A 105,474-nucleotide genomic window follows, 5' to 3' on the forward strand; every position below is an offset into this window, starting at 1 on the left:
TGTATTACGTTCATATACAACTAATATATTTTATTGAAGCTTTTTTTTCCACTATTTTGTGTGTAATTGAAACTTTATAAGAAAGTACACTGATGATTAAGCGCAAGTGGACGTTAAGGATGGACAGAACGTGGCCCACTGCGTTGACGATGATGATGATGGCAATGACACACAACTAATTTGTGGTCATAAAATAAGTTAATAATACAATCATTGTCATAATGTCCATTAAGAATTCTCTGCTCTTATAAACGATACAATGATGGTCATACAGTGGGATGAACTCAAAGCGGAAACTACCAAGCAAAATCTCTCATTATCAAAAATCTTAATGGTAACTTATTTCAAAAATTCTGTCAATACTTTTTACACTAAAGAAAATATTGTCGTGAGATTAAAATGCGAATTTGTTGTTTTGGTCATCTGGACTACAAAAAAAACCCCGTTTGTTTCTTATAACATAGCATAATTTCTACTTAAGTCGAGACTGAATTCGGAAATTTAAATTTTCATTAACATGTTTTTAAAAGGCTTCAAAAGCACATAGGTTAGGTTAGGTGTCAGCCCGATGTATCAAGCTCACTTAGACTATTCAGTCCATTGTGATACCACATTGGTGAACTTCTCTCTTATTTCACAAGCACATAAGAAAAACTCTGAAAAAAAAATACAATTTGTTTCCCAAAATGAAGTACGCAAAACTCAAATTTAAAAGAGAATTGTGTCATAAATTTATCCTTACTTCAATTTTCCGCTTCCTTGGCTCAGAATCAATACCAAAATTTTTAGTGTACAGACCAAATCTTTGGAATCAGGCATGTTTTTTTCAGTGCATGGACTTAAGTTCAGCCGGCCCGAATCTTAAATACCCACCACCATGAATAAAATATAATTGTTTCCTTTGAAAACTCTTCGTCGTACACTCAAAAAACGGAGAAAGCAACAGAATTATTTTAGAAACAAGTATATACGGCCGTAAGTTCGGCCAGGCCGAAGCTTATGTACCCTCCACCATGGATTGTGTAGAAACTTCTACTGAAGACTGTCATCCACAATCGAATTACTTGGATTGCGGTAACACTTGCCGATGGCAAGGTATCTTAAAACTTCGTAACACCGTAATATATACCACATAGTCCATACGTGGTATATATTAAACCACAGAAATAAAATTTTGACAACATTTTCTATAGAAATAAAATTTGGAAAATATTTTCCATAGAAATAAAATTTGGAAACAATTTTCTATAGAAATAAAATTTTGACAAAATTTTCTATAGAAATAAGATTTTGACAAAATTTTCTATAGAAATAAAATTTTGACAAAATTTTCTATAGAAATAAAATTTTGACAAAATTTTCAATAGAAATAACATTTTGACAATGTTTTCTATAAAAATAAAATTTAGGTAGATTTTTTTTGGCTCGAGTGGCAACCATGATTATGAACCGATATGGACCAATTTTTGTGTGATTGGGGATCGGCTATATATAACTATATAACTATAGCCTTATACTAACATCACGTTGCAAATTTCAACCGGATCGGATGAATTTTGCTCCTCCAAGAGGCTCCGGAGATCAAATCTGGGGATCGGTTTATATGGGGGCTATATATAATTATGAACCGAACCAATTCTTGTGTGTTTGTTAGAGACCACATTCTAACACCATGTTCCAAATTTCAACCGGATCGGATGAATTTTGCTCCTCCAAGAGGCTCCGGAGGACAAATCTGGGGATCGATTTATATGGGGGCTATATATAATTATGGACCGATATGGACCAATTCTTGCATAGTTGTTAGAGACCATATACTAACACCACGTACCAAATTTCAACCGGATAGGATGAATTTTGCTCCTCTAAGAGGCTCCGGAAGTTAAATCTGGGGATCGGCTTATATGGGGGCTGTATATAATTATGGACCGATATGGACCAATTTTGGCATAGTTGTTAGAGACCATATAGTAATATCACGTACCAAATTTCAATCGGATCGGATGACTTTTGCTCCTCTAAGAGGCTCCGGATGTCAAATCCGGGGATCGGTTTATATGGGGGCTATATATAATTATGGGCCGATGTGGACCAATTTTTGCATGGTCATTAGAGAACATATACCAACACCATGTACCAAATTTCAGCGGGATCGGATGAAATTTGCTTCTCTTAGAGGCTCCGCAAGCCAAATCGGGGGATCGGTTTATATTGGGGCTATATATAATTATGGACCGATGTAGACCAATTTTTGCACGGTTTTTAGAGACCATATACTAACACCATGTACCAAATTTCAGCCGGATCGGATGAAATTTGGTTCTCTTAGAGGATCCGCAAGCCAAATCGGGGGATCGGTTTATATGGGGGCTATATGTAATTATGGACCGATATGGACCAATTTCTGCATGGTTGTTAGAGACCATATACTAACACCATGTACCAAATTTCAGCCGGATCAGATGGAATTTGCTTCTCTTAGAGGGTCTGCAAGCCAAATTTGGGGGTCCGTTTATATGGGGGCTATACGTAAAAGTGGACCGATGTGGCCCATTTGCAATACCATCTGACCTACATCAATAACAACTGCTTGTGCCAAGTTTCAAGTCGATAGCTTGTTTCGTTCGGAAGTTAGCGTGATTTCAACAGACGGACGGACATGCTCAGATCGACTCAGAATTTCACCACGACCCAGAATATATATACTTTATGGGGTCTTAGAGCAATATTTCGATGTGTTACAAACGGAATGACAAAGTTAATATACCCCCATCCTATGGTGGAGGGTATAAAAATCGCAACCGTATAGTCTTCTGCCTGCAGACAAAAGACGAGTTTTTGCAAAATTTCAGCAGGATAGCTTCATTATAGAAGACTGTAGACTGTAATTGGAACAGACAGACGGACATCGTTATACCGTCTTAAAACTTCTCCCTGCACACAAAAATATTTTTTTTTGATTCAATCACAAAACTTATTAACCCATTTTATTTTTTAATGTCTTCGATCACGAAAATTATAGTATCAATCACCAAAGTCAATTACAAAATTAATTGATCCAACTAAAATATTAATTAATACAATCAATTTTGTGATTGTTTTTTGTTTCAATTAAAAAAAACTCTTGATTCAATTAAATTTGTAATTGATAATTTTTTAAAACACAATTAAAATTTTACTTGAAAACATGGTAGTGATATTTTTTTTATGTGTACACACAAGATTTTTTTCTGATTCAATAACGAAACTAATTGATCCAATTAATTTTTTAATTGAAATATCTTCGATCACGAAAATAGTATATATAGTCCCAGCAAAAAAAGAGTCGCCAAAAAAGTAATGAAAATGTTCTTTTTGGATCCCGAAGTGGTGCAAAATTTACGCAGAAGCGATAAATTTAACATGGGCTTGTCATAGAACGTAAGTCCTCCATTTCAACAGCCGTTGCAATGAATTTGCATCACTTCTTTAGGTGTGATCCGAATTCAATGGTTTGGATGTAAATTAAAAAATTCTGTGATATTTTGTCAAATAAATTTTTTTTTAATTGTTTATAATTTTTAATGGATTCTAACGCTTGTCGGAAACGTTTAACTTCAAATATTTTCAAAAATTCACAATTTTTTCAGATTGGATTTAGTATTTTTTTCGACAAAATTTAAATGATTTGTACCATTTTATGAATTCTTACTCTGTTTTTAAGCTATTTGAAACAAAAAAAGTTAAAATTACCCATTACAAGTATGAAAAAACAAGTTATAAAAAATGGAATAAAAATAACTTTCTGGGTAGTTAAAATAAAGAACATCATTGGGAGTGCATCTTCTGGAAGTGCTTTTAAAGTTGTGCCTTTGGAAGAACTTCCAAATTTTTTTGCTGGGGTATTGTATCAATCACAGTTTGATTAGGCATAAAAAAATATTTGATTACAAAATTAATTGATTTGATTTGAAAATTTCAATTAATTTTTTTATTGGTTTAATAAAAAATGTAATTGATGTTAAGTGCAAAAATCAATAAATTTTGTGTTCTTTAATCGATTCTATTAATTATACCCTAAACCACATAGTGGTCAGGGTATAATAACTTTGATCTGCCAAAAAATGTGCCTACCAGAAATATTGATTTTAGACCCAATAAAATATATACCGATCGACTCGGAATCACCTCCTGAGTCGCTTGGTGTCCGCTCATCCGTCCGTGTATTTGTTGTTCGCAGGATTCCGGTCGCAATTATTAACCGATTTTGATGAAATTTGGTGCGTTTTTTTTTGGTACAGGGACGAACTGAATTTGGAAGACGCTACTGAATTTAGAAGAAATTGGATAAAATTTAGATATAGCTCCCATACACTATAAAAAGTGAACTCTCTATTTCACTAAAGCCAATTTTATTTTATTTTAGTTCATGGAATTATTACGTTTGGAGGAAGTTTGCTTTACTCTAATAATTTTTTTGCAGACTTTAGTTAAATGAAAAACGGAAAAAATTATACACAAATTAAGCATAACGATTTACTAAATTCGTATATCTCACAAAATAGTTTATTTAAATGCGTCCATCATGAACTTCCTATGTCACTCTGTCTGGCAATTTTTAACTCCAATTTTGTCCTTCAAACTACAAAATGTCCTTTAACAAGTGAAAATAAGTAAGGAAAATCTAAAGTCGGGCGGGGCCGACTATATTATACCCTGCACCACTTTGTAGATCTAAATTTTCGATACCATATCACATCCGTGAAATGTGTTGGGTGCTATATATAAAGGTTTGTCCCAAATACATACATTTAAATATCACTCGATTTGGACAGAATTTGATAGACTTTTACAAAATCTATAGATTTAAAATTTAAATTGGCTAATGCACTAGGGTGGAACACAATTTAAGTAAAAAAATTTAAATCTGAAACAATTTTAAGGAAACTTCGCAAAAGTTTATTTATGATTTATCGCTCTATATATATGTATTAGAAGTTTAGGAAAATTAGAGTCATTTTTACAACATTTCGACTAAGCAGTGGCGATTTAACAAGGAAAATGTTGGTATTTTGACTATATTTGTCGAAATCAGAAAAACATATATATGGGAGCTATATCTAAATCTGAAACGATTTCAATCAAATTTGGCACATATAACTATATTACTAATTGTACTCCTAGTGCAAAATTTCAACCAAATTGGCCAAAACTCTGGCTTCTGGGGCCATATAAGTCCATATCGGGCGAAAAATATATATGGAAGCTATATCTAAATCTGAATCGATTTCAACCAAATTTGGCACGCATAACTACAATGCTAAATCTCCTTCCTGTGCAAAAATTCAACCAAATTGGGCCAAAACTCTGGCTTTTAGGACCATATTAGTCCACATCGATCAAATTTGGCACACATGACTATACTACCAATTGTACTCCTTATGCTCTGGCTTCTGGGTCCATATAAGTGCATATCGGGCGAAAGATATATATGGAAGCTATATCTAAATCTGAATCGATTTCAACCATATTTGGCACGCATAACTACATTGCTAAATCTACTCCCTGTGCAAAATTTCAACCAAATTGGGCAAAAACTCTGGCTTTTAGGACCATATTAGTCCATATCGGGCGAAAGATATATATGGGAGCTATATCTAAATCTGAACCGATTTCAATCAAATTTTGCACACTTGACTATAATACTAATTGTACTCCTAGTGCAAAATTTCAACCAAATTAGGGTAAAACTCTGGCTTCTGGGGCCATATAAGTCCATATCGGGCGAAAGATATATATGGGAGCTATATCTAAATCTGAACCGATTTCAATCAAATTCAATCACTTGACTATACGACTAAGTGTTATGTTTGTACAAAATTTCAAGCAAATCGGTATAAAACTCTGGCTGCTGGGTCCATATTAGTGCATATCGGGCGAAAGATATATATGGGGGCTATTTCTAAATCTGAACCGATTTCTTCCAAAATCAATAGGGTTCTATTCTGACATGTGCCAAATTTGAAGGGGATTGGACCTTAATTGCGACCTAGACTTTGATCACAAAAATGTGTTCACAGACAGACGGACGGACGGACGAACGGACGGACAGGCGGACATGGTTATATCGACTCAGGGACCCACCCTGGGCATTATTGCCAAAGACACCATGTGTCTATCTCGTCTCCTTCTGGGTGTTACAAACATATGCACAAACTTATAATACCCTGTTCCACAGTGTGGCGCAGGGTATAAAAATTATTTATGTCTAATAAATTTTCTTGAATTTGTCGAAAAAAAAAAATAATTATTTTTGTGATATCGACGTGATGTCAGTATTAGTAATACTGGTTGTTAAAATTTTCTAAAAATATTCAAAATTTTCTAAAATCAACCAAAAGTTTTCTTCCTGGTGGGTTCCATGTTTTTTTCAGTGTATATTTGTATTGCCCGATTTCGACAAATGGTGTTACGTTGGGCTTTTGTACTAACCGTAAAATTTGGCACAAAGTAATCTTTTTCATCACTTTTCAAGTGTGCAAAATTTCATCGAAATCGGTTCATAGCCCCCATATATATGTATCGCCCGATTTTCCCAAATTTGGCCATAAAACCCTTATTTATTACCCGATCTTACTCAAATTTTGCAAAAGGTAACCTTCTATATTACCAACCAAACCTGCCAAATATCATCTAAATGGGTTCAGAATTAGATATAGCTCCCATATATATGTATCGCCCGATTTTCAAAAATTTGCCCTAATAACCCTATTTTAACCAAAATAGCCTTATTTATTACCCGATCTCACTCAACTTTAGCACAAGATAACCTTCTATTGCATCAATCAAACCTGCCAGATATTATCAAAATCGGTTCAGATTTATATATAGCTCTCATATATATGTATCGCTCGATTTTCCAAAATTGGGCCATAAATCTCTTATTTATCAACCGATCTTACTCAAAGTTGGCTAAATGTAATCTTCTTTAGCACTAACTATATGTGCAAAAAATCATCGAAAGCGGCTCAGATTTAGCTATAGCTCCCATATATATGTATAGCCCGATTTTGAAAATTCGCCCCCTAATAACCTTATGTTTGACCATAGAGGCCTCATTTCTTAACTGATCTTACTCAAATTTTGCACAACCTTTTGTGGTATTAATCAAACCCGCAAATTGGTTCAGATTTAGACATAGCTTCCATATATATGCATCGCTGGATTTTCACAAATTTGGCCATAATACTCTTATTTATTAACCAATGTTACTCAAATTTCAAATTTTGATGTACTACACGCAAAGAAAAAAAACGTTTGGAAAACGTGTACCGAAAACGTTTTTCTTTTGTTAGAGTTTTTTGAATTGCTTCGAAAATTTTAAACTTTTATCACCAAAAAAATTCGTTTGTTACAAAGTTTTTATTTTTTCAATAAAAAAAGTTATTTTTGAAACAACAACAGAGTCCATTTCGTTTATATCAAACACTGTTCTTTTCTGACTTTTGGTCTTTAATAAAACACATTTTACAGTTCAAAATTTAATATAGTACAATGTAATGTTGAACATTTTTTTCGGAATCTTCCGAACATATGTAGAATGTATGTAAAAAAAAAAAAAAAAAAAAAAAAAACTTTGGTCGAAGCAGGGATCGAACCCACGACCCTTGGCATGAGAGTCAGACGTAGCAACCACTGCTCCACGGTGCCAAACTAAATGTTTGTTTCTGTTAAATAAACTTTGTTTATTCGGTTCGTGGGCGCCGCAAGCTATGCTATATAAATATAACTTATATGGATATTTATCTATTGATGACCATAACAGGTATGGTCCGCGGTTCGATTCTCCGTCCAGGCGAAAGGTAAAAAAATTTTAAAAATTTATAAAATCGTATAATTTCTTCTACATTGTTTGTATTACAGAAAAAGGTGCTAAGAACTAAAAATCTTCGTGGAAGTGAGAAAGATGTGAGGGAAAATGCAATTAGCCAGAAAAAATTTTTTTTTGAGTTAGTCTTTATGAAATGGTTTTTACATCCTGGAAAAGAATAAACGGTTATCACAAAAAGTATATACTTTTCTTCCAAATACACTTCCTTACAGCGAAAAGCAAATGAGAAACGAACTTTGTTTGTCTAAAATTTCGTTTGGGAGGAAAGAATTATTTTTTTGCGTGTAGCCGATCGTATTTAACATATACGTACTTGTAGCTCTTATATAAGAATATTGCTCGATTTTTACAAATTGATTTTCTCTTTTGTAATAATGGGCTCAATATTAGTGGCATACTAACTGCGTAGGTGCAATATCAACTACAGCCAGTGTTGCTAGAGGAAGGGGAAATTCCCTATATGTAGGGTTTTTTTAATATTTAGCGTCTTGTAGGGACGTAGGGCCACAATGTAGGGACATTTTCACTCAACACAATTTGTAATAATTTTTACATTTTGGTGGTTCTAGAGGAGGAAATTAGAAGCCGACAAGGCTTGATCTTTAACAATGTGTGGTAACAACAGTTACCACTAGTGCAAAAAAAAAATCTAACAAAATTTGAAGATTACCATAAATTACCACAAATCTACCAAACAAATATTTCTATAGAAATTTTTGTCAAAACTTTATTTCTGTAGAAAATTTTGTCAACATTTTATTTCTATAGAAAATGTTGTCAAAATTTTATTTATTAGAAAATTTTCTCAAAATTTTATTTCTATAGAAAATTTTGTCAAAATTTTATTTCTATAGAAAATTTTGTCAAAATTTTATTTCTATAGAAAATTTTGTCAAAATTTTATTTCTATAGAAAATTTTGTCAAAATTTTATTTCTATAGAAAATTTTGTCAAAATTTTATTTCTATAGAAAATTTTGTCAAAATTTTATTTCTATAGAAAATTTTGTCAAAATTTTATTTCTATAGAAAATTTTGTCAAAATTTTATTTCTATAGAAAATTTTGTCAAAATTTTATTTCTATAGAAAATTTTGTCAAAATTTTATTTCTATAAAAAATTTTGTCAAAAATTTATTTCTATAGAAAATTTTGTCAAAATTTTATTTCTATAGAAAATTTTGTTAAAATTTTATTTCTGTAGAAAATTTTGTCTCAATTTTATTTCTATCGAAAATTTTGTCACAATTTTATTTCTATAGAAAATTTTGTCAAAATTTTATTTCTATAGAAAATTTTGTCAAAACTTTATTTCTATAGAAAATTTTGTCAAAATTTTATTTCTATAGAATTTTTTTCAAAATATAATTTCTTTAAAAAAATTTCTCACAATTTTATTTCTATAGAATTTTTTATCAAAATGTTATTTCTATAGAAAAATTTCTAACAAAAATTTGTTTAGAAGAAACTTTTTCCAAAATTTTATTTTTATAGAGATTTAACAAAAAAATACTATTTTTGGTAGAATTCTATCGTGGTGGTAATACAAATTTATTTTCTAGGTTACATACGTTGCATATTCATGTTTTAAGTTAATAAAGTACTTAGAACCATTTTTGTTTTGTAAAGTAGGGAAAGTAGGGAACATTTTTTTCCTTGTAGGGTAAACCGAACATTTTCCCTGGCAACACTGACTATGAGCTATAGCCACACTGAAAAAAATATTGTCGTGAGATCAAAGATTTCGTGTCTTTAAAATACGAATGCAAATTTTGCTTAGCATAGAAGGCGCATTTCTCTAATATAAAGTTTTTTTCCTTGTCCAAAAGTCGATAAACTTTTCAATGAAGTCGTATTGTCCTTATGATTAAGTGATTTGGCTTAAAAATTGGTATCATAACATGAAAGAAAAAATGTTTGGGCTAAGGTCAACTTGACTTTAATAATTCAGAAAAATTCTTTAAATTTAATGAAATTGTCTTTAAATTTGTTGTCTTTTTGCATCTTGACTACAAAGCAAAAAATCGTTCAGATATAGGACATGTTTTTCAACACTTTATTTTAAAGAAGCTTTTTACTTGAAACATAGCATAATTTCTACTGGAAGTCGAGTCTTAACTTGGAAAATAAAGTTGTCGTTAACTCGTTTTTAAAGGACTTTGATAGCATATGAAGAAAAAAGCTGAGAAAGCGAAAAATTAAAATTTGCTTCCTAGAAGCAAGAACACAAAACCCAAATTTAAAAGAGAATTGTGTCTTAAAAGTATCCTTATTTGTATTCTCCGCTTCTTTGGCTCGGAATCAATACCAAATTTTTTAAAGTAAAGACAAAATCTTTGGAACCGGGCATGCTTTTTTTTCAGTGCAGATTGAGACAAAGCACCCATAAACATGTAGCCCTTAATTTTCTTAAATATGCAACTGCGGTTTATCTCCCACACCTATATCAATGTTACCCCACAAATGCTTATGATTACTAAGTCAGTAAGAGTGGTTTAGGGTATGATATAGTCGGCTCCGCCCGATTTTCTACTTTAACTTTTTAATTCAATCAATCAATTCGTAGTTAAATTTTTAATTGGAACAATTGACTTTTTAACAAAAACCGCGAAAATTTTCTAATTTTCTAACTAACTTTGTGTTCTTAGTTTGATTTAAAAAAAATAAATATTGTATCTTAATTGACTTTGTGTTTTTATTTTGATTACAAAATCGATTGTATATAGTCGAAAATCGAAAATTTGATGTGTTACAAACGGAATAATAAACTTATTATACCCCCATCACCATTCTATGGTGGTGGGTATAAAAAAAAAAAAAAAAAAAAAAAACAAGTATATACAGTAGTAAGTTCGGCTGGGCCGAATCTTATATACCCACCACCATGCATCAAATATAATAGTTTCGTTTGAAAATTTCAGGGGGTTTGATGACAGATATTTTCCCAAGCAGATCAGTTCAACCAGTACGCTTCCCACAAATAAATGTAAAGATTTTACCTATAAAGACTAGATCAGATTCTGAATTTATAAGAACCATTTTTTGTTTGAGTTTTAGAGGAATCATAAACATCTCTTGTAAGTGTGCAAGAAAATGATGAAATTACGCCTTGATTTGAAATCTAAAATCTGTGGATTTTCATCCAAATTATTTAAATGACTACGAGAAGTAAAATCTGGAAATTTTGCATACAGTTTCAAGCCATTTTCATGATCAGTGCGTCTTCTATACCCTCAATAAGTGAAATCGGTCTATATGGAGCCCTTACCAAATGGACCGATAAAACTAAATCATATACACTTTGTTATGGGTCTAAAATGCCAGTATATTTTCAATTTGAGGCAAATCGGATAAAAACTACAATTTCTAGAAACCCTACACTGAAAAAAAATATTGTCCTGCGGTCAAAGATTTCATGCCTTTAAAATACGAATGCAAATTTTGCTTAGCATAAACGACGCATTTCTCTAATGTAAAGTTTTTGCCTTATCCAAAAGTCGATAAACTTTTCAACGAAGTAGTATTGTCCTTATAATTAAGTGATTTGACTTAAAAATGGGTATCATAACATGAAAGAAAATATATTTGGGCTAATGTCAACTTGACTTTAATAATTTAGAAAAAATCTTCAAATTTAATGAAATTGTCTTTAAATTTGTTGTCGTTTTGCATCTTGACTACAAAGCAAAAAATCGTTCAAATTGAGGACAACTTTTTCAACACTTTATTTTTAAGACGTTTTTTACTTGAAACATAGCATAATTTCTACTGGAAGTCGATTCTTAATTTTGAAAATAAATTTGTTGTTAACTCGTTTTTAAAGGACTTTATGAAGAAAAAAATCTGAAAAGCGAAAAACTAAAATTTGCTTCCTAGAAGCAAGTACACAACACCCAACTTTTAAAGGAGAATTGGGTCTTACAAATATCCTTACTTGTATTCTCCGCTTCTTTGGCTCAGAATCAATACCAAAATTTTTAAAGTAAAGACAAAATCTTTGGAACCGGGTATGCTTTTTGTTCAGTGTAGGAGTTAAGTCGTGAGTTCGGTGTAATGGGGGCTATACCAAAACATGGAAAGATACACACAGCATTCTTTAATCTCGACCCCAAATCGGAGGGCCGGTTTATAAGGGGGCTATATCAAAAACTGTACCGATACTCAATATATTCGGCACACCCCTTTATGGTCCTAGAATACCTCTAGATTTCTAATTTCAGGCAAATTGGGTAAAAACTACGGATTCTAGAAGCCCAAGAAGTAAATCTGTAGATCGGTCTATATGGGGGCTATATCGAAACATGGTCCGATAATCACCATTAGCGGCACATCTCTTTATGTTCCTAGAATACCTCTAGATTTCCAATTTCAGGTAAATTGGGTAAAAACTACGGATTCTAGAAGCCCAAGAAGTAAAAGTGGGAGATCGGTTTATATGGGGGCTATATCGAAACATGGTCCGATAATCACCATTATCGGCACATCTCGTTATTTTCCTAGAATACCTCTAGATTTCCAATTTCAGGCAAATTGGGTAAAAACTACGGATTCAAAACATGTACCAGTACTCACCATTTTCGACACACGTCTTTATGGTCCTAGAATACCTCTAGATTTCAAATTTCAGGCATATTGGATAAAAACTACGGATTCTATAAGCCCAAGAAGTAAAATCGGAAGATCGGTCTATATGGTGGCTATATCAAAACATGGACCGGTACTCACCATTTTCGGCACACGTCTTTAGGGTCCTAGAGTATCCCTAGATTTCAAATTTCAGGTAAATTGGATTAAAACTACGGATTCTAGAAGCCAAAGAAGCAAAATCGGGAAATCGGTCCATATGGGGGCTATACCAAAGCATGGACCGATAGGCACCATTTTCGATACACTTTTTGATGGACCTAAAATACCTCTTGATTTCCAATTTTAGGCAAATTGGATAAAAACTACAGTTTTTATAATCCCAAGACCCTAAATCGGGAGGTTGGTTTATATGGGGAGTATATCAAAACTTGGACCGATATAGCCCATCTTCGAACTTGACAAAAGTTCTGTGCCAAATTTCAGGACGATAGCGCCATTATTGAAGGCTGTAGCGTGATTACAACAGACAGACAGACAGACGGATGGACGGACGGACGGACATGCTTATATCGTCTTAGAATTTCTCCCTGATCAAGAATATATATATACTTTATATAGTCGGAAATCGATATTTCGATGTGTTACAAACGGAATGACAAACTTATTATACCTCCATCAGCATTCTATGGTGGTGGGTATTAAAAAAAAACAACAATGGTTTATACAAATTTGCCCACTGTACCATTATCACTTAATCCAATAAGAAAACTTAAACAATCCATTCAACCAAATCCACTTTAAACGAAGTTTGTGTGTGTGTGAGAGAGAGAGAGAGAGAGAGAGAGAAAGTTCATACACAAATTCACACAAACAAAACGAAAACTCCCACTTTAAAATACTGAAGACCACAACAAATATAAATTAAATAAAACAAGTATAATTTAATTCTAGCAGAAATACAATAAAATACCAAATACGTCTGGACTTTCCTACAAATACAATATGAGAAAAACAAAAAACTGAAAAAAATCCCATTATCCTGGGCGAAAGGAACACGAAAATTAAAATTTTATTGTTTTAGCCAGTATCACACATATAAAAGCTTCACAACAAAGGAAAAATATGCAAATAAAATCAAATAAAATAATTGAAAAAGAAAAACAGAAAATACCCAACGAAGGCCAGATGTTCCAAAGAAGGGGAGAGGACAACAACAAATACAACCTAATAGCGAATAATATTAAGTTGTCAAAAAAACGAGTGAAAGAAAATGCGATAAAGGAAATAATAGAAAACAATGAATGCATTACCGACATACTCAAAATTATACCACGACGACGAGGACGACGAGCAATAGAATTCTGGGGCCAAAGTTATGTGGGTAAGATATAATAATAATAAAAGATCATCACGTGTCGCTTACACATATACTCACACACATACACGCGCACCAACATTACATGCCATTACCCACAGTAGTAGAAAATAAATAATAAAAAAAATTGTGGAATATATGGGCAGGAGAAATAGACCAACCACCGTTAAGCAACCCTTAAAAGAGTCTCTACTAACTCACACATACTTTGAAATTAACAAAAGTGCGCAGCCCCTTTACACACACACATATACACACGCACGCACACATAATTTCGGATAGCATATCCTTCAGGGAGATTATTTGCACAGAGTAATTGTGTATCAGGGTTTCTATATTCAGTTCGATTTTTGAACGAAACGTGGCCACAAGTCACGCTATACGGTCTCAACTCAATATAGGTTCCCCCGTTAAAAACAACAAAAAAACAAAAAGGATAACGCGTACATAGAAATGTGTGTGGAGTGTACAGATTACATTTCAAAAGGATTATTTTAAGTGGATTTATTATATATATACTCTTCAAAACTGTGATTAATTTATTATTGTAAAAAAAAGCAAATAAAACGCGAAAACACACAAAAAAATAGATTAAATCCATGAATCAGAATGCTTTTAAGCCGTAATTCTTCAATGACTTCCCTTGAAGATACGGCCAGTGCTTTTGCCAATACAGTAGCAGCAGCGGGTTCAAATCCCTGCAATACGGATCAGCAACATTTAACCTACGATAATCATTCACAGTCCTTGCATCATCATCATCACAATCTCAGCCATCATCTACAACATCATCATCATCACCATATGAATTTAGCAGAGCGTTTAAATGATCAACAGCAACATCAATCTATGAAAATGTGTTGCCAACAATGTGGTAATTTTGTGCAAATTCTATACAATGATGGTAAAAGAAAATTCCATCGTGAATCGAACTTTAAGTGTGATAAGTGCAAGAAAATGAGGAATCATAAAACCGGCATAGTGAAAAATAAAAATCGAAATAATTTAAAAAATGCTGACGGTAATAATGAGGTTAATCATTGTGACGATATGGCCAATGAAGCCGTAAATAATGGTCAAGATGATGATGGTGATGATGATCTTGATGAGGATGATATTGGTGAAGAAGAGGAAACTGATATAGGTATAGACGATGATGATATAATGGATATGGATGAGGATATGGCCGAACACGATGATGAAGATGATGAAGTCGATTTGGTTCAAGATGATGATGAGAATATGACGCGTATACCCAAAGTAGAGAATATATCACCGGTACCCAGTACAACTACACTGCTGAAGGAGAGTAATACAAAACCCATATTAAAATTTAGTGTCTCTGCTATATTGGGTGATACCCGTGAAGGTGTACGAGTGCGTAATGGTAAGAACAAACAAGAACTCACACATACACTGAAAAAAAAATATTGTCGTGAGGTCAAAGATTTCATGTCTTTAAAATACGAATGGAAATTTTGCTTAGCAAAAAAGACACATTTCTCTAATATAAAGTTATTTTTTCCTTGTCCAAAAGTCGATAAACTTTTCAATAAAGTCGTATTGTCCTTATAATTAAGTGATTCGACTTAAAATGGGTATCATAACATGAAAGAAAAAATGTTTGGGCTAAGGTCAACTTGACTATAATAATTCAGAAAAATTCTTTAAATTTAATGAAATTGTCTTTAAATTTGTTGTCTTCTTGCATCTTGACTACAAAGCAAAATATCGTTCAAATATAGGACATGTTTTTCAAAACTTTATTTATTTAATTTAAAAGAGAATTGTGACATAAAAGTACACTTAAAAAAAATTGAACTCTCTATTTCACTAAAGCCAATTTAACTTTATTTTAGCTCATGGATTTATTATGATTGGAGAAAGTTTCCTTTACTCTAATAATTTTTTTGCGTACGTTAGTTAAATTAACTAAAATAGGGGAAAAAATTATACATAAATTAAACATAAAGATTTACTAAATTCGTATTTCTTACAACATAGTTCATTATTTTTTTAAATTTGTAAATTTTACTAGTAATGCATTCATCATGAACTCCGTATGTCACTAACAACATTCTTGCAATTTTGAACTCCAATTTTTTCCTTTAGACTACAAAATTTTCTTTAACATGTGAAAAAACTTAATTATGTCTTTCTTGAATTTGTCAAAAAATATTTACCTATTTTTGTGATATCGGCGCGATGCCAGCGTTTGTAATACTATTTAGTTAGAATTTTCTAAAAGTATTCAAAATTTTCTAAAATTAACCGAAAGTTTTCTTCCTGGTAAGTTCACTATTTTTTCAGTGTATCCTTACTGGTATTCTCCGCTTCTTTGGCTCGGAATCAACACCAAAATTTTTAAAGTAGACAAAATCTTTGGAACCGGACATGCGTTTTTTTCAGTGTACACAGATTTTTTTTTTTTAATTTCTTAGTATATTTAAAGCCACTTCTTAAAGCTTGCTAATATCCGCAAATAATACCTTCACTATTAAAAAACAAGTATATACGGCCGTAAGTTCGGCCAGGCCGAAGCTTATGTACCCTCCACCATGGATTGCGTAGAAACTTCTACTGAAGACTGTCATCCGCAATCGAATTACTTGGGTTGCGGTAACACTTGCCGATGGCAAGGTATCTTAAAACTTCCTAACACCGTGATATATACCACATAGTCCATACGTGGTATATATTAAACTAAACAAGTATATACGGCCGCAAGTTCGGCCAGGCCGAATCTTATGTACCCACCACCATGGATTGCGTAGAAACTTCTACGAAAGACTGTCATCCACAATCGAATTACTTGGGTTGTGGTATCTTAAAACTTCTTATTCCTGCATGGTTGTTGGATACCATATACTAACATCACGTACCAAATTTCAACCGAATGGGAAGTATTTTGCTCTTCCAAGGGGCTCTGGAGGTCAAATCTGGGGATCGGTTTATATGGGGCCTATATATAATTATGGACCGATATCGACCAATTTTTGCATGGGAGTTTGAGGCCATATATTAACACCACGTACCAAATTTCAACTGAATCAGATGAATTTTGGTCTTCCAAGAGGTTCCGGAGGTCAAATCTGGTGATCGGTTTATATGGGGGCTATATATAATTATGAGCCGATGTGGACCAATTTTTGCATGGTTGTTAGAGACCATATACTAACATCACGTACCAAATTTCAGCCATATCGGATGAAATTTGCTTCTCTTAGAGGCCTCGCAAGCCAAATCGGGGGATCGGTTTATATGGGGGCTATATATAATTATGGACCGATGTGGACCAATTTTTGCATGGTTGTTCGAGACCATATACTAACACCATGTACCAAATTTCAGCCGGATCGGATGAAATTTGCTTCTCTTAGAGACCTCGCAAGCCAAATCGGGGGATCGGTTTATATGGGGGCTATATATAATTATGGACCGATGTGGACCAATTTTTGCATGGTTGTTAGAGACCATATACTGACACCATGTACCAAATTTCAGCCGGATCGGATGAAATTTGCTTCTCTTAGGGGCCTCGCAAGCCAAATCGGGGGATCGGTTTATATGGGGGCTATATAAAATTATGGACCGATGTGGACCAATTTTTGCATGGTTGTTAGAGACCATATACTAACACCATGTACCAAATTTCAGCCGGATCGGATGAAATTTGCTTCTCTTAGGGGCCTCGCAAGCCAAATCGGGGGATCGGTTTATATGGGGGCTATATATAATTATGGACCGATGTGGACCAATTTTTGCATGGTTGTTAGAGACCATATACTAACACCATGTACCAAATTTCAGCCGGATCGGATGAAATTTGCTTCTCTTAGAGGCCTCGCAAGCCAAATTTTGGGGTCCGTTTATATGGGGGCTATACGCAAAAGTGGACCGATATGGCCCATTTGCAATACCATCCGACCTACATCAATAACAACTACTTGTGCCAAGTTTCAAGTCGATAGCTTGTTTCGTTCGGAAGTTAGCGTGATTTCAACAGACGGACGGACGGACATGCTCAGATCGACTCAGAATTTCACCGCGACCCAGAATATATATACTTTATGGGGTCTGAGAGCAATATTTCGATGTGTTACAAACGGAATGACAAAGTTAATATATCCCCCATCCTATGGTGGTGGGTATAAAAAGGCCGATTAAATACGTATATAATTAAGTTTAAAGTTTCTTTAGAGATAAAATTTTGACCAAATAAAATTTTGGCAACATTTTCTATAGAAGTAAAATTTGGAAAAATGTTCTATAGAAATAAAATGTGGATAAACTTTCTATAGAAATAAAATTCAGACAAAATTTTCTATATAAATAAAATTTTGACAAAATGTTCTATAGAAATAAAATTTTGACCAAATTTTCTATTGAAATAACATTTTGACAATGTTTTCAATAAAAATAAAATTTTGGTAGATTATTTTTGGTTCGAGTTGCAACCATGATTATGAACCGATAAGGACCAATTTTTGTGTGATTGGGGATCGCCTATATATAACTTTAGACCGATATGGAACAATTTTGGCATGGTTATTAGCGTCCTTATACTAACACCATGTACCAAATTTCAGCCGGATCGGATGAAATTTGCTTCTCTTAGAGGCTCTGCAAGCCAAATCGGGGGATCGGTTTATATGGGGGCTATATATAATTATGGACCGATGTGGACTAATTTTTGCATAGTTGTTAGAGACCATATACTAACACCATGTACCAAATTTCAGCCGGATCGGAGGAAATTTGGTTCTCTTAGAGGCTCCGCAAGCCAAATCGGGGGATCGGTTTATATGGGAGCTATATGTAATTATGGACCGATATAGACCATTTTTTGCATGGTTGTTAGAGACCATATACTAACACCATGTACTCTTAGAGCAATCGCAAGCCAAATTTGGGGGTTCGCGTATATGTGGGCTATACGTAAAAGTGGACCGATATGGCCCATTTTCAATACCATCCGACCTACATCAATAGCAACTACTTATGCCAAGTTTCAAGTGATTTCAACAGACAGACGGACGGACGGACGGACGGACGGACGGATGGACGGACATGCTCAGATCGACTCAGAATTTCACCACGACCCAGAATATATATACTTTATTGGGTCTTAGAGCAATATTACGATGTGTTACAAACGGAATGACAAAGTTAATATACCCCCATCCTATGGTGGAGGGTATAAAAAAGTTGCATTTGCACTAAAAAAAAGCATGCCCGTTTTCAAAGATTTTGTCTTTACCCTAATGATTTTGGTATTGATTCCGAGCTAAAAAAGCGGATTATTGAAGTAAGGATAGTTTTAGGACAAAATCCTCTTTTAACTTTAAGTTTTGCGTATTTGATTCCACACAGAAAAAGATTTCACGAACATTTTTCCGATTAAAGTTTTAATAGAGTTTTAGCAAATAGTCAATTAAAACTTTAATCGATTCAACAATTTTTATACCCTCCACCATAGGATAGGTTAGGTTAGGTTAGGTGGCTGCCCGATGTATCAGGCTCACTTAGACTATTCAGTCCATTGTGATACCACATTGGTGAACTTCTCTCTTATCACTGAGTGCTGCCCGATTCCATGTTAAGCTCAATGACAAGGGACCTCCTTTTTATAGCCGAGTCCGAACGGCGTTCCACATTGCAGTGAAACCACTTTGAGAAGTTTTGAAACCCTCAGAAATGTCACCAGCATTACTGAGGTGGGATAATCCACCACTGAAAAACTTTTTGGTGTTCGGTCGAAGCAGGAATCGAACCCACGACCTTGTGTATGCAAGGCGGGCATGCTAACCATTGCACCACGGTGGCTCCTACCTAATTTGGGGGCCTACCTAATTTTAAATCTAGGGTTACTAAATTTAAAATTAGGATACAAATCTCATTTATCGAATTTCCATTCTTTCTTTGCGATATATTAAAAAAGCTATACACGTACAAACAAATGAACGGAAAAGCAGAAAAATCTTTTTTTTTTTTTGCATACAGCGCACATTACAAAAATTTATAATTTGAATTCATCGCTGTTGCTTTTGTTATAAAATATTTTTTTTTTTTATTTTTTCACATGAAAAATGTTCGGAGAACGTAGAGGGTAATCATGTGGTGAAAATAGGGTTTTGATATCTGGGAGGGGGGACATCTCCCTTGCCCACATTTTTCAAAATTGGGCCATAGTTCTTCGATTTGGTTGAAATTTCCAAGGAAGGTTAGGGGTGATATCTAGGCAAAGACCCGCTTCTTTATTTTTCGATATTTGGTCGCGGATATGGAGCACCCCCTAAATACGATTTTTGTTTAAAGTACAGCAAAACAAACAAAAATTCTCTGATTTACTTGAGATTTACAGAGAACACACCGTGAGGTTATGAATTTATTATGGGGTACCTGATTTTTTAATACTTGGACCAGAATGGGGACCTACCCTTTGCCCGAATTTTTGACAATTGGAAAAAAATTATCTGATTTGATTGAAATTTTCAGGGAAGGTTGAAGGGGGCAACTAGGCAAAGAACTGCTACTTTATTTTTCGATATTTGGTCGAGGAGGGGAGCCTCTCCTTTGTCCGACTTTTTTAAAGTACAGTGAAAAAACTAAAACTTTGTCGACTCACTGAAATTTTACGAAGAACTTGGGGAATTATTATGAAATTTATGACGTATATGATTTTTTAATATTTGGTCGGCAAAAAATAAAAGGGCATAGGGAGACCCCATTTCTCCTCAAGCACATACCGTAAAACAATTAAACTTTTTGTGGGCTGGGTTATATTATTATAATGGATATCTGATTTTGTGATATTCGGAAGGGAAGAGGGGCTTCCCCTTGTCATGCTGTTTAAAAATTGGGTTTATTATTTGCTTGAGATTTTCTGGGACGTCTACACAATATACGCTATATCATTTTTCGATATTGGGACGGAGAGGGAGACCTCCTCTAAAACTTAAAAAAAAAACTAGAATTCTCAAGTTTACTTGTGATTTACAAAGGCCGTAGGGGAAGTTTTTGAAATCAAAATGGTGTACTTGATTTTTGGGTATTTGGACGGGAACCTTCTTCTTGTCCCTTTACAAACAATAGAGCAAAATCTAACCGTCTCCGGTTTACTTGAAATTGGGAGAAGATGATTATACAGGGTTTACAGGGTACATGATGATCGATATCTGGTTGGGGAAGTAGAATAGTGAAATTGAGTAGTTTATGAAATAAATATAGGGTACGTGAATTTACGATATCTGGTCGGTGAGGAGCGAAGGATGGGGTTACCTTTTGCCCGATTTTTTGAAAATAGAAAGTAGAGGGCTGTCGATAAATGGGAACTCGGTACATATTTTTATGATTTCTCCACAGACTTCTACCAGACTCTTTTAAGCAAACAACTTAAATTTACATGAAGTTGATAGGCAACGTAAAGGGTGCTTCATTTTCCGGTATATGTTTGAGAAAGGCATATTCTCCGTGTCCAACACTTTAACAAATGTTAATATGGTCAATTTTTAAGTACTTTTCTTTTTTCTATTTATTGGACGGTATGTTGAGGAGAAGTATACCTCCCCTTGATAATCCACGCTTGAAATTCTCAGGAAGTTTAGAAGATTGTCCAACGATTTGAATACAGAACAATTAAAAACCAAAAAAAAAATGGTTGAAAGGGAACAGCCCCTACCCGACGTTTGTTAAGCCGGTCCGTTTTACATCCGCCCTATTTCTCTATATAAACGAAAAAGCAAGTAGTCCGATTTTTTTTGAAATGTACGGGACATGTGTGTGGAAACCATGGAATGATTACTCAGTACTTAAGTTTTTGTGCCAGACTTCTCCAGACCCTACTCTTTAAAAGAGTTCAAACCTTTTCGCATTTGTTTTCAGATCGAAGGATATGGTTGACTAAGTTAACGAAAATGTGCTTTGGGGGGCGCAGCGAAGCGGGCCGGGTTACGCTAGTTTTCATTATTTTTTTTTTTTACTGTTTTGTTGATTATCTATTCTTTTTTGTGATATTTAATTGTAGAAAATTTAAATTTTCACTTTAAACCGCCAAATAGTGTATTTTCTAAGACTGGTCCAAAAGAACTTCACTGGTCGCGAAAAAAAATTAATGAAGGATACCGAGATGCTCTTAAAACGAAATGTTTGTGGAACAACTTCCATTTTTTTATCGGATTATTCATTAAGCCCTATATCTTTTATTTACATTAAAAATTAATTAACTAAAAATAAATAAATTTCTATTTTTGAATAGTGGGCGTTGTTCACCCACTTTTCTCATATAGATTGTTTTTTAGTAAAAGTCTGTATAAATATGTTGGTGAACCTGGGTAGCTAAAAGGATTTCTAGGCATTACTTTGAAATAGGGAGCGTGTCCCAACCAATTTTTCAAAAATAATGAATTTCATCCCATCCGATACTAGTGTAAGCCCTTTAACAACCACGCAAAAATTTATCAATATCGGCCTTTTTATCTAACATAGACTTGATACGGATTAACATCCCGGCAACAAATTTTGGAAGTTATTCTAAAGGTACAACTTTAAAAGCACTTTCAAAAATGTCCCCCCAAAGATGTTTTTTATTTAAACTAAACAGGAAGTACTTTTAATTTAATTTTTTATAACTTGCAGATAGTTGCTCCAACTGCCAAAAGGAGGTTGGCAATAAATTCAGTCACCACAACCAATATGTATTTTCTGTGTAGGTTAACAACAGTATAAGAATTAATTAAGTGGTACAAACTATTTAAATTTCGTCGAAAAAAATGCTAATTCCAATCCAGAAAAATAGGGATATTTTGGCAATATTTGAGGTCCAATGATTGGGATAAACGTTGGAATGCATTAAAATTCATAAAAACTTATTAAAATTATTTATTTGCAAAATATCACGATTTTTTTATACCCTCCACTCACTCCGTTTTTAACACATCGAAATATTGCTCTAAGACCCCATAAAGTATATATATTCTGGGTCGTGGTGAAATTCTGAGTCGATCAAAGCATGTCCGTCCGTCCGTCCGTCTGTTGAAATCACACTAACTTCCGAACGAAACAAGCTATCGAATTGAAACTTGACACAAGTAGTTGTTATTTATGTAGGTCAGATGGTATTGCAAATGGCCCATATCGGTTCACTTTTACGTATAGCCCCCATATAAACGGGCCCCCAGATTTGGCTTGCGGAGCCTCCAAGAGAAGCAAATTTCATCCGATCCAGCTGAAATTTGGTACATGGTGTCAGCATATGATCTCTAATAACCATGCAAAAACTGGTCCACATCGGTCCATAATTATATATAGCCCCCATATAAACCGATCCCCCGATTTGGCTTGCGGAGCCTCTATGAGAAGCAAATTTCATCCGATCCGGCTGAAATTTCGTACATGGTGTTAGTATATGGCCTCAAACACTCGTGCAAAAATTGGTCGAAATCGGTCCATAATTATATATAGCCCCCATATAAACCGATCCCCAGATTTGACCTCCGGTGCCTTTTGGAGAAGCAAAATTCATCCGATCTGGTTGAAATTTGGTTCGTGGTGGTAGTATATGATATTTAACAACCATGCCAAAAGTGGTCCATATTAGTCCATAATCATATATAGCCCCCATATAAACCGATCCCGAGATTTGGTTTTGGAGCCTCTTGGAGGAGCAAATCTCATCCGAGTGAGTTGAAATTTGGTACATTGTGCTAGTATATGGCCGTTAACAACCATGCGCAACTAGGTCCATATCGGTCTATAATTATTTAGACCTCAGATAAATCAATCCCCAATCACAGAAAAATTGGTCCATATCAAGTTCATAATTTTATATATAGCCCCCATAAAGCGACCCCGATATTTCAATTCTGGCTCTCTACGTACCGTGCAAAAGTCCATATCGATTCGTAATTATTTGTTGACTTACCTATACATACCTTTTTTATACCCACCACCATAGAATGGGGACGGGGGTATAATAAGTTTGTCATTCCGTTTGTAACACATCGAAATATCGATTTCCGACTATATAAAGTATATATATTCTTGATCAGGGAGAAATTCTAAGACGGTATGACGATGTCCGTCTGTCTGTCTGTCTGTTGTAATCACGCTACAGTCTTCAATAATGAAGCAATCGAGCTGAAATTTTGCACAAACTCCTCTTTTGTCTGCAGGCAGGTCAAGTTCGAAGATGGGCTATATCGGTCCAGGTTTTGATATAGTGCCCATATAAACCGACCTCCGGATTTGGGGTCTTGGGCTTATAGAAATCGTAGTTTTTATCCAATTTGCCTGAAATTTGAAATCTAGAGGTATTTTATGACCATAAAGAGGTGTGCCAAAAATGGTGAGTATCGGTCCATGTTTTGGTATAGCCCCCATATAGACCGATCTCCCGATTTTACTTCTTGGGCTTATAGAAACCGCAGTTTTTATTCAATTTACCTGAAATTGGAAATCTAGAGGTATTGTGGGAGCATAAATATGTGTGGCAAAAATTATGAGTATCTGCCTATATTTTGGTATAGCCCCCATATAGACCGATCTCCCGATTTTACTTCTTGGGCTTATAGAAACCGTAGTTTTTATTAAATTTACCTGAAATTGGAAATCTAGAGGTATTGTAGGACCACAAATACGTGTGCCAAAAATTGTGAGTATCGGTTCATGTTTTGGTATGGTCTCCATATAAAACGACCTCCCGATTTGGGGTCTTGGGCTTATAGAAACCGTAGTTTTTATCCAATTTGTCTGAAATTGGAAATCTAGAGGTATTTTAGGACCATAAAGAGGTGTGCTGAAAATGGTGAGTATCGGTCCATATTTTGGTATAGCCCCCATATAGACCGATATCCCGATTTTACTTCTTGGGCTTCTAGAATCCGAAGTTTGTATACTATTTGCCTGAAATTGGAAATCTAGTGGTATTTTCGGGTCATAAAACAGTGAGTATCGGTCCATATTTTAGTATAGCCCATAACCATAAGAACGATCTCCCGATTTAACTCCTTGGGTTTCTAGAAACCGTAGTTTTTATCTGATTTGCCTGAAATTGTAAGTATTCTGGTGTTTTAGGCTCACAAAAACGTGTATCGGATTAAGTTTTTATCGGTCCATTTGGTAATGCCTACACGGATGAAAAAGACTGTTTTTCATATGTTTGGCTATAAACATTATATGTTTGGAGCACACATTTTTAAACACAATATTATTGAGTGCAAGCATATAATGTTCATAAACTAGCATAACATGTTTGGGACATATATGTTAATATGTTAGAACATATTATGTTTGGGACATAAAATGTTTGTAAATATAATATGCTTGGATGCAAACATATATTAATATAGAAATAGCCTATAAACATATATGTATTTAGTAGCTTGGAGCGCTATTTAACAGGGAGCGATATTGAATTAAGTTGGTGGTTGTTGCTTGTTATTACAAAATTAACATTTTATTTTTCCTTGGGCAATTTATCAGCTACTTCTTTGATCCTTACAAACTGTGTGGTCCGCTGTTCGAATCCCCGTCCGGCAAAAGGTAAAATTAAAATAAAACAAGTATATACGGCCGTAAGTTCGGCCAGGCCGAAACTTATGTACCCTCCACCGTGGATTGCGTAGGAACTTCTACTAAAGGCTGTCATCCACAATCGAATTACTTGGGTTGCGATAACACTTGCCGATGGCAAGGTATCGTAAAACTTTTTGACACTGTCTTCTAAATTGTAAGTTAGCCCATACGGGGTATATATTAAACAAAAAAAGGCCGATTAAATACGTATATAATCTAGTTTGACAAAATTTTCTAAAGAAATAAAATTTTGACAAAATTTTCTATAGAAATGAAACCTTGACAAAATTTTCTATAGAAATAAAATTTTCACAAAATTTTCTATAGAAATAAAAATTTGACAAAATATTCTATAGAAATAAAAACTTGACAAAATTTTCTATAGAAATAAAATGTTGACAAAATTTTCTATGGGAGTAAAATGTTGACAAAATTTTCTATAGCAATACAATTTTGACAAAAATTTCTATAGAAATAAAATGTTGACAAAAATTTTGTATAGAAATGAAATTTTGACAAAATTTTGTATAGAAATAAAATGTTGACAAAATTTTCTACAGAAATAAATTTTTTACAAAATTTTCTATAGAAATAAAATTTGGACAAACATTTCTATAGAAATAAACTTTGACAAAACTTTCTATAGAAAATGAAATTTTAACAAAACTTTCTATAGTAATAAAATTTGACAAAATTTTCTATGGAAATAAAGTTTTGGTAAATTACAAAATTTTCTATAGAAATAAAATTTTGACAAAATTTTCTATGGAAATAAAATTTTGACAAACATTTGTATAGAAATAAACTTTTGACAAAACTTTCTATAGAAATGAAATTTTGACAAAACTTTCTATAGTAATAAAATTTGACAAAATTTTCTATGGAAATAAAGTTTTGGTAGATTGTTTTTGGCGATATGACCAATTTTGTGTAATAAGTCATCGGCTATATATAACTAAAGACCGATATGGACCAATTTTTACATGGCTGTTAGAGGCCATATATTGACAAAATGTACCAAATTTCAACCGTATCGGATGACTTTTGCTCCTCCAAGAGGTTCCGGACGTCAAATCTGGGGACGGTTTATATGGGAACTATATATAATTATGGACCGATATGGACCAATTTTTGCATGGTTGTTAGAGACCATATACTAACACCATGTACCAAATTTCAACCGTATCGGATGAATTTTGCCCTCCAAGAGACTCCGGGAGGTCAAATCTGGGGATCGGTTTATATGGGGCTATATATAATTATGGGACCGATATGGACCAATTTTGCATGGTTGTTAAAACCGTATACTAAGACCACGTACTAAATTTCAACCGGATCGGATGAATTTTGCTCCTCCAAGAGGCTCCGGTGGTCAAATCTGGGGATCGGTTTTATATGGGAGCTATATATAATTATGGACCGATATGGACCAATTTTTGCAGGTTGTTAGAGGCCGTATACTAACATCAGGTACCAAATTTCAACCGGATCGGATGAATTTTGCCCCTCCAAAAGTCTCCGGAGGTCAAATCTGGGGATCGGTTTATATGGGGGCTATATATAATTATGGACCGATATGGACCAATTTTTGCATGGTTGTTAGAGACCATATACTAACATCAGGTACCAAATTTCAATCGGATCGGATGAATTTGCCCTCCAAGAGTCTCCGGAGGTCAAATCTGGGGATCGGTTTATATGGGGGCTATATATAATTATGGACCGATATGGACCAATTTTTGCATGGTTGTTAGAGACCGTATACTAAGACCACATACCAAATTTCAACCGGATCGGATGAATTTTGCTGCTCCGGAGGCTCCCAAGCCAAATTTGGGGATCGGTTTATATGGGGGGCTATACGTAATCGTGGTCCGATATGGCCCATTTTCAATACCATCCGACCTACATCAATAACAACTACTTGTGCCAAATTCAAGTCGATAGCTTATTTCGTTCGGAAGTTAGCGTGATTTCCACAGACGGACGGACAGCCGGACAGACGGACGGACGGACAGACGGACAGACGGACGGACGGACGGACGGACGGACATGCTTAGATCGACTCAGAATTTCACCACGACCCAGAATATATATACTTTATGGGGTCTTAGAGCAATATTTCGATGTGTTACAAACGGAATGACAAAGTTAATATACCCCCATCCTATGGTGGAGGGTATAAAATCATACAATTGAATAATTTCTTCTACAATGTTTGTATTACAGAAAAAGGTGCTAAGAACTAAAAAATCTCGTGGAAGTAAGAAAGATGTCGGGGAATATACAATTGGGCAGAAACAAAATTTTGAGCATTCAGGTCGAAAACCTATGTTGTTAGCACCTATATTACCTGTTTATTTTCATAATTCATTATGATTGTAAATATATAAATAAATAAATAAAATTTTGAGTACAATATTGTTTGGGAGAATTTTTTTTAAGCATATAATATTTTTGGGTGCAAAATGCTTCCAAACATATTATATGGTCACATAATAACATATTGTTTTTTGGAAGACAACATTATTGAATTTGGATGCAAAAATACAAAATGTTTGGAACTTAGACTACCCAAACATATATTGTTTAGGCCAATATGCTTTCAAACATATTATATATTGGAAGAGATCAAACATATAAATGTTTGGGCAATACCCAAAAATGTATATGCTTGAAGCAAAATATGTTTGGGAGTATATGTTACAGAAGCGATTTTTTGCGAGCGTGTACATATAGACAGACTTCACTTCTTGAGGGTGTAGAAGGCGCACTGATCATGAAAATTGCTTGAAATTCAATGTAAAATTTCCAGATTTTACTTCTACAGATTAAAGATTTCAAATCAAGACGTCATTTTATAATTTTCTTGCACCCTTACAAGAGATGTTAATGATTCCTCTAAACCTCAAACAAAAATGGTTCTTATGAATCCAGAATCTGATATAGTCCTCATAGGTGAAATCTTTAAATTTATCTTCGGGAAGTGTTCTCAAGTCCTCAAGCCCTCCTGAAATTTCAAAGGAAACCCTAATATTTGGTTCATGGTGGTGGGTATTTAAGATTCGGCCCGGCCGAACTTAGTGCTGTATATACTTGTTGTCTAATATATATACCACGTATGGACTAACTCACAATTTAGAAAACGATGTTAAGAAGTTTAAAGATACCACAACCCACAGTCTTTCGTAGAAGTTTCTACGCAATCCATGGTGGAGGGTACATAAGATTCGGCCTGGCCGAACTTACGGCCGTATATACTTGTTAATAATTATAGTTTTCTTTATTTTAAAGAAATTTCTCTTAAATATTGTGTAAGGAAATTGCATATCCTACAATTTAGGTTGCTTAATATTTTATATTAGATCAATTTTTTTCAGTGTGGAAAATATAATCGATTTGAAAGGGAACATAACATTTTATAGGGGGAGTGTTTGTAGTAGTTTCCTCGTTTTCCCATAAAAAGTAATAATCATTTACCAGATACCACCTATGTTGGTTTTTTTCCTCGCAAAACCTGAATAAATATTCGCTACCAAACGACACGTGCCCAGTTCTTTGTGTGAAATGGTGAATAACACTCTTTCCCCGAAAGAGCCAAACTATGTTTTTTTTCTGTAAAAAATAATCATAAATGACCCAAAAACTGCTGCAACAAAAAAATTCACAAAAAAAAACACAAAACTTTGCGTTAATCTATCCAATATTGAATGGCAATAAAGAAAATCTATTCAAAGGACCCAACAATGTAACAAATGATAATGGTAATCGATAGAGAACAAATGAAAAAGGACTTCCTACTCATAAAAAAAGAAAAACGTAGCAGAAACACCCAACAAACCACAAATATTGTCTCTCTCTCTCTCTTTCATTCGCGTTCTCTCTCCCTAGGATACAAAACAAGGCATTTGAATGAATAGTTATCTTTTTAATGTTACAATGTGGTGGTCGATTGCCAGTGACTGATGGGCCAATTTAGTTACGCCTCCTGTTTGGAAGGAAGTATGAAGGGCTAGGTTATGTGATCAATTCAAAAAACCTACAAATGTATGAAGATTTTTTTGATTCAAGACTGGCTTGTTGATCTTCCGGCGGGAATTGGCAATCAAATGCAAAAAAAAAAACTTACCACCAAAACAAAGAGGCTATATCCTAAAATTTTGAAACAGGATTTATGCCTATAACGCCTGAAACTGGTTACTAGCATTCCTCTCATGAGTTCCTGTGTTATTCTTGATGGGATTTAGAGGAAAATAGTATGTGACGGAAGAAAGGCACCCCAACATCATTGCTTTCCTATATAAAACAAAAAACACAAAATCATAGAGAGGATCTAACCGCATCCAATAATTTAAACATGATTAAATTGAAACACAATAAAATTTTGAAAAACAAATGAACAGAAAATACATTGTGCGTGAAGACTAGGCGCTATGTTTTTGGGGTTTTGTTTTTACAGCAGCCTTTTAGGCCGTAAGGCTTAATTTTTTTATTATCTCCAATGCGATTGTTTTTTGGGTTGTTTTTTTTTTTTCTTTGAATAGCGACCTTTTGTTCGATGGTTATTAACCCTCATTTTGAGAGATATTAAACAAAAGCAACTGATCTAAATCAACGGATGATCCCGAGACCAAAACTAAAGTGAGCTTAACTATGAAGGGCTGTTATGGATGCAAACGTTGAAGGATGAAGGGAGCATATTTGTATACAAAATATTCCAATTGTATATGAATGTTGTTATTGTGGCAGATTAAATGTTGCCAATTATTTCGTATTAACGAAATTTTGAATTTATTTTGAATTTGTTATTTTGTTTATTTTTTATTGTCCGTTAATGGTATGGAAGGCCTAGCAGCAGAGAGAACATATGTCTCAGATATAGTTTGCAAGAAGTAATTATGTATATTTGGATAATGCTGAAATATTATTGCATGCGCAAATTAGTAATGCCATAGTTCGGGAAATACGCATCCATACATTAACCGTCGATAATTCCCAAAAAAATGGCACAAATCGTGTCACTTGTTATAATGGCAAAATGCGCCACACATCTTCATAAAGGGCGATTCTTTTTGACAACACTGGTTTAAACAGCTGACGCACGTTTAGTGTTTTGTTTCACTATCAAATATTTTCAGTTTATTCTATAGTTTAATCACACACACACACATTTTTTTTTTGATTCACTCATGAAATTTAATTTTTAATTGAAATGTCTTCAATCACAAAAATATTCAAACGCAGTTTTAATTTGACATAAAAAATATTTGATTACAAACTAATTAATTTCTGAGCATATTTCAATAATTTTTTAATTGATTCAAGTAAACATTTAATTGATATTGATTGCAAAACTCAATAAATTTTTTGATTCAAAACGTAACTATTTTCAATCACTTTCTTAACAGACTTTGTGTTTTTAATTTGATTAAAAAATTGATTGTTTGAAATAAATTTTTATTAAAATTTAAAAGAATCCCATAACCCTTTTTAACTGACTTAGTCTTCCGAGTTTGATAAAAAAAATTAATTGTATCATTTATTAATTGAAAAATGTTTCAACTTCAATTTAATTTTTAATTGGAAATATTTTGGTGATATTTTTTTCTGTGCATGGATCCTCTTACAAACGAACAACGCTTGTAAATTATTAAATTTTGTTATCGAAATGAGTGCTCTGTTAAGACAACGCTCGCTTCTTCCATTTTATGGTCACTTTAATCGATCCTCTGAAGCGGCTATTCGGGCTATTGTTACTAAATTTCGAAAAAAATTTACATTGTTGCACATAAAGCCACCAACACGCTTAAGTAAGAACAAGTATATACGGCCGTAAGTTCGGGCAGGCCGAAGCTTATGTACCCTCCACCACGGATTGCGTAGAAACTTCTAGTGAAGACTGTCATCCACAATCTAATTACTTGGGTTGCGGTAACATTTGCCGATGGTACGGTGTTTTAAAACCCGTAATATATACCACATATATATATATATATATATATATATATATATATATATAATTAAGTTTAAAGTTTATATAGAAATAAAATTTTGACAACATTTTCTATAGAAGTAAAATTTGGAAAAAAAAATCTGTAGAAATAAAATTTTTACAAAATTTTCTATAGAAATAAAATGTTGACAAAATTTTCTATAGAAATAAAATTTGACAAAATTTTCTATAGAAATAAAATTTTGACAAAATTTTCTATAGAAATAAAATTTTGACAAAATTTTCTATAGAAATAAAATTTTGACAAAATTTTCTATAGAAATAAAATTGTGACAAAATTTTCTATAGAAATAAAATTTTGATAAAATTTTCTATAGAAATAAAATTTTGACAAAATTTTCTATAGAAATAAAATTTTGATAAAATTTTCTATAGAAATAAAATTTTGACAAAATTTTCTATAGAAATAAAATTTTGACAAAATTTTCTATAGAAATAAAATTTTGACAAAATTTTCTATAGAAATAAAATTGTGACAAAATTTTCTATAGAAATAAAATTTTGATAAAATTTTCTATAGAAATAAAATTTTGACAAAACTTTCTATAGAAATAAAATTTTGACAAAATTTTCTATAGAAATAAAATTTTAACAATAAAAATAAAATGTTGGTAGATTATTTTTGGCTCGAGTGGCAACCATGAATATGAACCGATATGGATCAATTTTTGTGTGTTTGGGGATCGGCTATATATAGAACCGATCTCCCGATTTTAATTCTTGCGCTTATAGAAACCGCAGCTTTTATTCAATTTACTTGAAATTGGAAATCTAGAGGTAATGTAGAACCACAAATACGTGAGCCAAAAATTGTGAGTATCGGTCCATGTTGTGGTATGGTCCCCTTATAAAACTGCCTCCCGATTTGGGGTCTTGGGCTTATAGAAACCGCAGTTTTTATCAAATTTGTCTCAAATTTGAAATCTAGAGGTATTTTATGACCATAAAGAGGTGTGCCAAAAATGGTGAGTGTCGGTCCATGTTTTGGTATAGTCCCCATAAGAACGATCTCCCGATTTAACTCCTTGGGTTTCTAGAAACCGTAGTTTTTTTCCGATTTGCCTGAAATTGTAAATATTTTCGTATTTTAGGCTCACAAAAACGTGTATCGGATTAAGTTTTTATCGGTCCATTTGGTAATGCCTCCATATAGACCGATTTCACTTCTTGAGGGTGTAGAAGGCGCACTGATCATGAAGATTGCTTGAAACTCAATGTAAAATTTCCAGATTTTACTTCGACAGAGTTAAGATTTCAAATCAAGACGTTATTTTATGATTGCACACTTACAAGAGATGTTAATGATTCCTCTAAAACTCAAACATAAATGGTTCTTATAAATCCAGAATCTGATATAGTCCTCATAGATAAAATCTTTAAATTTATCTTCGGGAAGTGTCCTCAAGCCCTCCTGAAAAGAAAACCCTAATATTTGGTTCATGGTGGTGGGTATTTAAGATTCGGCCCTGCCGAACTTAGTGCTGTATATACTTGTTTTTAATTGACTTTCAATTATTTTTTAATTAATACTATCATTTCTGTGAGTGAAGACATTTCAATTAAAAACTTATTCGATCAATTAATTTCGTAATTGAATCAGAAAAAAATGTGTGTACTGCAATTCTTCGCTTCTTTGGCTCGGAATCAATACCGAAATAATTAGCTGTTTACTTTCGGGCTCATATACATACATCCACAATTCATTACCTGTCACAATTCTCCGCTTCTTTGAATTCTCCAAATCTTTAGAATAGGGCATGCTTTTTTTTTAGTGTATGAACTAACATACAATTTAGACGTCAATACACAATCCATGATGGAAGGTATATAAGATTCGGCTTAGCCCAATGTTTGTTTCATTTAATTTCATTTTTTCCAATGATCTCCGATAGACTTTAAGTCATATCTCATTGGCATTAAATTTTCAAACCAATCCTAGTTTATTAATGATATGCATTCCCATGAATTCCTCTCAAAACCCTAAAATATCACTAAAATAAAATTTTGCTTCCATTTTTAATTAGAAAAGTCTGTGACACTGTTTGAATGGCTGTGAGTGAGTGTTTATGACAAAAGTTTATGTGGAAGTGGTGAACAAATTTCAAGAAAATTTTACACATTTCACATATTTGAGTTAAGTGGAATAATCCACACTTTGAAGTGTCAAAAGATTCACATTATTTTGTTTGTATAAGTATGGGTAAGTGTGTGTCTGTATCTGTATGCCATAACCACACGCACACACACACACACACACATTCGCCCATATCGCATATAATTATTATAACAATTAAAACAACAAAAGCTTTACCATTAGCCATAAGAATGAAAGAATTTAACCATCATCTTAAAATCCATTATCATCATCACCATCATCACTATCCCAATGCAAAGCAATTTAAAACTCACACATGCATACACAGTCTGGTGGTATGGAGTAACATTTAATTATTAAAACTTCTTTGAAGTCAAAAGTTCGCTTCCGGCGGAAATGGGATATGCCAGAATGTCTATGTATGTATGTATGGAGTTTATGGAGATTTTCATATGTATGCTGGAAATCATGGTGTGCGAGTAATTTGTTGTGTGTTTCAAATGTTTGTAAATGGCATAATTCTCTTCGCCTGCATGTAGTGGGAACTGTTCCACGAAATCTGAATAATCTAGTAAAGACAGCAAGAAATTTTTTCTTGCTAGATTGATTTTAATTTTTTGAATTTTTTTGTTTTTTTTTTTGAATTTTTACAATTTTCAAAAAGTAAACTTTCCATTTTCCAAAAGTTTTTTTTTTTAATTTATTTTCGAACCAAACCCCACTCGATAGAAAAGCACACTCACTAAAGCCAAATTAACTTTATTTTAGTTCATGGACCTATTATGTTTGGAGAAAGTTTCCTTTACTCTAATAATTTTTTGCGTACTTAGCTACACTGACGAAAAAGGCTGTTTTTTCATATGTTTCGGTGTAAAAATTCTATGACTAGAACTCAAATTTTTAGCACATTATTTTTAAGTGCAAGCATATAATGTTCATAAACTAGTATAACATGTTTGGAGCATATATGCATTTTCATGTTAGAATATATTATGTTTGGGACCTTACATTTTCTTAAATATAATATCATTGGATTCAAACAAATATAAAGTTTAGAAACGTCAGAGAGGGCAAGAGAGTACAAAAAAGATAAATATGGCGACGGAGATAGATAACGAAATACATACATACACAGAAAAAAATTTCACGAAAATTTTTCCAATTAAAATTTTAATTGAGTTTTAAAAAAATATTCAATTAAAAAGTTTATGTTAATTGATTCAATAAAAATTTTTAGTTCAAACAAAAATCAATCACAAAAATTAATAGTATCAATTAATTTTTTAATTGCCCTTCAAGTAATTTTTTAATTGATACTATTTCTGTGATTGAAGATATTTCAATTAAAAAAATAATTGGATCAATTAATTTCGTGATGGAATCAGCATTTTTTTGTGTATATAGATATGTAAGTTTAATTACAATAAAAGTGTAGGTTGCTGAGTACTCGTCCATGATTGCTTATCGACTTACATTTTTTTAAATAAATTACAAACATACGAGGGCAGTTCGGAAACTTCTTAGCCTAGCACAAAAACCGCAGTATAAACAGAAAAAAGTTAAGTGTTTTGGAAACTTCCACCTCTGTTATGAACACATGTTAAATTTTGTTTCGATCTGGCAACTCCTTCATGTAGAAACAGGTGTTCAAAAAAGACGCATACGCAATTTTTTTACAATGGAAAAATTAGAAATGCGTGCTGTCATTAAATATTTACATAAAAACGATTTATCTGGACAAGAAATTCATAATGATATGGTGAATGTGTTAGGTTAAAGTGCTCCTTCATATGCAACAGTAAAAAATTGGGTTGCTGAATTTAAACGTGGTCGTACAAGCATTGAAAATCCAAACAATGGACTGAAGCTGGAGGAAGTGCCCCAAAGAAGGCGAAAACAATTCAATCGGCTGGTAAGGTTATGGCAACGGTTTTTTTGGGACTTCAAAGGTATTTTATTGATTGACTATCTGCAAAAGGGTAAAACAATAAATTCAGAGTACTATTGCAACCTTTAGGATAAATTAAATGTACAAATTCGAGAAAAACGTCCTGGCTTACAAAACAAAAAAATAAGTTGTCATCAAGACAACGCACCAGTGCACAAGAGTGTTTTAATAATGGCTATAATCAACGAATTAAAGTACGAGTTGCTTGACCACCCACCTTATTCTCCTGATTTAGCTCCCAGTGACTTTTACTTGTTCCCAAATCTAAAAAAATGCCTTGCTGGCAAGCATTTTACCTCAAGTGAAGATGCAATTACAGTTGTAAGCCACTATTTTGAAGACTTTGAGGAAAACTATTTTAATCAAGGGATAGAATTGCTAGAAAAGCGTTGGACTAAATGTATTGAAGTTTCAGGAGATTATATTGAAAAATAAAAATATTTTTGAAAAACTAACTATTCTCTTTCATTGATAGGCTAAGAAGTTTCCGAACCGCCCTCGTACATACTTATTTCTATTCTAACACAATTATATTTGAGAAATTTTGTTGCAAGCAAACAAATGTTTAGAAACTGGAATTATCTATTTGGAGCCTTAAACAATGATATAATTAGGGTGAAACATAACATGTTTGCACAGAGCAAACATTTTGTTGTTTTAACAAACTCTGAAAGTATATATGCTTGATGCAGAATATGTTACAGAGGCGATTTTTTTGAGGGTGTACATGAACTAAAAAGGGGGAAAAAAGATTTTACACAAATGAAGCATAAAGATTTACTAAATTCGTGTTTCCCCTAAAGTAGTTCAGAACTTCCTAAAATTTGTGAATTTTACTACATATGCGCTCAATTTGAACTTCGTATAGCACTAAAGTCACTCTTGCTATTTCGAAGTCAAATTTTTTTCTTCAAACTACAAAATTTTCTTTAAATGAATTATGTGTAATAAATTTTCTCGAATTTGTCGAAAAACACTTACTTATTTTTGTGATATCGGCGTGACATCCGCGTTTGTAATTCTGTTTAGTTTAAATCATCTATAAATAATCTAATTTTTCTAAAAATAACCAAAATGTTTCTTCCTGGTTGGTTCACTGTTTTGTCAGTGCATGTAAAAGTACATACTTTTACATAAAACAATAAAATGATAATAAGCAATAAAGCATTTCATAAATATTACACTGAAAAAAATATTGTCGTGAGGTCAAAGATTTCATGTCTCTAAAATACGAATGCACATTTTGCTTAGCATAGAAGACAAATTTCTCAAATATAAAGTTGCTTTCCTTGTCCAAAAGCCGATAAACTTTTCAATAAAGTCGTATTGTCCTTATAATTAAGTGATTTGACTTAAAAATCGGTATCATAACATGAAAGAAAAAATGTTTGGGCTTGTTGACTTTAATAATTCAAAAAAATTCTTTAAATTTAATGAAATTGTGTTTAAATTTGTTGTCTTTTTGCATCTTGACTACAAAGCAAACAACCGTTCAAATATAGGACATGTTTTTCAACACTTTATTTCAAAGACTTTTTTACTTGAAACATAGAATAATTTCTAGTGGAAGTCGAGTCTTAATTTGGAAAATAAAGTTGTCCTTAACTCGTTTTTAAAGGACTTTAATAGCATTAGAAGAAAAAACGCTGAAAAAGCGAAAAATTAAAATTTGCTTCCTAGAAGCAAGTACACAAAACCCAAATTTAAATGAGAATTGTGTCTTAAAAGTATCATTACTTGTATTCTCCGCTTCTTTGGCTCGGAATCAATACCAAATTTTTTCAAGTCAAGACAAAAACTTTGGAACCGGACATGCTTTTTTTCAGTGTATGTATGTATTCGTAGCCATTCAGAAAACAGGTATTTTTGTTTTTATCTAAATTTTTTTCATACAATTTATGAATTCTCTCATTGGAAAATTTTTCTTCTGTTAACATATTGCGCACAGAATTCCTAATCATTGTTGTGATTATCAGGTTGAAATATTATTAATAGCAAAAGGCATAAGCGTAGGAAGGCCTCTGGGGAGGGGGCTTAGACCCCCCCAGAAAAATTTTAGCCCCCCCCCCCCCCAGAATTTGAAGCTCTATTTATGATTTTCCATTTTTCAATAAATGTCAATAGTTTTTTTTTAATTTTTATAAAAATTAAACAAGTATATACAATCGCACAAAGTTCCGCTAAAGATTTTCTTTTTGGGTCTAGAAGTGGTGCAAAATTGGCTGAGAAGCAATGAATGTAATATGAGCTTGTCATAGGACAAATGTCTACCGTTTCAACTGCCGTTGCAATGAATTTGCATCACTTCTTAAGGTGACATCCGAATTCAGTGTTTTGAATGTGAATTAAAAAATTCTGTGATATTTTCCCAAATAAATAATTTTTATATTGTTTTTATGATTTTTTAATGCATTCTGACGCTTGTTTGAAACGTTTTTCCTCGAACAATTTCCAAAATTATCGATTTTTCAATAATGGATTTAGCAGTTTTGTGGCAAAATTTGAATAATTTGTACCAATTTATTTATTCTTACTCTTTTTTAAACAATTTGAAAAAAAAGAAAACAAAAAATTACACATTAAAATATGAAAAAAAATCAAGTAAAAAACTTCCTGTGTAGTTAAAATAATTGAGGACATTTTTGGAAGTTCTTTTAAAGTTGTGCCTTTAGAACAACTCACAATTTTTTTGTTGGGAAAAGTGTGGAACTACTTTTAGTTGCTTTATTATAAATTAATTGACGAGTTATTTTGATGTCTAATTTTTTTTATTCAATTTTATGAAATAAAACATTAATTGAACTTATAACTTCAGTCTATAAATTCTTAGCTAGGGGGGCTATAGCCCCCCCTAGGAAAATTGTCTAGCTACGCTAATGGCAAAAGGACAGCAATAAAATCCTAGGACATAGCCGTAAATCTCGCAACGAGATGGCTAAATAATTAAATAATCACCTAAAACGAATGCCTGGCCACAAAAGCATTACAATGCATATTAATTCGATGACTCCATTTCAATGTACGCTAAGTCTACCAAGTATATACGGCCGCAAGTTCGGCTAGGCCGAATCTTATGTACCCTCCACCATGGATTGCGTAGAAAATTTCGTCAGAAATAATTTTTTGACAAAATTTTGTATAGAAATTATATTTTGGCAAAATTTCCTAAAGACATAAAATATTGACAAAATTTTCTATAGATATATAAAATTTTGATAAAATTTTCTGTGGAAATAACATTTTGGTAAATTATTTTTGGCTCGAGTGGCAATTGTAATTTTTCTGTGATTGGGGATCGGTTTATTTGGAGGCTACATATAATCCAGATCGATACGGACCAATTTTGGCATGGTTGTTATCGGCCATACACTAGCGAAATGTACCAAATTTCAGCCGGATCGGATAAATTTTGCTCCTTCAAGAGGCTCCGGAGGTCAAATCTGGGGATCGCTTTATATGGGGGCTATATATAATTAATGACCGATATGGACCATATACTAACACCACCTACTACGTTTCAACCGGATCGGATGAATTTTGCTCCTTCAAGAGGCTCCGGAGGTCAAATCTGGAGATCGGTTTATATGGGGGCTATATATAATTATGGACCGATATGGACCAATTCTGGCATGGTTGCTAGAGACCATATACTTACACCACGTACTAAGTTTCAACCGGATGGGATGAATTTTGCTCCTCCAAGAGGCTCCGGAGGTCAAATCTGGGGATCGGTTTATATGGGGGCTATATATAATTATGGACCGATGAGGACCAATTTTTGCATGGTTGTTAGAGACCATACACCAACACCATGTACCAAATTTCAGCCGGATCGGATGAAATTTACTTCTCTTTGAGGCTCCGCAAGCCAAATCTGGGGATCGGTTTATAGCTTAGGTTAGGTGGCAGCCCGATGTATCAGGCGCACTTAGACTATTCTGTCCATTGTGATACCACATTGGTGAACTTTTCTCTTATCACTGAGTGCTGCCCGATTCCATGTTAAGCTCAATGACAAGGGACCTCCTTTTTATAGCCGAGTCCAAACGGTGTTCCACATTGCAGTGAAACCACTTAGAGAAGCTTTGAAACCCTCAGAAATGTCACCAGCATTACTGAGGTGGGATAATCCACCGCTGAAAAAGTTTTTGGTGTTCGGTCGGTTTATATGGGGGCTATATATAATTGTGGACCGATGAGGACCAATTTTGGTTGTTAGAGACCATATACCACATTTCAGCCGGATCGGATGAAATTTGCTTCTCTTTGAGGCTCCGCAAGCCAAATCTGGGGATCGGTTTATATGGGGGCTATATATAATTATGGACCGATGTGAACCAATTTTTGCATGGTTGTTAGAGACCATATACCAACACCATGTACCAAATTTCAGCCAGATCGGATGAAATATGCTTTTCGTAGAGGTTCCGCAAGCCAAATCTGGGGGTCGGTTTACATGGGGGCTATACGTGAAAGTGGTACAATATGGCCCATTTGCAATACCATCCGACCCACATCAATAACAACTACTTGTGCCAAGTTCCAGTCGATAGCATGTTTCGTTCGGAAGTTAGCGTGATTTCAACAGACGGACGGACAGACATGCTTAGATCGACTCAGAATTTCACCACGGCTCAGAACACTACATATACTTTATGGGGTCTTAGAGCAATATTTCGATGTGTTACAAACGGAATGACGAAGTTAATAGACCCCCATCCTATGGTGGAGGGTATAACAAGTGAATTTAACAGGAAACAAGTTCAAAGTTTTTTTTTGGATTTATCAAAAACCGTATAAGATACAAATTCCCCTTTTTCGGTCTTAAAATCATATTTATTATAGATTTTTTTAGTATGTACGATCTCAAAATAGTGATAATAGAACATGGCTAAAAATGACCTCTTTTTTGGCCTTTTTGGATTAGACATCTTTTAAAAATTTAGTTACAGGCTAAGTACAATATTAACCATAACTTTTGATAGAAGTGTTCAATAAATTCGAACTTCTGACAGGATGTAATTCACATTAAACTGAATAAGCAAACTCCATCAAAACATGCTTAGTCGACTTAGCGTACTCTGGAATGAGGGCACCGAATTATCAAAATACGAAACTATTTTGCATTTCCCCGGAAAACTATAATCTAATTAACCCCTTTTGGCGTTCTCAGTATTACTTCGTTTCCACTTGTCATTCGTGATTTTTGCGTTGAAAGAATCTAACATATAAAATCAATTTTTATTATTTCATATTGTTGAAAAAAACACATCTCACAAATATCCTCTAATTGGTTTTATCGCTTTGTTTTTTTCTTACAGAATTTATGCAACCACAAAATATCTGGCCTTATTTACAACAAAATTTCATACATCATCCGCATTTTCCACATCCAGCATTTCTGACGCAACACCATCAGCAACAACAACAACACCACCACCAGCAACAACAACACAACAATGGCATAAGCAATAGTTGTCAACCGCAAACCACATCATCGTCATCACCTGGCAGCACGTTTAGTGATAGTGACAATCATTCCACCTGCACCACAAACAGTATCAGCACAAATACCAGCAGTAATAACAACAACAACTGTAACAATGGCAACACATCATCCGCCAACACTTTGGCCAACAATGGTCCAAATGACAAGGATAATAACACCAGCAGCAATAGTAATAGTCAAACTCATCCAGAATCTGAGGATAACAATCGAAGACATCTAATGCCTGGAGCAATGGTTGTGGGTCAAGAAAAACAGACAATGCCTTTGCATAATTCCGGTCCGGATGGTGGTGGTAGTGGTGGGGGCATAGGTCCTCCCATACATGGTCAACAACAACCACAACATCCACAAGCCGTTATAGCCAAACCCCTGCCCAGTAGACCAACACCATTCCTGCCACATAGTTTGCAACATCCTCACTTGCATTCATTGTTGGCACATTGTCGCAATCCCTATATGAGTGGTGAGTACTTAGGTGTGATTAAATTAGAGAATCCTTTGACACACACATTCACGCTTACACTAAAACATATGCCGGATATGTTTTAGCATGTGAAAGCCTCTTTGTCTGAGTTTAGAAAGAGAGAGGGAGAGAGAGCAGAGTTGGAGTATTATAATATGCGTGAATGCTCTAATTGTTGTCAGCCACAACAACACCATTCTCATATGCACTGCTTGGCATTGCATTGCACTGCATTTGCATTAGGGTTGCCATGTGAGATTAATAAGCAAAGAAAGACAAAACATATTTTTTTCAACTAAATCTATACGTGGACGATATTCTTTATGATTGAGGGTACCCAACTAAGGTAACCTCAATCATAAAGAAAATTTTCCACGTAGAGCTCATTTTTTTAATTTTGAGATAAATAAATATTTTTCGAAAAATTAAAAGAAAAATTATTACACACTAGCGTAACCCGGGCCGCTTCGCTGTAGGAACATTTTGCGTTACCTTATCAACCATATCACCATAAATTTTCTATAAAAATAAAATTTTGACAAAATTTTCTATAGAAATATAAAATTTTGACAAAATTTTCTATAGAAATATAAAATTTTGACAAAATTTTCTATAGAAAAATACAATTTTGACAAAATTTTCTGTGACAATAAAATTTTGGTAGATTATTTTTGGCTCGAGTGGCAATCGTGATTTTTCTGTGATTGAGGATCGGTTTATTTGGGGCTATATAGAATAAAGATCGATACGGACCAATTTGGGCATGGTTGTTATCGGCCATGGTTAGGTTAGGTTAGGTGGCAGCCCCATGTATCAGGCTCACTTAGACTATTCAGTCCATTGTGATACCACATTGGTGAACTTCTCTCTTATCACTGAGTGCTGCCCGATTCCATGTTAAGCTCAATGACAAGGGACCTCCTTTTTATAGCCGAGTCCGAACGGCGTTCCACATTGCAGTGAAACCACTTAGAGAAGCTTGGAAAACCCTCAGAAATGTCACCAGCATTACTGAGGTGGGATAATCCACCGCTGAAAAACTTTTTGGTGTTCGGTCGAAGCAGGAATCGAACCCACGACCTTGTGTATGCAAGGCGGGCATGCTAACCATTGTACCACGGTGGCTCCCAATGTTATGTTATCGGCCATACACTACACTGACAAAAATATTGTCGTGAGGTCAAAGATTTCATGTCTTTAAAATACGAATGCAAATTTTGCTTAGCATAAAAGATGCATTTCTCTAATATAAAGTTTTTTTCCTTGTCCAAAAGTCGATAAACTTTTCAATGAAGTCGTATTGTCCTTATAATTAAGTGCTTTGACTTCAAAATGGCTATCATAAAATGAAAGAAAAAAATTTTGGGCTAAGGTCAACTTGACTTTAATAATTCAGAAAAGTTCTTTAAAATTAATGAAATTGTCTTTAAATTCGTTGTCTTTTTGCATCTTGACTACAAAGCAAAAAATCGTTCAAATATAGGACACGTTTTTCAGCACTTTATTTTAAAGACGTTTTTACTTAAAACATAGCATAACTTCTACTGGAAGTTGAGTCTGAATTTGGAAAATAAAGTTGTCGTTAACTCCGTTTTAAAGGACTTTGAGATAACATATGAAGAAAAACAGCTGAAAAAACGAAAAATTAAAATGTGCTTCCTAGAAGCAAGTACACAAAACCCAAATTTAAAAGATAATTGTGTCTTAAAAGTATCCTTACTTGTATTCTGCGCTTCTTTGTCTCGGAATCAATACCAAAATTTTTAAAGTAAAGACAAAATCTTTGGAACAGGGCATGTTTTTTTTCAGTGTAGCGAAATGTACCAAATTTCAACAGGATCGGATGAACTTTGCTCCTCCAAGAGGCTCAGGAGGTCAAATCTGGGGATCGGTTTATATGGGAGCTATATATAATTATGGACCGATGTGGACCAATTTTTGCATGGTTGTTAGAGACCATATACTAACAGCATGTACCTAATTTCAGCTAGATCGGATGAAATATGCTTCTCTTAGAGACTCCGCATACCAAATCTGGGGATCCGTTTATATTGGTGATATACGTAGGTTAGGTTAGGTTAGGTTAGATGGCAGCCCGATGTATCAGACTCACTTATACTATTCAGTCCATTGTGATACCACATTGGTGAACTTCTCTCTTATCACTGAAAACTGCCCGATTCCATGTTAAGCTCAATGACAAGGGACCTCCTTTTTATAGCCGAGTCCGAACGGCGTTCCACATTGCAGTGAAACCACTCAGAGAATCTTTGAAACCCTCAGAAATGTCACCAGCATTACTGAGGTGGGATAATCCACCGCTGAAAAACCTTTTGGTGTTCGGTCAAAGTAGGAATCGAACCCACGATCTTGTGTATGCAAGGCGGGCATGCTAACCATTACACCACGGTGGTGCTATACGTAAAAATTAACCGATATGGCTCATTTGCAATACCATCCGAACTACATCAATAACAACTACTTGTGCCAAGTTTCAAGTCGATAGCTTGTTTCGTTAGGAAGTTAGCATGATTTCAATAGACGGACGGACGGACATGCTTAGATCGATTCAGAATTTCACCACGATCCAGAATATATATACTTTATGGGCAATATTTCGATGTGTTACAAATGGAATGACAAGGTTATATACCCCCCACCATCCTGTGGTGGAGGGTATAAAAATAAAATTTATTTTTATTAAAATTTCATTATTTCAAAGAATTTTCTCCTTAATAATTTGTAAATTGCGCATCCTAAAATAACGGTTGCGTAATCTTTAATATCATGTAAATATTTTTGTCAGCGTACAATTCATTTTTTTTTTGTTGTATTAATGAATTTTCTAATTGAACACATTTCCCGCTCCAATAAAAGTTTTTATGCTAATTTTCTCTATTCTTATATATCTAAACGTTTTGCATTGACATCCCTACTTCAATTATGTGATGTAGTGAATGGGCAACAATTAAATGCAACTGCATAAACCATATTCCCATTCTATGCATGAATATGAAATTGAATTATGGTCTAACTCTAACTCTAGGTGACGTACATCTCACTATCTCCCTACAGTATTTGTAAATTGCTCCATTCATTCTCTTGCCATTCATTTAATAGAAAATTTCCCACGCATTTTTTCACTTCATTTACAGTTGGTGCACAAGTATTTCCTCTGCCTCCTGGACAAGGTTTTCCCTGGGCACATTCAACACGTGGCAAACCCCGTAGGGGTATGATGCGTCGTGCTGTATTCTCGGGTAAGTAATGGTGCTCCTGCTACTGCTGATGCAGTTATGGCCTGTGACCACACACACACACGCACTCAGAGAAATCTTTTAATTTATTGTTGTGGTTTAGGACAAGCATACAAACTTACGAGCATAAACAAACCATCGTACAAACCTGAATTCAAGCAAGTGCAGTTGAACTGCATTTTATTGGATTATGAGGATAAATGGAATTTTATCGTTATCGTTTGTATGCTGCTCCCAAACTCTTTCTACTGACTTGAATGAACTTTATTTTCCAGTAATTAATTTTAATTGATTTCTTTTGGTTTTTTTCTTGTGTGGATGAAATTTGCGGTTCACCACCTTTTGACATTGCAGACTCACAGCGTAAAGGTTTGGAAAAACGGTTTCAACAGCAGAAATATATCAGTAAACCGGATCGTAAGAAACTGGCCGAACGTTTGGGCCTTAAAGATTCTCAGGTAAGTGCAATACAAATTGAAAAATCACAAAAAGAAAAACAAAATCCTGTAAACTCGTATATACCCCCCGTAAAAAATTGTATGTGCAACGTGTAAATTTATGTTCTAGTCTCATAAAGAACTTTTATTGAAAAAAAATGTTTCTTATTTTATTTACACTGTTGTACGTTACTAAAATACATAAACTAAATCTTTACTTAACGTTTGCTTTGACAGAAAATAGATACTTAAATTTTTAGTCATAGAAAATATTTATATGTGCAAAATTATAATTTAGCTATAAGTCCATAAGCGTAGGAAGGCCTCTGGGGAGGGGGCTTAGACCCCACAGAAAAATGTTAGCCCCCCCCACAGAATTTGAAAACCTACACTGTTAGAAAAATATGTTTTTCATATGTTCCGACATAAACAAAATGTGTTTCGGGCACAATTTTAAAACACAATATATTAAAGTGCAAACATGTAATGTTCCTAAACTAATACTAAATGTTTGGGACATCTATATTAATATGTAAGAATATATTATGTTTGGGGCATGAATGTTTCATAAAAATCATATGTGTGAATGCAAACATATATAAATTTACAAATTTCGGCTAAACATTCATATGTTGTGATATTTTATTCAAAGCGACAGAGAGAGTATAGAGAAAGAAATAGAGATGGAAACCGGGAGAGTTGACGAAAGATATCAACATAACACAGCAAAAGAATCAATAGAGAACAATTTCTGTGAAACCTCTTGTATGTTGTTTTGGAAAACTGTTTTATGATAAGGCCAAAAATTTGATATGCTTAAGTCTAAATATTATTTAATTTGAATAAAGAGAATAGACATTCGGAACAAAGAGAATAGTCATTTGAAAAACAAACAGCATATGTTATCGCCTTGAGAGCAGAATTTTTTGTATGTGTGGACATGCGTTTTGTTTATCATTTTGGCATTATGGGCACAAGTTTTTTCTTGGTTCGTTAAAAGAAATCAGAGGTCTTCATAAAAATAGCGAAAGGGCACTATACTCTTTTTAGAGTTGGGACAGTAAAATGAAATAAGGAGGAAGTAGTGAAAAATTACACAGTAAAATGTATAAAAACAAAGTTTAGTTCCTCTTTATTAATAAGTAGTCCACGAGGAGTTGACGGACACCTTCAAATATAAAAGCGGACATTAAGTTCGAGTTTTGCAGCTAAAACAATTTAAAAAGTTTATTTTTTTTAAATGAATTATTAAAGAAAAATAAAAGGCATTTTAGAGCGATGGTGTTAAATGCTAGTAAAAAACTGTTCACGCTCAAATAAATTTATGTTTATATTATAAAATTATTTATGTATGTTTATACTCGACTCCACGTTCTTCTTTTGTTAGAGTTTTTGAATTCCTTCCAAATTTTAAAGTTTTAAAGTTAAATTAAAAAAAGTGTTCGGTCGGAGCAGCGATGAAACCCACGACCCTTTGCATGCAAGGCAGACATGCTAAACGTGGCAAACAAATGTATGTTTATGTTAAATAATGTTATGTTTGCATGGGCTCGTGGGCGCTGAAAACTATGCTATATAAATGTAACTTATAACGATAATTATCTACTGGTGACTATAACAGCTACGTAGCCCAGTGGATAGTGTGTTGGCTTACAAACTGTATGGTCCTCGGTTCGATTCTCCGTGCAGGCGAAAGGAAAAATTAAACAATGTATAAAAGTGAATAATTTCTCCAACATTATTTGTATTACAGAAAAAGGTGCCAAGAACTAAAAAATTTCGTGGAAGTGAAAATTACGAGTATGTTAGGGAATGAGCACAATCGTCTTTGGGGAAAATTCTTCCAAGCATATAATATTTTTGGGCTCAAAATGCTTCCAAACATATAATATGTTCACATAAAACAAACATATTAATGTTTCGGCAGTATCCAATAATATATGTGCTTCCTGCAAAATATGTTTGCAACATATGTTAAAGAAGCGATTTTTTTTGAGAGTGTATTTACGATTTTGCATTGCTTTATAGAATATTAAACCAGTAAATACAACCGCACAATGTTCCGCTAAAGACTTTCATGGTAGCAGTAGCCGATTGCAATAAATAGTTTTATTTTTATATAAGTGAATTATTATATGTAAATGTTTGAAGTCTGATATTTCTGACATAACACTGTGGTTGAACTTATGATTTAAGTTCCTAAAGGGTGATACGGTCAAAATTTGGTCAAGGGAAAACGCGTGTAAATCGGTGAAATCGTTTATTTAAAAAATCAAAATAAATTTCTTTTTCAAGTTCAATTAGTATAAAATTCAGGAAAAATATTCAGTTAGGCTTTCGCTTTTTCAAATCAGAATTGCCGGGCCTCACGCTTGACACCTGCCATCAGATTTTTACAGCCACCTTGTCCACCTTCTTCGCCGCTGAAAGCCAGTTTGCCTTGAACTGCTGCTCGTCCTTAGCAGTTTTTTGGTCTTCTTTAGGTTCCGCTTGACAATAGCCCAGTATTTCTCAATTGGGCGGAGCTCTGGCGTGTTGGGAGGGTTCTTATCCTTGGAAACCACCTGCACGTTGTTGGCGGCGTACCACTCCATGGCCTTTTTACCGTAATGGCAAGATGCCAAATCCGGCCAAAACAGAACGGAACAACCGTGTTTCTTCAGGAAAGGCAGCAGACATTTATTCAAACACTCTTTCACGTAAATTTCTTGGTTGACAGTCCCGGAAGCTATGAAAATGCTGCTTTTCAAGCCACAGGTACAGATGGCTTGCCAAACCAGATATTTCTTTGCGAACTTTGACAGTTTTATGTGCTTGAAAATATCTGCTACCTTTCCCCTTCCTTTTGCCGTATAAAACTCCTGTGCCTGAAGCTGATTGTAGTCGGCTTTGACGTAGGTTTCGTCGTCCATTACCACGCAGTCAAACTTCGTCATCATCGTCGTGTACAGCCTCCGGGATCGCGCTTTGGCCGTCGTATTTTGTTTATCATCGCGATTTGGAGTCACTACCTTCTTGTAAGTCGATAGTCCGGTTCGTTTTTTGGCTCGATGCACGGTTGTAGACGATACACCCAGCTTATTTGCGGCATCTCGGAGAGACAGGTTAGGGTTTCGCTTGAAACCACCGGCAACTTTCTTTGTCGTCTCAGCGGCTTCCGGTTTTCGATTTCCCCCCGATCCTGACTTCCTGACTGTCGACAAACGTTCCCCAAACACTTTAATTACATTTGTAACGGTTGATTTGGCAACTTTTAGCGATTTTGCCGGCTTTGCGTGCGAGTAGCTCGGATTTTCGCGATGCGCGAGCAAAATTTTGATACGCTGCTCTTCTTGCTTGTACGGCATTTTGACAACTGAAGAGTGAATTCCAAAATCAAAATAGGAGCAACATTCTACACACACACACCTTCACAATGAGGGGTGTTCAGGTTTTTTAAATGCAAAATTGAAAGAAATACGTCAAGTTTATATTGACCAAATTTTGACCGTATCACCCTTTAAATGTATGTTTAGTTTATTAACTAAAGCACCTTTATTATTTCGTTTAGTCAGAGTTTTAGTTGTTTTAATTGAAACAAGTATATACCGCAGTAAGTTCGGCCGGGCCGAATCTTAAATACCCACCACCATGAATCAAATATAATAGTTTACTCTATACTCTAATATATAAAATTTCAGAGGGTTTGATAACAAATATTCTCCAAAGCAAATCAGTTCAACCAGTACGCTGCCCGAAGATAAATTTAAAGATTGTACCTATGAAGACTAGATCAGATTCTGGATTTATAAGAACCAATTTTGTTTGAGTTTTAGAGAAATCATAAACATATCGTGTAAATGATTATAAAGCCTTGATTTGAAATCTTAAATCAGTAGATTTTTTCGCCATTATTTAAATGACTACGGAGAGTAAAATCCGAAAATTTTACTTTCAGTTTCAAGCAATTTTCATGATCAGTGCGCCTGCTATACACTGAAAGAAGAGTTTTCATTTCTGAGAAAAGAAATTTTAGACATGCAAAGTTTTCTTTTGACACAAAGTTTAGAGACAATCGTTGAATCGCTTATCAAAAATTCGGATTAGTTTGCTCTAAACGAAAATACTTTGTACGAAAGGGGAATTTCGTTTGTCTAAAATTTCATTCCAGAGGAAAATATATTTTTTTTTTTTTTTGGGTGTACCCTCAAGAAGTTAAATCAGTCTACATCGATACCTTACCAAATGGACCGGTAAAAATAAATGCGATACAGATTTTCAGGGTCTAAAATTCCAGTATATTTTCATTTTTGTGCAAATCGTATAATAACGACGGTTCAGGACTTAGGTCTATATGGCGGCTATACCAAAACATGGACCGATACGGACCATTTTCGACACACCTCTTTATGGTCCCAAAATACCTCCAGATTTTCTATTTCAGGCAAATCGGATAGAAAATACAGTTTCTAGACGCCCAAGAAGCAATATCGGGAGATCGGTCTACAGTCGACTCCGCTTTACTGAAACGTTAAAAATGCAGCCATTTAATTTCAGTTATCCGAAGTTTTTGCTAAAGCGGACTACGGATAACTGAAAAAAACTTCCAGTAATGCGAACTTCGGATAACTGAAAAAGTTTCAGTAAAGCGGACTCCGTATAACTGGAAAAAAATCCACTCAATTTCAGTTAACCGAACTTATGACCAATGCTATGTACATAAAATAATAAAAACAAGGTGTTTGATTCCGTGTGTGTGCCATCTACAATTTTACCTTTCAGTTGATTTTATTTACAGAGTGATTTAAACTGTTTTGAAAGTGCCATCTTCACTTGAAATAAAGCGTTCTCAATACGGAGAAGAAAATGTACTCTCTCTCAATAGCGAGAATGTGGCATTTTCAGTAAAGCGAAGTCATACTAATGTGACGAAACTCATTTGAACACAAAAAACTTTTCAGTAATCCAATTTTTTCAGTTAATTTAAATGAAATGGACAGAAAAAACAACTGGGGAATGCGATCGATTTCAGTTATCCGAGGTTTTTCAGTAAAGCGCATTGCGCTAAAGCGGAGTCGACTGTATATGGGGACTATACCAAAACATGGACCGATACGGACCATTTTGATCCCAAAATACCACTAGATTTCCAATTTGAGGCAAATCGGATAGAAAATACAGTTTCTAGACGTCCATGAAGCAAAATCGGGAGATCGGTCTATATGGGGGCTATACCAAAACATGGACCTATACTCACCATTTTTGACACACCTCTCTATGGTCCTAAAATACCTCTAGATTTCCAATTTCAGGCAAATTGGACAAAAACTACGGTTTTTATAAGCCCAAGACCCCAAATCGGGAAGTCGGTTTATATGGGGACTATATCAAAACTTGGACCGATATAGCCCATCTTCGAACTCGACCGGCCTGCAAACAAACAACGAATCTGTGCCGAAATTTCAGGACGATAGCGGTATTATTGAAGGCTGTGCCGTGATTACAACAGACAGACAGACGGACATGCTTATATCGTCATAGAATTTCTCCCTGCACAGAAAAAAATATCACCAAAATATTTCCAATTAAAAAGTTAATTGAAGTTGAAATTTTGTTCAATTAATAAATTAATTGGTACAATTAACTTTTTAATCAAGATAGAAACATTAAGTTAATTAAGCCAATGATTGAAAATTTTAAAATTTTTAATTAAAAAGTTAATTGATACAATTAACTTTTAATCAAATTCGGAAGACTAAGTCAATTAAAAAAGTGATGAACATTTTTTTTTTTAAATTTTTAATTAAAATTTTTTTCAAACAATCAATTGTTAATCCAAATAAAATTTCTAAGCCAATTCAGAATGTAATTGAAAATAGTTACCTTGTTTTTATTACTAAATTAATTGAGTTTTGCAATCAATATCAATTAAATTTTTAATTGAATCAATTAAAAAATTAATTGAAATTTGGTAATGAAATCAATTAATTTTTTAATCAAGAATTTTTTCTATGCCCAATTAAAACTGTGATTGATACTATCATTTTCGTGATTGAAGACATTTCAATTAAAAAATTAATTGGGTCAATTAATTTCGTGATTGAATCAGAAATTTTTTTTTTGTGTGTGAGCAAGAATAAATATACTTTATATAGTCGGAAATCGATATTTCGATGTGTTACACCCGGAATGACAAACGCTGCAAAAACAGAATCGCCAAAAAAGTAGTGAAACTGTTCTTTTTGTGTTCGGAAGTGGTGCAACATTGGCGCAGAAGCGATGAATTTAAGATGGACATGTCATAGGACGGATGCCCACCATTTCAACAACCGTTGCACTGAATTTGATCCACTTCATAAGGTGTGATCCGAATTCAGAGTTTTGAATGTGAATTAAAAAATTTTGTGATATTTTCCCAAATAACTAATGGGAAATGGGAACATTTGGCTTAAAATATTTTCAAAAATTCGCAATTTTTCTAGAATGGAATTAGCATTTTGTTGACATAATTTAAATAATTTGTATCATTTTATTAATTCTTAATTTTTTAAACTATTTGAAACAAAAAATACCTATTAAAAATGTAAAGAATAAACGAGTTATAACAAATTGAATTAAAACACTTCCTGTGTATTTAAAATAATTAACTTCTTTGTGGGGACATTTTTGGAAGTGCTTTTAAAGTTGTGCCTTTATAACAACTCTCAATTTTTTTGCTGGGAAAAAGTGTGGAACTACTTTTAGTTGCTTTATTATAAATTAACTGTCTAGTTAAGCTGTAGTCTGATTTTTATTTATTTTTATAAAATAAAACATTAATTGAACCTATCACTTCAGTCCATTAATTTGTAGCTAGGGGGCTATAGACCGCTGTAACTCACCCACAATCTGTAGTTATTATTCGCAACGAAACTGTAATGAGCCTATGCACTCTTCAGCGAAAAAATTTTAAATGATGTACAATGCACATAAAACTATTTGCTATTGAACTTCTAACTTTCATTACAAATTTCATATAACGGTACATCGAATTGGTGTCTAGCAACAAAATCGCTAATGATAATCATAGCATACACGCAGAGAAGAAACATGATTGTCACAATCATATTCGAAGAGCAAAATAATATGATAGCAGCTATTTTTGCGGCGACCATGTAACATTTTAACCTGCAACCATGTTGGCTCAGTGAACAGGGTTCTAAGAAAAATACTATTGTCCTCATCTAAAATGTTATTATATTGATAAAGAATTTTGTTTCCATTAAAAGACAATGGTCACGATCTAAAATGTTATGTTATTCGTCAAAAATGTTTATCTTCTAGTTAAAAGAACATGGTCACAACCTAAAATCTTTTGATTTTTATGAAAAAACTTTTTCTTCGTCGAAAAAAGGACGCCACTTGAGAAAAGAAAACACAAAATCAACTTTGTTTATTTGTTTTTATTTATATATAAACTAATTCATTGTTTATTTGTATTTATAATGTCGTGCACACAAACATCACATATTTTTACACACTCTAGTTTGGTTCAATTTCAACAATAAGTAATCATTCCATATTTACTTCGTGCCCATCAAATGTACAAACGCAGACATCATGTAACTGCAAATAAAAATAAATTATACCATATATCAAAATGCAGAACAAAAACCAGGTAAATTTTTTTCAATTACACTTTCTTTTTTGTATTCACATAAAACCACGTGCCATTTCTGAATAAATAAATTAACACAAAACACAATAATTCCATATTCTCCGTCCATTCCAAGAAACAATCAACACACGACTGACGCGCAAAATGAAAATCGTGTGTACCTGCTCAATGTTTTTATAAAATTCTTGTCGCTGCAAAAAATTAAAAAATTAAATGGTCACGAAAACAATGTACATGGTCTTTATGGCCATGTAATGGTTGTAGACATGTCTATACGTAAACTATAAAAATACTTTTTCTCGGCAAAAAAGTAAAAAAAAAATTGAATGGTCAGGTACATGATTTTCCTGACCATATAATGGTTTCAAATTCTATCATTTAAATAATAGAACATGTTTGCGGCATTTGAGAACCATTTAAATGCTTATTGCCAACATATATTTTTCTCCGCTCGAAAATTATTTTTACAAAGACAAAATACATGGTTTTCGGGACAACTACATACTCTAAATAAGCATTAAATGGATGCGGCAACCATGTCCAAACATGTTTTTTTTTGTGCGTGTAAAGGATGATAAACATCGTTAAAAACAAAACAGTGAAGTACCGTTATTTTCGTCCAAAAGAAAAATTAAAAAATTTTTGCACATATATTTATTTTACAGAGGTATATACACCCATTTCCATATACTCAAAAAATATATATGTTGGAAGCTTATATCGACCATATATCAATGAATGTATTTATACACAACATTGGATCACAAAGTAGACAAGATTTATGTACCCTCCACCATGGATTGCGTAGAAACTTCTACTGAAGACTGTCATCCACAATCGAATTACTTGGGTTGTGGTAAAACTTGCTGATGGCAAGGTATCTTAAAACTTCCTAACACCGTAATATATACCACATAGTCCATACGTGGTATATATTAAACCAAAAACGGCCGATTAAATACGTATATAATTAAGTTTAAAGTTTCTATAGAAATAAAATTTTGACAAAATTTTCTATAGAAATAACATTTTGACAAAATTTTCTATAGAAATAAAATTTTAACAAAATTTTCTATAAAAATAACATTTTGACAAAATTTTCTATAAAAATAAAATTTTGGTAGATTATTTTTGGCTCGAGTGGCAACGATGATTATGAACCGATATGGACCAATTTTTGTGTGATTGGGGATCGGCTATATATAACATAGAGCGATATGGACCAATTTTGGTATGGTTGTTAGCGGCCATATACTAACACCACGTTGCAAATTTCAACCGGATCGTATGAATTTTGCTCCTCCAAGAGGCTCCGGAGATCAAATCTGGGGAACGGTTTATATGGGGGCTATATATAATTATGGACCGATATGAACCAATTTTGGTATGGTTGTTAGAGACCATATACTTACACCATGTACCAAATTTCAACCAAATCGGATGAATTTTGCTCCTCCAAGAGGTTCCGGAGTTCAAATCTGGGGATCGATTTATATGGGAGCTATATATAATTATGGACCGATGTGGACCAATTCTTGTATAGTTGTTAGAGACCATATGCTAACACCACGTACCCAATTTCAACCGGATCGGATGAATTTTGCTCCTCCAAGAGGCTCCGGAGATCAAATTTCGGGAACGGTTTATATGGGGGCTATATATAATTATGGACCGATGTGGACCAATTTTTGCATGGTTGTTAGAGACCATATACTAATACCATGTACCACATTTCAGCCGGATCGGATGAAATTTGCTTCTCTTAGAGGATCCGCAAACCAAATCTGGGGATCGGTTTATATGGGGGCTATATATAATTATGAACCGATATGGACCAATTTTTGCATGGTTGTTAGAGACCATATACTAACACCACGTACCAAATGTCAACCGGATCGGATAAATTTTGCTACTCTTATAGGCTCCGCAAGCCAAATCTGGGGGGTCCGTTTATATGGAGGCTATACGTAGAAGTGGACCGATATGGCCCATTTGCAATACCATCCGACCTACATCAATAACAACTACTTGTGCCAAGGTTGAAGTCGATAGCTTGTTTCGTTCGGAAGTTAGCATGATTTCAACAGACGGAGGGACGGACGGACGAACATGCTTAGATCGACTCAGAATTTCACCACGACCCAGAATATATATATATATATATATATATATATATATATATATATATATATATATATATATATATATATATATATATATATATATATATATATATATATATATATATATATATATATATATATATATATATATATATATATATATATATATATATATATATATATATATATATATAGGGTGATTCTTTTGAGGTTAGGATTTTCATGCATTAGTATTTGACAGATCACGTGGGATTTCAGACATGGTGTCAAAGAGAAAGATGCTCAGTATGCTTTGACATTTCATCATGAATAGACTTACGATCTGCCACAACGTCGAATTTTCAGTGAATGGGCCCTAGAAAAGTTGGCAGAAAATCCGCTTTTTTATCGACAAATTTTGTTCAGCGATGAGGCTCATTTCTGGTTGAATGGCTACGTAAATAAGCAAAATTGCCGCATTTGGAGTGAAGAGCAACCAGAAGCCGTTCAAGAACTGCCCATGCATCCCGAAAAATGCACTGTTTGGTGTGGTTTGTACGCTGGTGGAATCATTGGACCGTATTTTTTCAAAGATGCTGTTGGACGCAACGTTACGGTGAATGGCGATCGCTATCGTTCGATGCTAACAAACTTTTTGTTGCCAAAAATGGAAGAACTGAACTTGGTTGACATGTGGTTTCAACAAGATGGCGCTACATGCCACACAGCTCGCGATTCTATGGCCATTTTGAGGGAAAACTTCGGAGAACAATTCATCTCAAGAAATGGACCGGTAAGTTGGCCACCAAGATCATGCGATTTGACGCCCTTAGACTATTTTTTGTGGGGCTACGTCAAGTCTAAAGTCTACAGAAATAAGCCAGCAACTATTCCAGCTTTGGAAAACAACATTTCCGAAGAAATTCGGGCTATTCCGGCCGAAATGCTCGAAAAAGTTGCCCAAAATTGGAATTTCCGAATGGACCACCTAAGACGCAGCCGCGGTCAACATTTAAATGAAATTATCTTCAAAAAGTAAATGTCATGGACCAATCTAACGTTTCAAATAAAGAACCGATGAGATTTTGCAAATTTTATGCGTTTTTTTTTTTAAAGTTATCAAGCTCTTAACAAATCACCCTTTATATATATATATATATATATATATATATATATATATATATATATATATATATATATATATATATATATATATATATATATATATATATATATATATATATATATATATATATATATATATATATATATATATATATATATATATATATATATATATATATATATATATATATATATATATATATATATATATCAAGACCATTTATTAGACATAATTAATTTTTTTCACTTGTTAAAGAAATTTTTGTAGTTTGAAGGAAAAAGTTGGAGTTCAAAAATGCTAGAATGTCTTTAGTGACATACGAAGTTCATGATGGACGCTGTTTTGGTAAAACTTACAAATTTAAAGAAATAAAGAACTATTTTGTGAGAAATGCGAATTTAGTAAATATTTATGCCTAATATTTAAATATTAAGCATAAATATTTATATTTAATTTTTTATCGTTTTTTAGTTAATTAAACTGAAGTACGCAAACAAATTAGAGTGAAGGAAACATTCTCCAAACAAAATAATTTCATGAACTAAAATAATGTTGAATTGAATTTAGTGAAATAGAGAGTTCTAAAAAATCTTCAAATCGCGACGGCAACTCAAACTGTACTGAAAAACTCAAACACATAAAACTCACGTGTTGCCTTCAAAATGTTATGTTTCGTTTTTTTTTTTTTGTCTCGTATTATATGCTTGTATTGTATACATATGAGAGTAACTCTAAGTTGTGGCTCTCTCACGCTAAGAGAAAACCAGTATTTTTTTATATATTAAGTAAAATTTCATTAATTTTATGAAACCGTCTCTATATATTATTAAAAGATTCATAATTTCATAACAAGTATTTATGAAAACTATGTAATTATGTAAGTGTATGTTACACATTTTTTATGAAAAAGTCCATAAATTAATAAAAATGTACAAATTTATATACAAATTCATATTTTATTTTTGTGTGTGTGTGCAAAATTTCAGCACGATTGCTCCATTATTGAAGACTGTAGCGTGATTACAACAGACAAATCCGGACATGGCTCTATTGTCTTAGAATTTCTCCCTGATCAAAAATATATATACTTTATATAGTCGGAAATCGATATTTCGGTGTGTTACAAACGGAATGACAAACTTATTATACCCCCGTAGAATTAAATTGGCTTTAGTACCATATAGAGTTCACTGTGTTTGAGTGTAGTACCACGTGATTTTTGTCCTGACTTGTTGTGAAAAATTTCCATATGATTTTTTTTTTCTTTAAATAATTAAAAATTCATAATCAATTTCTAATGAAAATCAATTTTCCATTTTTCATTCATTTTATGATGATGCAAGCACTCTTACATTAGTCTTGATTTCACCTAGGAAATTTCTCAGAATTGTGTAATAAAACGTAATTCAAATATCTCTGCCAGGACTCTGACTTGTCATAGCCATAAACTGGCTATTTTATATTCACCACAGGGCTATGCATAAATTTCTTTTCAGAGTTTGTTTTTCGACTGCTTTTTAGTTTTCCATTGATTTCAAGCTCTTCTTATACAGTACATAAAGTAGTATAGTTGATGTTCATGTGTGGTAGTGGATTTCAAAGAAAATGGAACTGTAAACCGCAAGAATGGTTTTTTTATATCCTAATGTGTGTATGTGTGAGTCTTTCTTGTTGTTCCCTTCCAAATGAACTGCAGAGACTGCGCACTTTTATCTCTGGGGGTGTTAACAATGCCAACTAGGTATTTATTGTTCTTGTTGTTGGTTTTCTTCTTCTCCTTTTATATATATGTATAAAGCATTGTAGTAGTTCACATACATACGAAACAAAGATAGACTCTCATTTATCGTTGTAAGAGGCAAACTCATAACGTTATCAAGTATTTTGGGCTAACCTCAAGTGGAGTCTCAACAATTCACACAACAATGACTCTGTTTTATATACAACAATGGATGTGAGTGAGCTTTTTTTCCTTTTTCTCTGGGATTGTCCAAGCATTGGAGTATATGCGAGGAGAGTATTGATATCACGAGATCTTATCTTGTATAATTCAGCTTTTTGTTTGCGATTGACTGTTTTCAATGAGAGCATTGTTTAACCGTCGGCATTTGAATTTCGCATCGGAATGACCATTCCTCTTGTGGAGATTTTATTGCATGGTTTTGGTCTATTGTTTTGCTCTTGATTGTATATTGTGTATGTGTGTGTGTGTGAGTTAGACGAGACATCGTAATTTTTTTAAGGACAAAAGGCGGAGTTTTGTTTTATTTTTTTGATAGAATTCCTCATGCTTTTATTCATGCCATCATTTAGTCTGTTAAACTCTATTTTATCAGAAGGAAAACAGTTTTGAATTGGGGCCTGGTTTTATATCCTCCTCCATTGGATGGAGTATATATAACACATATATCCAATTACACTGAAAAAAAAATACTGTCGTGAAGTTCGAAATGTCATGTCCCTAAAATACGAAGCTTAGCATAGAAGATGCATTTCTCTGATATAAATTTTTTATCCGATAAACTTTTCTATAGAGTCGTTTTGTCCTTATAGTTAAGTGAGTTGTCTTAAAACTAGGTATCTTTCCATGAAATAAAAGTTTGTTTAACTAAGGTCAACTTGCCTTTCATAATTCCGAAAAATTCTTCAAAATTAAAATGAAAATAAAAAATGAAATCGTCTTTTAAGTTTTTGACTTTTGTATCTTTGTAGTAACAAAAGAAAAATGCTTTCAAAATTAGGCGATGTTTTCCAATGCTTTATTTTAAAAACGATCCTTACTGGAAACATAGCATAATTTCTACTTTAAGTTGAGTCTGAAAATTGGCAATTTAAGTTGTCGTTAACACGTTTTCAAAGGAATTCAATAGCACATGTAACAAAATCAGAATAAATGCATATGTAACATATGCCTCTTTAAATTTCAAAATTTCGGATTCGGTTTATATGGGTGCTATATATAATTATAGACTGATATTGGTCCATATTTTGCATGGTTATTAAATGACATATACTAATATTTAGTACGTATCAATTTTCAATCAGATCGAATGAAATTTGCTCTTGCAAGAAGCACCGATGCACGATATACAAAATATTAGAAACATATGGCAACTCATTGCTTTTAAAACAAGCTGACAAAGCTGGCTGTTTTTAGATAGTTTACATTTTGAACCGCTAGTCAAAAAAGAAAACACATTGTAGAAAATTGGCTGTAAAAAATAAACTAACAAGCGAATCTACATTGTGTAAAATGGAAAATAGTACTACAAGTACGTAAAATAATATAAACAAGTAAGGAAAGTTTTAAGTCGGGCCGGGCCAACTATATTATACCCTGTACCACTTTGTAGATGTAAATTTTCGATATCATATCACATCCGTGTTGGGGGCTATATATAAAGGTTTGTCCCAAATACATACATTTAAATATCACTCGATCTGGACAGAATTTGATAGACTTCTACAAAACCTAATTATACAATTATTATAAAAATAAATTTCGTGTTGTTGCATACTATGTAACAAAACGAAATAAAAATAAGATTAAGGGACTTGTAAGTTATATGAAAAGATGATGTACAGTGGGAGAAAAGATCAATTTCAATTTGTAAGAGGAAATTTCCCAAATGTTTTCTCCATAAGGAGTTAGCATAAAGGGCCCAAAATTGAGTTATCTCTCCCAGCCAGATCTATACTAAAGGCTGTGGAAAGGTTCATTCGCCTGAACCGAAACATGTACAGTCCAGGCGTGTATAGATTTGTATCTGGCGTTTTCTTTTCAATGGCTCCATTAACCATGTTCCTTAATCTATATCTGTCCATAAAGCTCGAAAAATAATTGTATAATTAGATATAATGCATTTGGACGTCAATTGCCTGTTTCGGTATCAGGCTAACATGAAATATAACTTCTACAAAATCTATAGACTTAAAATTTAAGTCGGCTAATGCACTAGGGTGGAACACAATGTTAGTAAAAACAAGTAAGGAAAGTCTAAAGTGGGGCGAGGCCGACTATATTATACCCTGCACCACTTTGTAGATCTAAATTTTCGATACCATATCACATCCGTCAAATGTGTTGGTGGCTAAATATAAAGGTTTGTCCCAAATACATACATTTAAATATCACTCGATCTGGACAGAATTTGATAGACTTCTACAAAATCTATAGACTCAAAATTTAAGTCGGCTAATGCACTAAGGTGGAACATAATGTTAGTAAACAAAATATGTGAAACATTTAAATCTGAAGCAGTTTTAAGGAAACTTCGCAAAAGTTTATTTATGATTTATCGCTCGATATATATGTATTAGAAGTTTAGCAAAGTTAGAGTAATTTTTACAACTTTTGCCTCTGTGGTCATATGAGTGTAAATCGGGCGAAAGCTATATATGGGAGATATATCTAAATCTGAACCGATTTCAACCAAATTTAGCACGCATAGCTACAATGCTAATTCTACTCCCTGTGCAAAATTTCAACTAAATCGGACCAAAAAATTGGCCTCTGTGGTCATATGAATGTAAATCGGGCGAAAGCTATATATGGGAGATATATCTAAATCTGAACCGATTTCAACCAAATTTGGCACGCATAAACTAAATCGGACCAAAAAATTGGCCTCTGTGGTCATATGAGTGTAAATCGGGCGAAAACTATATATGGGAGATATATCTAAATATGAACCGATTTCAACCAAATTTGGCACGCATAGCAACAATACTAATTCTACTCCCTGTGCAAAATTTTAACTAATTCGGAGTTAAAAATTGGCCTCTGTGGTCATATGAGTGTAAATCGGGCGAAAGCTATATATGGGAGCTATATCTAAATCTGAACCGATTTCAACCAAATGTGGAACGCTTAGCTACAATGCTAATTCTACTCCCTGTGCAAAATTTCAACTAAATCGGAGCAAAAATTGGCCTCTGTGGTCATATGAGTGTAAATCGGGCGAACGATATATATGGGAGCTATATCTAAATCTGAACCGATTTCAAAATTTGGCACGCTTGACTATAGTACTAATTGTTCTTCTTGTGTAAAATTTTAAGCAAATTAGGGTAAAACTCTGGCTTCTGGGGCCATATAAGTCCATATCGGGCGAATTATATATATGGGAGCTATATCTAAATCTGAACCGATTTCTTCCAAAATCAATAGGGTTCTATTCTGAGCCTGAGACAAATTTGAAGTCGATTGGACTAAAATTGCGACCTAGACTTTGATTACAAAAATGTGTTCACGGACAGACGGACATGGCTAAATCGACTCAGGAGCCCACCCTGGGCATTTTTGCCAAAGACACCATGTGTCTATCTTGTCTCCTTCTGGGTGTTGCAAACATATGCACTAACTTATAATACCCTGTTTCACAGTGTGGCGCAGGGAATAAAAACTGAAAAAGCGAAAAATTAAAATATGCTTCCTAGAGTCAAGTACACAAAACCCAAATTTAAAAGAGAATTGTGTCTTAAAAGTATCCTTACTTGAATTCTCCGCTTCTTTGGCTCGGAATCAATACCAAAATTGCTAAAGTAAAGACAAAATCTTTGGAACCGGGCATGCTTTTTTTCAGTGTAGCATCTAGGAATGATTTAAATGCTTTCGTTAGCGGTTCTCTTTCAGTCATGCTACTGACTCTATATGCAAAATGATTATCTATTAAATCATCTATGACTTGCGAAGTTTCGTGTTGATAAAATACTGTTTTCTGAAGGGAAAAAATACGGTGGAAGCAAAAACTTGGCTTGATAATGAGTTTCCGGACTCAGCCCCAGGGAAATCAACAATAATTGATTGGTATGCAAAATGCAAGCGTGGTGAAATGAGCACGGAGGACCGTGAACGCAGTGGACGCCCGAAAGAGGTGGTTACCGACGAAAACATCAAAAAAAAATCCACAACATGATTTTGAATGGCCGTAAAATGAAGTTGATCGAGATAGCAGAGACCTTAAAGATATCAAAGGAACGTGTTGGTCATATCATTCATCAATATTTGGATATGCGGAAGCTCTGTGCAAAATGGGTACCGCGCGAGCTCACATTTGACCAAAAACAACAACGTGTTGATGATTCTGAGTGGTGTTTGCAGCTGTTAACTCGTAATACACCAGAGTTTTTCCGTCGATATGTGACAATGGATGAAACATGGCTCCATTACTACACTCCTGAGTCCAATCGACAGTCGGCTGAGTGGACAGCGACCGGTGAACCGTCTCCGAAGCGTGGAAAGACTCAAAAGTCCGCTGGTAAAGTAATGGCCTCTGTTTTTTGGGATGCGCATGGAATAATTTTTATCGATTATTTTGAGAAGGGAAAAACCATCAACAGTGATTATTATATGGCGTTATTGGAGCGTTTGAAGGTCGAAATCGCCGCAAAACGGTCTCATATGTAGAAGAAAAAAGTGTTGTCCCACCAAGACAACGCACTGTGCCACAAGTCATTGAGAACGATGGCAAAAATTCATGAATTGGACTTCGAATTACTTCCCCACCCACCGTATTTTCTAGATCTGGCCCCCAGCGACTTTTTCTTGTTCTCACACCTCAAAAGGATGCTCGCAGGGAAAAAATTTGGCTGCAATGAAGAGGTGATCGCCGAAACTGAGGCCTATTTTGAGGCAAAACCGAAGGAGTACTAACAAAATGGTATCAAAAAATTGGAAGGTCGTTGTAATCGTTGTATCGCTCTTGAAGGGAACTATGTTGAATAATAAAAACGAATTTTGACAAAAAATATGTGTTTTTCTTTGTAAGATCGGGCACTTATCAGCCAACCTGTTATAGTCAGAAACCAATATTTCGATGTGTTACAAACGGAATGCCAAACTTATTATACCCTCATGACCATCCTATAGTGGTGGGTAAAAAAAACTAAGATTTGACCATCGAGATTTTTTCAAAAGAAATTCTCTTAAATATCAACATCCATGGTTCGGCCCGTATATGAATGTACGGTCGTATATGAATGTTTTTATCTTGGTCTGGTGTATAATTAAATAATTATGTTATTGATTATTACTTTTAGGAAAATTAAATGCCCAAAATTTATTTCTATTGCTGTATTACAGACCCCCCAAAAAAAATTACAGCATTATAGGGATTTCAACAGAAATTTGTGGAACAAATTAAAAAAAGTCAAAATGTAATCGATCACAGCTCAATTATGCCACATAAACACAATAAAGGTCTTGGGTAAAACAATAAAACAGTCATCGAATATTTGCCAACATCATTATCATCATATAGACAATACATCCACACACACACACACACACATAAATGAAATCAATTTCAAAACAGTAGCTGAGTAGCAGCAGTTGCCACAAAAATGTTGTTTGACGTTTGTATTCAATTAGCACAAAAAACACGCACACACACACCTCCTAAAGCAATTGCCAGGATCATTGAGTTAGCCACACACATATGTATGTTAATATGCATGCATGACTGAATGATGATGATGATGATGCAGCAGTTATATATGGCCCACAACACACATATTGTGCCCTATGGATGATATCCTTTTTATCAGTAACCGATGTCAGTGATGTTACGCCAAATTAGTGCAATTCTTTCATAGTTTTCTCTTGTTTTTTTTTTCCTACATTTCTATGGGTGTGTGTGCGTGTGAGTATACTATTATTATAATTTCCTTTATGATTTGTTTCTCTCCCTCAAAACAAGACGGAAGGACAATGTATTCGCTAACCATAATTACGCAGAAAGTGTAACTAATTAGTTTTTGACAGCAATCGATCAAAAAAAAAAACAAAATTTTTATAGTAGATCTTGTTTTTCAGTTGCCATCAGATTTTCCTTTCTTTTTATTTTTGACTAATGGAGTTATAATTTTGTGTAACATTTTGTAACGAATATACCATGTGTGATGAAAGAAATCATACAATTATTATCCTTTTCGAGGATTTCTAAAGCTAAAGGCAAAACAAAAGTGTAACACCCATAAGAAGTATTCGAATACCCCAATTATGTTTGGATGAAATTCATATGTCGTTGATTGAAATACATGAAAAAGTAACCATCCGTCCATCTATCACAATTGCCACTGTTGGTAGAATTCTACCAATAATGGTAGATTTTTTTTACTGGTTGGTAGATTGGTACAATTTTTGATGTTTTGGTAAATTTTGCAAAAAAAAACATTCCTCTCCAACTATGAGGTACTTTAATATTCTATATAAATAAAATTTTGACCAAATCTTCTATAGAAATAAAATGTTGACCAAATCTTTTATAGAAATAAAATTTTGAAAAGAATAAAAATTCTTTAGAAATAAAATTTTGAGAAAATTTTCTGTAGAACTAAAATTTTGAAAAGAATAACAATTCTTTAGAAATAAAATTTTGAGAAAATTTTCTATAGAAACAAAATTTTTAGAAAATGTTCTATATTAACAAAATTTTTAGAAAATGTTATATATTAACAAAATTTTTAGAAAATTTTCTATAAATGCAATAGTCTATAAATTTTAATTTTCGTGCTATTTCATACCAAAAATATTGTCTCGAACAGGAGGAGTCATTCATACATTCGACGAAAAACATTTTTTTTTTTCATACAAAAACACAAAAATTTGATCAACAACATCAAAATAAGATTTTGTAAATTTGGGATTTTTTTGGTAAAAAATTCTTCAAGAAAAAATTCATCAGATTTTGGAACATGTGGCAAACGTGCAATCTATCCATGTAGTTTGAAAACCAAATGGCCTCTCGAAAAGAGTTTCGAGAGACCTGAAACAAATCTACACCTAATATGAAAGATTATGCAAACTAAATTTAAGGTTTCGCAATTTACACAATATATTTGTTTAAAATAAATAAATTTTAATTAAAAGTAAGTTGATAATCTTTGCTTTAAATTTTTTGTTATTTAATTTACGGACACCAAACTTTGAAATTTACGCCCCTTCATTAAAATCGCAAGTATTTGAAGTAGAGCAAATTTCCCTTAAAGTAAAGTAAAAAAAATATTTTAGATATAAAGAAATAATCATGGATTAAATAACCAAAAACTTCAAATATAGCTAAATACTTATTTTGAAGATTTTTCATTTGCGGTTTCACATTTTTTGAAATTAAACAAATATATTTTATTTGCTCAAAATAAAATTAAAATTTGGATCCCAAAAAGATAATAAAAAATCGATAAATAAGATCTGTATCCGTATTTTAAATATATAGATAGCAAAAAGGCGACCATATCAACCGAATGAGTTGGCCAATAAAGTAATTTTTTTTCTTGAAACAAATTTTTGACAAAATTTTTTATAGAACTAAATTTATTTTATTGAAATAAATTTTTGACAAAATTTTTGTATTGAAGTAAAATTTTGTACAAAATTTTCTATAGAAATAAAATTTTGACAAAATTTTCTATAGAAACAACATTTTTACAAAATTTTCTATAGAAATAAATATTTGGCAAAATTTCCTATAGAAATAAACTTTTGACAAAATTTTCTATAGAAATAAACTTTTTACATAATTTTCTATAGAAATAAAATTTTGACAAAATTTTTCTATAAAATTAAATTTTTTACAAATTTTTTATAGAAATAAAATTTTGACAAAATTTTTCTATAGAATTAAATTTTTTACAAAATTTTCTATAGAAATAAATATTTGGAAAAATTTGCTATAGAAATAAACTTTTGATAAAATTTTCTATAGAAATAAATTTTGACAACTTTTTCTATAGAAATAGACTTTTTATATAATAACATTTTTACAAAAGTTTCTATAGAAATAAATATTTGGCAAAATTTGCTATAGAAATAAACTTTTTACATAATTTTGTATAGAAATAACATTTTGACAAAATGTTCTATAGAAATAAAATTTTGATAAATTTTTTCAATAGAATTAAATTTTTTACAAAATTTTCTAAAGAAATAAAATTTTGGCAAATTTTTCTATAGAAATAAAATTTTTACAAAATTTTCTATAGAAATAAATATTTGGCAAAATTTTCTATAGAAATAAACTTTTTACATAATTTTGTATAGAAACAACATTTTGACAAAATGTTCTATAGAAATAAAATTTTGACAAAACTTTTCTATAGAATTAAATTTTTTACAAAATTTTCTATAGAAATGAAATTTTGACAAAATGTTCTATAGAAATAACATTTTTACAAAATTTTCTATAGAAATAAATAGTTGGCAAAATTTTCTATAGAAATAAAATTTTGACAAATTTTTTCTAGAGAATTAAATTTTTTACAAAATTTTCTATAGAAATAAAATTTTGACAAATTTTTCTATAGAAATAACATTTTTACAAAATTTTCTATAGAAATAAATATTTGGCAAAATTTCCTATAGAAATAAACTTTTGACAAAATTTACATAGAAATCAATTTTGACAAAATTTTCTATAGAAATAAACTTTTTACATAATTTTGCATAGAAATAAAATTTTGACAACATTTTTTATAGAAATAAAATTTTGACAAAATTTTTCTATACAATTAAATTTTCTACAAAATTTTCTATAGGAATAAAATTTTTACTAAATTTTCTATACAAATAAATTTTGACACAATTTTCTATAAAAATAAACTTTTTACATAATTTTCTATAGAAATAAAATTTTGACTAAATTGTCTATAGAAATGAAATTTTGACAAAATTTTCTATAGAAATAAAATGTGGACAACATTTTCTATAGAAATAAACTTTTGATATAAATTTCTATACAAATAAAATATTGAAAATATTTCCTATAGAAAAAAAATTGTATAGAAATAAAATTTTGAGAAAATTTTCTAGAGAAAAAAAAAATTGGCAAAATTTTCTTTAGACCAAATTCTCTATAGAAATAAAATTTTTCCAAAATTTTCTATACAAATAAACTTTTGACATCATTTTCTTAACAGATAAACTTTTGACAAAATTTTCTATAAAAATAAACTTTTTACATAATTTTCTATAGAAATAAAATTTTGACTAAAATTTCTATAGAAATGAAATTTTGACAAAATTTTCTATAGAAATAAAATGTGGACAAAATTTTCTATAGAAATAAACTTTTGACATAAATTTCTGTACAAATAAACTTTTGACAAAATTTTCTATAAAAATAAACTTTTTACATAATTTTCTATAGAATTAAATTTTTACTAAATTTTCCAGAGAAATGAAATTTTGACAAAATTTTCTACAGAAATAAACTTTTGACATAAATTTCTATATAAATAAACTTTTGAAAAAATTTACTTAATTTATTTAAATTTGTATAGAAATAAATTTTTCTAGCGAAAAAAAAATTGACAAAATTTTCTTTAGACAAAATTCTCTATAGAAATAAAATTTTTACAAAATTTTCTATAGAAATAAAATTTTAACAAAATTTTTCTATAGTATTAAATTTTGTAAAAAATTTACAAAATTTTCTATAGAAATAAAATGTTAACAAAATTTTTCTGTAGAATTTATTTTTTTGCAAAATTTTCTATAGAAATAAAATTTTGACAAAATTCTTTATAGAAATAAAATTTTTGAAAAAAATTTTCTAGAGAAATAAATAAAATAATAATACAGCATTTTCTATAGAAATCAACTTTTTACATAAATTTCTATATAAATAAAATTTTGAGAAAATTTTCTATAGAAAAAAAATTAACAACATTTTCTATAGAAATAAAATTTTCACACAATTTTCTATAGAAATACAATTTTGTTGGTACAAAATTTCCTATAGAAATAAAATTTTCAAGCATGGTTTGTCAATGAGAGGTATAACTTTCCTCCAAATACCTGAAAAAATAATATCCTATTTCACCACTTTATGTATGTAAATGAATAATAATCTCCCCCATGCCTTTTTTCACTACACACATAAGAAAGTCGAGCAAGAGCAATAGGCGAGGGAACCTCCTCCCCGACTAATATCGAAAAATCGAAAAGTATCGGACATTTATCTAGCCCCTAACCCCACCCTTCTCCTGAAGATTTCCAGCAAATCCTCGATGTTATGCCCGATTTTCAAAAAATCAAGGTATTAAAATAAATAAAAATAGTCGCCCTGCACATCCAAATATGAAAATATCCGATACCACATATTAATTGCATAACATCCCCCACGCCCTCCCTAAATTGCAAGTAAATTGGAAAAGTTTCGTTTTTTTTTTTACTGTATTAAAAACAAATACTATTGTACTTTTGAATATTGGAATATATTACCTCGCAAACAGAAGATACATCCATCACCTTCTAGGAAACTTGGGGGGGGGGGGGACAAGTTAAAACCAAGACTTTATGCATTTTTATTGTGACCTACCAAAAATCCCATCGGGTTGTTGCTCACTTCGAGTGCGTTTGTTGAAAATGTCATTTAACTCGACAATAATGGTTGCAATAATACTTCAGATGATGGATTGCACCTGAAATGCACCGTTTGTCATTTTAAGCATTCATCACAATGCTCCAGCATCATCATGGTCAGTACCCATGAAAAAGCCACCCATCCGCTCCTCGACAAGGCTTCATCAGCAGTGCAAGGATTCCACTTCATTCTATGGACGAATGCAGGTCTGTGTGGAAAGAGGAGCCAGCAAAAACGAATCCAATAAATACAACCACAATGCACAAAGTCCCACCACAATGCAATGGCTGGCTGACCATGATAAAAGCACTCATTCATCTCTCGGCCATCTGAAATTTTACCAAGTAGATGGAGAAAGAGAAGGATCATACATGCATGCAGATAGTATTTATGGCCGTGTATTGCATGTTAACGTAGCCTATGCATCAAACTCCCATTTCTTGATGCGTTGGTCAGCGCCACGAGTTTTCGTGTATGCATAATACAAAAATTCCTTATTTCCAGTAAATTTTCATTCAAAGATGAGTTTAGGACCAAATATAGATCTATCTCCCGATTTTGGTTCAAATTTGACCCCTCTGCATAAGATTTGGCCTGGCCGAACTTTCGGTCATATGTGATTATTACAGTTTCGTTTGAAATGTAAATGGTGAATTTTCAAATAAAATGCTATGTAACGATAGCCTCCTTAATTTTTAGAGTATAGCAAAAAAATGCATTTTTATACAAATCGCTAAAAACTTGCTTTAAAAATTATTCAAACCCCACTTTATTATGGCCCCTGATATATCCCCCAGATCTTGGAGAGTTTTTTGTCACACACATGCAATTTCACACATACACACATGCCCCCACCATATGTGTTTTTCATATTTTTTGTCCCTGTGTCCTTTGATGTCCTTGCCAGTGGCATTTGAGTTTTTTGGCTTTTTTGTATTTCCCAAACTGCTATCCGCCATATATGGACCTGGGATTTTGTCGAAACGTATGGTCAGGCACAAGTGTGAATGTTAACGCATTTTTGACTAGCCGTTAATATACCCTCCAGCTATTTCTTATGTCCTTTGGTCACCCATGGTCCACACGACAAAATACATATACATGTAATAGATGTGACTAAAAGGACTATGGTTAAGGACAACGGCAACCATAAGCCAACCATAGAGTGAAAATAAAAAAAAACACAAAATTCGTGGCTCCTGCTGTGGTCATACCGGAATCTGGCCAAAAAAAAGCCATCACATCACAATTTTCACAATATTTTTTTGACACTTTTTACAGCTTTCGTTTTGCGTTTTTTTATTTTTCAAACAGTGTGGAGCCGCTGACATCTTTTACTGAAAACCATCAATTCCAATGCCTCAATTATTGTCCTTTAACTTCAATATGTGGGCAGCCAATGATAGTGGATGGAGGCCCATTTTACAAATATATATTTGACTTTAATAAATATAGAGGGAATTTTTTTTTTACTTTCTGCAAAACTACAATCTACAAATATTGTAGGTGTTATTGGTTTTTGATTTGATCCAAATTTATAGAATTATCCGAATACAGCCCACTCATGGTAAACTAGAGATTCTGGTCATGTCCAGTTTAAGTCAATCAAAAAATGCATTTGACAAATGATGAATAATGGTCGTGCAATACAATTGGCTTTGATCGTTTGTTTTTTGTTTAGGTGGGGGAGGTTGGATTGTGGTATGTTTTATAGAATTTGTTAGAGAATTAAAGCCCAGACATTTGCAATCACATAAAAGTTGAATAAATTGCTACCAATTTCAGTTTAAAAACAAGTATATACGGCCGTAAGTTCGGCCAGGCCGAAGCTTATGTACCCTCCACCATGGATTGCGTAGAAACTTCTACTGAAGACTGTCATCCACAATCGAATTACTTGGGTTGCGGTAACACTTGCCGATGGCAAGGTATCTTAAAACTTCATAACATCGTCTTCTAAATTACAAGGTAGTCCATACGTAGTATATATTAAACAAAAAAAGGCGATTAAATACGTATATAATTAAGTTTAAAGTTTCTATAGAAATAAAATTTTGACAAAATAAAATTTGGAAAAAATTTTCTATAGAAATAAAATTTGGAAAAAAAATTTCTATAGAAATAAAATTTTGACAAAATTTTCTATAGAAATAAAATTTTGACAAAATTTTCTATAGAAATAAAATTTTGACAAAATTTTCTATAGAAATAAAATTTTGACAAAATTTTCTATAGAAATAAAATTTCTACAAAATTTTCTATAGAAATAAAATTTGGAAAAAAATTTCTATAGAAATAAAATTTTGACAAAATTTTCTATAGAATAACATTTTGACAATGTTTTCCATAAAAATTAAAATTTTGGTAGATTATTTTTGGCTCGAGTGGCAACCATGAACATGAACCGATATGGACCAATTTTTGTGTGATTAGGGCTCGGCTATATATAACTATAGACCGATATGGACCAATTTTGGCATGGATATTAGCGGCTTTATACTAACACCACGTTGCAAATTTCATCCGGATCGGATGAATTTTGCTCCTCCAAGAGGCTCCGGAGATCAAATCTGGGGAACGGTTTATATGGGAGTATTTATAATTATGGGCCGATATGAACCAATTCTTGTGTGTTGATAGAGACGACATTTTAACACCATGTTCAAAATTTCAAACCGGATCGGATGAATTTTGCTCCTCCAAGAGGCTCCGGAGGATAAATCTGGGAATTGATTTATATGGGGGCTTTATATAATTATGGACCGATATGGACCAATTTGTGCATGGTCATTAGAGAACATATACCAACACCATGTACAAAATTTCAGCCGGATCGGATGAAATTTTCATTTCTTAGAGGCTCCGCAAGCCAAATCGGGGGATCGGTTTATATGGGGGCTATACATAATTATGGACCGATGTGGACCGATGTTGCATGGTGTTTAGAGACCATATACTTAGACCATGTAACCAAATTTCGGCCGGATCGGATGAAATTTGCTTCTCTTAGAGGCTCCGCAAGCCAAATCGGGGGATCGGTTTATATGGGGCCTATATATAATTATGGACCGATGTGGACCAATTTTTGCATGGTTGTTAGAGACCATATACTTATACCATGTACCAAATTTCAGCCGGATCGGATGAAAATTTGGTTCTCTTAGAGCTCCGCAAACCAAATCGGGGGATCGGTTTATATGGGGGCTATATGTAATTATGGACCGATGTGGACCAATTTTTGCATGGTTGTTAGAGACCATATACTAACACCATGTACCAAATTTCAGCCGGATCGGATGAAATTTGCTTCTCTTAGAGCGATCGCAAGCCAAATTTGGGAGTCAGTTTATATGGGGGCTATACGTAAAAGTGCACCGATATGGCCCATTTGCAATACCATCCGACCTACATCAATAACAACTACTTGTGCCAAGTTTCAAGTCGATAGCTTGTTTCTTTCGGAAGTTAGCGTGATTTCAACAGACGGACGGACGGACATGCCCAGATCGACTCAGAATTTCACAACGACCCAGAATATATATACTTTATGGGGTCTTAGAGCAATATTTCGATGTGTTACAAACGGAATGACAAAGTTAATATACCCCCATCCTATGGTGGAGGGTATAATAAACTCAAGAAAGAGAGTAAAATTATACATATACAACTGTAAAATAATGCAATTAAAAACTACAGTGACAAAATGTTTCCCAAAACTATGACATAAATACCACTAAATTCTAAAAACTTTATTTCTATAGCAAATTTTCTCAAAATTTTATTTCTATAGAAAATTTTGTAACAAATTTATTTCTATAGAAAATTTTGTCAAAATTTTATTTCCAAAGAAAATTTTGTCAAAATTTTATTTCTTTAGAAAATTTTGTCAAAATTTTATTTATACAGAAAATTTTCAAAAATTTTTTTTCTATAGAAAATTTTGTCAACATTTTATTTCTATAGAAAAATTTGTCAACATTTAATTTCTATAAAAAATTTTGTCATCATTTTTATTTCTATAGAAAATTTTGTTAAAATTTTATTTCTACAGAAAATTTGTATTTCTACAGAAATTTTTTCAAAATTTTATTTTTATAGAAAATTTTGTCAAAATTTTATTTCTATAGAAAATTTTGTCAAAATTTTATTTCTATAGAAAATTTTCTCTATATATTACTTCTATAGAAAAATTTCTTTAAATTTTATTTCTATGGAAAATTTTTTCAAAATTTTATTTCTATAGCAAATTTTGTCAAAAATTTTATATCAATAAGAAATTTCTTCAAATTTTTATTTCTATAGAAAATTTTGTCAAAATTTTATGTCTATAGAAAAATTGGTCAAAATTTTATTTCTTTAGAAAATTTTCGCAAAATTTTATTTCTATAGCAAATTTTCTCAAATTTTTATTTCTACAGAAAGTTTTCTAAAATTTTTATTTTTATAGAATATTTTGTGAAAATTTTATTTCTACAGAAAAAGTTGCCAAAATTTTATTTCTATCGGAAAATTTGTCCCAATTGTATTCTCATAGAAACTTTTGTCAAAATATTATTTCTATTGAAAACTTTATCAAAATTTTCTTTCTATAGAAAATTTTGTGAAAATTTTATTTCTATAGAAATTTTTTTCAAAATTTTATTTCTATAGAAAATTTTGTCAAAATTTTATTTCTTTTGAAAATTTTCGCAAAATTTTATTTCTTTTGAAAATTTTCGCAAAATTTTATTTCTATAGAAAATTTTCGCAAAATTTTATTTCTGTAGAAAATTTTCTCAAATCTTTATTTCTGCAGAAAGTTTTCAAATTTTTTTATTTTTATAGAATATTTTGTGAAAATTTTATTTCAATAGAAAAAGTTGTCAAAATTGTATTTCTATTGCAAAATTTGTCCAAATTGTATTCTTATAGAAACTTTTGTCAAAATATTATTTCTATTGGAAAGTATTATTTCTATTGAAAACTTTGTCAAAATTTTATTTCTATAAAAAATTTTGTGAAAATTTTATGTCTATAGAAAATTTTGTCAACATTTTATTTTAATAGAAAAATTTTCTTAATGTTATTTCTACACCCAGAGAAGGAATATGATCACTTCAATCATGTTTTATGAGCAAAATGTTATTTTTGGGTGATGACCATGTAACATGGTTTTCGCAACCATGTTATTTTCTCGAAAACCATGCATCTGATTTCGGCAAGCAGGTTATATTTGATGAGAAAATAACATTTTAGTGACAAACATGTTACATGGTCACCACACTGAAAAAAATATTGTCGTGAGGTCAAAGATTTCATGTCTTTAAAATACGAATGCAAATTTTGTTTAGCATAGAAGACGCATTTCTCTAATATAAAGTTTTTTTCTTTGGGCCAAAGTCGATTAACTTTTCAAAGAAGTCATATTGTCCTTATATTTAAGCGCTTTGACTTAAAAATGGACATCATAACATGAAAGAAAAAATTTTTGGGATAAGGTCAACTTGACTTTAATAATTCAGAAAAATTCTTTAAAATTAATAAAATTGTCTTTAAATTTGTTGTCTTTTTGCATCTTGACTACAAAACAAAAAATCGTTTAAATATAGGACATGTTTTTCAACACTTTATTTTAAAGACGTTTTTTACTTGATTTCTACTTTAATTTCTACTGGAAGTCGAGTCTGAATTTGGAAAATAAAGTTGTCGTTAACTAGGTTATAAAGGATAGCATATGAAGAAAAAAACCTGGAAAAATAAAAAATTAAAATGTGCTTCCTAGAAGCAAGTACACAAAACATAAATTTAAAAGAGAATTGTGTCTTAAAAGTATCCTTACTTGTATTCTCCGCTTCTTTGGCTCGGAATCAATACCAAAATTTTTAAAGTAACGACAAAATCTTTGGAACCGGGCATGCTTTTTTTTCAGTGCATACAAAAATAACATTTTGCTCTTGATATTCCTTCTCTGCGTGTATAGAAATTTTCTCAAAATTTTATTTCTGTTGATACTTTTGTCTACCAACTGTGGCAACCGTGGTTGGAATACAAATAAAAACCTATGATTTATTTTAATATTACATCCCAAATATTACATCATATTCCAAATACATAAGTCGATAAGCAATCATGAACGTGTACTCAGCAACATCCACTTTTATCTGTTTTAATTAAACTTACTAGACCTTCATTATATATCTCCGTAGCCATTTTCATCGTTTCCCAACTCTTTCTCTATCGCTCTCTCTGGCGTTTCTAAACATATATATATTTATACAAAACATCCAAACTAATATATGTTTGTATTCAGCGATATTGTATTTTGAGAAAATGTAATGTCTCAATATAAAGAATATGTTCTAACATATTAACAAAAATAATGTGCTAAAAATTTGAGTTCCAACTAACATATAATTTTTAAACATGATAAAAATTTGAGTTCCAAAAATATAAGTTTTGCACACGATACATCTGAAACAACAAACTTTGACAAAAATGGAAAGTCATATTTAAAGAACAAAAGTTAAAAGTCTATTTTAAAAAAAATCGAAATTACTCCAAGTTCGATAAATCTGTCTTTGCAAAAGGCGAAATTCGACTATTCCAATTTTTCCTTCTCCAAAAGTCTCATTCTAGTTATAGCAGAAGCACTAAAACTTGTGGCTTTGGATGATATAACTTTTTTCCTCTTTTATCATCATTATCCAATCACTTTCCGAAAACTATTATTTACCTACTTAGTTCGATGGTATTTATAACGTATATCATCATTATTATACACTGCATTGTAGTATTCCCCCATTAATTCAGTTTCTAATCGAATATGGGGGAATATCATCAATCAAAAACATTCCCACAACAATAAATACTTAAAATCCATTATTATCACTTAACAACTTTACAAACAACATCCTTAAAAAGGAATGCATCAAGCACCCCCTTAATATTCCTTCCCCAAATGAATAGACAACACTCGAATAAATCTCCGTTTTAACCCTGATTCAGTAAATCCTTTAAGATTAACAAAAAACAAGAACAACACACGAGAGAGCAGAAATTCATTTAAATCGATGACAAATGCACGAACAACTCTGCAGGAAATAACACTTGAGGCATAAATAAAAATGGAAAGAGCACTGGCATACTATTGGAAAGGAAATCGAATTGGTAAAGCTCATGGATACCAACAAAAAAAGCAAACAACAAACAAAAGCCAAAAGTCTCTCAAGGCAATAATCTTGCTAAATGCTTTATTTGAATATTTAAATGATTTTTTTTTAGGGGGGACAAAAGAACGAGAGAGAGAGAGAGAGAGAGAGAGCAGCAATACCTTGAATTTTCCCAACAGACATTATGTAGAGTATCCCACCTTAGGAAGATATGATTTTTATTCCTCCACCACAACCCCACCACACCAACACTCAAAGCCTTATGCTACCAAGCCATGCGATACTAAAACCCAGCACGCGACACTCACCGCGTGTGTGCGTCATTTTATGCACGCCTAAATCGGATGCGAGAAATAATAAAAAATCATATCTACTTCACTTGAGTATATTGTTGGAGAGAAAGCAAAAGAGAAAGAGAGAGGACATTACTACAGTGTCACAAACAGATAGACTATGTAATTTTAAGTTTTCGTTTGCGCTTGGTGATAACTGTTTGACAAATCTGTGAATACGAGGAGAATTCAAATGTTTCAATTGGTGGATGACGAAAGCATATAGTGGTATGGAGTGTCGATCGGATTTCGGAAGACTGAGGCTATGGTCATACTAGGCAAATATTTGACCAAAATGAGGGTCAAACATTTTTCCAGAACCTTTTTCCAAATATCTGGATACGGTTTTTGGAAAATATTCCTACCCTAATGTTATATATCCAATATGACCTGAAATGTCTGCTGGTTTGGCTGTGGCGACAGATTTTTTTTGATTTCTGTCATATATTTGCCCAGTGTGACCATAGCATAGGTCAGTTACAAAAATAATTGAATTTTTTGTTTTATTAAACAAAATAATTACTACACTCAATTTTTTAATCAAAATAAAACACAAATACAATCAAGTAATTGATTGAAAATAGTTACGTCTTTAATTAAAAAAAAAAACGTTAATTGATACAATCATTTTTTAATCAAACTAAGAACACACAGTTAAATAATTAAGAAAATGAGTGAAATTTTTCGCCATTTTTATTAAACAATTAATTGTTCCAATTAACAATTTAATTAAAAATTTTAATCGATGTCGATTGCAAACCTCAATTAATTGTTAAACTGGTTTAATTAAAAAGTTTAATAATTAATTGAGTGTATTAAAAAAAACTGATTGAGTTTTCCAATAGACATCAATTAAATTTTTGATTGAATCAATTAAAACATTAATTGATTTGTGCAATAAACATCAATTGAATTTAAAAAATTTAATGAAATTTTCAAATCAAAACAATTCATTTTTTAATTAAATATTTATATGCCCCATTTTGTAATTGATTCTATCATTTTCGTGATTGAAGTAATTTCAATTAAAAAATTAATTTCGTGATTGAATCAGAACATTTGTTTTTGTGTGAAAAATTTGAATATTATCATTTTTCTAATGAAAATTCTGTATTATGAAAATCCGTTGGCCCAATTTCACATATGTGTGATTGTATTCTTATGACTAATCTCTATTCTAAATATTCCTTATTTAACCACTGTTCAGTGATTTGCAAATAATGATGAGTAACCGATGACAGTAAAGTATTGAAATAACAATATTTTCAAATATTTGTTTGCGACATTGCTTGCGGTTTGTTTTTTTTTATAGATTCACGCTTCATACTACAAAGTAATGTGGGTGTGTGTGTTGAGGTGGGAGAGGATGTTGTTACAGCAAATCCTCGTATTTACTTAACAACTCATAAGGACATTCATTCATTCATGAACATTTATTTATATGAACTAACTTATCAGCCAGAAATTCATCCCTCATCCCCCCATACTCCACACACACTCACAATCACCACCCACCAAAGTGTTTTGTGTCAAATCCAGACATTGTCTGTTTTTGATTTGCTTAAAGAATTAATGTCCTTGCATAGCGGTAAAACGCCAGGACATGCTTACACAAAACAACAATAAGAGAAACACAAAAAAAAAAACACCATAGACATATACAACATAAGACTGACAAATAAACTTTATCGGAACTTGAAGCATATTGCTCTTGTTTTTGTTGTTGGTGTTATCCTTATTTGATGTTGATGCTATATTTTGTGGTTGTAGGAATGAGATTGTCGTTCGATTCTCAGGACAATCAAAAACAAAAATAAATAAAATGTTTATTTGCTTGACTGCTTTTTAATCGAAATCTCTTTGATATTCGATTTATATGTGTTGTGTTTTTATTTTTTTTTTTTGCGTAAATACGATTAAGGGTTATAATCATTATGGTGATGATGTGGACCATATTGCTAACAATGACGTAGTGGACGGCCTTTTGGGGGAGTTTGTAAAAACCTTTGGTTTGACTTTTTAAATGTTGTGATGACACGATGTAGAAGGACTAGAATAAATCAGTCATTTCTCTTTGTAAGTGCTTGAAATGATCCATTTATGTATATAATTGGAAATAAACTACGTGCAGAAGAAACTAAATTGTTAGGTACAAAGTTCTACTAAACAAACTACCATCAAATCTATGATCAATTAAATTAAAATTACGATACAGATCTTATTTATGGGATTTCCATTTTCTTTTTGCAATATATGAATAAAATTATTTACGTACGTACAAACAACTGCCAGTTTAAAAATTCAAATTATAACGGATAATTTAAAGCAAAAAATACTTTCTTAATTCCTAAAAAAATTAAATCAAAGATTCTAAATCTTCAAAATAAGTCTTAGCCTATATATTTCTATAGAAAATTTTAATTTCTCAAAAAAAAATGAAATCAAAGATTCCAAATCTTCAAAATAAGTCTAAGCCTATATATTTCGATAGAAAATTTTAATTTCTATACAAAAAAATTTTTGGGTTATATTTTATATCTATAGACAATTTTGTCAAAATGTTATTTCTACAGACAATTTTGTCACAATTTTTTAAAATTTTAATTCTATAGACAATATTGTCTAAATTTTATTTCTATAGAAAATTTTATCAAAATTTTATTTCTTAAGAAAATTGTATAAACATTTTATACCTGCCGAAAATTTTGTCAAAATTTTATTTCTATAGCAAAGGTTATCAAAATTTTATTTATATAGAAAATTTTATCAATATGTATTTATACTAGTTTTATTGTTTGAGTAAATTCATTTTACACAATAATTTAATAATTCCATTTAAGGAGTTCAGCTACATATCACAACGTGTGGTTAAATAACAAATGAAACGAGGAAAATTAATAAATGAACAACTCGTGAATCTTCCGTTTATCAAAATTTAATTTTTGAAGAACATTTTGTCAAAATTTTCTATAAAAAACAAAATGGTTAATATAGAAAAAATTTCTAATTTATTAGATCTTATATATTTTTATACTCTGCGCCACACTGTGGAACAGGGTATTATAAGTTAGTGCATATGTTTGTAACACCAAGAAGGAGACGAGATAAGACACATGGTGTCTTTGGCAATAATGCTCAGGGTGGGTCCCTGAGTCGATATAACCATGTCCGTCCGTCCGTCTGTCCGTCCGTCCGTCCGTCTGTCTGTGAACACATTTTTGTGATCAAAGTCTAGGTCGCAATTTAAGTCCAATCGCCTTCAAATTTGGCACATGTTCCTAATTTGGGTCAGAATAGATCCCTATTGATTTTGGAAGAAATCGGTTCAGATTTAGATATAGCTCCCATATATATCTTTCGCCCGATATGCACTAATATGGACCCAGCAGCCAGAGTTTTATACCGATTTGCTTGAAATTTTGTACAAACATAACACTTTGTCATATAGTCAAGTGTGCAAAATTTTATTGAAATCGGTTCAGATTTAGATATAGCTCCCACATATATATTTCGCCCGATATGGACTTATATGGCCCCAGAAGCCAGATTTTTGGCCTTGTTTGGTTGAAATTTTGCACTAGGAGTACAATTAGTTGTATAGTCAAATGTGCAAAATTTGATTGAAATCGGTTCAGATTTAAATATAGCTCCCGTATATATCTTTCGCCCGATATGAACTAATATGGTTCGAATAGCCCGAGTTTTGGCACAATTTGTTTGAAATTTTGCACAGGGAGTTGAATTAGTATTGTAGCTATGCGTGCCAAATTTGGTTGCAATCGATTCAGATTTAGATATAGCTCCCATATATATCTTTCGCCCGATATTGACTAATATGGTCCTAAAAGCCAGAGTTTTGGCCCAATTTGTTTGAATTTTTTCACTAGGAGTACAATTAGTAGTGCAGTTAAGTGTTTGATTGAAATCGGTTCAGACTTAGATATAGCTCCCGTATATATCTTTCGCCCGATATTGACTAATATGGTTCGAATAGCCCGAGTTTTGGCCCAATTTGGTTGAAATTTTGCACAGGGAGTAGAATTAGCATTGTAGCGATGCGTGCCAAATTTGGTTGAAATCGGTTCAGTTTTAGATATAGCTCCCATATATATGTTTTTTTCTGATTTCGACAAAAATAGTCAAAATACCAACATTTTCCTTGTAAAATCGCCACTGCTTAGTCGAAAAGTTGTAAAAATGACTCTAATTTTCCTAAACTTCTAATACATATATATCGAGCGAATATTATAAATAAACTTTTGAGAAGTTTCCTTAAAATTGCTTCAGATTTAAATGTTTCACATATTTTTTTACTAACTTGTGTTCCACCCTAGTGCATTAGCCAACATAAATTTTGAGTCTATAGATTTTGTAAAAGTCTATCAAAATCTGTCCAAATCGAGTGATATTTAAATGTATGTATTTGGGGCAAACCTTTATGTATAACACCCAACACATTTGACGGATGTGATATGGTATCGAAAATTTAGATATACAAAGTGGTGCAGGGTATAATATAGTCGGCCCCGCCCGACTTTAGGCTTTCCTTACTTCTTAGTTTTAAGTTCTAATCTGTAAGGAATTTTGTTATTCCGTAGACTGAAATAAATAAATAAATAAATAAAATTTTCTATAGAAAATTTTATCAAAATTTTATTTCTACCGAAAATTTTGTCAAAATTTTATTTCTATCGAAAAATTTGCCAAAATTTTATTTCTATAGAAAATTTTATCAAAATTTTATTTCTATAGAAAATTTTGTCAAAATTTTATTTCTATAGAAAATTTTGTCTAAATTTTATTTCTGTACAATAAATGGGGTCAAAATTTTATTTCTATAGAAAATTTGTAAATTTCTTTATAGAAAAATTTCTCTTTTTTTAAGAAGGTCAAAACTGTATTTCTATAGAAAATGTATGTATAGAAACTGTATATACATTTGACAAACATTATTTTCCTCTGTTGGCTAAGCTACTCTTGTAGTTTAGTCAACGCAGTGGTTTTTAAGCTGAACAACAAATATAATTGAAGTACAAACCAACAATGACAAAACAAAACGAAAATTTTATTTCTATAGAAAATATTGTCAAAATTTTATTTCTACAGAAAATTCTGTCAAAATTTAATTTTTATAGAAAATTTTATTTCTATGGAAATTGTATTAATATTTTATTCCTATAGAAAATTTAGTTAAAATTTTATTTCTATAGAAAATTTTGTCAAAATTTTATTTCTATAGAAAATTTTGTAAAAATTGTATTTCTATAGAAAATTTTGTAAAAATTGTGTTTCTATAGAAAATTTTGTAAAAATTGTATCTCTATCAAAAATTTTGTAAAACTTCTATTTCTATCGAAAATTTTGTCCAAATTATATTTCTACATAAAATTTTGTCAAAATTTTATTTCTATAGAAAATTTTGTCATTATTGTATTTCTTTAGAAAATTTTGTCAAAATGTTATTTCAATAGGGAATTTTGTCAAAATTTTATTTCTATATTAAGATTTTGTTAATTTTTCGATAGATAATTTTTTCCAAATTGTATTTCTATAGAAAATTTTGTCAAAAAAGTCGATTTTCTCAAAATGTTATTTCTATAGAAACTTTTGTCAAAATTTTATTTCTACAGAAAATTTTGTCAAAATTTTATTTCTATAGAAAATTTTGTCAAAAAATTTTTTTTATAGAAAACTTTGTCAAATTTTATTTCTATAGAAAATTTTATCAAAATTTTATTTCTATAGAAAATTTTGTAAAAATTGTATTTCTATAGAAAATTTTGTAAAAATTGTATATCTATCGAAAATTTTGTCCAAATTATATTTCTACATAAAATTTTGTCATAATTTTATGTGTCCAAATAAAATTTTTGTCCAAATTATCTTTCTACAGAAAATTTTGTCAACATTTTATTTCTATAGAAAATTCTGTGAAAATTTTATTTTTATAGAAAATTTTATTTCTATGGAAATTTTATTAACATTTTATTCCTATAGAAAATTTAGTTAAAATTTTATTTCTATAGAAAATTTTGTCAAAATTTTATTTCTAGAAAATTTTGTCAGATTAGACAATTTTCTCAAAATTTTATTTTTATAGAAAATTTTGTCAAAAATGTATTTCTGTAGAAATTTTTGTCAAAATGTTATTTCAATAGAAAATGTTGTCAAATTTTATTTCTATAGAAAAATTTATCAAAATTGTATTTCTATAGAAAATTTTTTAAAAATTTTATTTCTATAGAAAATTTTGTCAAAATTTTATTTTTATAGAAAACTTTGTCAAATTTTATTTCTATAGAAAATTTTTATCAAAATTTTATTTCTATAGAAAATTTTGTAAAAATTGTATTTCTATAGAAAATTTTGTAAAAATTGTATATCTATCGAAAATTTTGTCCAAATTATATTTCTACATAAAATTTTGTCATAATTTTATGTGTCCAAATAAAATTTTTGTCCAAATTATCTTTCTACAGAAAATTTTGTCAACATTTTATTTCTATAGAAAATTCTGTGAAAATTTTATTTTTATAGAAAATTTTATTTCTATGGAAAATTTATTAACATTTTATTCCTATAGAAAATTTAGTTAAAATTTTATTTCTATAGAAAATTTTGTCAAAATTTTATTTCTAGAAAATTTTGTCAGATTAGACAATTTTTTCAAAAAAATTTTTTTATAGAAAATTTTGTCAAAAATGTATTTCTGTAGAAATTTTTGTCAAAATGTTATTTCAATAGAAAATGTTGTCAAATTTTATTTCTATAGAAAAATTTATCAAAATTGTATTTCTATAGAAAATTTTTTAAAAATTGTATTTCTATAGAAAATTTTGTAAAAATTGTATTTCTATCGAAAATTTTGTTCAAATTATATTTCTACAGAAAATTGTGTCAAAATTTTATTTCTACAGAAAATTCTGTCAAAATTTTATTTTTATAGAAAATTTTATTTCTATGGAAATTTTATTAACATTTTATTTCTATAGAAAATTTAGTTAAAATTTTATTTCTATAGAAAATTTTGTCAGATTAGACAATTTTTTCAAAATTTTATTTCTATAGAAAATTTTGTCAAAATTGTATTTCTATAGAAAATTTTGTCAAAATGTTATTTCAATAGAAAATCTTGCCAAAATTTTATTTATATTTTAAGATTTTGTTAATTTTTCGATAGATAATTTTTTCCAAAATGTATTTCTACAGAAAGTTTTGTCAAAATAGTCGATTTTCTCAAAATGTTATTTCTATAGAAAATTTTATCAATATTTTATTTCTATAGAAAATTTTATCAAAATTTTATTTCTATAGCAAATTTTGTTAAAATTTTAATTCTATAGAAAATTGTATCAAATTTTTATTTCAATAGAAAATTTTGTCATAATTTTATGTGTCAAAATAAAATTTTTGTCCAAATTATCTTTCTACAGGAAATTTTGTTAAAATTTTATTTCTATAGAAAATTTTGTCAAAATTTTATTGCTATAGAAATTTTTGTCAAAATTTTATTTCTATAGAAAATTTTGTCAAAATTTTATTTCTATAGAAAATTTTGTCAAAATTTTATTTCTATAGAAAATTTTGTCAAAATTTTATTTCTATAGAAAATTTTTCCAAAATTTTATTTCTATAGAAAATTTTGTCAAATTTTATTTCTATAGAAAATTTTATCAAAATTTTATTTCTATAGAAAATTTTATCAAAATTTTATTTCTATAGAAAATTTTGTCAACATTTTATTTCAATAGATAATTTTTTTAAAATTTTATTTCTATTTTAATATTTTGTTATTTTGTTTTTCTATAGAAAATTTTGTCAAAATTTTAATTCTATAGAAAATTTTGTCAAAATTTTATTTCTATAGAAAATTTTGTCAACATTTTATTTCTATAGAAAATTTTGTCAAAATTTTATTTCAATAGATAATTTTTTTAAAATTTTATTTCTATTTTAATATTTTGTTATTTTTTTTCTATAGAAAATGTTGTACATAATTTTGATATAATTTTGTTTCCATTAAAAAAACATTGTTAAAATTTATTTCTATAGAAAATTTTGGTAAAAAACAATTTATACGAATACTACCAATTTTTATAGAATTCTACCAACTGTGGCAACCACAACCCAATATTGGCATTTGCCTATATCTAATCTGCAATGGCGATGCCTATGAAGAAATTAGAATTTAAAGACAGGAGTTCTTAATTCACAAATTCTCATTTAATATCTACCCCCTCCTCCACCTTTCATCGGAAGGATTTGTACCATTACAATGGCGAGGACTTATCTAGAGTCTTTCATAATTGTTTTGACAACATTCGATTGTTGCTCTTTTTGAAGAAATCCGATTAAATTGTAATAAATAAATCATCTTTGAGAAATAATAATTAAGGGTCCATAAAACTATAACACAATGCTCTTCTCTCTTCTCTGGGGAAGGGGACTTCGAATAAAATAAGGAAAATAAACGCTACCAAATGTTGCCAAAATTGGTGCGTGGGGGGAGGGAGGGCGAAAGGAAAAATCAAACGATAGAAACATCTGTGGAAGGACTAAACTAAGTGACGATCCATTTAAATAAAGCCAACATGGCACAAAAGGGTCCATTACAAATAAGGTAGTAGTGGTAGTGGGGTAAATGGATGCTTGCCTGGCACCATCTCACTCACTCAGTGACTCATAAAAACAATTAAATTATTATAAGTTGGTGTAACATATTTAACTGACACATTATTGCCGTTAACGTTTTTTTTTGCGTTGTGAGGCCTGCAACAAATATACCAACTCCCCTCGAGAAAATAACCTCACTTCCTCCCATCACCAATAAACCATCATTCATGGCCTTAAGGAAGTGCCAGACAAACTAACAAATTGCCTTTGCCATCCATGAAAGATGATTCCATTTAGTGCTAGTCCGCCAGAGGCATAAGATTGCCAGTAGAAATTTTTATTCAAGGAAAAGTATCAACTGACTTCATGACTTCTTGGTCTCCCTTGAAAGTATGAGGGGCGGTAAACAAAAGTTCTATTGGAGGCAAATAAATGAGGGTTGATTCGTTACTTTGGAAATCCTTGAAACATATGTTTCACTAATGAGTCTCTAAATACGTTTGTCGAGATTCCAACGATATTTGAGATAGAGTAAACACTTTCACTGAAAATCAGGGTGAAATTCTCACTTGGCATTTTGTGGTGAGTGGTCTCGAAGTCGAAACATTTGTTTGTCCTTGACTAGGAAATTGAATAGTTCCATAGGTGGATGGATGGATGGATGGGTGAGAGATGTTTATGCTTTTGAATGTTATTCGATATTATGCACACTTACTTACTTAGTAGGTGGTGGTGGTATTTGGACCAAATTGCAAATTAAATAGTGTCTGTAGAATATGATGGTGTGGGGGGGGGGGGGGGGTTATATTGGTGCGATTGGTGAAATATGCCAATGTGGTTAAATATTTGCAAATGAATTTCTATAAAAGCAATTAGCTCATTCACACAAAATGTATCCACATTATGCAGGTCCCTAATGGAATAAACCCATAAAATGGTTTTTGGAATATTCGTTACATTTTACATTCAAAACAAATCCACATTTATTGAAATTCATGAATAACCCAGAAAAAAAACAACAATCCGGAAATACTGCAACTTTGGATCATCTCAATTTTCATGGGAGATAGGCTTCTCATTGGACGGATCCTTTACGTTGCTTTAGATGTTATACTTTGAAAATTCCTTTGAATGAAGAGATTAAAAAACACAAGTGAATAAAGTAGAAAGAGCCAGAGACGATACTCGATATAAGACCTATAGAGGTGCACGCAGAGAAGGAATATGATCACCTCAAACATGTTTTAGGAGCAAAATTTTATTTTTGTATGGTGACCATGTAACATGTTTGTCACTAAAATGTTATTTTTTCGTCAAATATAACCTGAGAAAATAACATGGTTGCGAAAACCATGTTACATGGGCACCACCCAAAAATAACATTTTGCTCTTAAAACATGTTTGAGGTGATCATATTCCTTCTCTGAGTGTGCAGATCAAAAGCGATGCCACCATGGCTGCAATGAGATTGAAGATGATGGAAGAATAGACGGAAACATAACGAACCACCAAACGATAATGGAGAAGCCGGTGGGTTTAATTTCAGTAGTAAACCTAAGTGTTTGAGAGGTATTATTAAAATACGTTAGGGAGATGAACTTAAATCTCAGATGATGTGACTGACGCTACGCACTTCCAAATTGTTTTTGTCCGTATTTAAGAAAATTAAGCGGTATATGGGAGATATATCTAAATCTGAACCGCTATGCGTTATATTTTTCAAATTCAAGGGGTGTTACAAACACGGTTGCCACTCCTACCAAAATTTGAAGAAAATTTATTTTGAAGATTTTGATCAATATTTTGTTATTTTTTTTTCTCTAAAAAATTTTGTCAACATTTTATTTCTCACGAAACTTTTGTCAACATTTTATTTCTATAGAAAATTTTGTCAAAAATTACCTCTACAGAAAATGTTGTCCAAAGTTCATTTCTATAGAAAATTTTGTCAAAATTTACCGCTATAGAAAATTTTTCACAATTTCATTTCTCAAAAAAATTTTGTGAAAATTTACCTCTATAGAAAATTTTTCACAATTTCATTTCTCAAGAAAATTTTGTCAAAATTCTATAGAAAATTTTGTCGAAATTCTATAGAAAATTTTGTCAAAATTTTATTTCTATAGGAACTTTTGTCGAAATTTACTTTTATAGAAAATTTTGTCAAAATTTACCTCTATAGAAAATTTGGTTATCATTTTATTTCTCTAGAAAATTTTGTCAACATTTTATTTCTGTAGAACATTTTATTTCCATAGAAAATTTTCTCAAAATATTATTTCTCTAGAAAATTTTATCAAAATTGTATTTCTCTAGAAAATGTTTTTAAAATTTTATTTCTCTAGAAAATTTTGTCAAAATTTACCTCCATACACCCAGAGACGGAATATGATCATCTCAAACATGTTTAAAGAGCAAAATGTTAGTTTTGAACGGTGAACATGGAACATGTTTGTCTCAAAAATTTTATTTTCTTGAAAATTATGTATCTGATTTCGGCACACATGTATATGTTTGCGGATAAAAGAACATTTTAGCGACAAAAATGTTCCATGTTCACCGTCCAAAAATACCATTTTGCTCTTAAAACAAGTTTGGGGTGATCATATTGCTTCTCGGCGTGTAGAAATTTTTGTCAAAATTTTATTTCTATAGAAAATTTTTTTCAAAACTTACCTCTATAGAAACTGTTGTCAAAATTTTATTTCTATAGAAAATGTCGTCCATTTTTTTTTTGTTTAATTTTTCTCAAAAAAAAATTTTTTTCTGTAAAAAAAAATGTAAAACTTTTTTCTATTAAAAATGTTGTCAAATTTCTTTTTTCTATAGAAAATGTTGACAATGGTTTTTCTATAAAAATTTAAGTACATCTTAGTTGGAGAGGAATATCTTGCAACATCTTCCAAAAATTCTATCAATCTACCAAACAGTAAAAAATCTATCGAGTTTTGTAGAATTCTACCAACTGTGGCAACCGTGGTTGCAAATCCGATCCGATAAGAACACATTTTGATTTAAATCGATATGACCATATAGCTAGGGTTTTCTTTTTCCCGGACTTTTTGCATTGCCGGGAAAGCTGGCATTTTTTTCGAATTTCCCAGGATCCCGGGATCACGGTCAAAGGGAAACCTGCTTTGTTGTGGAATACATTTAGACATTTGAATAAATTAGCCTAAAGCTACGGTTATAAGGCGCTCTCTCGACAACTAACAATATATATTATGTTGTTCTCTTACATCAGCCATAAATCATAATAAAATACGTAATACAAAACTTTTTGATAATGGTTAAAGCAGTCTCTTTCAGTATAGTTTTCGGAAGAACACTATTAATATAGTGGAATTTTTTGTAACACTTAAAAACTGTTTGGAAATGAAAGAAACTTATTTCGATTTCACCGTCGTTAAACGGGGTCAATAAATGCACATGTTCAGTCAATATTCCCAAAAGGGAAACACTACCATGTAATACGACATTCACATTACACTTCCAAAATCCATTTTAACTAGATGTCAGTTGCCGTATGCCCTATAAATAAGGGCTTTAAACCCCAATTTTAATAGATTTCAAGCCTAATGTGTATAAGGTATATATTTGAAATTAAAGTAACTATCTTAAAAAAGGTTGGAATTTTCTTATTTCATAAAAAAACATCCTTGCAATAATTATGAAATTTTGAAATTATGCAATTGCCAACGGGGGTTACATAAGGTAAAATGTCCCGTTGTTTTTAAAGGTTTACTCAGTCTACCAGTCTATCGGAATGTCGGTTTACAGAAATATGACAATCATAAATTATGAAGTGCAAACTTCTTTTTAACAATTGGGAGCCAGTTGGATTATGGATTAGAACCCACGACTATGTATTTATGTTCCACAAGTCAACTACTACGACTTGGTACCATAGTTATTCAAATGTCGTTTGCCATATAAAACCCTCTATGATACATAAAATATTGTAAAGAAAATTTCCCGGGAGTTCCCGCACTTCATTCCCGGGAAAGCGGGAGCGACAAAATAGCAATTTCCCGGATACAAAATCCTTTATATAGCTGATATTTTACAAAAATATTAATAGTAGGGATATATTTATGGAAACCTAATGATACACAAAAACAAGTATATACGGCCGTAAGTTCGGCCAGGCCGAAGCTTATGTACCCTCCACCATGGATTGTGTAGAAACTTCTACTAAAGCCGATGGCAAGGTATCTTAAAACTTCCTAAAAAAGGCCGATTAAATACGTATATAATTAAGTTTAAAGTATCTATAGAAATAAAATTTTGACAAAATTTTCTATAGAAATACGATTTTGAAAAATTTTTCTATAGAAATAACATTTTGACAATGTTTTCTATAAAAATAAAATTTTGGTAGGTTATTTTTGGCTCGAGTGGCAACCATGATTATGAACCGATATGGACCAATTTTTGTGTGAGTGGGGATCGGCTATATATAACTATGGACCGATATGGACCAATTTTGGCATGGTTATTAGCGGCCTTATACTAACACCACATTTCAAATTTCAACCGGATCGGATGAATTTTGCTCCTCCAAGAGGCTCCGGAGATCAAATCTGGGGAACGGTTTATATGGGGGCTATATATAATTATCCCTCTAATGCCCAAGCGCACCTTTAGGCGGGCTTCATTTAATAAGGAAGCTTTTAGTAAAACACACCTTAAGACAACAAAAATGGGCAAAATAAAAAGAAAACTTATTTGAAACTATTCAAGAGGCTTTGCAGCATATGCTGAATTTTACTGTATAAATTTTTCTTGCTTAGTTCTCTTGCTTTTGTCGTTGACATTGAACATTTAATCAGCTGGCAAAAAAATTGGGGCATTAGAGGGTTATGGACCGATATGGACCAATTCTTGCGTGTTTGTTAGAGACCACTTCTAACACCATGTTCCAAATTTCAACCGGATCGGATGAATTTTGCTCCTCCAAGAGGCTCCGGAGGACAAATCTGGGGATCGATTTATATGGGGGCATATATAATTATTGACCGATATGGACCAATTCTTGCATGGATGTTAGAGACCATGTACTAACACCACGTACCAAATTTCAACCGGATCGGAAGAATTTTGCTCCTCTAAGAGGCTCCGGAGGTCAAATCTGGGGATCGGCTTATATGGTGGCTATATATAATTATGGGTCGATGTGGACCAATTTTTGCATGGTTGTTAGAGAACATATACCAACACCATGTACCAAATTTCAGCCGGATCGAATGAAATTTGCTTCTCTTAGATCAATCGCAAGCCAAATTTGGGGGTCCGTTTATATGGGGGCTATACGAAAAAGTGGACCGATATAGACCAATTTTTGCATGGTTGTTAGAGACCATGTACTTACACCATGTACCAAATTTCAGCCGGATCGGATGAAATTTGCTTCTCTTAGAGCAATCTCAAGCCAAATTTGGGGGTCCGTTAATATGGCGGCTATACGTAAAAGTGTACCGATATGGACCAATTTTTGCATGGCTGTTAGAGACCATATACTAACACTATGTACCAAATTTCAACCGGATCGAATGAAATTTGCTTTTCTTAGAGCAATCGCAAGCCAAATTTGGGGGTCCGTTTATATGGGGGCTATACGTAAAAGTGGACCGATATGGCCCATTTGCAATACCATCCGACCTACATCAATAACAACTACTTGTGCCAAGTTTCAAGTCGATAGCTTGTTTCGTTCGGAAGTTAGCGTGATTTCAACAGACGGACGGACATGCTAAGATCGACTCAGAATTTCACCACGACCCAGAATATATATACTTTATGGGGTCTTAGAGCAATATTTCGATGTATTACAAACGGAATGACAAAGTTAATATACCCCCATCATATGGTGGAGGGTATAAAAATATGAAAACGCTCAACTACCCAGCAAAAAAAGCGTCGCCAAAAAAGTAAAGAAAATGTTCTTTTTGGATCCGGAAGTGGTGCAAAATTGACTCAGAAGCGATGAATTTAACATGGGCTTGTCATAGGACGTAAGTCCTTCATTTCAACAGCCGTTGCACTGAATTTGCATCACTTCTTTAGGTGTGATCCGAATTCAATGTTTATAATTTTAAATAATTTTTAAAATTTTTTTATGAGCTTTAATGCATTCTTACGCTTGTGTGGAACGTTTGGCATCAAAAATTTCGCAATTGTTTCAGATTGGATTTAGCATTTTTTCCGACAAAATTTAAATGATTTGTACCATTTTATGAATTCTTACTCAGTTTTTAACCTATTTGAAACAAAAGACAGTTAAAATTACCCATTAAAAGTATGAAAAAACCAAGTTATAAAAAATTGAATTAAAAGAACTTCCTGGATAGTTAAAATAAAGAACATCATTGCGAGTGCATCTTCTGGAAGTGCTTTTAAAGTTGTGTCTTTGGAAGAACTTCCAAATTTTTCGCTATGTAGTATTGGTAATACAGCCAAATTTGTTAAAATCGGACAATAAAAGAGCTATAGCTAAATCTGAATTAAATTGGTTCATACATCTGGAAATTGGAAATTGGTATAAGATTTTCTTATAAATAAGAATATTATGGCCTAGTTTCGACAAATCGGGGCGATACATATATTTATTTGGTAGTTAAATCTAAATTTGAACCGATGTCTGAAGTAAAATTTGATGATGATAGGTTAGTAAATAACCCCAATATGTCTCCACTTGTGGAAATCAGGCTATACATATATGGGAGCTAAATCTATTTGATCCGATTTTTTTCCAAATTAAATTGTATTCGTTCTTATACCAAATTTCATCAACATCAGGTAATAATTGCGACCGGAATCATGCCAACAACATATACCGGGACAGATGGACAGACACGAAGGGCTATATCGACTCAGAGGGTGATTCTGTGTAGCACTTGATATTGACCTAAAGGGTGATACGGTCAAAATTTGGTCAATATAAACTTGACGTATTTCTTTCAATTTTGCATTTAAAAAACCTGAAAACCCCTCATTTTGAAGGTGTATGTGTGTGTGTAGAATGTTGCTCCTATTTTAATTTTGGAATTCACTCTTCAGTTGTCAAAATGCCGTCCATGCAAGAAGAGCTACTCGCACACAAAGCTGGCAAAATCGCTAAAAGTTGCCAAATCAACCGTTACAAATGCGATCAACCGTTGACTGCGTGGTAATGGGCGACGAAACCTACGTCAAAGCCGACTACAAGCAGCTTCCGTGACAAGAGTTTTATACGGCAAAAGGAAGGGGAAAGGTAGCAGATATTTTCAAGCACATAAAACTGTCAAAGTTCGCAAAGAAATATCTGGTTTGGCAAGCCATCTGTACCTGTGGGTTGAAAAGCAGCATTTTCATAGCTTCCGGGACTGTCAACCAAGAAATTTACGTGAAAAAGTGTTTGAATAAACGTCTGCTGCCTTTCCCGAAGAAACACGGTTGTTCCGTACTTTTTTGGCCGGATTTGGCATCTTGCCATTACGGTAAAAAGGCCATGGAGTGGTACGCCGCCAACAACGTGCAGGTGATTCCCAAGGACAAGAACCCTCCCAACACGCCAGAGCTCCGCCCAGTTGAGAAATACTGGGCTATTGTCAAGCGGAACCTAAAGAAGACCAAAAAAACTGCTAAGGACGAGCAGCAGTTCAAGGCAAACTGGCTTTCTGCGGCGAAGAAGGTGGACAAGGTGGCTGTACAAAATCTGATAGCAGGTGTCAAGCGTGAGGCCCGGCAGTTCGGATTTGGAAAAGCGAAAGCCTAACTGAATATTTTTCCTGAATTTTATACTAATTGAACTTGAAAAAGAAATTTAATTTAATTTTTTAAATAAACGATTTCACCGATTTACACGCGTTTTCCCTTGCCCAAATTTTGACCGTATCACCCTTTAATTGACCTAATATTAAAAATTATGCGCCTAAATTTTAGGATATGCAATTTACTCAATATCTTTAAATAAAGATATTATATTTTAAATATCTCCAAAATAAAGCAGTTACAATTAATAGAAAGTCCATAATATCTGCCTTATGAATTTTTGTCTATAAATTTAGGACACTAATTTTTGAAATTTTCATTCCTTTGTTTAAATCGTATGTCTTTGAAGTGACTGAATAATCTTTATATGTATTGAATATATTTAATCTTTGCATTAAAGATAAAAAGATTCAAAAATAGGCAAATACTTATTTTGAAGAAATTTCATCCTTGGTTTCAAGTTTTTTTTTCTTAATTAAATTAAGAGATATCTTTTATAATTTTGATTTTTATCCGTAAAGGGAACAAAACTTCAATAAATGAGATCTGTACATTAATTTTCAATTTATAGAGCCTACACTGAAAAAAATATTGTCGTGTGGTCAAAGATTTCATGTCTTTAAAATACGAATGCAAATTTTTCTTAGCATAGAAGACGTATTTCTCTAATATAAAGTTTTTTTCCTTGTCCAAAAGTCGATAAACTTTTCAATGAAGTCGTATTGTCCTTATAATTAAGCGATTTCACTTAAAAATGGGTATCATAACATGAAAGAAAAAATGTTTGGGCTAAGGTCAACTTGACTTTAATAATTCAGAAAAATTCTTTAAATTTAATGAAATTGTCTTTAAATTTGTTGTCTTTTTGCATCTTGACTACAAAGACAAAAATCGTTCAAATATAGGACATGTTTCTCAATACTTTATTTTAAAGACGTTGTTTACTTGAAATATACCATAATTTCTACTGGAAATCGAGTCTTAATTTGGAAAATAAAGTTATCGTTAACTCGTTTCTAAAGGACTTTTATAGCATATGAAGAAAAAAAGCTGAAAAAGCGAAAAATTAAAATTTGCTTCCTAGAAGTAAGTACACAAAATCTAAATTTAAAAGGGAATTGTGTCTTAAAAGTATCCTTATTTGTATTCTCCGCTTCTTTGGTTCGGAATCAATACCAAATTTTTTACAGTAAAGACAAAGTCTTTGAAACAGGGCATGCTTTTTTTTTCAGTGTAGAATTAAAGCTACCTAAAAATGTATTTGTTTTAAAGAAGTACATCGAAAAAAATTTTCCAATTTTCCCAGAAAAAACAAAATCTCCAAACATATGTAGCTTTACGCAGATCTTCTGCCATAGTATTATGCATTCTTGACTGAGTGTCACCCCATTTTATTTTACCATTAAAGCGGAACCACCAACTTAACACCATTTGCTCATAAAAGCAATCTCAAAACCAAATTAGAGGGATTTTAAAGGCTAATTTGGTTTACTTGTCAGAGTATTAGAAAGCAATAAAGCGTAAAATTCTATTAACTGCTAAATTTTGGTAAATCGATGTAATTTTTCTACAGGTCTTTATAAAACTTTCCAAAGTCCTTCAAACCATCCGACCCCATTCTCTTTGGGTGCATAAATAAACCACACACATATACATAGAGGCACGTGTCAATGTTTGCCTAAAGGCTTTTCAACTTTGGTAAATGTCTTGTTTCCGGTTTGCCACGCTAATGGTTGTTTTTGCTTCCGGTCATTCAAAATGTTACGGCATGTCAGCATAGTTGTGTTAAACCACAAAATCCCCATGGCATTAACATGGCCTTGTATCGTTAGGAGACTCTCTCTATCTCTCTCTCTCTCGCTCTCTAAGATTCTCTAAACCGTTCTCGTTTGATAAATTCATTCCACAATATTAGTGCGTGGGTCCACTACCACTTTGTCTCACAGCTTTACAACTTTTGATTTTGTTTCTCAGAAACTTTTCTCATTCTCCCCACTCCCCTTGATTTTCTGTGTCTGTCATTGCTGTTGCTGCCAACGACAATTGAAATAATAAGCCAAGGCGGCGATAAGATTAATGATTATGGCTTTTTACTTGTTTTGCTCCATCTCGTCCAGAGTAAATCTCAAATCTAACAATGAATTCGAATGTCTTTGTTTCCATTTAGTGGTAGTGCTACGAAGCTACGAAGTTAAAGAATGTGGCTTTCGCTTTTGGCTTGTGCTGTGAGTTGAGTTACCCTTATGAGGGGTGGGTGGTTTGATGACGATGATGATGTCTGGTTTTGATTGAAATTAATTATAAAGTGTGCAATTTAGTGTAATTTTATTATATACGAAGAGAAGGGGATTTTTGGGTCAGTCAGGAGGGGGGAAGGGGGCAGTTTTATGCTTACAACTGGACTTACATATTTCCCACGAAATATGAAAGAGGATGTAAACTAAATTTTAGGACATAAAAGGAGGACTAAGATGAGCCACCCGACTTGCATACAAAGGATTGTGAATTCAATCCCTGTTTCGACCGAGACTGACTGAGCCGCACTGAAAAATATTGACCTAATATGAAATGCTATATGAAATGCTATGCAACCTAAATTTTAGAATACGCAATTTACACAATATGGAGGAAAATTTCTTTAAAAGATTATAATAAAAAAGTCCATAATCTTTGCTTTAAGGATTGTTGTCTATAAATGTAGGACACTAATTTTGGAAAATTTTCCTCTCTTTTTAAAGTCGCATGTCTTTGAAGTAAAGCCAAATTCCTTTAAAGTAATCGATAACATTTTTGTTTTAAAGAAATCTTTACATATATTTAATCATTGGATTAAAGGTAAAAAAAAAAATAAAAAAATATTGACTATTCGGAAGATTTTGTATCTTTAGTTTCAAGTTTTTGTTTGTACCCTCCACCATAGAATGGGGGGTATATTAACTTTGTCATTCCGTTTGTAACACATCGAAATATTGCTCTAAGACCCCATAAAGTATATTTATTCTGAGTCGTGATGAAATTCTGAGGCGATCTGAGCATGTCCGTCCGTCTGTTGAAATCACGCTAACTTCCGAACTAAACAAGCTATCGACTTGCAACTTTGCACAAGTAGTTGTTATTAATGTAGGTCGGATGGTATTGCAAATGGGCCATATCGGTCCACTTTTACGTATAGCCCCCTGTACAAATCCGTGAGGTGTTTCCTTTAGTGGACTGTAGATAAAGATTAACTCTCGGAAATGTAAAGATTTTTGTTGTAACGAAAAGAGAAGAAAGTAAAAGGCAAAGTTTAAGTTTAAGAATTCAAAAGTATGGCTTTATTCAGGATGACGGCAGCTTACCAAGGGCAATGACGAAGCACAAGTGAAGTTTTACAACAAACGAAGTGGCAGTCAGACATTGTGATTTAGAATTTACAACAATTAAATTCATTTTGAGTAAAAGCTTTATGGTTATCGCATAAAGGTTGAATTCAAGTATCGATAACAATAATTCATATTAGGTATTGGCAATTCAATTATTTACGTTAAATTCAAAATATTCAATATTATAGATATTCAAAATATTATTATATTAATAAACAAAAAAAGTTGGGGAACAGAGTTCAACACCCCCATATAAACGGACCCCCAAATTTGGCTTGCAAATCCTCTAAGAGAAGCAAATTTCATCCGATCCGGCTGAAATTTGGTACATGGTGTTAGTATATGGTCTCTAACAACCACGCAAAAATTGGTCCACATCGGTCCATAATTATATATAGCCCCCATATAAACCGATCCCCCGATTTGGCTTGCGGAGCCTCTAAGAGAAGCAAATTTCATCCGATCCGGCTGAAATTTGGTACATGGTGTTAATATATGGTCTCTAATGATCATGCAAAAACTGGTTCACATCGGTCCATAATTATATACAGCCCCCATATAAACAGATCACCAGATTTGACCTCCGGAGCCTCTTGGAAGATCAAAATTCATCCGATCCGGTTGAAATTTGGTACATGGTTTTAGTATATGGTCTCTAACAACCATGAAAAAATTGGTCCACATCGGTCCATAATTATATATAGCCCCCATATAAACCGATCCCCAGACTTGACTTCTGGAGCCCCTTGGAAGAGCAAAATTCATCCGATCCGGTTGAAATTTGGTACGTTATGTTAGTATATGGTATCCAACAACCATGCAGGAATTGGTTCATATCAGTCCATAATTATATATAGCCACCATATAAACCGATCCCCAGATTTGACCTCCGGTGCCTTTTGGAGAAGAAAAATTCATCCGATCTGGTTGAAATTTGGTACGTGGTGGTAGTATATGATATTTAACAATCATGCCAAAAGTGGTCCATATTAGTCCATAATCATATATAGCCCCCATATAAACCGATCCCGAGATTTGGTTTTGGAGGAGCAAATTTCATCCGAGTCAGTTGAAATTTGGTACATTGTGCTAGTATATGGTCGTTAACAACCATGCCTAACTAGGTCCATATCGGTCTATAGTTATATATAGCCCTCAAATAAATCGAGCCCCAATCACAAAAAATTGGTCCATATCAAGTTCATAATTGTATATAGCCCCCATATAAGTGACCCCCATATTTCAATTCTGGCTCCCTACGTACCGTGCAAAAAACCATATCGATTCGTAATTATTTGTAGACTTACCTACACATACCTTTTTTGTCTAATATATACCACGTATGGACTAACTCACAATTTAGAAAACGATTTAAGATACCACAACCTAAGTAATTCGATTGTGGATGACATTCTTTCGTAGAAGTTTCTACGCTATCCATGGTGGAGGGTACATAAGATTCGGCCTGGCCGAACTTACGGCCATATATACTTGTTTCTATGTAAACTTTGTTATTTTTTAAATAACTTTGTGTGTTAACAATCGCAAATAAAAATTGCAAGTGCAAAAACTCCTGCTGTGAACATGAGTCCCCGTTCCCAATCCTTGCTGAAAATGGTGGCCTTGCTTGCTCTGCATTGACATGGATATCAAGAGCAACAACAAGATACTTTTCATCTAGCAATTTGGCAAACTCTTCTACACACACACACAACAACACTCACACAGTAACATTGTGGACACACCCTCATCTGGATGTGTCATGGCGAAAACTTTGACTGACTACCTTACTTAACTTTGGGTAGCCAACACCTTCTCGTCCTTTCCCCCCAATGGCGAAATACATTTACAGACCATGGCGATTTCATTGTAATATCGTATGTATGGATATAAACTTAAGCGGGGGTCCTGTTTTCACTCTCCTAACTCCTGCTCCTTTGGCCCCATACAATAATTCAAAAACAGTTTTGGCCGAAAGTTGCCGCCTTTCTCGTAGCTGTCATTCACATGCCCCGTATATTTCTCAAACTTTAGCCCAACATACCCATCCATCTTTGGTGTATATGGGTGTGTGTGTGCATGAGGGGTATAAATGAATACAAAATCTTCTCGTCTGTAGTATCCTTTCTTCTACCTCTCTATATGAAACCTTCAGAATGGTGATGATAATGCAATTGAAGGCTGGGAAAAGTACCAGTGGCCCTATGTTGCGATTGTATCAAATCCTAATTTGTATCTGCTGCTGTGCAATCAATTTGCAACAAATTATCCTTGTTTGTCTCATTCTTATTGCCTGCAGAACAAGTGTCTGTCTGAAAGTGGAGATTATTTCAATCAACGTTGTCGTTGTTTTAAGGATATGTCTATGCATTGAAACTTTCTGGTAATGATGTCTTCAACAGACATTATTTGGACATTGTTTTGGAGAATCGAATTTGCTTCATGGTAGGGCATTGCCTCGTCAGGATTTTCATTTAATCTTTAGGTAAGGATTATTCTAGTACTATTGTGGTCAAGATATGAAAAATGCTTGGAATATTTAACGCAAAAAAAAAGAAACCAAATAGGATTCTCATCAAAAAAGATTACACTGAAACAAATATTGACCTAAAGTATTATGTAAATCACAATTTAGGACACGAAGTTTGCACAATATTAAGGACAAATTTCTTGAAAGTAAAGAAAATTTATTTTTAAGCAGTTTCACAATCTTTCCATTAAAAATTTGATTGATTTATGACTCGCATAAAGTCATATGTCTTTGAAGTAAGGCTAATTGTGCTTAACGAAAAAAAAATAAATTTTTAATTTAAAGAAACAGTCTGCAATTTAACTGAGGTATTGAATCTTTGGAAATTTTGAAAATATCTGCTAAAGAAATAAAATTTTGAAAAAATTGTCTATAGAAATAAATTTTGACAAACTATCTATAGGAATAAAATTTTGACAAAATATTCTATAGAAATAAAATTTTGATAAAATTTTCTATAGAAATAAAATTTTGATGAAATATTCAATAGAATTAAATATTTGACGAAATTTTCTATAGAAATAAAATTTTGAAAAAAATTTCTATAAAAATAATATGTTGATGAAATTTTCTATAGAAAAAAATTTTGACAACATTTGCCATAGAAATAAAATTTTGCCGAAATTTTCTATAGAAATAAAATTTTGTCAACATTTTCTTTAAAAATAAAATGTTGAGAAATTTTTCTATAGAAACAAATAAAACGTATCGAAACAAAATTTTGAGAACATTTTCTATAGAAATACAATTTTGCAAAATAGAAATAAATCAAATATATAGAAATAAAATTTTGACAAAATTTTCTATATAAACAAAATTTCGCAAAAAATTTCTGTAGAAATAAAATTTTCACAAAAATTTCAATAGAAATAAAACTTTCTGTAAAAATAAAGTTTTTGACAAAATTTTCTATAGAAATAAAATTTCTCTATAGCAATAAAATTTTGACAAAATTTTCTATAGCAATAAAATTTTGACAAAATTTTCTATAGAAATAAAATTTTCACAAAAATTTCTATAGAAATAAAACTTTCAGTAAAAATAAATTTTTTGACAAAATTTTCTATCGAAATAAAATGTTGACAAAATTTTCAATAGAAATAAAATTTTGACAAAATTTTCTATAGAAACACAATTTAGCAAAAATTTGCTATAGAAATAAAATTTCGAAAAATTACTTTACTTGTATAAAATTAGGTTATGAAAAAAACATATTCTTCCGAGACTAGCTATATTCTGTTAGTAATGGATTCTTATACAATCAAACCTAAAGACTCTAAACCATAGGATTTTTGATCTAAAGGGTCAAAATTTGGTCAATATAAACTTGACGTATTTCTTTCAATTTTGCATTTAAAAAACCTGAACACCCCTCATTTTGAAGGTGTGTGTATCAAAATTTTGCTCGCGCATCGCGAAAATCCGAGCTACTCGCACGCAAAGCTGGCAAAATCGTTAAAAGTTGCCAAATCAACCGTTACAAATGTAATTAAAGTTTGGGGAACGTTTGTCGACAGCCAGGAAGTCTGGATCGGGGGGAAATCGAAAACCGGAAGCCGCTGAGACGACAAAGAGAGTTGCCGGTAGTTTCAAGCGAAACCCTAACCTCTCTCTCCGAGATGCCGCAAATAAGCTGGGTGTATCGCCTACAACCGTGCATCGAGCCGAAAAACGAGCCGGACTATCGACTTACAAGAAGGTAGTGACTCCAAATCGCGATGATAAACAAAATACGACGGCCAAAGCGCGATCCCGGAGGCTGTACACGACGATGCTGACGAAGTTTGATTGCGTGGTAATGGACGACGAAACCTACGTCAAAGCCGACTACAAGCAGCTTCCGGGACTGGAGTTTTATACGGCAAAAGGAAGGGGAGAGGTAGCAGATATTTTCAAGCTCATAAAACTGTCAAAGTTCGCAAAGAAATATCTGGTTTGGCAAGCCATCTGTACCTGTGGGTTGAAAAGCAGCATTTTCATAGCTTCCGGGACTGTCAACCAAGAAATTTACGTGAAAAAGTGTTTGAATAAACGTCTGCTGCCTTTCCTGAAGAAACACGGTTGTTCCGTACTGTTTTGGCCGGATTTGGCATCTTGCCATTACGGTAAAAAGGCCATGGAGTGGTACGCCGCCAACAACGTGCAGAAATACTGGGCTATTTTCAAGCGGAACCTAAAGAAGACCAACAAAAATTGCTAAGGACAAGCAGCAGTTCAAGGCAAACTGGCTTTCTGCGGCGAAGAAGGTGGACAAGGTGGCTGTACAAAATCTGATGGGAGGTGGCAAGCGTGAGGCCCGGAAATTCGGATTTGGAAAAGCGAAACCCTAACTGAATATTTTTCCTGAATTTTATACTAATTGAACTTGAAAAAGAAATTTAATTTGATTTTTTAAATAAACGATTTCACCGATTTACACGCGTTTTCCCTTGATCAAATTTTTACCGTATCACCCTTTAGCTGCAATTTACTTGCTCTATTTTCACTTCAGTTCATATAAATTTTCCTATTAAACATTTTCAATTTAAAAACAAATATCTATTTAAATTTTTTCTTTCTATATCGTTTATCTTTAATAACCTAACAATTTTTCTCTTTATCTATCATTTTAGGTGAAAATATGGTTTCAAAATCGTCGCATGAAATGGCGTAACTCTAAAGAACGTGAACTTTTGGCCAATGGCGGATCACGTGATCAAACTCTGCCCAATAAGAATAATCCAAATCCCGATTTATCCGATGCTAAATGTGATCGTCCCCTTACACCCTTATCGCCATTACAAATGTCACCAGAACATGGCCATAATCTGGCATCACCTTCGCTTCCATCACCTGCCAATTCTAAAGATGATTTACAACAAAATCACAATTCGCGATCAGCACAATCGACACCCAAACCTGCAAATTCTCCCAATGCCACAAACTCCTCTATGCAATCGCCGCCTCCAACATTGCCACCAACATCATTGAATATGCAGCATTTGCCTCATCCTGTTACCAGTATTGGTTCGTATAATGCCAATCTGCATCAGTTATCATCACCTCCTCCATTACTAACAGTGGCCAAATTGCCCACACAACATGATCAATCATCAGCCTCATCGAATGCCTCATCACCGCCCAATGGTGGTGGTGTTGCGGGAGGAGGGGTGGGTGGTCTTATGCCCATGACAAGTGCTGAGTTTCAGGCGAAAATCAATGCTGAAATGCATAAACATTTGGTGGCAGCCGATTTGAAAATTAAACTGGAGTCCACACTTAATGAGGCCAAACAGAGACGTATGACTATGTTCAATATTGGGGGTAATGGGCTTGAGACTGGCATGCATCCCATGGCTTTACATCCGAATCATCCATTTTTGGCCATGCAACATCATTTGCAACACCAACAACATCTTCAGCAACAACAGCAGCAGCAACAATCACACCCACCACCAACGGCGGCATCTCTAGCGCATTTATCACCCGGTGGCCAACAATATGCCGCCGCTCATCAACAGCAGCAGCAGCAACAGCAATTTCAAAATTCCGAATTCATGAAAATGTATTACGATGACTATGACGATTCCAATTCCGATAGTGATGAAGAGATCAGTGTAACATGACCGCCTTAATTTGTATGAAGTTTTTTTGATTAAATGTGTCACTGAAATCCTTGATATTTTGGAATTCACATGAATTGTATATAAGCCAAGGCTCCATTAGATTTCTTAATTAATAATTTCCATTTATTTATTTATTTTTTTTTAATTTATTTACTTACATATAAACTCTTAAGCTAAAATACAATTTAAGTAATTTATTATTAAGTAACATTCCAAATATATCTCCAAATACTAAGAACAACAACAAAAATATGTATTCGAAATTCATAGGACAAACACCTATGAAATACCATGAAATATAAAATATATATAAATATTTAATTAAATCATAATTAATTCTTTTTTTCGATAAAAATTTCAAAAAATGATATCGATTTCAAATAAATGGACAGCAAAATATTAAAAACAAAAAACTATATTTATTTTTTCTCCATTTAAGATACAGGCAGAGTGATACAGGTAGAGCGTTGTATGAAACCCCTTGAATCGGGTTTCTGGAAAATCCCATTTTCGATGGACCGGTAAAATCGGTTTTCTTCAGAGCAACCGGCTTTCGTCCCCATCCACAAAAAAATATTCCCGGGGGAAATCCTCAATAATGGCAACACTGCTTAGGACATATGAGGATTGGCTTGAATGTGGACATTCTCAAACGTACGAGTTAATAGACCTGATCAGAATATAAATGAAGGTTGCGCTTTTTTTTTGCAATGCACTATTGGCGAAATTGAGATTTTAGTGGAAAAAAATACTTCCGAACAATATAGCGTCACAAAATTTGGAGAGTAAAGTTGTATTTACAAACAAGTATAATACAGGTGATGGCGGTACAATAAGTTTGTCATTCCGTTTGTAACACATCGAAATATCGATTTCCGACTATACAAAGTATATATATTCTTGATCAGGGAGAAATTCTAAGACGATATAAACATGTCCGTCTGTCTGTAATCACGCTACAGCCTTTAGTAATGACGCTATCGAAATTTGGCACAGATTCGTTGTTTGTTTGCAGGCAGGTCAAGTTCGAAGATGAGATATATCAGTCCAAGTTTTGATATAGTCCCCATATAAACCGAACTCCCGATTTGGTGTCTTGGGCCTATAAAAACCGTAGTTTTTATCCACTTTGCTTGAAATTATAAATCTAGAGGTATTTTAGGAAAATAAAAAGGTGTGCCGAAAATGGTGCCTATCGGTCCATGTTATGGTATAGCCCCCATATAGACCGATCTCCCGATTTTGCTTCTTGGGCTTCTAGAGACTGTATTTACTATCCGATTTGCTTGAAATTTGAAATGTAGAAGTATTTTATGACCACAAATAGGTGTGCCGAATTGGGGAATATGGTATAGCCCCCATATAGACCGATCTCCCGATTCTACTTCTGGGGCTTCTAGAAACTACATTTTCTATCAGATTTGCTTGAAATTAAAAATCTACAGGTATTTTAAGATCACAAATAGGTGTGTCAAAATTGGGGTGTATCGGTCCATGTTTTGTATCGGTCCATGTTTTGGGCTTCTAGAATCCGTAGTTTTTATCCAATTTTCCTGAAATTAGAAATGTAGAGTTATCTTAGGACCATAAAGAGGTGTGTCGCAAATGGTCCATACCGGTCCATGTTTTGGTATAGCCCCCATATACACAGATCTCACGATTTTACTTCTTACGCTTCTAGAATTCGTAGTTTTTACCCAATCTGCCTGAAATTTGAATTCTAGAGGTATTTGAGGATCATTAAAATGTGTGTCGAAATTGGTGAGTATTGGCCCATGTGTTGGTATATCCCCCATATAGATCTACCTACCGAATTTATTTCTAGTACTTCTAGAATCCAGCTGACCACAAAGAGGTCAGCCAAATATGGTGTGTGTCGACCCATGTTTTGGTATAGCCCCCACATAGACCGATCTCCCGAATTAACTCCTTGGGCTTCTAGAAACCGTAGTTATAACCTGCGCCATACTGTGGAACAGGGTATTGTAAGTTAGTACATATGTTTGTAACATCCAGAAGGAGACGAGATAGGCACATGGTATCTTTGGCAATAATGCTCAGGGTGGGTCCCTGAGTCGATATAACCATGTCCGTCTGTCCGTCCGTCCGTCTGTCTGTGAACACATTTTTGTGATCAAAGTCTAGGTCGCAATTTACGTCCAATCGCCTTCAAATTTGGCACATGTTCCTAATTTGGGTCAGAATAGAACCCTATTGATTTTGGAAGAAATCGGTTCTGATTTAGATATAGCTTCCATATATATCTTTCGCCCGATATGCACTAACATGGACCCAGCAGCCAGAGTTTTATACCGATTTGCTTGAAATTTTGTACAAACATAACACTTAGTCGTATAGTCATGTGTGCCAAATTTGGTTGAAATCGGTTCAGATTTAGATATAGCTCCCATATATATCTTTCGCCCGATATGGACTAATATGGTCCTAAAAGCCAGAGTTTTGGCCCAATTTGGTTGAAATTTTGCACAGAGAGTATATTTAGCATTGTAGCTATGCGTGCCAAATTTGGTTGAAATCGATTCAGATTTAGATATAGCTCCCATATATATCTTTCGCCCGATATGCCCTTATATGGACCCAGAAGCCAGAGTTTTATCCCGATTACCTTGAAATTTTGCACAAGCAGTACAATTGGTAGTATAGTCATGTTTGCCACATTTGATTGAAATCGTTTCAGATTTAGATATAGCTTCAATATATATGTTTTTTCTGATTTCGACAAAAATGGTCAAATACCAACATTTTCCTTGTTAAATCGCCACTGCTTAGTCGAAAAGTTTTAAAAACGATTTTAATTTTCCTAAACTTCTAATACACATATATCTAGCGATAAATCATAAATAAACTTTTCGAAATTTCCTTAAAATTGCTTCAGATTTAAATGTTTCCCATATTTTTTTAATAAAATTGTGTTCCACCCTAGTGCATTAGCCAACTTAAATTTTGAGTCTATAGATTTTGTAAATATATATAGCACCCAACACATTTGACGGATGTGATATGGTATCGAAAATTTATATCTACAAAGTGGTGCAGGGTATAATATAGTCGGCCCCGCCCGACTTTAGACTTTCCTTACTTGTTTTTCTTTGCAGATTTGCCGGAAAATGTAAATATACTGGTATTTTAGACCCTCAAAAATCTGTATCGCATTTATTTTTACCGGTTCATTTGGTAAGGCATCGATATAGACCGATTTAACTTCTTGAGGGTACACCCAAAGAAAAACTATTTTACTCCGGAATGAAATTTTAGGCAAACGAAATGATCGTTTTAGCGTTTAGAGCGATTCAACGATTGTCTCTAAAATTTGTGTCAAAAGGAAACTTTGCTTGTCTAAAATTTCTTTCTTCAGAAAAGAAAACTCTTCTTTCAGTGTATAGCAGACGCACTGATCATGAAAATTGCTTGAAACTGAAAGCAAAATTTTTAGATTTTACTCCTCGTACTCATTTAAATAATGGTGTTAAAAATCTATCGATTTAAGATTTCAAATTAAGATTTTATTTCATCATTTACACGATATGTTTATGATTTCTCTAAAACTCAAACAAAATGGGTTCTTATAAATCCAGAATATGATATAGTCTTCATAGGTAGAATCTATAAATGTATCGTCGGAAAGCGTACTGGTTTAACTGATTTGCTTGGGAGAATATTGGTCATCAAACCCCCTGAAATTCTATATATTATCAAGTAACCCGCTACGACGAAGAGTTTTCAAAGTAAGCTATTATATTTGATTCATGGTGGTGG

General features: G+C 32.6%; 1 protein-coding gene across 1 annotated transcript; it reads left to right on the forward strand.

The window, feature by feature from the left end:
* The first annotated feature begins 14,439 nt into the window (after positions 1-14,439).
* Positions 14,440-101,781, forward strand: Dbx (homeobox protein Dbx). The gene is made up of 5 exons (XM_075305199.1): positions 14,440-15,217; positions 40,782-41,432; positions 44,588-44,692; positions 45,044-45,147; positions 100,705-101,781. Exons 1-5 carry the CDS (start codon positions 14,440-14,442, stop codon positions 101,695-101,697), a joined length of 2,631 nt encoding a protein of 876 aa, XP_075161314.1. The 3' UTR covers positions 101,698-101,781.
* Positions 101,782-105,474: the final 3,693 nt, after the last annotated feature.

The sequence above is a fragment of the Haematobia irritans genome, chromosome 4, assembly GCF_050003625.1.
Source record: "Haematobia irritans isolate KBUSLIRL chromosome 4, ASM5000362v1, whole genome shotgun sequence".
In the NCBI taxonomy this organism is placed as follows: Eukaryota; Metazoa; Arthropoda; class Insecta; order Diptera; family Muscidae; genus Haematobia; species Haematobia irritans.

Bases quoted from the DNA above. Each gene is read 5' to 3' on its own strand.
- Dbx (XM_075305199.1), top strand. From the start codon at position 14,440: ATGCTTTTAAGCCGTAATTCTTCAATGACTTCCCTTGAAGATACGGCC. The intron at 15,218-40,781 runs GTAAGAACAAAC...TTTTTCTTACAG, and splicing joins AGGTGTACGAGTGCGTAATG to AATTTATGCAACCACAAAAT. The intron at 41,433-44,587 runs GTGAGTACTTAG...CTTCATTTACAG, and splicing joins TCGCAATCCCTATATGAGTG to TTGGTGCACAAGTATTTCCT.